The 144,179-nt window shown below is 37.9% G+C and overlaps 2 protein-coding genes across 2 annotated transcripts; both read left to right on the forward strand.

Annotated features, from left to right (window-relative positions):
• The first annotated feature begins 580 nt into the window (after positions 1-580).
• On the forward strand, positions 581-37,504 carry LOC139726940 (telomerase protein component 1-like). Its single transcript, XM_071637926.1, has 24 exons — positions 581-765; positions 3,059-3,366; positions 3,978-4,046; positions 5,107-5,213; positions 6,110-6,166; positions 11,912-12,045; positions 12,931-13,064; positions 13,605-13,697; positions 14,384-14,670; positions 15,419-15,530; positions 16,682-16,789; positions 17,454-17,627; positions 21,525-21,712; positions 23,319-23,497; positions 25,761-25,920; positions 26,536-26,644; positions 29,461-29,589; positions 30,101-30,219; positions 31,566-31,698; positions 32,589-32,711; positions 33,505-33,648; positions 35,519-35,602; positions 36,724-36,882; positions 37,243-37,504. The coding sequence occupies exons 2-24, from the start codon at positions 3,154-3,156 to the stop codon at positions 37,357-37,359; spliced, it is 3,132 nt and encodes a 1,043-aa protein (XP_071494027.1). The 5' UTR covers positions 581-765; positions 3,059-3,153; the 3' UTR covers positions 37,360-37,504.
• Positions 37,505-44,093: 6,589 nt separating this feature from the next.
• Positions 44,094-60,982, forward strand: LOC139726941 (plasmanylethanolamine desaturase 1-like). Its single transcript, XM_071637927.1, has 5 exons — positions 44,094-44,284; positions 48,652-48,771; positions 55,727-55,818; positions 58,299-58,792; positions 60,789-60,982. The coding sequence occupies exons 1-4, from the start codon at positions 44,128-44,130 to the stop codon at positions 58,773-58,775; spliced, it is 846 nt and encodes a 281-aa protein (XP_071494028.1). The 5' UTR covers positions 44,094-44,127; the 3' UTR covers positions 58,776-58,792; positions 60,789-60,982.
• Positions 60,983-144,179: the final 83,197 nt, after the last annotated feature.

Below are 144,179 nucleotides of genomic sequence, written 5' to 3' on the forward strand. Positions count from 1 at the left end.
GCTCCGTGAAATCCCACCCTAATTAAAGTTGTTTTGTACAATTTCTCGATATCATACCGTCCACTACTATAGCTCCGGAGTATACTCAAAATTGCTTTCCAAATGCTACAATACACGATATAATGAAAAACTAATCACTGCTGACCACCGAGCTTTGTTGGTGGAACGAGGGAGGTGGGAAGAGACCAAAGATGTAATGCAGGATGTTTGCTGGAACTCTTTCGCTTTTATTCAGTACGACGAAAAAGCGTTACTGTTGCCATAGCAAGACCCAGCATTCTATTGTTTTCGATCGAGCTAGCGATCGCCAGCCTCCGTAAGCTTCCCCCGGGCCTTTCTCGATATTCGCAGGGTTTCCCGCACCTCGCGCGCTGAGAGTGTGTGCTCTTATGTACTGACTGTGGTATGGCGCTCACGACAGCTTTGCATGCGCAGTCAGTGTCGTGAAACCATAGGTTGTGTGCACTGTGCAGTGCAAGTGTACAGTATTGTACGTTTTTTTACAGAGTGCTAGTTAGTTAAACGCGTGTGTGTGTATGTGACATGCAAAAAGCAAGCTTGTCGTCATCGATCAGGAACAGTTGCTGAAAGGGTCGGGTACGGTTTCGCCATCGGCCGGCTGAAAACTCGCCGAAATATTTTCTCATAGACTTGAACCTGCAAACTACGTGATCGACGACTATGCTGAACCTCACAACCGGGCCGCGATCAAGAGTGCTATAACCTGAGTTTTTCGTGGGTGGTAGCGCTCTGCTCTGCTGAAATGTAAGAGACCGGTGCAGTGGATTTCAAGCATTTCCGAGCCTTTGGCTTTGCGCCGCAATAACCATGATAACAATGATTTAATGTTTTCCACCGCCGTAACACGTTTATGATATGTCAGTCTATCTTTGCGCCGCAATAACCATGATAACAATGATTTAATGTTTTCCACCGCCGTAACACGTTTATGATATGTCAGTCTATCATAGAATCTACATTAGATTCTTTCTAACCATGTTTAACGTTAGTTAGATCTGACATATTACTTCACAATCTATGCACTTGTACACTCGTCTAGTTAGAGGCCGAGGGTTCTACATGTAAATTACTAGACTAACGTTAGACTCTATTTCTCTATATTGAACAGGATGCTATGCCAGGCCTAGACAGAAAGATCCCTCTGTCCAGAGGACTCTTTTGTATTTTGCCATTAACGCCGTCCTCCGTGTATACGGAGGGGATCCGTGAAGCCAGACGCAGTCTCCGCGGAACATTCCCCGACGGACAGATACAGACCGATCTTTCGGTCAATGCCAGGCCGTACTAATCAATGAATGCTAGTAATGGTCATTGTTTACTCTCTGTCTTGACCGAAAGATCGGTCTATATCTGGTCGTCGGGGAAATGTTCCGCGGAGACTGCGTCTGGCATCATGGATCCCCCTCCGTCTACAGAGGAGAGCGATAACGTCAAAAAAATAAAAGACTCCCCGGCCCTGGACAGACGGATCTTTCTGTCTACTGTGTGTCGTGATCATCAGTGATCATGGATTTAGATTGTTGTTGATGCGTACCGCGCGTATGGTGACAAGGCTTGATGCCTTGAACTGTTCAGTTCGAATTGGTTGGGTCACACAGCTCAGCCAGGCCCAGGACAGGGCAAGGCTAGTGACATAGCATAGTGTCAGGCTAGGGTGCACATGTTGATTTCATTATGTTTTATCATGGACGTACTACACACATGGACTATGAACGGAGGAGGTCTTTCTTTGAAGTTTGATCCGATCTGCATCACACGCCACCTAATTATAATTATGTGCATCTCGTTGAGTATGGTAGTGTATCCTATTAGTGTTACCGAACAATTTTTATTCAATTGCTCCCAGCAGGCTTCATTCTGAATTAAATCAGCTAAAAATCTGCCAGTATATAATCGAAATGTTGATCATTCTAGCTGTAATAATACTCCTTGATGTACTCTTAAAGCAAAATCCAAATTTGAGATGATCCTTCCTTCCTAAAAAGCTGCTTCTTTTTACAGACGCAAATCGTATTGTATTACCGAACGTGCGCCCTCTAATGGGGAAATTCATACATTGTATTTTCGGTTAGTGTGATTTAACGCTGGGTAACGAACATATTATTTTCGTTATTTTGAAAGTGTAATAGACCAACTAGTATGAATTTGCGGTAAATTTGTATTTACTTACGTTTTTTTGCCGCATTTCAGCGGTTTTCCAGTTTGGTTTCCCCTGTGACTGCTGTGAAATAACAGCGCATAGATTCTAGTCCCATGCGTGTAAAAAGCATTCTACATTCTAATAGGATACCTGCCCATACATTCAGATGTTTGGACAATGACGATTGTGTAATCTTGCATCGTCACTGACAATAGAACCCTTTCCCTCATTTCCATTTTTATTTCCCTGAGGTGCCTTTTCAGACTTAACTGCCTTTGGAAAATCGGCAATGATAGGGAGCAGCAAACCTCAAATTATGACAAATCTTGTGTCACAAAATTAGTAATTACTGAAGTGGATGCTTGTGGATTTGCATGTAATGTTGCTTTAATAATGGTAAGAAATTCATGTCGTCTACCATTAGGCCTACTGTCCATGTTTACTCTGAAACAATGTGTGTAAAATGGGAAAAAGATAACTTTTTGTGGAGGGGTTAGCTTGAAGTATGTTTTTCAAAAATTAGAATAATTCACATGCACCTGTAATTTTGCAAAATTTATAATTTTCAGGACTTTATGAATAACTGGCACGATCTAGTGCTACTCACTGGTTGTATTTTGCTTGAATTTCAGCCTCTGAGGACGGAATTCAGAGCAATGAATTTAAATAAGTGTCCGGTAACACAATTGACCCTCCTATTTGAATGATATTGATGAAATATGATGACCAGTGAGGTATCACACTTTCAGTAGAGGAGAATTTTTTTCCTTGCTTCAGTTTTGTAAACGTTTTCCCAAATGATACTGTAGTCCCCTGAGTTTTATTTGTTGAGTGCTTTGAACCAAAAATGCAATACAAGCTATCACATTATTCTGACACTTTGATGTTTCCCTGCAGCCCCTATCCAGCAAAAACAAAAGACAGGCAACAACGACAACATCATCTCCTGGTGTATCAACAACTAGCGACCATATTACAAGTACAGTCCAACCATGGGTTGTGGATCCTCACAGGGTGTTTCACAGGCTCAGTACCAGACCTATGAGGTCTCGTCAGTCTGGGAACAGGTCTCACGAACTGTGGAAGCCAAACGCAGTGGGCAGGACAAGCTCATCGTCAGGCGTTCAGGATGGAAGACTATTCGCATTTTTGTATCGTCAACCTTCAGAGACTTTCATGCAGAAAGAGAACTTTTCATCAAAGAGGTATGATATGATAGAGAATATCATATTAATTTACGGAGACATACCAGAAGTACATTGTAGGTTATACTGTTATTTGAAGTACAGTACTTTTACACTGGTTATTGTATGGTAGATGTCTGTGTGACTGGAATCTTGAGATCAAAAGATCTATAAATGTGCATGGTATGTCGATAATGGGTCAATGTGCTGTAACAGTGTACTAGTACATATTGCATTCAAATGCCATATAGTGTCTTGAAAGAAATTGTACAGCTGCTATACCACACATAACACGCACACACACACATGTGAGCACTGTATGCACTCACTAAAGGAGGGTTTACTGGTACTCCTGAGTGAGAGAAAGTTCTATATTAAGGAGAATTTACTCCTAGAGAACATGTATTTTAGTTTTTTAAGTTTTGATGAAAATGCATAGTGCTGTCATTGCTGGATAAGACGGCTACAACAATTTATAATATCACAGTATTGGAAAGATTTAAAAAGAAATAGATATACAGATGTATGTACTGTGTATGTGTGTTTATCAGAGAATGCTGCAAAGCTTGCAACCTGAGAGTTATTTGAAAGTAAATTTTGTATCTTGTTATCTTGTGATTCTCTTGTAACAGGTCTTTCCTGAACTTCGGATGTGGTGTGAGAAGCGCCGGCTTCATCTTGTTGACTGTGACCTCAGATGGGTAAGAGACACAAAATGTAACACGAGATCTTTGCAATACCATACTTCTTAATTATGTATTTTACTGTTATGAAAATGGTACAGAAACTTTTTTTTCAAGTTCAACTGATTAGGCTTTAATCATTGACATCATTGAGACTGTAAACTTGACATGCTGAAACAAAAAATGAACATGTTTGTTAGTATCAGACCACAAGGGCATTAAATCTAAAGTCTGCCAATTGTTCACATCATATCTGTAATCATGTATTAGAACATGTTATGTGGTCTCACTGACCTTTGTCTTCAACATGCATCCTAATCTTTATGGCTGTGGTATATAGTATTTCTTGAAACAATTTTGTTAAAAGTTAATTGTGTTACTTTTCTCCTTATGGATGATTAATCTATTTATTACCATGATACTTTTTGTACTACTTGCATTGTTGAAATGAAATTTGTCATACATCATGAATCTAATGAAAATTAGGAGAGAATAGTGTGGTCGGACGCAGAGATCATGTATAAGTGGTTCAGAATTAAAGATGATATGTCACATTCCAAGCAATAAATCCAGAGGCATGGTGAGAAATTCTTGATGCAATAATCAGCTCTGTTAGGACCCATTGCATATGATATTTGATATTTGGTCAGCTTTGGAGAAAGATTTTAGTATTCCAAAAGTATGTACAATATGTTTGGTCAGAAGAAAAACTAGACAAACCTTGATGAAGGGTTGCTAAACTGAAACCAGACATGTGGAAAGTACAAACAAAACAATGTACTGATGTGATGTAGGGATACATCTTGCATGGGTCAAAGGTCAAGGACAACTTCATGAGATATACTGATGTAGGTATTGCACTTATTCTAGAGCTGTTGCACTACTGGTGTAATTGATGTAGATGCCACTGGAAGTGTGTATTGATGACAGTTTTGATAGACATGCTTAACTTGTGTTGTACAATGTACATTACTACGTATTAAGTATGATTATCAAGGATTAATTTGTCTTATCCAGCCTCTTGCTTCCATAATTGTAATAGTGACTTGGAATCATCTTATCCCTTTCATTGCTACAGGGTGTTCCAAAAGATACCACAACAGAAGAAACCTTGCGTACATGTCTCAGTGAAATCGATCGCTGCTACCAAGACAATATCATGCCTTTCTTTCTAAATTTGACCAGGTAACCCATAATATCAATAGTTTTCCTTCACCTGAATGTATAGAAACTTTTAAATGGAGTCTGTTTCAAATGTGTCATAAACTGTGGTGCACTTGTGCTTTATTCTCTTTCTATTACAAAACGTAATTGGTTCAATTCCTTCAGTAGTTTGTTCCATCAGAATTGTAGGCATTGAAATAGACCAGAGATAGACCAAAATTGAAAGAAGACAAATATTGATTGTGATAGTAACTCATGGAAGGGACTATACAAAATACATGTTCTCTCTAATTGAATTTGTACTTTTCTTGGATGATCTCGTATGGAGGGGAAGTGCTTGAAACTGTCAACACATTTATTTATTGATTTGCTGGATTCGTATTTCTGAGTGACATCTTTATTTTAGGTTGAACGCAAAGCTTTCTAAAGACAGTACAATGGAACACATGGGACTATTATGAATCTTGCTGCTTGAATCCGGCTGCTGGAAGCAAAGATTTGATTTGAAGTCAGTACTAAATTTTAAGCTAGAAGACTCAGTTTCCTCAGTCAGGAGGATGTCTGATTTATATGACAAAACAGGACTTTACGATTAGTGAAATGTATTTTGTTAATGTTGTTTTAAAGCTATGAAGGCTCAATAGCATTCACTGTAGCTCTCCCTTTTCAAAAAACCATGTAATGGTGATCTGGAACTTTCCCCATTCAAAGCAAATTCTGGTTTGCTGTATTGACTTCCTGGCAAATTAGCCTACTATCAATGCTGTGGCTCACCATATCCCAGTGCTATGCCAGTAAAGAAATTGGGAGTATTTGTCTGTGCACAGGTGCACCTATAACTGATTTCACTTTCTTGTGACTTTTATTCTCCTGTATCGTATGTCTTTGATGTTCTGTCGTTTCTTTCTTCTTTTCAGTCCTGATCTCATGATGAAGATGTTACCAATATTTTCTCAGTCGCCAGAAGCTTCTGGGTATGAATATGCTCTACCCCGCATTGTTTGGCAGACAAACAAATATTTCACAGCCCGTTCTGTTTTTTTTTGTTTTTCTTGTTTGTATGGTGCTGGAATCCCTCCATGCCCTTCCTCTGTCTGTTCTCTTTTTGTCTTGTCCTTTCTCTCCTCTACATGCAGTTCATTCTAATTGTGACTTGTGTCATGTTGATTTCTTAAAATAACATACTATATGCATGCCAAACATTTCACTGCAAAGAAATTGTAGGTGACCCCTGCATGGACAGACACATTGCATGTAGTCACATTACTGCTCAAAATAGTCATGATGCAAGTAATCATAAACTTGGCTTTTCCAATAAGTCGTGAAATGAAATAGTCGTTAAAAGGCAGTGGAATGCTCTGAGCATGTACAAGCATTAATCAGCATGTTCTGGAACAGTGCAGTATGTCATCATATTATTTTGTTGTGTTCCTTGTGCAGCTGTGTTGTTGAGCTGGAATACTTAATCATGTTTTGTTTGATCTTTTGTTTGCATGCAGCAAGATCACCAAATATTGTTCTGTCTGTACTTGTTACAGGGGACTGTCCAATTAGGAAGACTTTAGTTATTCTTTTATTGCTTACAAAAGATAGGCCTACCAATAAAGTATAGCTTTGCTTTTATTTCTTATTGAGAAGAAACCAAGAAAGTATTAATGGCATTTATAAGATTTATCAGATATATAAATGCCAATCACAACTTTTGTCTGTTTGAGCATTTTAATGATAGGCATGTGTTTAGTGCTTATTGCTTCTAAATTATTGGGCCCACTGCATCAACAATGATAGAGCATTGACCATGTACACACATGCATAGTAGACGGTGCATGCACATGCCTTGGTTGTGACTGGGTGCATGTTGGGGCCAGCAATATATCACTTTACATTGTATTGAGATCTTCTTATGTATTACAAGAAAATCCCAGAGGTGGATTTTAATGATATTTGGACTACATACAAACTGTACATGATGTGGAGGAGGTCATCTGAATTTGGGCAAAATCTCTTGAGATGAATGGTCAGTAGTCACTAAACCTGGGCCCTGTTTTATGAAGAGTTAAAATTGATTATAAAGTCGATTTCTATTTTAAGTCTATGGTAGCCTGTGTGCTAGAAGGAAATTCAAAATCGATTATATCTTTTGACAAATCAGGACCATGCTCTCCAAACTGCTATTTTTCAGCCATTTGTTAAGCAGGGAATGTTTAGTGATAAGAAAGTAAATTTTAGCTGTAAATTCCACCAAGAATGTCCAGTGATAATTCATTTGGTGTAGTGGATAGAAATACATTTTAGCAAATAAGCCTCTGTGCAGTGAGGATAAAACAACAGTCCTCAAGGTGAGTAGTCAAGATCAGTAAATTTCATAGCTTGATCTTTGCTGCAGTCAAGTTGCTTCAGTTGTTTGTTTGCTTTTTGTTGCATATTCATGATTTGCATGAAAAAGACATCAAGCATCATATCGTGTGCACACAAATAATCTATATTCCTTAAAACGGTTCAAAGATAAATGTTGTCTACTCGGCATGTTTATCATAAAGAAAGTCTAGAAGTTTGCTCATTCTCAGCAAACATTTGCAGGAACACACTGCCCTCACTATGTAAAGAGAGGGAGAGGGAGAGAGAGTATTGAGAGAGCATTTTGTACTGGCAAAGTGAACCACTTACCAATTTTCCTACAGTTTATAGTCACTCTGCTACCATGTGCAATGTGCAACCATCCATTCCATCTCCATTTGGGATAATGAGTGACTTTTTTTTTTTTGGTGTATTATCACTTTATATATATATATATGTATTTTTTATCATTTTTGGTACATTGCAACAGCATGTCTCTCTGGTAATAGTGGCTTATGATTCATTGTACAAATATTTATGACTGTAACAGTTGAGATGATCTTGTTATATATGTTGAAAGGTGGCAAGTCTTGTTTCTATGCTCATTGACACTCTTTCTCAAGTAGGTTGGGCTGTGACAATCACATTCATTTTTACTCTGACTAACAAAGAACACTACTTGTATTTCTATTCTTACACAATTATTAGTTCTGGTATGGCATTAATTGTTGCAATAGATAGGGCAGAGGAATATTAATGAAATCTGTGAAAAGGGGAGCATATGCACACTTCACATTTCACATTAAGGATGTGTATACAACACCAGCTTTATGCCTTGTCTGTATATTTGAAAGAGACTGTACAGTTCCGGTTGAGGTTAGAATTTAGCTTTTAACGTATTGCGAGATATTCAGAAACCACTCTATGAGATGTCAAAGAGCATGCAGTTCTAAGGGAAATCTAAAGTTTATTTGATGAAAATGGGTTTTGAAATGGCTGAGATATCAAAACACAAAATGAAACAAAGAGACCCTAATAAAAGGTGTGGCCTGTCACCTTTTATCATTATCACTTTTTTTGATATCTTAGCCATATGAAAACCAATTTTCATCAAATAAACATTGAATCCTTTTTAAAATTACATGCCCTTTCATATTTCATAAGAGGTTTCTCGTTATCTCACTCAGGAATGTTATAAACCTGAATCCTCACCTCAACCAGTACTATACAGTCCCTTTAACATTTTCTTTTCTTCAAAAGTGACAGTCTGACTTCAACCAGCTTTAAGCCAAAGCTTGTTGTTGTTTTTATGAAGTGCCAGAATCCATAGACTCATCCTAAATGCGCCTGAATCCATAGACTAACAGCACAACTGTAATCCATGGTCCAGCACCTGACATGACTCAGTCAGTGGATCACAGTTGTAAATCGTCGCTGGGGTGACAAAACCTTGTATCTACAATTTTGGTGAAAATGATTTTTTTGGATTAATGGTCAAATAATGGGTTAAGTAATGTCCTGTCCAAATCTGAACTGTCTTACTCCAAAAATGAAGCCACCACGGCATGTCAAAGGAAAGGCTATTCCATTCGCCACAGTGCTTTAGCCGCTATGTTTTTTGGCTCTCCTGAACATTTGACATTTTGTAGATATGAGGTCTTGTCGCCTTAGCAACGAAATACTTTAGTGCAGTAGTCTATTTCAAGGCTTTAGTAGCTCAAGGGCTTTTCAAAAGCTAGATTTAAACCAATCTTGGCAGGAATCATTGTCAAGAATATTTGTTACACAGTGTTTCAGTTGGTTAAGATCGGCCTGATGGTAGCCCAAGGATGGGGTCCCAAAGGCCAAGAACTGTGAAAATTTTAAAGATCTTATCCGGATGATCAAGAATTGGTACAACGAAGTTCTTCTGAATTTGGATACTCGTACAAGTAAGTAAGTTCTTGACAGACAATGGAAGTAGTGGCCTATTTGGGTGTGAAAATTTTTCGTAGGGCCTGATGGTCAGTATATAAACATCATTGTCTTCTTTTCATAGCACATGATCAGATTTTTGTAGCAAACTTGACAGGAAACATTCTTACAGGCAGATAAGTATGTAGCCTTTTAAATTATGTATTAAAAAAAGAGGCCCTAATGTGATATGAATTTGTAACACTACCCTTTACATTGACAGCCAAGAGTTCGTTTTGTTTATTTTTTTGTTTTGTTTTTGTTTTTGTTTGTTGTTGTTCATGCAGCATGCACAGCCATTGTAACCATGCCAGAAATGTAGTTGTTCCCTGGACCAATTAATCCATGGGCCAAGGCTCGAAAAATGGGTTGTTGGTACCACCTGAGGTGGCAAAACCTTTTTGGTGTCATTTTGTTTGTCGGGCATAGATATGCTTATCAAGCTATGATAGCATTTGCAAATGAGTAGCTTAGTCATAATAAATGATTTTTTAACCAATTTGGTCTCGTTTTTATATCCCTATACTTCTGAATCGAAACTAACCGCTATACAAAGAAGAGCACTGTATTCTGTATGTTCACAGGTGTTCTGTTGTAAACGTTCTGTTGCTTAGTCTTTATTGAAGGCAGCGAAGGGAATATCCAAAGGGTTATGATGTCCACAGCTGTCACGCGGTGCGCTTAGTCTTTATCTAGACCAATGTACCGTTATCATATCTAAAGTTCCTCATAAAGGGATTATCTGTAAGTACTGTTTTTATACTGCCCTCTCAACAAATACATCAGTTTTAAACAAAAATCACCCTATTCATAGCATTTACAGTATTATTCATTATAATGTATTGTAGTGTACCGGTACATTGTTTTTGCATTATCTTTTATTGTTGGGTGGAAATAAAGCGACATTGGCATGGTGTTAGCGTTTCCACCGTAGCGTTTTCACCGGAAAATGATAAATAATTGAAAAGTACGGTAAAATTCACGAGGAATTGCTTTTGTTGTTGTTGTTGTTTTTAGATAAAAGGATATACACTGTATCATAAGCTTTGGCTATTCCTTTTGCCGTCTTGAATAAAGACTAAGCGCTGTGGATATCATAACCTTTGGATATTCCCTTCGCTGCCTTGAATAAAGACTAAGCGCACCGCATTTACAACAGAACACCTGTGAACATACCGAAGACAGTGCTCTTCTTTGTATAGCGGTTAGTTTCGATTCAGAAGTATAGGGATATAACAACGAGACCAAATTGGTTGAAAATTCATTTATTATGACTAAGCTACTCATTTGCAAATGCTATCATAGCTTGATAAGCATATCTATGCCCGACAAACAAAATGACACCAAAAAGGTTTTGCCACCTCAGGTGGTACCTATATCTGGCCTGGCCCATGGACTAAATGACAAATTTCTGTTTAAGAAATTGAGCTGCAAAGCAAAGCAAAGAAAAAAAGCAACAAAGTGCTAGATGCTAAACTAAGTACACCACAAAGCATACTTCTACCTGCTCTGGTGACCACATGCTTTCATTAGATGCAGTTGTAGTGACAATAGTAGAAACCAACTAAAGAAGCAAATGATATGAAGTGATGATGTCATAGCCTGGTAAGTCTTGCCCTGACCTGCACACAAATCCTTGCTGACATTAAGAGCAAGAACTTAAATCCTTCTGCAGCAAATTACACATTGTACCATTGCAATAACTGAACATATCTAGGGGTTTAAGGGTTGTTTGTGCTAAATAATTAGGGCCTACTCCAAATGTACATGTTTGTGCTTTGATCATTTGGAGAGTTAGAAGTTGATGGCATCTCATCTTCATGTGAGTAGGACTTGTATCACTACTGTTTGACATCATGTTGGAGCTTAGCAATTTCATAATTTTCTTTTCTGATGGTGATGAACCTTGTACAAAATTTTGTTGGTATGACTTTAGCAGAGTCAGCTTGAACATGAAATGGAATAGAGCTTTAACTACAAGATTTACATTGTATACTCAGAGAAGTGGGAGTATTTCATGATTCACAGGCTTGAAATGACAAAATGAATTCTAACTATACACATAGATGAGATAACTCATTTTTCAGTACTCAAAATGCGAATGTAATTACACATACATTGGTATATTCATTACGAGTCCACACAGAGGCCCATTTAAATACAGGCAGTACAGGGCATGCCACTTATTTTGATCTACAAGTAGATTTCTGCAACGCCATCCTGACCACCCCACCCCACCCCCAATATTCATCCTGAACAAACCCTTTACAATATACCAAGAGAATGATGAGACAGAATGTCATACCTGCACGTATGTAAACATTTTTCCCCCTTTCTTTTATAAGTATTATTAATGAAACCAGGAAAAGTTTCATGGAGAGGTGTAGTCTAATTGGCGGCCGTTTTTTTTTTCTCTACTTGCTCTGTAGTGAACGCTGTGGCTGGATTCCAAACCAGATGGAAGTGCCCGAATCTATCATGCAGGAGTACCGTTGGATCATGGGATTGTCTGTGACGGAGATGGAGATCATGCACGCAGCTTACAGGAAGAACAATCCTAATTGTGAGTCATTTAAAAACTGACAGGGTCTGTGTTCTGGGAAAATGTCCATATGTAACATACTGTACTGTGCAGAAATGGCTTGAAAGATGATGTGCCCTCAATCTTTTTTGATACAATTTTGTTTATAATCTAATAGCTGAAAGAAAGTATGTATGTAGCATTACAATGTATATTTTTTTCCCCTCTCATTGACAGTACTTATGATCTTTATGTGATAAATAGGATGGTGAGATTGATATTGAGATTATTTTTCATTTGTATTTAAAAGGCACTTAAATTGTTTACAAGGAAATGGGGAGTGATTATTTATGTGTTGTCTATCAGGAGATGTAAGATGCGTGAAGATAGCAAGGCAAATTTGAACGCTCCAATGATTTTCTCTAATAGCATGTAGATTTACTGTAAAGTGTATGCCTTCAAGCTTCAAGCTTATCGTGATAGGAGCTCATCTGATAGCAGGACTACAGCGCTATTCAAACTTGCAAGTATCTATTCAAGATCACCTTTTGCAAATGTGTGCAACACTGAGGGAGATTTTTATGATGAATATGTTGTGTTACATTATTCAGCAGATTGGCACACTGTATTGTGTATCTATACAGTGAACTGTCATTGTGAAAACATCTAAGAGCTTGTGAAATCCCTTTGTTACTTTAAAATTTTGTTATGTCTGGGTTTTGCAACACAGCAATATATTCAGAGATACATTGAAATTCGAGGCAAGAAAAATTACTTTACTTTTTTTCATAGGGAGAGTCCATAGTATATATCAAAAACATATTTTCGCCACCCCCTTTTTTTTATGGCTGGTGTAAATTGTGAATGTCAGATTAATGATGGTAATTTTCTTGTTTTGTTTCAACTCATTTTTTTTCTTTTGTGCAGCAATCTTCATGATCAGAGACTCAAGCTTTGTGGGTGATATTCCAGAAGCTCAAAAGAAGGATTTTGTTGATGTCAACCCCGTTGCACCTCAGAAACTGAGCATGCTCAAACAGATGCTGAAAGAGAGATTTGGGGTAAGCCTATTATACTTTTCCTCTTGTCCGTTTTGCTTTCACTGCATTTTCCATTATGTTTGGATGACAGTGTAAGTCATGAAAAATGATGACTTTAAGTGATAAAACCACATGCATCACAATTCCGTCCCCATAAAAGGAAGAGAAGAGACACTTGTCTTATTTTGTGCATAGTTTTTCATAACAGACTCTTGTATAATTTTGTTTAAAAGTCAAAATGTCATTTTTTTTCCCTGAAAGTAGAATCAGTGCTTCTAATTGCTTTATATTTCTTTGTAGTTTTTAGTTTTGATAAAGTGTAGTTCTGTAATCCATAGAACACCTTGGCAAAAAATTTTGTGAGCTCATACTTTTCAGGCTCTGTAAGTATTCAGGCTGTGTTTTATCTGGTGGGTTACAGCAACAGTCCCAGTATTAAAAGAGTCTTTGTGTTTTGTCCTTTGTAGAGAATCTGAAAGACCACGACAAATAGGCAATGCACTCTATACGATTGGACCAAGATTCATATTATGTTCGTACCATTTTCTGACATCTTTGCAGGAGCACCAGGTACACTTCTACGAGTGCAGTTACAATGGGCTGGACGAAAATGGTGTTGTGCAGTTTCAGGGATTAGAAAGACTCAGAGATATGGTAAGATGTGTTGTGAGGAGTTGATAATCTGACTGAGAGATGGCAGAGACGAATAAGGAGAGAGATATACCAAGTAGATAGAGTGACATTCTGACATTTTTTAACATTGGGATGCCATACTTTGTGCATGGACATGAATGGCAGAATATGTGATGTCCAGTGCATGTGACACATTATTATTCATATTCTAGTTATAACTGTTCATTATATTGATGCTCTTACTTGTAATGTCACGATGTGATGGTGCTGTACCTAGTTTATTACCAAGATTAATTTTCTCTTGTATTGAAGTCATGAAATATGAATTATGTAATATGCCAAAGAAAAATTGCAGCCTCTACTGGACAGTTTGTATAGCATGTTTATCTTTTGCTTGACATTGCCTTTATTGTGAATAACTCTTTCAGTTGCATTTAAATGGGTTCCTGCTGTCAAATTTATCTAACCAAAACATTCTGTATGAAAGATACACTTCAAATGAATATAAATATGTGAATATGTTCGTATTCATCTCTAACCATTGTAATCTTTGAAGTGGAGGTAAAAGTACAAATAATTGTCATCTTAACTATTTCAAGCAATGAATGTATGTTGAAACAGCACTTTGGAATAGTACGTCTTGATAGGAACCTCTTTGCTTCCTCACTCAATCTGATTCTGTGTCAACCAACCTTGCCCCTACCCAGGTGTTTGACTTCTTCCAGAAGCGTATCGCTGAGCAGTACCCTCTGGATGACCGCCCCATGGACCCCTACCAGCAGGCTAAGGAGGCACACGAATCCTTCATGAAGAACCGCAGTGCCTGTGTCCTGGGCCGAACCTCGATCCTGGAGCAGGTGAAGGACCACGTCCTGTGCACCTCCAGCACGGCACCTCTGGCCCTCCTTGGTGGACCAGGCACTGGCAAGTCCTCTATCATGGCACGTGTAGCAGAAGTGGCCGTCTCTAAGGCCTTGACCAGGGAGATACCTGGGTGAGTAGCTTTATTTATCTCAAGTTTTCATCTATCGCTCCTCACCTATGGAACTCCCTCCCATCTTTCCTCCATGAAATTGACAAACTGGATCACTTCAAAGTCTCGCTCAAGACTCACATTTTTCACCAGGCATCCAGTTGCTAACTCTCTTGGAGGAGTCTGTGCCTTTGAATGTTTCTACAACATGTATATGGCGCTATACAAATGCTGTGGATCATCATCATTGTCATCATATTCATGTTGATAGTTGCCCTGGGTATTTACTGTTTTGGTTGTTTCACTTTTCCAATATAAATGGCCTCACATACCTCCATATTTTCTTGAAAGTGGCATGGACCACCAGTGATGTTTTGTAATTCATTGGCAATATTAGACATCTATGAACTCAAATTTGTATGGCATCAAGCAAATGTTATTCCTGTTTTGTGCTTGTTCCTGTCCCTAGATTACGTAATCTGTGCAATTCTATTTAATCCTGTTGTCCTCTTTTTCAAATTGTACATGAATGTGCTTGATGTATGATTTTCTCTCTTATTGTCATTCTTAAAGCACCTCAGTTGTAAGACAGAAGGGCAAATAATGCAACTCTCTAAGAACAAGATATACGAAAGAGAGAAAGAGGGAAAGGATTGCAGAAAAAAAACAGGGAGAAAGACATGAATAACATAGACAAAGAAAGATAATGAGAAAGGTGGAAAGAAAGGCCAAAATGTTGACCATTATCTATGATTTTGTCCTACCACAGTGCTCCTGATGTTGGATGGCATGTGTTCTATCACTTTGTTGGGGCTGTTCCAGGCTCACCAAATCTTGAAGTAACACTGAAGAGACTTCTGAGAGAGATCGGTGTTGTCAAGGTATTCACACAATTTGATAAGCCTTAGCTCTCACATGCAAACATTTTTGTGTATGGGGCTTTATGTCTTTGGTATATGAATTGACTCATTTCACATATTTTCAATCATTTCCCTAATTCCAATTCATTTCATTACCTGGTAAGCCTTGAAGCATATAGCAATGAAGCAGTGTATACTGTATTCATATTATATTTTGTGACTGTAATGATTTGCGAATTGGTACATGCAAGACAATTTCATTAGTGGTGGAATTTATGAACGAGAATTGCAATTACAGAATGAAAAATTAATGCTATCTATTTTCAGGGGAAAGTTTTCTGTTAGTTTAATTTCCTGGCTTGGTATGATATACAGGGCATTTGAAGTTATGATGGCAGTATGTAATGCATTTTAATATCGGAAGTTTCACAAGTCAGCAGAGATTCACAAATATAACAACACCATGAAACATACATCTTATGCAACATGGTTAGTTATTCTGTAATAAAGTAGTTCTAAAAAAAAAGGAAGGTTTTCACGTGATTTGAAATGATCAACAAAATTGGCCTCTTTCAAGTAGGGAGAAATTAAACATCTCACAGATGGATGATCAATGGAAAAAGCTAGTTCCCCATAGAACTTTTTGTGCCAGCACAGAGCAGTGCAGTAGATGTGTTTGTTATGATCATAGTTTCCTATCAGCGGTATACCTGACTAATCAATAGGCAAATTTAATGTATAGCTCATGCTGACAAGTTGTCATTATTTGGCTACCTTGTGTAAACATTGTATTCAAAGTGGCGAGTACAGATGTCATGAATTGTTAAAGTTTATTAATTCTTTTGATGCCAAATGCTAATTTTAGACAAAATTTGATTGAAACTGAAAGAGCCTACAAAAGAGAGCAACTATCTCTTCTCCCCATTTGTAGAGGTACGGCTCCGATGAAACATTAGGCCATATAAATCATTTCACTGCCTGCTAACTTGTAAGTAACCCGTTGAGGACGGACAGATTTTGCTATAACACGCATTTCCCATAGACACCTGCCCAAGTATTCTCGGGACTCGTCAATGGGTTTAATAATAAAAATGAACTTGTTCGTACTGTTGTGATTTGTTTTTCCTGATGTAATATTCACTCATTTGTCATCCTCTGTCATGTGACTTTAGGACACCCAAATGCCAAAGGACCTGGAGGAAACATGTCAGGTGACTTATGCTGCTCTCTCCAATCCCAACACCCGACCAGTCATCATCATCATTGATGCCCTCAATCAGGTCGGTATGACTCCAGTAAAATCATAGGCACAGTAATCCACCAACTATATCATTGACTTGCAGCATGATTAATTCTCTGGCCTATGTTGTTAAATCTTCATACCTGGTTCAGCTATATTATAGCACTGTTCATGTAAGTTGCTCTTATGCACCTTCTTACTGTAAGACTAGATGAAATATACTGCTCTGTCATCTTTGTAGATTTTTCGTTTTTTCACACTCAGATGTTATGACTGTAGTAAGATACTACAAGATGTACTTTATGGGCATATTCATATGTAGTATGACACTCTTCACTTTTTAACTTTGATCAAGTTATTCCATTATTAGAATATAAAAGATTTAAACTTCAATGTATATTTCTTCTGAGCATAGACTGATGTAAATTCTTCTCGTTCATTCAGTGGAAGTATAAGATCAACAGTTAGTTGAATCAAGAAACTGGAGTTAAACTCACTTGTTGCGACGTTTCGCCAATTATCAATTGGCTTCTTTGGGCAAATGATGCTCCCATTGATGGAACGGCCCTTATATAGTGTGACGTCGCAACAAATGAGTTTAATTCCACTTTCTTGATTCATTTAATGATAGATCTTTTCTCCTGAGCATGTTTCACAAACTGTTTTTTTTTTTTCATCTCTTCTCTATTCTCTCTTTTCTTTAGTTTGATGAGAGCAAGGAATCCACTGTCCTCACCTGGCTGCCCAACAAACTTGCTCCTCAAGTTCGCTGCATCTTTTCCATGATAGACGACACCCCCCAGCACCAGTCACTCACTAGTCGCTCAAATGCTCCTACTGAGGTGTTTGTCACACCCCTTGACATGGAATCTCGAGAGGTAAGCACAAAGCCAAAATGAAAACACTTTGTGAGATGTGAGATTAGAAACAGGGCTTGAATTCTTCTTTTCTCTCACGGTAGTCTTATACTGGATATTATTGAAAGAGTTGTCATGATTTCCCATCTCCCCCCCCCCCCCCCCCCCAAAAAAAAAAGAGTATAAAGATGTGCAGAGGAATTTGAAATGGTGATGCCTGTGGACTGCTTTTACATGAAGTTATAACAATGAGATGCTACTAATGAATATTGTGATATTTTAATGTTCAATTATTCAGGCTGTTCTGAAAAACAACAACAACAACAAATGCCCAGAGCAATACTGTAAAAGTGGAAATTTTCGCAGTGTTGAAATTTTCGTGCATTTCGCGCAACCAGAAACAAGCGCGAAAATAAAAGCACACAAATATTTTTACTTGCCATATGTTCCTGTGCGTGATGTCTTGATTCCGCGGAATTAAAAACACGCGAAACTCTTCTTACCCGGCCAAGTACGAAAAATTAGTCGCGCGAAAATATCCACTTTTACAGTATATTGATTGATTGATTTAGACCAACTAAGGCCATTCATTTAGCAAAATAAAACACAAAGTTATATCACATTGGCATTTACATTAACAGCCAGGTAGCCTTGGAAGCATCTTGTGCTTGTATTACAGTTTATAGGTTGCCCATGCAAGAAAGTGCTGTACTTTACAATTCCAACGTATCGGTTGAGTAAGATAAGGGCATTAAGGTTCCCACAATCTATGGCATTAGTGGCACCTTAACGCCCTTGTCTTTCTCAACCAATGATATAAAAATTAGAAAAGTATTCAGAGACTGCAGACCTCTGCCAAACAGCTCATTTCCACCCATACACTCATGATGAAAATCGCCAAATTTTCCAATATAGAAGCCTTTTGTTTACCTCATCAGCTTCCAGCTGTGCGGCACCTCGCCCGGGCAGAGCACGCAGTGTAGAGTGCGTATGCAAACCTCAGATATGTGCAACTTGAATTCCCAAGTTCATTAACCCTATCAGCCGAAAGATAAAAATACAAAGAAATTTCCTGATCAGCCCCAAAATTCAGTTATTTGTCCTTGTGTCATTTTCAACTTTTCCTGCAAGTTTCGTTCAAATCCATTCACATCTTTTTGAGTTATTTTGCAAATGGACAAACAAACAAACAAATCAATGCCGATGAAAACATCCTCCTTCCTTGGCGGAGGTAATAATTTTGTGTGAGGTCAAGCAAATGAACTAGACATCTTTGCAGAAAAACGTTACATGTATATTAGATACACACACACAATTCACACACACATGCAGTACATATTAAAGGATAGAGAAAGGGATAGAAAAAGAGAACATATCTTCTTAGCTATAGCTATTGTTTTAAAAAAAAAAAAACTTCAATAAGCATTTAAATCTATAAAGAGTTGTGGTGCATTTAGCACAGTACTTATTGAATTCCATCATTTACACCAGCAAACCTTATAGAGTTGGATCATACACACAGTCAAATGGGTGAAAGGGCACCGTAAATTAGTCTGAGAACAAGAGGTTATTCAGAACATTAGTGACCCGCTACAACAAAAGGATCAGAAAGTCGAGGGAGGTCAGTTTTCTGAAAATGACATGACATTGTTCCCTTACTCTTCCGCTTTAATTTCATATATAACACGACTCAAAAAAGTACTCGATTGTGGAGATATTGATGATTTTATGAGACCATGTTGAGTGGTTTAGGAAATCAGCATTTCGAGAAAACCGCATTCAAAGTTTTCATCTGACGCAGTCGTGATCAAGGGGAGGTCACCTCTTGGCAATAGAAGGTCCGCTCATAGCAACTTCCAAGATGTTCGTTCAAGCTTAGCGCCAGGGTCTACGCATGACCAATCAGTAAGCACAATGCCAAGCACTGACCAATTGTCGCTCGGGGTGGAGTCTATCTGCGCACTAAATCCAAATCTTCAGACACGTTTCTGTTCCGTTGAAAGTCGGAAAATCATGGCCCAGAAAAACATTAATTTCTTGCCTCTCTTTTGATCATTTAGCTTCGATATTTCGGCAGAGGACAGACAAAACATTAGCCTACACGTGTACAATGTTATGCCAACAACTGAAATTCAATGGTTTTTATGCCTCCACCACGAAGTGGTGCCGGAGGCATTATGTTTTCGGGTTGTCCGTCCGTCCGTCCGTCCGTCCGTACGTACGTCTGTACGTTCGTCCGTACGTCTGTACGTACGTCCGCTTTCGTTTACGCGATAACTTGAGTTATATTGACTGGAATTTTACCAAACTTTGTCAAAGTATAAAGTATGATAGGGCAATTATTTGATTAGATTTTGGGTGAAATCGGCCAAAGGTCAAGGTCAAATCATGAAATTGTATCCGTTTACGCGATAACTCAAGACCGGATCAAGCAAATTTCACCAAACTTTGTCGGAGGATGATGTGTGATGGGGCAATTACTTGATTAGTTTTTGAGTGAAATCGGACAGAGGTCAAAGGTCAAATATCAAGGTCAAATCATAAGATTTATCTGTTTACGTGATAACTCAAAACTGGATGAAGCATCTTTCACCAAACTTGGTCCAAGGATGATGTATGATGGGACAATTAGTTGAGTAGATTTTAGTGACATTGGCAAGAGGTCAAAGGTCAAAAGGTCAAGATCAAATGCTAAAAATGTTGCTATTTCCCCCATATCTATGCAATGCCCAAAGGTATTTTCTTGAAACTTAGTGTAGACATGTACTACTGCGTTAAGATACTCCAGAGAGAGTTTCATGTCATGAGGTCAAAAGGTCAGAGGTTAGGTGAAAATGTTGCAATATCACTTTTCTCGCAAATGGTTCAATGTATCTTCATGGAACTTGGTGCATATGCATGTACTGACTGGCAGGGATTATCTAGGGAATTTAGGGGTCATGGGTCTATAGTGAGGGGGTCAAAGGTCAAGGTCAAATCCTCAAAATTTTACTATTTCCCTCATATACTAGTATATGCAATGCTTGCATTATTAGTTTAAAAACTGAACAAACACATACATTACCTAATGGAGATTCTCCGGAAAATTTCCAGCCAGAAGGTAAAAGGTCAAAGGTTAAGGGTCAAAGACCAGGTTTCAATGCCCCCCCCCCCCAAAAAAAAAAAAAAAAAAAAAAAAAAAGATTATTTCGTACTGTAATTACACTCTTTCTTCTTACCTTGGAAATTACTCAATGCATTAAACTTATAAAAGGGTCCGTCAGAAATCAAGTAAAAATTCTCAATTCCCTAAATATGTGTACCTGCACTCTAAGACAATTACAGCAAACCCAGTTCAAGGAAAGTGAACATATTCAAGATATTTCTGACAAACCTGTCATTTCAGTATTTTGCCAGTTATGTGAAACTGTCATCACACATTGTGAAGATATTGTACTATACACCTATTGGGAGAATCATGCATTATGGCGGAGGCATCAGTCGCCATAGCGACATTTCTAGTTTACAAATTTTGATGATTTGACTTTAAACTCGATATTCTTGGCTCTGCCATCAGCGACTTTCAGATCCTTTCGTTGTAGCGGGTCACATTTTATTCAAATACAGAAGGAAGCATACCTTTATGATATTTAAACATAAAGATAAGAATATTGAGTCTGGCAAGTTCATGGCAAAATCTTCAATTTGATAGACACGTCCAAAACTGAAATATGTACATTAAAAAAAATGAATATGTAGTAGAATATTGTAGAAGTAAAACTTTTTTACAATTCTTAAGTAATGCCACTCAAAACAGTAGTACTTAGTTTATTAATTTGGTTTTCATTTAGATGCAGTATGTACTCTGTTTTGAAAGAAATTGCCTGAGATGAGGTAAAAAGAAACCCAAATGCTATTCACTTTTCTGTTCCCATACAGGCCATTGTGAGGGAGACACTTGGGAAGTACAACAAGAAGTTGGATGATGAACAAATGGCCAACCTCCTGAGTAAGGAGTCCTCTCAGAACCCCCTGTGGCTCTCAGTGGCGTGTGAGGAGCTCCGTGTCTTTGGCCTCTTCTCCAAGGTCACGGACAAGATCAACAAGCTCGCTGATGGACTCTTGAAGTAAGCAGTGATGATCAGTTAAAGCTCATGTAGTCCTTGGAATTGTTAAACCTATGTATGAGAGTGACTTTGGGATTGTTAGAAAGAGAAGTAAAGATTTTAGGTGTATCGTCTTAGTCAAAATAGATATTATGTCTTGGTTATTAGTTATAAGTATAACGCTAAACTAACTCCTACTCCATACTTGCCAACTGATAAGATTTTATCAGATTCAGTAAGATTTTTTTACATTAAAAATAGCAAAATAAGATTTTCTGTCAGAGAAATAAGATTTTAAAAAAATATTTAGATATACCTTTCATGTGTATTTTCTGAAGATATGACTGAAAGTAAGATTTTTAACTTCAGTTTGCATATAAAATAAGATTTTTGCAATCCACAAGTGAGATCAGGTATGCTACTCCAGTCAGCAGAAAAGCAAATATCAATATATTTCTCAAGCTTCAATCATCTAGCCAGATGAACATTTTCAGAACTGATCTGATATGCAATATGCAATGTATCTCTTAATAACCTGGGAATGTTGAAAGTGAAAACAAAGTTTTGGTAAGGGTTTGAGAACCCATCTGGCACCATTTCATATTTGCTTGCAATATATCGAAAGAGTCTACAAATAAACTTACCTGGCTGACGCGATTTGCTGGGATGATGAGTTGTTTTGGAGTATTTTAAGAAAAATAATAAAAGTCGGAAAACTGACTTTTATTCCAGAACGATCCAGACTAACTCGGTCTCAGGGAAAATTCGACCCTATTTCAGACAATTTACACGCAGTTCGTGATCGCCATGTTCTACTGTATAATGCCCAATACCAAACTTGGCCTAACTGAACAGACAGGAAAGTGCGTGCTAATCCTGTACAAAACAAATGGACAGCGCGCGGTCCTCAAGCGTATACTAGTACCCACATCACCTCAGTTGCTGAGACGCGCTGTCATTGAAGTTTTTGTTGTTGTTTATCAAGCGTCTTTGATTGTTTTTAGAGGTGCATGATAGGCGCACACTAATTTTGCATGCGCGCCAAAGAGGTTTTTTGATGCGCGCATTGTAACAACTCGGACCATTACTGCGAGTAGCCAGAACGCGAAGCGCTATACAGGCCGCTCCCATAGTACAACACTGTACAATCCAGAGGGACAACCAAGACAACTCAGCCCGCCATCAAAGCGAGGCCGCGTTATCCCTGAGTCCGAGTTTACCCTGACCTCGTTCGGGTAAGTTCTGAGACTGAACCTTTTTGGTTAATATTTTGCATTTTCGTCGTTACCCATCGAATATCTTGTTATTATAACGTTATCCTGCACATTTCCTAGGCATACGTTCACATTTGGGAGCGAAATTTGACAACTTTTGCAGGCGTACCAGAACTTTGTTTGGGCTTTAATTAGTATGTTCATATTACCATACCCTTGTGCCCCCTTTCATTTATTGATTCTCAATATGATTTTTCATTTATCTCAAAGTAACTTGATTGTGGAAAAACGAAGACTGAATACAGTTTACTATTCCCTAGTGATTTTATGTCTTTTTTGTTGTTGTGGGGGGGGGGGGGGTGGATGTTGCCTTTGTGAATCTAACTTATACTTTGGACTGGGTATTTCTCTAGTCTCCTGGCCCAGGTGTTTGACCGCTTTGAGGAGGAAAATGGAGGCAATCTTCTGGTGGCTACTTTGTGTCTGCTGGAGTGTTCCAACACTGGACTCCTGGAGACAGAACTACTTACCATCCTTGGTGATGAGGATCATCTCATGCCCAAGAAGTTTTTCCATGGGTCAGAGAAGAAAGGTTAGTTTCCTGTCAGAAAGCAGTCTCCTATAAAGAGCCTGTCCAGTCTTGTAACTTTCCTCAAGCTGTTAGGCTTGCCTGTTTTTCTACACTCGTATGAAGAAGTGAATATATGTGCAATGAAAGTAAAAGCACGTACTCATTGTAAAACAAAGCAAAATAAGATGTCTAGTACAGTCACACTATGCAAGTTATTGAGAGATTTACACACAAGAAGCAGGCTTTTATTGGGTGAATATAAATGCTAAATCAAAAAGTAGGATTCCTGCTTCAGAGTAAAGTTGTGTCATATTTGAGCATGAATGAGTAATATTCATTTAAAGCTGTATAAAGGTGAGAACCCTACTCTGTCACTGAGGCAGGCTAGGTTTTAGTATTCATAAGCTATTCTTTTGTTTTTGGTTAACAATGGATAGTAGTACCAAGGAGGTTCGAGAGATGGAGTTACAACTGACTATAATTATTCAATCAGCTGTCAGTTTTCTATGGATGGACAAAAGAATTCCACAGGTGCATTTGTGCCTTTGATGTTCGATGCTTGAAGCCACTATCTTTCTGAGCATTCTGAAGATTCATTTGTAACGCTAACATAATATCGGGTATATGCTGCTCGTTTATATATCAAATGTAATGAAATTTCACCTAATGATAAAGCATATAAAACAAAAGTCAATTCCGTTCGAAAATATGTGCAAAAGTGTAAATCTGAGCTGTATTTTGTGAAGGTGTTTGAAATTTTACCCTCATGGAAAGCCGGTTTTATCACTTTTCTCCTTATTTCCGCAAAATGAAACTAATATGCTATCATCTTCAAGTATAGTTCTTTATAAATTTATATGTCAGATTAGCGTACAATCACTTACATTCAACTAATTTTGATATCTATTTCAGCAATATTTGAGCAATTTCTATTCGCGCACCCCCCCGAGCCTTCACCATTGTCTACCGCCCATCGTTTGTAAATAGGGATAGCGAAAAGTAATTACCATCACAAAGACATATCTTCCTTGGAAAGTGGCTGGTGATTATGCAATGAGACACGAGTCAATTGTCTTCGCATCTGAGCGGGGGGGGGGGCCTTCAATTCTCAGTCGTGGATCATGCGATCCTCGCGAAAATTTGCACTAAGGTAGAGGCCAATGTAATCTACAAGACTGTATAGTGAGATTTTTCACAGGGACTGTATAGTACTGGTTGAGGTGGGGATTCAGATATGAACATTCCTAAGTGAGATAATGAGAAACCTCATATGAAATATGAAATATGAAAGTATGTAATTGTGTAAATGTAAGTGTAATTTTAAGAAGGATTCAACGTTTATTTGATGAAAATTGGTTTTCAAATGGCTGAGATATCCAAAAAAGTGATAATAATAAAAGACGACAGGCCACGCCTTTTATTCGGATCTCTTTGTTTCACCTTGTTTTTGGATATCTCAGCCATTTCAAAACCGATTTTCATCAAATAAACTTTTGATACCCCTTAGAATTGCATGCTCTTTGACTTATAGAGTGGTTTCTGAATATCTCGCAAAAGCTAAATCCTCACCTCAACCAGAACTGTACACACCCTTTTATTTATGTATTTTATATTAATTAATTCATGCAAAAGTAATTTTTTTTTTGGCCTATAAATCAAAAAATAAAGCTCCAAGACTTCTAATTTTTGTTGAACATTGTATTCTTTTCAAATCCTCAACAACAATGTTGAAGCAAAAATTCAGCTTCATAATTATTTCTTATGTATTCTATTGTTTATTCAATTTCTTATGTATTTCTTTTTTTCTCTTTGTTTTTGTTGTTTTTTTCATCAAAATTTGTTGCTGAAACTTCTTAAAGCATAATCAGGCTAAAATAAATCATTATCAGCCACTGAAAGTAAAAATATTGATTTTTTATGAATTAATTGCAAAAACACAATTTTCATTGGATTTGTTCACAAAATCATGTTTTTGAGTAATTTTTGGGTCGACAAATATTTGTCAAAGGTGCATGGTTTAAAAACGGTATGGCCGGAAGTGACAAATTTGATCTCAAAAGTTGCGAGATACTTGAAAGAAAAAAAAATCATAAAATGTCGCAGCAAGAGCATCACACGTTGCAGAGTAATCACGTGAAACATAGGGGGGGGGGGGGGGCAAATGCCCCCCCCCCACACACACACACACCATTGGGAATATGGTTAAGCATTTTTTTTTTTCTGAAACTGTGGAGGAATCTTAAGTCTTTCTGTCTTTGCTTTATTTTGCTTTTCTATCCAACAGACAAGAGAGAGAAGAAGGAAAGTGATATTGGGCCTCTGTCAGCCCACAAGTGGTCACGTGTGTTCCGGGGCCTCAAGCCATTCCTCAGGCCATTTGGAGAGAGTGGAGAGGGCCGTCTGGACTTCTACCATCGTTCCCTCAGCAAGGCGGTTCGAAGAAAGTGAGACCTGCGAATAGAAACTGTAACATATGTAGTTCTAATTGTTTGTCTCTGTGCCTCTGCCACAAGATGTTGCTGGAGGCATTATGTTTTTGTTTTCATCTTTGCATGATCCAATAACCAATCTGTTACATATCACCAAGTTTTGTTTGTAAATGTGCCTTTGTGTCTCCAACAAGACAAAACTAGGAGGTAAATTGATGTGAAAGCCAATCTAATTTTTTGAATTCATGAGTTTTACAGAGTTGTTTGGGGAAAACGCAAACTCCAAACTGTTTTGCTACTGCTATAGCACCAGTATCTGAATCGTTGACTTTGATATTTTGCTAATTGCTAGTCTTGTCATTATGCTTGCAACTATATCATCTGGGCCCCGTTTTATCAAAAGATAATATCAATTTTAAATTTCCTCACCACACAGGCTGTCATTAATTGTAACTCTTTATAAAACAGGGCCCTGATATATTATATCACAATCTTATTGTTATCATACTATCTCTCTATTCTAGCAGGTGTACTGATAATACAAACAAATAGATAAAACCAAAGCAGTCAAGTACTGAAACTGTGTTGCAATGTTTCGATGCTCCTAATGTACTGACTTGTCTCCTCTAGGTATTTCAAGACCACACTTGGAGCTGATGATGACAAGCAGTATAACTGGTGGCATACAAAACTGGCCGATTACTTCCAACGAACCACAGCAATAGAGCGCAAATGTGAGGTAAGGGATGCAGGACTTTAACCCATTGAGGATGGCATGATTTTGCTATAACATGCATTTCCTATAGACACTTGCCTACTCTGGACTAGTCTTCACTGGGTAAATACATATTGCAAGAGACTGCTTGCCCTCCCCAGTTTTACAGTGTAGCTTATCAGCCATTGTTTCATCATTATACCCCTGCCACACATAGTGTGAAGGGGGTATATAGGAATCACCGTGATGTTGGTCAGGCGGGCAGTCAGTCGGTCTGTTGCAAAATCTTGCGTCGCGAACTCCTCCTACAGTTTTGAAGCAATTTAAATGAAACTTAGGTAAATGATGATATTGAGGTATAGATGTGCAAGACATGTTTTTTGTGTTTGTCGGACAGTGCGTTGCCATGGTAATCATGATTTTACCAAAACCTTGTGGATTGAATAACTTCCATAGTATTAAAGCAATCAATTTCAAAATTGGTATCTATGTTTGTACTTGACAAAGTGTTGCCATGGTAACCGCATATTTTCTTCGAAATCTTGTGGAGTGCACAACTTCCACAGTTTTGAAGCAATTGAAATCAAATTTGGTAGGCATTATGGCCTTGAGTCATAGATATGGAACAGATAATTTTTGTGTTTGTCGGACAAAGCGTTGCCATGGTAACCATAATTTTACCAAAACCTTGTGGATTGAATAACTTCCACATCATTCAAGCAATTAAGGTCAAATTTAGTATGTATGATGATCGGAAGGTGTAGTTATGCAAGACACCAATGCGTTGATATAAGAAAATGTGTTTCCATGGTAACCACTCATTTTTGTATCAAATTGTTGTATCAAATTGAACCATTTAATCTATGAAGGTGAAATTTGGTGTGTATGATGCTCTTTCCGTGTAGTTTTGCAGAATGTCCTTTGTATTTGTATCGGACAATGCGTTGCCATGATAACCACTTTTTTTAAAAATCCTGTGGCGTGAACTTCTTTCACAGTTTTCAGGCAATTGAGACCAAATTTGGTAGGCATTCTGGCCCTGAGGTATAGATATGGAACGCATAATTTTTGTGTTTGTCACACAAACCGTTGCCATGGTAATCACAATTTTACCAAAACCTTGCAGATCAAATAACTTTTCCATCGTCCAAGCAATTAAAGCTATGAAGGTCAAATTTGGTGTGTATGATGGTCTTTAAGTGTAGTGATGCTGGGGGAAAGCATGTTCCCATTTGCTGTAAGTTTTTATACTCAGTGTCACCTCTGTAATTGTACAGTAAACTAGAATTATTCTGTTTCCAATTCGACAAGTGCACAAATTTGGTATTAATGTCATTGCCCTCATGACATCACATACTATAAAGCAACACTAGGGGCGAGGGTATTAATCACCTTCAGTGATGATTCTAGTTTTTTATGTTTTGCGCCTGTGCCAATGTGAGACACCTGTGTCACCACAATTAGGGCTATTTTTGTGCTTGTCTCAAGCGACTACAGCATCATTCACCGATGTCTGAAGATAACTGTAATGCTCATTTGGTTTGACATTTGAACAAGTGTGTGTTCAACATTTTGTTTTTGTCCTTTCTGCCTCAAGAATACTAGTGCTCTGCCTCATACCTGGCATACAGGGCTCTGCACTAACGGTGGCCCGGTGGCCCGGGGCCACCAAAAATGAAAAGTCGGGCCACCAAATTTCCAAAAAGTTCAAATTTGGTGGCCCGCCTCGGGCCCTCAACATTTTTTGAAAAGTAGGGGCCTATGTCAATAAATTCGTAACTTTTTGTGCCGGAAGTGCATAAATGCATGCAGTGAGTGTGTGACTCTTTAAAAAAAAAAACAGGACTTTTTTAGTGTTGTTTTCTTTTTCGGGCCACCAAATTTTTCTCTCGGGCCACCAAAAATTTGAAATTGATAATTTTGGTGGCCCCATTGGGCCACCAAAACAAAAAGTTAGTGTGGAGCCCTGCCTATGCGATTCCCTCGTATCAAAGTTTTGACAATATTCTGCGTGAAAACATGTTATGACTTCTTAGTTATTCCGTTAGGTTGACTTAGAAGTTGGTAATTCAGAAGTGAACTTCACATACAGATGCAATTTATTGACACATGTTGAATTCACCATATGTGAAAACACTACTTGTGTGTGTTGTGTAATAACCCAAAGCCAAGCAGCATTCTTGAACTCATGCAAGTGTTTGTTTCTATTTCCTAGTAATATCAAGGTATTCTATTAATTTATAGTAACAGACCATTATCTTTCATTACTTCTTGCCTCATGAACATTGGCCGAAAACATTAATTTAGTCATGCTAGTTCACTAGTCACTGTGTTAGAATGGTAACTATCACATAAAGTGTCTTTCTCTTTTGGACCCAAACAAAATATATAGCAATGTAGTGACAGTAACAAGATTAGCCATGAGGATTTAGTGACACAGACTGATCAGTGACCGATTTTTTGGAGAGATAGATTCTACATCACGCATAAAGCCAGTAGACTAAAAAAGTGAGCTTTCAATAGTAATCTTCATGTGCTGATACTGTAAAACATGATATATTCACGGCATGAAAATTTCGCGAAGTGGAACCGATGACCTTTCTCGCGGCATGAAATTTTCGCGAATTGCCACTGACATCCAGTAAATATAGTGTAGGCAAGCATGCATTTTAATTTCGCGAATGTTTACACTCGCGAAATTTGCAAAATCAAAGTACACATGAACATTCCTCATTTTACAGTCGTCTCAAACTGAGACTAAGAGGGAAGACCACTGTAGCACATGCTAGTGACTTGACCATATCTCTGTCTTGTGTTCTTTTTTCACTCATCACCTCCAGGAGTATCCCTTCCACCTGAGTGTCATCAATGATGAGAAGCGACTTGCTGACTTCCTGACGGAATGGCCCGTCTTTGATAACTTCTACCAGCAGGAATTCAGTGCTGACCTGCTGGCGTACTGGAGGAAGGTAGGACCGAAGAAAAGTGTCTTTCTTTGAATGTAACACCTGTGGGCATCTTGTTACAGGGCTGTTTGTTCTAAAGAAATTAGATGGACTGACATTATTTGAGTGCATTAATGTGCATGACTGGATGTGATGGCTGGCATGATTAATTGATGAGAGAACTCATTTTCATTTTCCTTGTGCTGTTTAGGAAGGTCTGCAAAGAGCAATAAGGGGTTTGGAATACATTCTGGAAAATCAATATATCATATCAATCTGTTTAATAGTGCGCATGTGTGTGTGTTTTTAAAGTGCTTTGGAAACTTTGAGTCCATCATTTTAATATGGCATTTCATTGTCAAGCCAACAAGCATTCCATTGACATATTCATGGTGTATTTGTGTTTCTGTTTCTGTTTATTTTATTGTATTTTTTTGGACATACATGAGCAACTTTGCATTGCATGTCTTTGCACTGACTCCCAGTTTATCTACATGGATATTAAATACTAATGTATGTCCTGTGCTAACTTCAGGCTGGTGGTCCTAAGAACATGGAGGATCGCTACAGGAAAGCCCTGGAGAGCTTGGAGAGTGACCCAGAATTTCCGAGGGAAGAGCTGGCCATTCGCTATGAGAAGGTTGCCCGTGTTGTGTAAGTGGGAAATGGTCATTCCATCAGCACTGTTTTGGGAGGGTGACATGTTTCTGTACTTTGTTTACAAGACAGTTACTGTCAAAGCATTGCAGTTGTATGCAGAACGTTTCATTTAAGAAATATGTAGAACGTTTAATAATTGAAAGATTCTAGTAAGCTGTCTTGTGATTTAGGATGAGTGCCAAAGTGTTGATGCACTATTTGTAAGGTGAATACACAAAGGCAATGCCTTTAAACATGTTGACATATGTGGCAGTTTGGAAGCTTTTACCATGTTTGCCAAATCTTGAGATGTTTTTGTCAACTTTATGCAAAATTTAAAATGTATTGATGCTCCACCTTTTTTAACATAGAAATATAGAAACATGTCTCCAGATGATGATAAGTATACAGATGTTATTTATGTTTGTAAAAACACTTGAAAACTTACATTTTAAATTCATGTACCTCATATCATATCACATGTACATATTTGTGGCCATTTGACATTGATGTATTAAAGTCACTTTTTTTCATTATTTCATGAAGAAATACATTCAAGTCAGTTGTAATCAGAACAAAGGTGTTGTAGACATAGATCTTCACTTGTGTTTACAAGAAGAGACATAGATGATTATAAAAGTCAAATTGAAACTGTAGGAAAGCATTGTCTTATGTGCTGTCCATGCTGGTTATGTAAGAGCGCCATGAGCATCATTCTTGATGGACTTCAGCACATTATAAAAGCCCACTATTATTATTACCGCCACCAAGGAAGGAGGTTATGTTTTCGTTACCATTGGTTTATTTGTTAGTTAGTTTGTTTGTTTGTTTGTCCGTGTGCAAAATAACTCAAAAAGTAGTTAACGGATTTGGATGAAAGTTGCAGGAAAGGTTGAGAATGACACAAGGAACAGATGATTAAATTTTGGTAGTGATCCGGAAATTATTATGGATTATATGAAGGATTTTCGTTATTTTGCCACGTAGAGTCAATGAACTTGGGAGTTTAAGCTGCGCATTTTTGAAATTTTCATGCACGCACTAAAGTGTGTGCTCTAGTTTCTGCTGGGCCGAGGCGCGCCACGCATCTGAGGGTTTATGACGTAACAAAGGCTTCTATATTGGGAAATCGGGCGATTTTTCAGTGGGTGGAAATAAATGATCTTTATGGAAGAGCAAGATCATCGGTGGAAAGTAACTGCTTGGCGGAGGTCTGCGCTCTCAGAGTGCTTTTCTAGGTATTATTATTATTGTTATTATTATTATTATTATTATTATCATCATCATCTTCATCATCATCATTATTATCATTATTATTATTATTGACAGTTTTTGTTTGTTGGTGGTATTGTATACTGTAGGATGCAAGCTGCCCAGCTGGAGACAGGCTACTCCATCCTTGAGAGGGCAGTGAGTCTGGAGACGGATGAGCTTGGGGCTCGGGAGGAGCGCTTGATGGTTCTTTATGACCTCATCGCCAGCTGGAACAATGAGGTACAGTATGAGGCTGCCGTTTTTATCATGTATGTTCTCCCCAGAGGACAGAAGAAAGAAGAAACAAACAGCACTTTGCTTGCTCCAAGGAGAAAGTATAAATCTGGGGGCATATATTGTGTGAGAGTTCTCGTATGGAGATTGCCCAGTACCAAAAAGAGTGGCTCAAAGTATAAATCATGTGGCAAATATTTTGATGTTAGTTCTTATATAGAGATTGCCTAGTCACCAAAATTAGTAGCTCAAAGTATGAATCTAGCAGTGAATATTCATGCGATAGTTCTTGTATGGAGATTCCCAACCAGTGGCGGATCCAGGGCCCCCCCCCCCCTTTATTTATTTTCATTTTTCATTTTTTTTAACAAAAGAAATAAAAAGAAAAAATTGGGGGAGAGGTGCGTGTGCCCCCCTTTTATTTTGTTAAGGCGCCCCCTCTACAGAATTCCTGGATCCACCCCTGCCAACCACCAACATGAGTGGCTCAAGGTACAAATCTAGGGGCAAATATTCATATGAGAGTTCTCATATGGAGATTGCCCAGTCACCAAAATGAGTATGATTATAGATTTAAAACCAGTGGTGGTAATATAGCCTTACTACGATTGCCTCACACTACCTCTGATTGAATCAATTGTGAATGAAAAGATATTGGTAGCAGTGACAAGAACCCTTAGTATGTCTCATTATGAATTGATTACTGCTTAGCAAATGGAATTACATATTAAAGTGCATTGACAGACTGGAATGATGGTTGTCATTTGTTTGTAGTGTATGTTCATTTCACTTTTCACTGACTTTATATTCATTGCAAACATAACAAAACTAAAGGAAAAAATGAGGAGTAAATAAAGGACACTTCATGGCATGTGGTTTTTTTTTGTTTCCACCAGCTGCTCACCCTTCATGACTGGATCACCAGCAAGATGTTTCCCCAGCTGCGCCCTTCCATCTCCTTTCGTCGTAAGGCCCTCGCCATCAGCGCCAAGTTCCTGGACAGGGGAGAGAGCTTTAAGGTGAGTATTTGCCCTGTAGGAGACCCTTTTTTTTTCGGGGGGGGGGGGGGGGGGGTTCATAGGCATGATGGGCTGGGGGCAGGAGACTGAAGTTGCATTTAGAGTTCGTATCAAGGTGTATTTTAGTTGTTTAGCCTGTCAGCTTGTGTTTTCATATTGGCATCCAGGTTATGTTGTAGTAAATATGACTGATTGTATGTACAGTCAAACCTGCAGTAAGCACTTGTGTTTGCTTTAACTGCCTGCCCATAGTGACCACATGGACACCCCCCACAAAGGGAATGTGTAGTTGAGAACCTGTTCGCTATGTCCACCTGCCCAGTGCAACCAAAGATCACAGATTCAGCTTCTTTTGGATGCATGAACAGTGTGCACATTGACCGCTCAATCAATGAGAGTTGGTCAGCTCAGTAGTCAGCTCAGTGACCACCTGCCTATAACAGCCCCATTTTGTATTTCCCCTGTGCTGTTGTTAACAACAAGTTTTGATTGTACTTTGATATGATATGTTTAGATATTTTATTTTTCTTTTCTGTATGACAAAAGTCAGCATGGTATCAAAATAAGCACAGCAAGACTCGACGTAAGAAATGCATGACATACATAACAATAGTGGCTCTTATCCTTTTCTTGCATCGGTGGTACTTCACTGCAGGATGCTTGTTTTTTAAAGAATTAGATGTGCAGTGAATCATGACTCTGTGACTGCCTATTTAGTAGTGAAGGTTGTGAACTATGCCTTGAGTATTCACATTGATCGCATGATTGCTATTCATATTTTATGTGTCTGCAGTTCAAGCACGCATTCTCACTCATGAAGCTGGCGTTCAATCTCAAAACATGGTATGTCCTGCGTGGAGACAATGAGCTGACGGCACGAGAGGCCATGGATCTGGGATTTGCAAGTCTCAAGGAGGCAAAGGGGATCTTTCAAGAGGTGATTGCCCCTCCCAACTTGTAATTCGGTGGTTATGTGTCAGAGATACCCTTGATGTTACATATATTTGAAGCTTGTAGGCGACTCATCTGTAATGCATTTTGAAGTCTTTGGAATTTTTGTTGAAATTTGTGGATTTTTCATTACTGGTCGCAATGCCAGCTACAATCCAAGACAGGTCAGATAATGTAATGTGTTGCAGGATACAGCTTTCTAAGGGAAAATTATTTGGATTAAAAGACAAACCTGGTATTAGATGTCCCTCTTCCTTACATTGTGTGCATATCATTGAATTTATGTCCATGCATCTAGAGTATCTAGCAAATCATAAAATCACTTCACTTGCACATATGCATCTGTGATAACTTTTCACCACGTTATCTAAGCTGAACCCTTTCTGTGCCAGGAACTGTTAACAGTGTGTACAAAACTAGGGAGTTTTCAGTGCTAGTGGGCACTCAAAGCACACACAGGGTTAAAGCACAGCAAATAGACACATACAGAGGCAAGTACATTGGCATTCAAAGGTCACTAATTTGATTCCTAAGCTTGGAATAAACCTAAAGATCAGAATAGTGACTCACAAGTACAGATGGACATTTTCCACTTGCAGTGTTTAAGATTTTATATCCTTTGGATCATTTTCACTATTACACAAATTTATTTTCATTGTCCCAGGGAAAAACAAGCAGTGCCTTTCGGTTCAGGAGCAGCAGTTGTAGAAATGTTCTCTACGTACAAGACCATGTTAACCCTAACTAGGCCGGGCTATTTAGGTAGTTGATAGAGCCAGGGGGGGGCCTCCCAGGCCCCCCTTCCAGATCTCGGCCGTCGACCGCGCGATCGCGACGAAAATTGGCACACACATTGCCTATGATGTAATCTAAAATACCATGAAGTTAATTTTTAAAAAAAAATCATCATTTATGCTAAATTATGCTAATTTATGCATAATGTGCATGAAATCAGACTATTTTGTATAAATCACTAAATAAAGCTCAAAACAGGCACATTTTTTGTGTAGATATTCTTTTTAGTGTCCTTAGCAAAGTAATTAAAAAAAATTGTGATATCAGAAAAAATTCTTAAGTATTTTGTTGTTTTTTTGAATTTCTTATGTGTTTCATTGTTTTTTAGACTTTATGTTTTTCATTGTTTTTTTGATGAAATTTGTCCGCGACATCGCTCCGAACAAGAAAATATGTTATTCATTGATTTTAATCAATAAAACACCGAAATAATCATGCTTTTATGAAATTTGCCTGTAAGCACAGTTTGCATTGAAATTGTCCACGAATTTTATACATTTTTGAGCAATTTTTGGTCTGACATGCATGTACATATTTATGCGTAAATTCGGAACCGCGCGCCCGGGCGTTGCAGATTTGATGTCAAAAGATGCGGGAGACTCGAAAGAAAAAAGTCACGAAACGTCGCGGCGATAGCTTTTTGCGATTGCGATACATCGCGCGGAACGTCGAGGGGGGGGGGCCTCGGAGGCCCCCCCCCCGGCCTAGTTAGGGTTAAAAGCATTGATACCTACACTCTAATGGAAGATTAAAGATTGAACCAATTACCATTGCACCACCACATACTTTCTCATCACCTCTACACTTGTGATGATAATGATGTCCTCATTTATGTTGTGCTCCTAGGACAATTTTATTTCACAGGGCTTTACTATAAGAAATGGCAGGAGAATCATTTAGATCATTTACATAGTTAAGGTATCACATGTAAGCTGCATATTAGGGTTCTGACAACTTAATTGATAGTCAATTCATTTTACTTGCTTCATCTGACATGATCCTTCCAAGCATAGCTACACCCATTATCCTTCTCTCTTTTCTCTATATACCTTTCTCTTCAGCTGAATGACAAAGGACATATTGCAGAGTGTTTGATGAATGAAGCCTTACTTGTTGGTGAAACAAAACAAGTGGATGCTCTGGAGGTAGGTTGTGGAAATTTCTTGATTTTAAAATGTGAAAATTAGCTGGAGTTAGATGGAAAGTAGGCTTTGACAACATTTTATATTTGTCCTGTTTTGAACTTTGTTTCTTTGTGTAGAAATGTGATGATAATGTTTTAATTTTCCATGATTGTTTTGGAATTGACATTGATATAGGTGAAGTGTGTGGTTAGAATGTGCCTGATAAGAGGTTAAATGGTACTTCGTTAATTTGATGTGATGCCAGCAGCATGCTGCAACAATGCAAGTTTTGCATTTCGCCTTGGAAAAAAAAAATAGCAATGAAACACGATAACTGGTGTATAATTAAATATTTGTCGCAGTTCTGGATCACTTAGGAAATATGCCTGTACATTAAGAGCAGTGCAATTGTCCCTGCTCACTTGTCAGATTACTAATACATGGAATGAATGGCCTTTTACCAAGAACTTTACCCAACACTCCCATTTCCTGATCGTAAGTCTATACAAGGCAAGACGACACATTTCATTTATACATAACTTCACATAACATTCTTGAGAATTCAATGTGTGATTCTCCTAATGAAACAGTATCCCTCAGCAATGTCGTCATTAAATTATTTTCTCTCATACTGTGACAGTTGAGCAGCAGTAGGTTATAAACTGTGTGGTGTGATCAAGGCAGCTGAAGTGCAAAATACATAACATCGTGATTACATAATCTCTATATTGATATAGTACAGGCAAATTGTATGTTATGCTGATACCTACTGTAGTGTAAACGCAAAAATTTTCAAAGGACATTAACTTTCGCGCTTCTTTCTCAAACTGTAATTCTGGTTAGCGCGAATTCTAAAATCCGCAAAAAGATCTCCACAATTTTTTCGGCACATTTTTTAATGGGATTACAACTGCGCAGCGCGAATTCATGAACCCGCAAATATGTTTTTGAGTCGCTCAATGTAAAAAACTAATCGCGTGAAAATATCAATGTTTAGGGTATATTGCCACAAATGCTCAGAGAATAATTGTCTCACCACCACTCACCACTCACCACTCACCACAAGTGAGAGCTTGCTAAACCTCACTCAATTTTCCCCTGAACATGTTTTTTTTTTTTTTTTTTTTTCCCCACCCTGGCAGCTTCACAAGCAGGCAGAGGAGCTGTGCCTAGAGGCTTATGGTGAGATGAGCGTCCTTGCCAGCCGCCTCTTCACCAACACTGGGATCCTGCTGGAGGAGATGAACATGCGGGAGGAGGCCTATGATTATTTCCTCCGAGCCAGGGATGTGAAAGTTGCGGTGAGTTTTTGTTTGTTTTTGTTTCTTTTGTCTTGTTTTGTTTTGTGCAGGATTTACATAGATCTCTCAGAGAGATGGTTCAGCTTTCTTTATCTTTAAAGTAATGATTTTTATAGAAGAATGTATATGCTGATACTCTTTCTGAGTGTGTACTGTGTCTGACACTCTGTATTAAACTGTCCGCCACCTTTCGTGATGAATTTAGATTATGTGCAGCATTCTGTTTTTGAGTAATCGAAAGTGGAAACTTTTTAAAAAGTATTCTTTGTTTTTTAATGAACATTTCTGTGACAATGGCGTTACTAACAGAGACTGTCTGCTAGATAAGTGACGACAGATTTATGTGTTGCTTTCTTGCAGGTGTTTGGCAAGGAGCATCCCCAGACACAGAGGTTGGACAGGGTCCTAAAAGAGGATGAGTATGCTGCCATCGCAAGGCGAAGGAATACCATCATTGATGACAATCAGCACTACTAGCGTCACCCCCTGCATATGACTTCATGAGCTGTCTTCTGCAGGAAACCTTGAGCCTACATATCTTGGTGTCTTACCGAGTAGGAAGATGGCATTCTTGTCTTTCCCTGTTTCCCTGTGTTCGATATTTATGAAGGCTGATGAACCTCCTGTGTAGTTTAAACCTTAAGTATAGATTGGTCAATCTTTAGACAAACTTTCAGAATATGAAGCTGTACCTAATTGTTTCATCTCATTTTGAAAATATTCCCCTTTCCCTTTTTATCATAATGTTTCTATATTATTTTAATGGTATCTGGCCATTCAGTAACTTGCAAGCTTGAAGGCATTATTGTTTTGCAGAACATGTTTGTTTAGCGACACATTGACATTATCATTAAGCAAGAACATGTTGGCGGTATTTTTCAGTGACACATGTTGATATTATTGTTGAATGACACATTTTCATTTCCCCCCCTAAGGAGGAATGAGCAAGCAAATGAGAAAAATGAATGAAACCAAATATACCAGTATGCAAAAGAATTTCATGTGATTTTTTACATAAGTGCATATTGTTAGGGTAAGATGTTAAAAAAGTTACTTACTCACCTGCATCTGTTCTTCGATTTACACAACTCTGTGTTAAGGTAACCAAGTGTCTTTCCCGTTATGGTTCAAATGATTTTCACTGGTTAAACCAAGAAGAAAGTCCCATGACCCCCCCCCCATCTTGGCCAATTTCCTGCATTTGTATGAAGACTGAACAAATCGACAGTTTCATCCAAGTTGAGTAAAAGCCAATTAATCATGAAATTGGGATGTCTTCCTTCACCTGTGGTAATAACTATTTACTTTCAAAAAAAATCTTTGAGAAAGTGCAAAAATCATAATTCATCATATCTCTATGACCTTATTTTATCAATGTAATTATCATTCTCATACTTCTGCCACATTTTGTTGAAGGAAGTGGTTTGCTTTTGACTGTTCACTGAACCATGTGTCCTTTTGTCTATCAATTTGCTGGTACATCTTTTGCAATATTCATCAATAATTATACTTGGAATTTGTATGGTATCAGTAGACATTGAGCATGTGATTAAAACTTCTAATCTGTAATGTCAAGAGGCTGTATTTTCACATTTAAAGATGTGATTTTGAACATGATGTGGAGGTATGCGCTGAAAAACAAATCATGGTTTCATTTTACATGGTTCGCATGTCGGATGTAAAGATCCAATTCTGGAAGTCTACCATTTTCGCCCTGTCTTGTAAGAAATGTTGTGTGAAAGGAATCAGCATGCTGCCGTTTGTTATGTACATAATTTATACAGGTACTGGACCATACATGAAACCAGCCAAACATTGTGATGAGTAACTTGTAGGCACACACCTTAATATAAGGATTACATGCAACATGGTACACTCAGTTGTGTCAGTTGACACCTAGGTGTTGAATTTCTCGTAAGTTCTATTCACACCACACATTCTCTTTTGAGTTGGTTTGCAGTGGGCATGACAAAAATATGTCGAATAAAATCAGACAAGCACATTGCACCTTATTTTGAACACATACAAAAAACTGTATCATTTTTCACCAGTACTATTTGTAGTGTTTATGTCCCCTTAAATTGCATTTTTTTTCACTTTTTGTACCAGCTTGTAATTTCTCTTATCTTTTTTTTGAAAAGAGATATGTTGTTTTGTATACACAAAGTATGTCATATGTTAATAGATTTTCAGAACCTTGTTGGGCTTTCTTATTTATCTGTACCAACTTAGGATGGAGGCAGCAGCACAAATTCACAGGAGATGTCAAAGTTAGTTAATGTATTACACAAATTTTGTGTGCATAAGTACCCATAACAGATCGTGTATGCCAACAGACATCTAATGAATGCTCGCCGACACATGCATGTGAAAAGTATGCCTCTTTTGCACTTGTTCTAGTCTGTGGGCTAATTTTAAACTGTGGATTTGATGTAAACTACCTTTGTCAATTTTGACCGTAGTGTTTGCTGGACCTTTTTTTGTGCTCCTTTGTTCATTCACTCTATATCTCATAAACATGATTAGAGGCAATCTCTTCAAGGGATTTTCTTGATGCTTGGCCCAGATATGCTATGCAAGTTGATTTTTTGACTAAATCGCAGACAAAATTCTTCACTTTTGAATGTCACCAAACTTTAGCTAGAAATGTCAGTTCTATCGCAAACCATAACTAGGAGTGTACTGTTGTATAACAATTTTATGGAATGATTGGATATGACTAGAAATTTGTTTGCATTAAATTGTACAAGTAAAAGCTCAAGATTAATGGTCTTAAACCTAAGCTGATTCTTTCTTCTTCTTTTTTTTAAATCCCCACTTTAAATTCAGGGAGAAAAATCTGGTGGGAATGTAGTTAAGTTTTATGGGTGGCAAATGTAGTTGCATTGTGTCTTGAGAGTTAATGTTCAATCCTCAAGGTGAATGGTCAAGACTCTATTTCAGTGCAAGTGAATGACCACACTTGTCACATGTGTAGTACGTGTATGAGAAAGTGTAGGCATCGCAGGATTGGTCAAGTTTCTTGTGTGGCAAGATTCTTAAATATTGTATGGCGATACTCATGAAAACTGCAGAGCTCTTTGTATTGCTTACCAAACTGTGTCTAAATTTTTTGTACATGACATCCAACTTTTCCAGACATATTGATTGTGTCCTGAGCAGGATATAAGAGCTCATTAATTTATAATGTCCTTACCATGTTCTTTCAAGCAAAGTGGAATGCTAAAACAGGGTCACATTGACATTAACTTGATCAATTTGGATTGAAATGCTGGGTACGTGTTTGATTACGCCATGAAATATTGTATTGAGTCCTTTTGCTGCGTGAAGCTATGATCATATGCAAGTGCAACAAGTAACTTAATCTTTTTATTCGAAAAATAAGTTACTGGGATAGAGATAAAAATCACCTGTTCAAATGTTGGTAGGTTGTAATCAGAAGATATATTTTTATAGTTTGAATTTATTCAGAAACCTGATAGTTTGTTATTTGTAAAGTGTATATAGTACAGTTTATTATTTCTGCATGTATATTCTGATCTGGTGTGTGAAAGAAGTTGTAAATATGTATTTTTTAGTGTGAAATTACTGATAGATTAGCATTGTAGATATGTCATTTGAATATGCTTTCACAGAATCAACCACATCTGATTTTAGTATAACATTTTTCTTGATTTTCATTTTTAAATGGATTGTGTTATGTGTATGTGTGTGTGCTCTTGAGAAAAGTTAATTGCCTTCTTCACTTCAAAAAAGATGAAAAATGCTTCATTACGTAGCTTGTTTTCACGGTAAGTTGGAGATATCAATTTGATTTTGATTAATATTATTTATTTGTTTGTTTTCTGATAGATTAAGAGAATATTTTGTTTTATTTAAACTGTAAGAGAAGACAAAGTGAAGCAAGTGTCTAGAAACTTATTGAGAAATTGTTTTGACCGTCTTGTTTTTTGTACATTATAGTGAGTGAGGTATTGGACCACCTTATGTATCACGTTATATTAGCCATGGTTGCAGACAATATCTCTAGCAAGACACTGACTTCACACAGCTGTACTTTACACCAAATTGCAATGGGACATGCATGAGGGTATGCCTTGTGATTTGGCAACAGTTTGTCAAGGGGGCTTGAGTTGCAAGATTGTTGTCTCTACCATTCACAAAGACCTAGAAAACCTTTCACTCCATTTACCTTTATATATCTGCCTTTCATGACCTATGATAAAAACTTGATTAGAATGAAAAGAATTTCAGAATATAATATGGATGTGTGCCTGTAAACAGCATGTCTGAGTATTTGTTTCTTCTTGGTTTTGTGTATTCACATGTCTCACAGTCACACACACACACATGCACACACACACACACTTTAGAATTCACTTGATTGATACTTGTGTATTTTCTTTACCTATGTGTGATTCTAAAACTGTTATAAGACAGAAACATGTAGTTAATATAAAGTGGGTGTTGCATTGAAGCAAAATGTGCACTATAAAAAGACTACTTGTATTATGGAACACATTGTGTTTGTATTTCCTGTGCACTGAATTCCTAGACTTGACTTGCTGTGTATTCATACATATGCCACATGTTTCATAAATCAGAAAACGAGTTGTCAAATTGGCACACAAGAACAAGAGCAACAGGCATATATAACATCTTGTGATGGCAAAAATCTGCTTGCCTTGTAATCTTTTATTGATATACTTGTCTTGTTAATAATCATGATTGTGAATGATGTGTGGGAATTCAGGAAACTCCCAAATATGACACATACCAATGACACTTCCAAATATGATACATACACAACACATGATCACCCTCATGCAAGCAAGTAGACACAATTATATCTTATTAAGTGACACCTTTCAAGTGTGTTTCATACTGATATTAAAGATGTTGACTGTATAACCATTCACTGTAATATCTTGTTGCAATATCTCCAAAGGGTCCTATTCATTGAAACTTTTTGCATGTGGTATGAGAGTGGCATGTAATAAACATTTGGCTTAATGGTTTCTGTGTTACAGTTTTGAGAAGTGAACTTGGAAATACATCAATACATTTTCTCTCATTTCCTTCAAAATTAGAGGAATCATGTTGTGTCATTTCTTCCAAGTGTATTATCATTATAAAGTACTGTGAGTTATGGGTCACACACAAGCACACATACAGTATTGTATTCAGTCAAACCTGCCTCTAGCGACCACCTGTATTTAATGACCATCTACCCTTGGTGCCCACATGGAAATTCCCCTCAATATCAGATAAAAAAATGGGTATAGTTAAGAACCTGTGCATAGCAACCACCTGTCCAATGCAACCAGATCACAGATTTTATTTCCTCTAAGTGACTGCATAATGTGTGCAGCATATAACGATCAATCATTCCATTAGCATGGGTCAGCTTGTCAGGCTACACTTTCAGTTTTGTTTTTGCTTTTGTTTTTTATATGGAAGGACAGCTAAAACAATAAACCTCGATTTTTTTATTTTTATTTTTTTGGTTCCCCCTGAGTTTCAATAACAGTTACTTTTATGCAGGGCAAATTTGTACAAATCATCCTACCATTATCATGGGGGAAAAAAGATAGGCCCTACTAGTAAACAAACATATCAAGCAAACGAAAAGTAAACGATTACTAGTATACGCAAAGTGCTTTGATCGATTAATTCTCGTTGATCGATTTACATTATAAAACACAAATTTGGAGGTACGTGTTAGTCTCGTTTCCAGACCTTTCGCCAACTGTATCCCTTGCACAAAAATGCGCCTTCTACAAAAATGCGCCTTCCATGTAGATTGCTGTCCGCGTGATCTCGAAGTATTTCGCATCAAGTTCTGTAAACAAATTTTGAAAAAAAAGTCAATGGCAACTTGCATGACGTTAGATTAACTTGGTAAATATAGTTTCGAGAATCTGGTGTAATTTAGAACACTGGAGAAAACAAACTATCGGGGATGATGCAGCCATCGGGGTTTTGTATAATGCATATTCATGAGTCAGCCTTTGTATTTTACGGCTGAAAAAACAAACAAACACCAAAACAGAAACCTACCATATTATGCTATACGAATGTTTGATTTATGGTTTCCATGCGAAACCAAAAATAGTACCTGAAAAAAAAATGTTTTATTGACCAAGGTTTGAAAGATTGTTTATTGGTAGGCCTATTCGGCAATTATGGTTTGTAATTTTAAAAAACAAAACAAAACAAAACAAAAAACCCTTTTAATTACAGGGTCTTTAAAAAGTCACATTAATTACAAAAAAAAAGAGAATTGTAATCTCAGTAAAGATGCTGTTCTAAATTTCACTATGGAAATAGGCTTGATATGAGCAATACAGGGGGATGAGTGTTGACAGAAACATTGAGCTTGAACCTGTGTCAGTCATTCAGGTGATAATTTCATATTCTATTTGTTTGTCCGGCTTTTTCTAACTGAGAGGAAATAGAATTGCTTCACTAAAAGACCTATTAGGCCTACATCAGCACTTTCAAAATGAAAAAAATGGCCGGGGCTTTATATTGTCATACCATTATGCTTAACTTTTAATTTTCTTTTCTATTTTGCTTAATTTTACTAACCAGCATTGACCAGTGTCATTTTCATTACATCTTTATTGCATATTATTAAGTGTGTAGGCCTGTGACTGTTTAGTGCTAAATTTCTGTGTTTTTTTTTTCACTTCTGGTGCCTTGTTTTATTGTAGTTCTCTTTTATATCTCATTATATTAGTTTGGAGAATAATGTCATATCATTTATTATGTGATCTTTTCAAGATGATGATAATCTGTTGATAAACTTATGAGCAATTTATAGCATATTAAGCTTTATGCTTGCGCTTCTAAGTTCTATCCTCTTTGCTTATGAGTAGGCAGCATATCGCTGAAATGTAAATTCGTTCATGTTATTAATGTCATTGTGTTTCCCAATACATGTACCCTGTGACTTGAGAAGAAAAATCGAATATAACACTACACGTAGTATTGTCATGACTGTCTGTCTTTGCTCAACCAGTAGTTAATAAAGGCCTACCTTTTATTCCGGGAAGCAAAATGGGACAGACAGATGGTCTGGAAGCCAGACTACGTACTCGTACTCGTACGCCTGGCCTGGCTGGCTCCCCCCTCTTCTCTCTGGCTCAATCGGACGATCCCATCGCTACTACACTGCACTGTACGTTGGCGTATGTGAGTGTCATAGGCGAGGCGTGTACGGTAACCGGCTGTGCGGTAATCATGGCGATAGGTCTCAAACAAGAAGAAGAGCCACTGTCAAGAAATATTGCGGCTTATGCTGCTAATGAGATAAAGGATGGACTGGAGAACGAACAAAAACCAAGATGGGGTCCAGGGCATGCTGGAGCTAAAGAATTAGCAAGTCTGTACAGTTCTGGTAAGCCTTTTGTACAATGTAACGTTAGGGGCCTATAGTATACGTGTGTTAAACCTAAACGGGTTGTGATTTTGGGTTGTGACTTTGTGAATATCATTCAGATTCACACTGACCAAGGTCAAGGAGGTTCGAGAGATGGAGTTACAACTGACTTGCCCTATAATTATTCAATCAGCTGTCAGTTTTCTATGGATATGGACAAAAGAATTCCACAGGTGCATTCGTGCCTTGAAAACTGCCTTTTTGATGTTCGATGCTTGAGTGAAGCCGCCATCTTTCTGAGCAATCTGTGAAGATTCATTTTTAACGCTAACATAATTATCGGGTATAACTTTACTTTAGAACCTCTAGACTAGTCTAGATCTAGTTTGTAGTATGATTGAGGGTACCACCTATCGTCACCCTTAAGATCTGTAGCTTGTTTATTCTAAAGATATAACACAAATTCGCCTAATTCTTACCTCAAATATGCCATAAGCATAAATACTGCAGTTTTGAATTTCTTGACCGTCTCGTTGACTATGAATCTCCGTTTTAAAATAGCGCAATTTTAGTGCATGCAATACGTTTTCTTTGCGCAGCTTAAAATGGTACCTAGCAATCGGCACCCCCTCCCCTCCATAGGTAATACACGTGAATTTCACAGCCATGCGTCGTTACTGAGCGGATTTGTAATTGAAACGTGTTTAGTTTGGTTTGTTAGTTTGTTTTTTAGTTTGATTTTCGTTTCTTCGTTTTTATTGTTTTTATAGCTAATGACACTTAATCCCGAGCGTACCTTTTCGTTCTATACGCAAACAGCCATGATACGCAGGGTGCCGATGGGAAGGTACCCTGCCGATAGGTGGTACCCCTACCATAGGCATAGGGTTACATTACATGCTGCTCCTTTACTTTGATATCAAATGCAATGAAATTTCACCTTGCTAGGCCCTAATGATAAAGCATATCTATAAAACAAAAGTCAATTCCGTTCGAAAATATGTGCAATAGTGTAAATCTTGGCTGTATTTTGTGAAAGTGTTTACTTACAGAACTTTGTATACTCCATGAGTCATGGTTATGGTTTCAAGCCGGTTTTATCACCTTTCTCCTTTCAATATTTCCGCCAAATGAACATGATGTCCTATGAAGCTAGATCTATATGGTCTCATCTTCAAGTAGGCCTAGTTCTTTATAAATTAGCCCTGCCTATTAATTGATATGTCAGATTAGCATACAGACACGTACAGTCAAGTGATTTTGATATCTATTTTAGCAATATTTGAGTAATTTAATTCTATTTGCGCACCCCCGTGCCTTTTCCATTGTCTACCGCCCATCGTTTGTAAAGTAGGGATATTGAAAAGTAATTACCATCACAAAGACATATCTCCCCAAGTGGAAAGTGCCTGGTGATTATGCAATGAGACACGAGTCGATTGTCCTCGCATCTGAGCGGCAGATCCAGTTTGACACATATTATTTCAAATATTTTCGAGTGGCAGCTTCGAGCATGGTATCAAAGCGAATAAGACTGTTGTGACTCCATCTCTCGAACATTCTTGCACTGACACTGACTTGTGACAGTTCGTTTCATAGCAGCCGGCCGCACGGAGATCATGGGTGGTATTCTACCTAATTAACTCAGGAATTTTTCTTCTTAAATGTCTTCCTAACTTTTTCCTAAACATTTGAAAAAACTAGGAAGATATGCAAGTGAGGGTGAGATATACAAGTTTCTGACTTATAGTCTTTTCAGAGCAATTTGCGCTCTCCGTGATTGGTTGCCAGTATTCTGTAATTTAATATTCTGTCATCGGGGATATGTTCTATGGGATGATGGAGACTATGTCTGGCTTCACTGAATCCTGTCTACAGAGGAGAGCGATATTGTCAAAAAAAATGGAGCTTTACTTGCTAGTGCAGAAACCCACTAAAAACTAGGAACTAGGTGTTGACTCATGTCTATAAACAGAGGGCACATGTCGGGCCGCACACACATGTATTACTAGTACACTATTCACAGTGTTTGAAGGAGAATAGTGACAAAAGTACACTGTGTAGGTGACAGTGAGAACATTGATTTGTCAATATATGTGTGAGAGGGAGAGGGAGAGAGAGAAGGGGAGGGGGAGGTGGATGTGCAAGTGAAATCCAGGCTACCAGGGCTGGGATTAGAGTAGGCCTACAATGTAGCCCGACCAGATGCCGTACAAAGCACGGTGTCCCCGTCCGCCATCCCGCCACACTTGTGTACAGCGACAGGACTGTGCATAGTTGGAGTAGGCCTAGTCTGGAACATACAGTTTTGACAGGAGGGTGCAGGTGCAGCCCTCAGAATCAGATGACAGGTCATGAAGTCGGTCAATTTTCTGGAAAAGCAGCAATTGATGTAGCCTTTTGTCAAGGCTGTGACTGCAGAGAAAGATACATACATGTACAGTTAAACTCGCCTAAGTCAACGTCGCATATGTCGAATAATCGCGCAAGTCGAAGATTTTAAAAAGTCCCGATTTTTCCCCATTGACTTTAATACGTGTATTAATTCACTCACAAGTCGAATTTTTAAAGTCGATGAAATTCCAAGAACACTTTCACGGAAAAACCATTGAATTCACTGTGCCTAAGTCGAATAAGATTTTGTTGTGTAATAAATCACTGTCAAAATGACGAGATGGCCAGTTTTTGTTTGAATATAGTATATATACCAAAAGAAACTTTGCGTTAATAAACATTAACATTTCATTAACGCAAGCGGTTTCACCTGAATCGTTAGTAACACAAACTAACAATCGGGAAAATTAACGTTTGTAGTAACGATGACTAAAGATCCCAAGCGCAAATTAACGATGTTTCGTTGACAATAATGATAGATAAGGCAAGAACTCACGCGAGATTTTGGTTTCCGTTACCCAGACCTGGTGAAAGGACGATGTAGCCCCTGCCGAGTATAGTGATCTATGCCTTTTTCGCGAATCGAATCACGATTTCGCAAATGGTTATTATGCGAGCGGGGTCACCAAAAACGCATGCCGGGTCACCAAAAAAAAAAAAAAAAAAAAGCCAGATGTTTGCCTTCAGTTTTGGAAATGAACAGCGGTAACAATCGGCTCCATAAGATGCTAGAATAAATGTCAGATATTTGCTCTTAATTTTGGAAATGAATAACGGTAATATTCGACTCCGTATAATACTAAAATAAATGTCGGATGTTTGCTTATACTTTTGGAGATGAATAATGGTAAGATTCAGTTCCGTATACGGTGCTGAAATTAATGTCAGATATTTGATTTTGCGTTTGGAAATGAATAAGGATAAAATACGGCTTCGGAAGATGCTGAAATAAATGTCGAATATTTGTTTTGACGTTCGGATATGAATAATAATGATATTCAACTCCATACGATGATAAAATAAATGCCGGATGTTTACTTCTACGTTCGAAAGTAAATAACAATAACATTCATCTCCGGAAGATGCTAAAGTAAATGTCGAATTATCTCTTTGACGTTCGGAAATGAATAACACTAATAATCAACTTCGTACGATGATAAAATAAATGGCGGATGTTTACTTTTACGTTCGAAAGTAAATAACAATAGCATTCAGCTCCGGAAGATGCCAAAATAGGACCGATTTAGTTTTGCTTGTTTTGTTTTTTTTCGGGCCACCAAAAAATAAAAATCAATCATTTTGATGGCCCAAATAAAAGTTAGTGTGGAGCCCTGGCCTGTGCATCAATGTGGATAAAGTGTCTTGCTGAAGGGTAAATATCGGGCACACCGCTCCAGCTCTCGGCTCTAGAGTAGACAACATACATGTACATTATACATGTGTACGCTTGGTGTAACTGTAAGTCGATTTTTTTTCGACTTACGCGTAAGTCGAAACTCGCCTAAGTCGATGTGTTTTGCTCAGTCCCGAGAAGATCGACTTATGCGAGTTTAACTGTAGTTCCATCAGGCCAGGTCCTGATTGTATGAGGGTAGATTATAGAAATAGTATTCGTATGCATCAGTGGTGGCAGCAGGAATTTAATACTCTCGTAGGTGATCATGTCTGCTGAAATAATGAGCCAGGTTGATTAATCCTGGAAGTCCAACTGTGGAACACAAACTCACAAGGCACAAAAGGTTTTTAGAAGCCAAATTGCAATGACGAAAAGGGAGGATGTTATGTTTTCATTACCATTAGTTTGTTGGTTTGTTTGTTTTTCCATGTGCAAAATAACTCAAAAAGGTCAAAGTCAAAGTCAAAGTCAAAAGCAGTCATTGTTTGCTGTACACAATATACAAGTAAATGGCCTTTATACTGTAATGTATGAAATTGACTGTTCATTTCTTCCTCTTTTTGTCTCTCTCTCTCTCTCTTTACAACTTCCATAGGAAAGAGGACACAAGAGATAATATGTGTGACTCTCTGTGTGTCACTCACGTTATTGGTCGCTATTCAGCTGGTCCGGCACTTTGAATCTGATAATTGGATGGTTCCTTTTGTTGCTGCAGGTTTGTAGTTCACATTATTTCTGCTCTCAATATGAAAAAAAAAAAATGGTCTGAAGACATTTGCCTGGGCTTGTCACCAACTTCTTCTCTGGTTGCCTATTCGGCCCTTGAAAAATCTTGGTGGCCCATAATGAAAAGAAACATAGCAATCCACTTTAAATATTAGTTACCCAATCACGCCACCCAAAAAAAAAAAAAGCCATTTTAAAAATTTGGTGGTCAAGCATCAATTTTTCGTGACCCAGGCTTATGGACCACCGCTAATATCGTGCCTAGCACTAGTTGTCATAAGCTACTTGTATGGATGATTCAACTCTAGCAAACCAAGTAGTTCAATTTTTGCATGATTACCATGTAACTTAAACAAGGTGAAGTACCAGTAGACTATTGTGGTGAACGTAACAGAAATCCTGGAATACCTACATGCTTGCATCTATGAAAGTAGTTGGTCATGGACCACCTAACATATTTTATTGACATGTCAATCATCAAATGCTAGGATAGTCATTGTCCATGCCTTTTCTTATTGTTTGAGCAATTTGACTTAACCCTAATCAGGCTGGGCTTTTTTGGATATGCTATATCTGGGGGGGATTCCGCCCCCCCCTTCAGATCTCGCCTATGGAACGTGTGATCACGCCGAAAATCAGCACATGCGACACCCGCGACGTATACTATCAAAATGTATAGTTGCTTTCTCCGAAAATTTTTTCTTATATTTTATATTAATTAATTATTGTAATTTATGCATAAAATCAGTTTTGGGCTCTAAATCACTTATTAATGCTCTAATTAAGCTAATTTCTTTTTTAAAATGTTTCTTGTATCATTCTCCTGAGACGTAGGATAAAAAAAAAAATCTGTATCGAAATTAATTTCTTATGTATTTGATTGTTTTTTAATTTCTTATGTATTTCATTGTTTTTCGACCTTTTGTTTTTGTTTGTTTTTTGGCCAAAATTTGTCACAGACATTTTTTGAAGCTTTATTATGCTAAAATAAATTAATTTAGTCCATTCTAAGTCAAGATATGAATTTTTATGTGAATTAATTTAAAAAACACAATTTGCATTGGATTTGTACACAAAATCACGTTTTGGAGCAATTTTGGGGTTGACAAATTTTTTTCGAATGGGCGTCGCGTCAAAACGGTACGCGTGGGTGCAACAATTTTGGTCTCAAAAGTTGCGTGATACTTGAAAGAAAAAAGTCATGAAACATCGCGGCGGGAGCTTATCGCGCTGCGAAGATATTGCGCGAAACGTCGAGGGGGGGCGGATTCCGCCCCCCCCCCCCCCCCCCCCCAGCCTGATTAGGGTTAAGAATAGAAATAAGAGACCATTGTTGTCAATTTCAGTCATAATTCTGTCTTGAAATCTCCAGTGATAGAATGCAAGATATAATTTGGTAGAATAAGTACATGAGCTGTTCTTCAACTATAATGTGATAGTTGAAAATCAATGTCAGAGGTAACTGCGCTGTGACTCTTATCTTATTTCAAGATATACAACCTGTACAGTTTATTTTGTCCAGAGATAACAAACATTATTGGTAAAGGTGGAGAGGTACAGATTTGAATAAGTGCTCTGCATGTAATGATAGTGATCTATGAAGGTCAAGGTCATGGCTAAAGTCTAGACAAAACCGTAATCCTACCATGATGCATGCTAGTTTGTAGGAAAGTGTAGTGATGATTAGTGTAGTGATGATTTTTTTTCTTTTTTAATAGGTCAAATGGTTTGAAATGAATAAGGAAAATATGTCCTTCGTAAATGCAAATAATTTGTAAGGTCAGTCCTCAAGGCCAGCAATCGAAGTCTCTGAATGCACATTGAATGGCCTTCTCAGTATAGTCCAAGAGCATTAGGTCAAAAAAGGCTTAAACCTGGACATTTTTGGTAACAAGCTGATTTTTTCAGGATAGGTCCAGAAAAATGTCTAGAATAACATACTAAAAGTCCTCATTAATCCTCTTTGAGCGTTTTCCGCAATCCAAGATGGCGTCCAAAATGGCCGCCATATCCAGAAATTCTTATAACTTTTCAACCAGAGAACCAAAGTACAAAATTTAAATGTCTAAATATATGTTTTTAAGCATGAAGAACTCAATAAAACACATATAAAGAGATTTTGATGCGCGCAAGTACGGTAATCCAAGATGGCGTCCAAAATGGCCGCCATATTTTGAAATTCTTATATCTTTCCAGCCAGGTACCGCACATACCAAATTTAGATGTCTAAATACATGTTTTGAAGGATGAAGAACTCAGTAAAATACATATTAAGAGTTGTTGACGGACACAAGTACCGTAATCCAAGATGGCGTCCAAAATGGCCGCCATTTCCTTAAATACATATAACTTTTCAACTAGGCAACCCAATACAAAATTTAAGCGTCTATGTTTCGAAACATAAAGAACTCAATGAAATACATATTCTAAGAGGATGTTGACGCACGCATGTCCCGATTAAACCGCTCGACCTCTTCCTAAAATGCAAAATGGCTTGCAAAATGGCCGGCAGTCACAATTTTATCTCACAATTATGTAAATGTTAGTATTGTTTATAAGAAACATTTTTATTTAAAAATAGGTCTTATGAGTAAAGTATACAAATAAAATATTTGGATGTTAAACTCAAAGAGTGTGTCCTTGCTACGAGAGAAACATTTCACCATCGTATTTGTTGCTAAACAGAGAGCCTACTAGATCTTTTTACCACATGGTCTATTTTCGTCACCTCAAGCACATGGAATGAAAATTAAGTGCTAGCCCTTTTTTACTACCAACGCATTTGGTGTCTACCATGAGGTGAGTTCCATTTGAAACTGTCAGTTATCACTCAAGAAGTAAAAACAATTCTTGCTGATGTCTGTGCTACATAAATGTTGAAAATGAGTGTCTGCATGTGCGACAAAATAATGTGCAATTCATCACACGACAGTGAATTTCTTCGCTGCACGTATATTGCTCCACCTATTAAAACAAAGTGTCTAAATTATCTTATTAATTTCGTGTAGATTAGGTAAAACTATATTATAGATAGAAATCAGAGAATGTGGCACTGGAATACTCCTCTCCTACACGAGGGATCTTCTTTTTTTTTACTCGAAAGTGAAACATATAGCGCAAACGTTTGGTTAGATATTGAATTGCTTCCATCAAAGAGTAGGAAATATATAAAGCATAGTATTCAGGGAAATGGGCAATATATGGGAGGGTGTGAAAGGGGGATTCCCTCCCCCTCCCCCCAACATCAGGAAGATTTTGCATTTTCAGACTTGATATTCAGACATCTGATGCACCCTATTGGTGAAATGTTAAATTTTTGTTTCCATTAAAAAAGGAACAAAAAGTTATGTAATCATGGAAGTGCGCGGTCATAGGGTTGCCCGCTCCCACACGAGGGCAAAATTTCGTATTTTCAGACCTTAAATTTACAGATCGGTTGCACCTTTTTGGTGAAATATCTGATATTTGTTTTATATTTAACGCTAGAAGAAATATATATTCAGGAAAGTGTCGGGGAGGGGGAAGTATGTGGGGAGAAAACTCCTTCCCATACGATTGAGAATTTGGCATTTTCCAATTTGAAATTCAGAGATTGAGCGCACTCTTTTGGTGAAATATCTGAGATTTGTTTTTGTCCTAAAATTAAGAAAATATATTAAGTGTATTAGTGGAAATATGCCGGGGAGGTGCAGGAGAGGTGTATGGGGGTGATGCACCCTCCCACAAAATGGATTTTCATTTTTTTTGGTCAGGTTACGGGTTTAAGTATGGTGCCCAATGTTGGTGACATACTAGATTTTTGTTTCTATTAAAGAGTGTAAGTAGAATAAAGAATAAAGACTAGCATATCCAAGGCAATGAGCTAGTAGAGGATGGGGGGGGGGGGGGAATCCCTTTCGACTGGAGGGAGTTTTGCATTTCTTTGATCATTAACCGGCCTATTGCACCTTTGGTGTTATATTGATTGTCCATCCTCAAAGAGTAGATAATTCATAGTCTCAGTATCCCCATCCCCTCCAACTCCAGGGAGCTTTTATACTTGAATTGAAATGAAAATAATTATAATCATTTACACACATTTCATGGAATATTTGGGAATTGTTAATCAAAGGGGTATTTAATTTATATTGGGGATGTGAGCGGTGGAAGGGTTTTGTAGGAAGGACAAATTACCCTTACTTTTGCATTTTGTAAGTGAAAGATCTAGTGCACACATTTTGATGACATATTCGGAAATTTGTTAATCTCAAAAGTGTACAAAGTCTATGGAAAGGGGCCGAGCGAGGGACGTTTTGCATTTTTATGATTGCAATTCAATGCCAAAGTGCATATACTTTATGATGAATATTTGGGAAATAATGATTGTATATAGGCCATCCCTTTCCACAAGGGGAGGGGGAATGCATCCAAGCGAACCTATACCCGTGTTGTGCACATTTGAGGGAAAGATTCCACTGGACCTTCTGAGTTTTTGAATCTCGAACATTATGTTGAATATCTTTGTCTCTTGGTAAACAAACGGCGGCCATTATGGGCAACATTTGGTTTTCGCGAAGAACTCACGAGGTTTTATTTGTACTTACGTGCTTCATGATCACTGTATAAGTATTTTGTTAGGTTCCTTATGTCTCAAAATATATATTCATACATTTAAGTGCGCATCGATCGCGGTTACCTAGTTACAGGCTTATGAGAAAAACAGGAAATGGCAGCCATTTTGGACGCCATTTTGGATTTCTGAAAGTGCTTAAGTGCTTTATTTGTGTTTCAAAATCAAATAAGTATTATATTTGGTTCCCTGTGACTAAAAACGTATATTTCGACATTCAAAGTGTGTACAGTTGAAATCTACTTGCAAAATTATGATTTAAAAAAAATCTGAAAATGGCGGCCATTTTGGACGCCATCTTGGATTACGGTACTTGCGTGCTTCAACAACTCTTAATATGTATTTCATTGAGTTCTTCATCCTTTAAAACATATATCTAGACATTCAAATTTTGTATTTGGGTTACCTGGCTGAAAAGTTATAAGAATTTCAGAAAATGGCGGCCATTTTGGACGCCATCTTGGATTACGGTACTTGCGTGCATCAATATCTCTTAATATGTGCTTTATTGAGTTCTTCATGCTTCAAAACATATATTTAGACATTTAAATTTTGTATTTTGGTTCTCTGGTTGAAAAGTTATAAGAATTTCTGGATATGGCGGCCATTTTGGACGCCATCTTGGATTGCGGAAAACGCTCAAAGAGGATTTATGAGGACTTTTAGTATGTTATTCTAGACATTTTTCTGGACCTATCCTGAAAAAAACAGCTTGTTACCAAAAATGTCCAGGTTAAAACTAATGCTCTTGGACTAGTAAGTGAATGCTTGAAGAGCAAAAGACATTTCTCATGACTGCATGCTGCAGTTAAATTGTTCTAATTTGTCTCTTTTGGTGAAGACATGGTTTTTATTTGAAGCCCTTTTTCCAAGTTTTCCATGTTTTTATGCCTCCGCCACGAAGTGGTGCCGGAGGCATTATGTTTTCGGGTTGTCCGTCCGTCCGTCCGTCCGTCCGTCCGTCCGTCCGTCCGCCCGTCCGTCCGTCCGTCTGTCCTTCCGTCCGTCCGTCCGTCTTTCCGTCCGTCCGTAATGAATTTTGTGGACAAGGTAACTATCAAAACCTGTTGAGGTATCCTAATGAAACTTGGCATGTATGTGTATTAGGGGGTGAAGTTGTGCCTATCAACTTTTGGTTGCACATGCTCAAGGTCAAAAGGTCAAGGTCAAATACATAAAATTTCACTATTCCCACCATATCTATGCAATGCCAGAAGATATTTTCTTGAAACTTAGTGTATACATGTATTACCCAGTTTAGATTCTCAGGTGAAAGTTTGGGTCATGAGGTCAAAGGTCAAAGGTCAAAAGGTCAAGTAAAAGTATTAAAACTTCTTTTTTTTTCTCTGTAAATTGGAAAATTGTTCAAGGTATCTTCATGGAACATAGTATATACATGTACTGACTGGCAGTGATTATCTAGAGAATGTAGGGTTCATGGGGTCAAAGGTCAGGGGTCAAAGGTTAAGTGCAACACTTCAAAATTTTACTATTTCCCTCGTGTTCATGCAATGCCAGCAGGATTATTATTATTTTTTTTTTTACACTTAGTGTATGCATGTGTAACCTAATAGAAATTCTCTGGAGAGTTTTTTTTTTTCTTTTTCTTTTTTTTTTTGCCTCAAAGGTCAAAAGGTCAAAGATCAAGTGAAAGTGCTGAACTAACTTTTCCTCCATACATTGTATCTCAGAAGTGGCTCAATTTATCGTGAAACTTACTGCATATTTATGCATGTTCTACCTGAAAGTGATCACTAGTATCTTATGAATTTTAGGGTCAAAGGCCAGATGAACATGGTAACAATTTACTATTCAGTACAGAAATTGCACTTTTTCTCCATACCGGTACCATGAAAATTACTCAATGCATAAATGTATGAATGGGTCAAAGTCAAGTTAAAGTCCTTAAATCCCCAAATACATGCTCTCCTATTCATCCAATTAAACCAAGGTCAAGGAAGGTGAACATTCAACACATTTGTGACAAACTTGTCATTTCAATATTTTGCCAGTTTTGTGAAAATGTAATCACACATTGTCCACATGTACTATCTAGACCTATTAGGAAAATCATGCATTATGGCGGAGGCATACCAGTCGCCATAGTGACATTTCTAGTTTAAAAATGAAATTGTAGGTTTCACTCTGATTTTGAAAGCAACTTTTGACAAAACTGGTTTCATTACCAAAGTGTTTGTTTCACATTGAAATGTGAGCAGAATATTGTATTTCAAATTGTTGTTCATTTCAAGTGACCATAGGCCTAACCATAGAATCCAAAAAGCAATAAAAATTTTGCCCATCACTTGTGTTTTATGCTGGTTATGTCCAACAGTTGGAGGTATTTTGGTAGCAGACTTCTTTTCTGGATTGGTCCACTGGGCAGCAGATTCTTGGGGATCCATAGAAATACCAATTTTTGGCAAGGTAAGTGTACATGTATAGTAAGTATCTATTTTGGAATAAAAATGCTCTGTCCTTGGTCTTTCCACTCCATGTGAAGAGTTGGACAAAAATCTTCGAATATCGTGAGTACATATTTGTCAGCATTCCAGTACAGTGGGTACCTTAAAAAAAAAAAAAGGTAAACATGGTGATGCACTGGGCTTTTACTGACACTAAGTGATATCCTCAATTTTTTTTCTCTCTCTCTCTCTTCTGAAGTGCAACTAATGGCCTTGCTGTTTGTGGAAAAGGCTTGATTACTTTTGCCCAATACAGTACTCTCTGCTCAGGGTACCGTTTAATCAGGTACTCCACTTAACCAGTTGAAGACAAGTCCCGAGTATACTCGGGCAGGTGTCTGTGGGAAATGCGTGTTGTAGCAAAATCAGTCCGTCCTCAACGGGTTAATTGACGTACTGTGCAAGCTGAAAAACAGTTTGCAATGTGTGTAATATAAATTTACCAGATAATCAGGTAGGCATTCTGGTTAAACGGGCAGGAATTTTCCAGATTAACCTTATCTATTTCCATAGTTTCCCACAGCCAGCCTTTAAGGCTTGTGTTCACATAAATTGTTAAGAAATTATGGGGTGCTGAAAGTCGATCGAGGGCTTATGTAGATTGACATAGTATAACATGTTAAATGTGGAGTGTACGACTGATATCACTGATACGAGTACACACATTTATGCAAGTCGTGTACGAACCCTTGTATCAGCACCACACACACACTACCAATAAACTTGCCATGAAACACATGGGGACACTTTTTTTTTTTGCAGTATTTGGCTGCATTATGCATGTGCAAATGCAGTTTCAGATGACATGTTTCAGAAGTGTGCATGTATATTGATGAGGACTTGGAACTACATGCAGATTGTTTGCAAAATTAAACTGCAGACACTACCTATTATACAGGCTGCTGTGCAAATAGATGAGCTGTGGCTCTATTATAAAGTGACATACCATGCTATGTGTCCAATGCAGGGAGGTGCATGATAAGTATGTGTTAACTATTACCAGTATACCTGCATTGTAAATGAATTGATATGCTTTCCCGTTAATCGGATACTCCACTTAATTGGGTAAGGAATGCTCTGCCAGACACTACCTGATTCAGTGGAGACTACTGTACAAGTTTGCACGTGGGTACATAAAATTGCCATTGCCACAGTAAAGTGCTCATTTGGAATGCACTGAGGTCTGCAGGCATTCTACAGACAGCCTGCAATCTTACTGTCAAGGTAATGAGAAGAAAATGAAAGTAAGTGTTTTCTTAATGGGAGTTGACCCCTTTAAGAAGTGCCAGTTGATAATTCATTGCACATTTTTGTAAGTTCAGTATTTCTGAGAGAGAAATTAGAGTGCGTGAGTTGAAACATAAAATTAGGGCAGATTAAAGGACCACTGCAGGCTACAGAACCCTTTTATAGATCTGATTTGCCTCTAAACATACATTGATAAGGTAGATGTGTCTGTTGCATGGCTGTAAATTTTGTGAAGAGAATACAAGAAATAATTGATGGCATCTGCAGAATTTACTGGCTGTATGAATTCCATGCGTGACTTGGATCTGTTTGGGCATTTTAATGTGATACGTATATAGTTAATGCCTATTGCTTAAAAACGTAAATCCAGTTCACTGGAAAGATACTGTCGAGGGAGTTTTCATTTCTAGTGACCATGCTTGGACGACTTACTGTCTCATCTCTTTACTTAAGCTTTTGCACTGATGACAGAGGTGGAACGTGGTACAAAATGAAATGGTTGGGCCTATTCCCCTCATTTGTCATGGCTCAGACTTTTGTCAGTGCATTTTTGTGAAAATTATGTAAAACAGGTGTACCATTCATGGATATCATAGATTTTGTAGATGACCGAGCAGTTGAGGCAGTTCTGACGAATAGACACCAAATACAATATATGACGCTGTTAATAGTACGTAACCTTGAGATTTTATATGACAGTGAACAGTGTCCAACGTCAGCATTCTGAATTATGATATATGATATCTATAAATCTCGAAATGACATGTACAGTAGTAGACCTAGTCACTTTGGTCACTGAATTTACTTTTTGTATGAAATAAAAATCCTAACAAAAGGAACAAGTTTTATTACTTATGAGTCACATTCTTAGAGTGACACAGGATATGTAAGCAACACGAGGCTACACTCTGACAGAGGCCAACAATATATTGATTGACGTATAATTGCATCAAATGATATGCTGTATGTCAGTACAGCATGTCTGTCTGGCAAAAGGTTGCTCAAATGTTGTGCTTTTATGGAGTTGATGATAATTTTTGAGACCAAAAGTGCTGTGATATATGTTTTTATTAAGTGGTGTTTCATTTATGTAGCAAACACAAAGTCCATTCCTCATGGACTCTTATTTTATTACATAAGCAAATATGCAGACCTAATTGTGTGAATCTCTTTTTTGCCATTCCCATCCTACAGGCTTTCATAAGACCATTCCGGGAGCATCACATTGACCCAACAGCAATTACACGCCATGACTTCGTTGAAACGAATGGGGACAATTGCATGATGTCATTGATTGGACTACTACCTCAGTCCTACCTCCTGTTGACTGGTTCTGCCGAGGACATCCAGCAGGCCTACTCACGGCACTGCTTCTTCCTACTCCTGGCCATCTTTGTCACACTGACCAACCAGATCCATAAGTGGTCACACACCTACTTTGGCCTACCCGCCTGGGTGCGTTTCCTACAGCGTTACCATATCATCCTTCCATGCAAACACCACCGTATCCACCATGTGGCACCGCATGAGACCTACTTCTGCATCACCACAGGCTGGCTCAACTACCCCATGGAGTATGTAGGCTTCTGGTCTCATCTTGAGGCAGGCATTGAGTACCTGACTGGTGTGGCGCCAAGGACGGACGATTTGAAGTGGGCCAAGAAGTCGTAATGGCAACTGTGTGTGTGGTAGGGTTCTCTTCGTTACTGTCACTGTTGTTGAAAAAGACATGTTACACTAAAATCAATGTGCCGGACAAGCAGAGTAGTGGGTCTAGCAGGTTTTGATAACTTTTCTTTACAATCTGAATCAAATACTCATTATCTACAAACCATACAGGTAGACGATTTGAACTATTTAAAAATTAATGATGAATCATCAAGGAATGACAATTTACTGTCTTGGCAGAGTAAGTATTGCAGCTGCTGTGATGACATGTAGCTCAAATTTCATGATATTAATTTAGTACAATGTATATAGCTTGTGTAAGATAGGCAAAACTTTCTTGTGCCTGTGTCAGGTCATATTTGTTACTGGGTGTGTATTGGCGTATATCTGTCATGGGCGTTTACTCACTTGAAATTTACATAATTCATAGACAAAATAGCATTATAAAGTTTATATCAATTCATTTATTCATACATGTATTTGGAAGCTATGAATTAAGAAGTATTTGGCCATATTTCAACAATCTTTTTTGTACTAGTTTATTTTGCCAGGTCAGTTACAAGGTTAGTTGTTATGTAAAATCTTGATAATCTGCAAACAGTCAGGTGACAAAAGGTCATGGGCCTGTTACAAATTTCACTGTTAGTGCAATAGATTCAATGAGATAATAATGGCAATGTTGATATAATGAATGTTTCATTGCAGTGCAAATAAGAGATGAAACATTTAGGCAGAGTTTGGTCAGGTGAAAGTATCACTCTATTTCATAGGGAGAAGGGGAAATCTGGGTTTACTATAGTTACTGTAAAAGTGGACATTTTCGCAGTGTTGAAATGTTCGTGCATTTCGCGCAACCAGAAACAAACTGGAAAATAAAACCATGCAAATATTTTTGCTTGCCATATGTTCCAACAGTTGATGTCTTGATTCTGCAAAATTGAAAACAAGCAACACTCATCTTACCCAGCCGAGCATGAAAACTTACAGTCACGTGAAAATATCCACTTTTACAGGAGCACTTAATGTGGAAGCATGTCAGTTTTTAGTATGATATTGGATGCCTACCCCAGCTGTACCTGGCTTATGGCATGAAGTAATCATGCTCTTATACTGTAAAACCACAAACATTCATGGCGCAAATTGGAGCCTACAACCCTTTTCTGGGCATGAAACTTTTTTGAAATTTGCAACTGGCATTCAGTGCATTGTGTAGACAAAAACTTTTGTGTGCATGTAAATCTGTACTTTTGCAAATTTTGGCTTGTCATTAAATTTGCATAAGTTTCATAAATGCTAAAATTTCTGGTTTTATGTGCTCTCTCTGAGATTGAGAAAGTCATTCATGTGTAGCAGTTTTGGGCAATACAAATTTAGAATACTGTATAAGCTGGGTTTTTTTCCATACAGATACATGTATTTTTGCGATTGAGGAGTTCATGGACATTTTCGCGAATTAACACTAAGCTGTCGTAAGTGCACTATTGCACCAGTGCATGAATGACATTTTTTCGTGTTAAATTCGCGGTCCAACAGAAATTACTCAACATTGGCATATTAAACGTAGTGAAAATAACAGCTTACACAGTACTACTCTGTAAGCAGGGTTCTACAATGGTAGTGGCCCAGTGGCCTAGAGCCACGAAAAGTTGGCGTTGGGCCACCGATTTCATATTTTGGTGGCCCAATCAGCCAACTAAAATTCAAAAAGGACTGTTACTTTTGCTTTTATTTTGAGCCATGACATACATGTATCTTTTTCAGGCCACCAAAATTTCAGATTTGAAGATTTTAGTAGCCCGAATGGGCCACCAGACAAAAATGTTAGTGTGGAGCCCTGCAAGATAGTCCTGTGATGTAGGGAGCTGTGGTGAGGTTCTCATATGATGTAACAATGCACTTCATTCTGCTTTGCCATTGGTATACTGTCAGATTTGATATTTACTTTTCTAGCTATACCATGCAAAGTCTGTGTTTTGTACTACAAATGTAATTGTCAATTCTTCTTTTTTGTTGCAGTTATGTATTTGGTTCCCACATGGAGTTTTCCAGTTACTAAAAGACCAGTGGATAAGCTTCCTACTGTGCCATTCAGTGTGGTTTCCATGGAATGATCAACCTGAAGACTGGCTCTTTTTCTTCTTGTTTTTTTTTTCATTCTTTGCTTACATGAACTAGTGAAGCCTTGCACATGCTAATTCCATTGCTTGATATTTTTTGTGTAACGAGACGAGATGTTATTTAACACTAATTTGAAAAGTAGTTGATCTAAACAAATCAGTTTATTGAAAGTTTCAAGTCAGGATTTCTGTGATAAGACATATCATATAAATCCTGTCCACTTAAATAGTGTTGTTGAAAGTCTCTGTGATGTATTTATTTTCTATATTGAATTTAGAAAATCACCTTGTGTTGAAACCTACTTTGATTTTGTTATCAGTTTGCAGATTTGGGGTTTGTTTGACAGCCCTCTTGAGCTTACCTGAGATAATGTTCTTGCTTGTCTCGGACGAATGGTTCACAGTCCACGCATGTTACTCAAAAGAAGAATGGTTCCCTGTATTCGATAAACAGCAGCATAGATTGACTTCACATACTAAGATATCGCCTGTTCTCTGCCATCTCAGTTTATTAATAATGATAATGCGTATCTCCCTTCTTTGATTTGATGTTTACATAGTACAATCTACAGACCTCAAAGTTATATCAAACATGTTGTCACACTTCAGCAGATGATGAGTTTGATGTTGATACAGTAAAATCTGAATTATTTAAAGTTGTATGACCCGAAAAATACCTTAGTCAGAGACTTGTCCCCTCCCCCCCCCCCCCACCACAAAAAAAGAATAGATAAATAAATAAAATAAAAAATAACTCAGTTGAAGTTGATAAGTTAAGAAAGAATCACATCTTTTTGACTTCTTAAAGATATGAGAAATCAATCAAATGAGTTGAAGTGGCTAAGTGTTTAGTGAATCTCACGACACAAACTTACATCACACTACATAGAACAGTATACGACTCCAATGCGCTCTTCTTGTTTCCCACAAATGTATAATTACATGTATGTCTGTTTTGGCCCATGTTGACCAATCAGTCCAGATTGGAAGTCAAAGGGGTTCTTGTAGCCTAGGTGTGTGTTTGTGTGCCATGATGCAGTTGAAAGATGTTCATAGATGAAGCCATAGTGTATCACCTGGAGTGTACATGTACTTAGAATTGAGTTGAGTCTGGCCTGTGTAATGGGAGCAAGACATAAGCATCACGTTTCCACCACTGGCAGCGATGGTGTCATCAACAATTTTGCATACTCTTAATAAACTTTCCAAAGCTTTGAGCTGTGACCGTCAAACTCACACCATTGGTACATAACCTAAAAAATGCTGGTCAAGTTCGAATATGGGTGAAGTCTGACAATTTCAAAGGTCAATGTAAATGTGCATATATCCATGTAATGGACAAAGTGCAGAATCTAAAATGGTAATAGTGTGAAAAACTGACTCTCAACGCGAGACAACGTTGTATTGCTTGAGTCAAAGCACTTTCTCCATTCTCGAGGACTGTGACTCTTAAAAAGTTATGTTTACTTCAGTTTTAATGTCTGAATTTTGTCAATCACCTACATGTTTATTATCTTGAGATGCTCATGCCTTGCAAGGAATTCAGATTTAGAAACAAAAGGTGCAAATGTTATGAATTGTGCAATGCGATCATTTCAAATTGTATGGATAAATTGCTTTTTTTTTCCCCATGAGAGTATTGAAACTCTGAAGGTGTGTATGTCCATTCATATCAAATATCATTAATGTAAAATATAAGTGTTCCTCACCTTGAGCAACTTCAATTGTTCCCTTATCGACATCTTTTATAATTACCGAGAACTGATCAATGCAAAGAAGACTGCAAAACCTGATGTATTTGGATTGTCCAGTTGTATTGACTGTAGGTAAGAGATATCCTTTAGACCATAATCAAGCTACTAGGAGCACAGGACATGTAACGGTATCTCTTAACTGAGTGAAATTGCAGTTTAGTTTGCTTCAAAAGGTCATTATGCAAGGGCATTCTTGTTTAAAATTTCTCTGTATGCTGTGTGTACAGTTGAAGTCACCTTTATAGGTTGACTACATTATGTGCAAGCCTGTGAACTGTCTTTGTCAAAACTCTTGAAACGGTTTTGACCTGTATGTGAAATCCAAACATGATTTAAATGATAGTTTGGCTTTCTCAATTTTGAGCAGAACTGACAAACATAAAGATGGTTGTGTTTTTATATTTGCAAGAAATGGTCAGTCAAAAAGAATTCTCCACATTCATTCACATTTGTTTGTTTGCTTGTTTTTCACCAAAGCCTGCATTGCACTGGAGTACACAGTTTTAAGTCTAATACACTTTCTTATCTCAATGTAAGAGCTTCTTGTATGTATGATTTGTAATGAATAATGCATTTCCACAAGAAAGTGCAGTGAAGGTCTGATTGCCACATTTTGATCAGAGCAAGAGGATACAGGCTAATGTTACACTAAATATTCTCCTTGGAATGAAATTACGCTCTGCATAAGAACTTCCTCATACATGTATGGTTTGAATGTTGATGCATCTTTGTAATTTGTGTAGTTCCAAAGAACAACGCTGATATATTTTGTTAAACATTTGTGCCCAGGTCTGTTTTCAATTGTTAGCTGTAAGCTGTGCCTTTGTAATTTCAAAAACATTTTTTTTTTTTTTTTTTTGTGGGGGGGGGGGGGGGGGTGGAGACTAGCATTTACTATGTAGCAATCGTGCACTAGAACTGTCTTCAGAGAAATGCTTTACACTAAATTATGTGCATTATGGTCAGAGACTGGCAAAGTAAGACATGTACCGTAGTTATGGGTAAACTCGGCCACTTGTAATGCGCGCGCTGGGGGCTGAGTTTACCCGCTAGGCCGAGTTAACCTATAACTATGGTATGTTATGTTAATGTAAAGTGAATTTATAATGGTGGAATAAGGTATATACATACCATTGTGTGTTGAATGATTATGTTTTATTTAGCAACAGCAAATATGCATATATGGTGGCAGTTTAAATTATTGTGTGACCAATAGTCACTGCAGGTTTAAGGATGTAAATAAGTGTGACAAAGGCATTTGAGAGTTAGGAGAAAAAAGGATCATGTTTTCATGTCCTAATCTATTATGATATCATCTTGAAGTGATTAAATCTTGGTGTATGTTTGTGGCATTTATGCCATTTCATGTAATACATGTGCATATATTTGTCCGGTCTGGCCTAAGATAGCTGTATGAAATTTTCAGCATTGTACCACACTGGACAAGCATCATTTGTTGTGAGTAAGATTTCTGAGAAATGCGTTTAGTGTGCTGAAGGATATCCATTGTGAGTGAAATGTGTTTAAAGCAATGCTGCACACTATTAGTTACCCATTTTTTAGCTCACCTGAGCCAAAGGCTCAAGTGAGCTATCGCGATCGCCCTTCGTCCGTCGTGCGTCGTCCGTCATGCGTAAACTTTTTACATTTTCATCTTCTTCTCAAAAACCCCAAGACCGATTTTCACCAAACTTGGCAGGTAGCATCCCTAGGGGTTAGGAACTCAATTTATGCAAATGGGCACCATGCCCCACCCATGGGGCCCCCAGGGGGCCCAAACCCCCCAAAATGAAGGAATCTTTAAAAATCTTCTTCTCTAGAACCAGAAGTGATTAAGCCAAGTTAATACTTTGAGCTAGTACATTGATGACTGTAATTTCAAGTTTGTTCATGGTGGAATCAGGGGTGCCCCCCTTGGGACCCAGGGGAAGGGGGGGGGGGTTGGGGAGGGGTCCTAATGGGGCCTAAATTGTACATTTTCATCTTCTTCTTGAGAATCCCTTGACCGATTTTCACCAAACTTGGCAGGTAGCATCCCTAGGGGGTTAGGAACTCAATTTGACAAAATGGGCACCATGCCCAACCCAGGGGGTCCTCACGGGGTCCTCAGGGGGCCCAAACCTCCCAAAATGAAAGAATCTTTAAAAATCTTCTTCTTTAGAACCAGAAGTGATAGAGCTAGATTAATACTATGAGTTAGTACATTGATGACTGTAGTTTCAAGTTTGTTCATGGCGGAATCAGAGGTGCCCCCTTTGGGACCCAGGGGGTGGGGAGGGGTCCTAATGGGACCTAAATTGTATATTTTCATCTTTTTGAGAACCCTATGACCGATTTTCACCAAACTTGGCAGGTAGTATCCTTACGGGTATAGGATATCAATATGTTCAAATGGGCACCGTATTCCACCTGGAGGGCCCCAAGGGGCCCAAACCTCCCAAAATGAAGGAATCTTTAAAAATCTTCTCTAGAATCAGGAGTGATAGAGCTAAGTTAATACTATTTATGACTGTAGTACTGTAAAACGAGGAATTTTCGCGTGCACTTTAATTTCGCGAATTTCGCGAGCGCCAAGATTCGCGAAATTAAAATGCACACGAAAGTTCTTGTTTACACTATATGTGCATTGAACGCTAGTGGCACTTCGCGAAAATTTCATGCCACGAATATATCATGTTTTACAGTATCAAGTTTGTTCATAGCAGATCCAGGGGTGCCCCTCTTGGGGGCAGGGGGGAGTGATGGGGAGGTCCAAATGGGGGCCTAAATTATACATTTTCATCTTCTTCCTGAAAACCTCATGATGGATTTTTATCAAACTTGGCAGGTAGTATCCCTAGGGGGTAAGGATCTCAATTTATCAACATGGGCACCATGCCCCACCCAGAGGGTCCCAGGGGGCCCCCAATCCCCTCAAAATTAAGGAATCTTTAAAAATTTGGGCCCTTATTGTCATTTTCATCTTCTATACGAATGCCTGGTCAAATTTTGGTAGAGCTGTGAATGATTGAGATTAGTGACTGCATGAAAGATGAACTTGCGATACTCAGATGAGCGCTAGACCCGTGGGTCTCTTGTTTTTTTTTTCTATTGGTCCCACCTGTCTGTCAGACCAGTAGGTAGCCCGTTTTTCCATTTTTGACTGGTCCATTCCAGAAAAAGTTACTGGATCTGACAGTGATTTTTTACCGGTCCTGGACCTTTGAACGCGTGCCAGTGTGCAGCATTGTTTAGAGGATTGGTAAAACATGATTAGCCTTTTTAGCTTATCTTTGTTTTGCTTTAGAGGGTGCCTACTGATTTGCCTGCTACTTCAGTATTTGAAAGTGAACATATTCAAAATGTGACATGATCAAGGAGGGGTGTTTTGACTGTAAAGAGTGGTGTTAACCAGGGGGGCATTTCATGAAGCATTTTGGTCGGATGTTTTTCTGACAAACTGTTACAAGCTATTGAAATCCTTGCATCTGATTGGCTGAGAGCCCAATTTGTCCGACAACTTGTCAGACAAAATGCTTCATGAAATGCCCCCCAGGCAGTACTGCATGTATGTTTGGACTTTAAAACTGGTTTCTTTCCTGTTGGTGTCATTGAAGACACACAAAAATAGATTGACTGGGCTCACGCTTGTATATGATTAATTAAGTACAGTGGACTCCCGTTGTAACGAAGTTCTTGGGACGGACAGTTTTCTTTTGTTATATAGAATTTCATTATAACTGAACAAATACACTATAAAAAACAAAGCTGGTAATGTGGCGGCCTGAATTTGTATTTCTTTGTATCGGAATGTTGTTATAACTGTGTTCATTATTACGGGAGTGCACTTTACATGCCTCAGGAGTATGCATATTGTGATTGCAAGGGGGTGTGCTGCCACAAAATCACAAGTTCTATTATGAGCCTATCATGGAAGTAAATGTACATGGTTTGATGTCAGCATGAGATACACGTATCTGCAATTACGTAACAAAATTTGCTTGCTGAAAAGCAAAAGTTTGCAGTGGTCCTGTTTAGCGAATGTAAAAGCAAGAATCTGCTAGTGTGTTGTATAATACCCATCTGAGAGAATGATACATTCCTTTGGAATACTTCCATCACGCCATGATCAGCAATGCCAATTGTGAACATGTACATATCATGCACACCAGAGCAAATAAGCAATGTTGCCATAAGGAACCATTATTCTGATATGTAACTTCTTTCGTTTTTTTTTTTAATTTACCAAAATGTGGCAAGTGCCTGTGTAAAGTTTATAATGATACCTGATGGTAGCTATTGTATTCTGCTTTATGAAAGTAAGCATTGGAATGTGATAAATGAAAAAAGTGTACTACAATAACATATATTCTGAGTTTAAGTACAAGTTGCATTATTAGGGTACTCCTATTGTATTGTCAGAGGGACCATAGGGACTTCAGCAGTATAAATCATGCATACATTTGAGAGCACATTTTGTTTTGCATGTCCCATTCACGCAGTGATTCACAGTGTTTACTGTTATGTTCACAATGCACATGTTCTGTGCACATTTATGCATGAGCTAGTGTGGTACTTCTTTTTTTTTATTATTACTTTTACAATTTGATTTTTTTTACACATTACATGCTACTCTTGTTCAGTAGTTGTCATGGTTGCACATTTTGATATACACTTTATGAATGTGATGAGATGAAACAAAAGCTGGTATTCGGAGTTGGTGCAAAAGCATGCATGTGACAACTGTACACTTGTTAAACTGTACATTACTACTTCTGGCATATTCAAATCATCCAATATTACCTTGTGAAGACACTGCACTCTTAATGTATCAAAACATGTGCATCGTTTGAATGTTGTGCAGTTAACTGATTTTTACCAAGTGAAATACAGCTTAGTACATGTGATTCGTGTGGCTTTCTGTGGTCATTTTTTCCTTGAGTTTGTGTATTTTCTCTTTTCCCCTGTTTTTGAAGCCCTTTCACAGGTAGCATTACATTTAGATATCATAATTGATACATGCTCGTCGGTTGGTCTAGTTGACTGTTGGGCTTGTTAGTATGTGGATTTAATACATGTATTTCAGAACCATCAACTAGATGTTCCTCTCTCTACAGAATGTGATTTACGAGTTGATTTACTCACCTAAATCATTAAATTGTAATTAGCCACTGGTGTGTTACTAGTATTGGATTTCACTCAAACAGCAGTCATAACTCTCTAGATAGTTTTAAGCAAAACTGATATATTGCTTGTACCAGAGCATTAAACAGAAGATTGTCAATGATCCAGAAATTTACATTATAACCATGTAAAGGGACAGATTGGTCGAAGAAATGCATCAGTAAATTATTGTATTTTAAGTACATTTCCACACCATATTTGGGTTGGCTATAGTCAGAAGTATACAGTCAGAAAAAAAGGACTGTAGTGTTTTCATCAAAATCGGACATACTGTAATAAACCCAGTTATGGTGGTTTAAAGTTACTTGACAAAACCGATATATGAGTTGGAATTATTATACTTGTATATCTGGAAATATCATCGACTCTCATCCCATTGAATTTTGCTCAAAACCTCACTAAATTTTTCCCTTTTTTTACGTGAAATTAGCAAGCATAAAATGTGTGGTTTGTTTGCATTATTACTTTCAGAGCAAAAGGGTCGCAGTTGCTATATCAACAACAGGAAGGACAAACAAAACATGACTTTATGATACAATGTACTGAATAAGATATCGTATGTCTACAAACCTTCGGGAGAGTAATATCCTTGCGTGGCATTGACATTTGGTGCAGACATATAAAACTTTGAAATTTCTTGACTTTCGTATGTCGGGTCAGAATTTGTTGAAACGTCTATTATACTGTTCACGTACGACTCTACTCTCATACAGCCCTTTCAACACAATACAGACGGTTCATTTGATTATATCATCAAATGAATCAGAAGAATTCCATGAACGAGTGCTAGAATGATCGCACTGCTTTTATGGGAGAGAGACATAAATACAAATAATAATAAGCATGAAGACACTTATTAACAAGGCTATCACGTACAGTCAAATGAATATGACGTCTAACCAAACACAGCCAGAATGCTCATACATATACAGAATGCAGCTTTAATACAATTTGTAATTACAACCAAAGTAAAAAGAAAGGTATATTGAATGAAAACGAATATAAAGCATCCACGCCATTATTGATACATTGTATTGACAAATAAGAGTAAACCAGACGAAAGTAGTGGTTGAAAGTTCATAAAGATCAATCTCCTCGGTGGCGGATCCAGAGGGGGGCGCACCGGGGGTGCGCCCCCTCTTTATTCTTTATTTTATTTGTATTTTTTTGGTGAAACAAAAGAAATACAAAGAAAAGGGGGCATGTTCGCCCCCTTTAATTTTGTAAAGGCGCTTCCTCTTTAAGGAATTCCTAGATCCGCCCCTGAGCCCCATGCCTTGATTTCTTGTCAGGATGAAGTTAACTGTTACAAAACAACAACAACAACAAACAAACAAACAAAAACCAGCAAAAACATTTTGGTCAGTGGGAGGGAGGTTGATAGCCCCATGACCTCATTTCATCTGCTTTGAAAATGTTCACTACTGGAGTATACATACAGATATACTTATATCACTGTTTCATCCCATTCTATAGCTATGGGCGCGCATTAAAATGCGAATAAACCCTGTCCTGTGGGAGACCATTCCCATGGCAGCTGTATTTGTTTCTTGGACACGAGTTAAGTCTGACGAGAGCACCTATACCTTGTAGGCCTACACACTTGTAGAACGTTTGGGGTATGTTTCCCTCCGGAGTCACTCGAGCATAAACCATCCAATTTATAATGTTCAAGTATTATCTATAATCTCATTCATTTCGGTAATACATACTGATCACACTGTTATTTTTGTTTACTTGTATAACATAATAGAAATAATGTAAGTTTATCATGTCTTATCTGTATTTATTTAGGGCCTACACCGTATAAAGTGCTTTGTACACATGTGGAATGGTGTCATCTGGACATGTCGTAATACTGGTATTATGTAGATTAAGTGGTTAACGTACAATTTGACTAACATCATGTGACTCATGATAGATTAGCAACCAACAGTTTAAAATTTTAAGCAACCTCCGTAAGCTTTACCAACATATGAAAAGTGAAAATGAAAAGAGAATTATCCAACAAAATTAAAGGTTAGAAATAAATTAATAAATTGTTTTAACTTTAACAAACACTCGGTGCCAGCCAACCACGCGACTCGTTTGACTTATGTAGAAATGTTTGCCAATTGTCAAGACATTTACGCAGTACCGACAGTTTGATTGAATGTTTGATTTCCTTAGATCTATTTGTTTATGATTTTATGTCAGTATTGTCTGCATGGGGCAAATTATTTTTTATATTAGGGTCTCATTTTCTCTCTCTTCTCTTCTGTAAAACAACAACAACAACAAATACCGACAGTATAATGATAACTGAAACGTGGGAGAGCTAATAACGCATTGTTGGTTGTCAGACACCACGTGTTATCGATGGGACGGAAACACGCAACAAAATGTGTTCATCTTCATTGCCAGCCTCACACCCACCGTGTCCTTGCTTATAAGCAGCACTGACAACAATCAACATAATTATTTATCTTAAAAATCTATAAAACGTGTCGGACGACGAAAAAGTAACAATGATAATCAACACTGTCGATGGACTACATATCGATCTCCACTCTTTTGCCGATTTTTACCGTGGGAAACTGAGGACTTCACCTCCTTCCTAAAACCTGAACGATTCTGATTTTGCCATGAAGATTCCATTTTTTTTTTTTTTTTTTTTTTACTGTAAACACGTAAATGCCTGCATGAATATGAAGAATATTTGCTCTCACGGCACAATCTGGACACCAACAGTGTGCGAATTATGAGACAAAGACGAGTAACGACGCTGAAAGAAATACATGTTTATGCTGTTCTATAGCATGTTCCACAAACGCTTTGTCACTTGAGTTTCACTCTTAACAGTTTAGGGACGAGTTATAGGTAGAATAGGTTTTTAGTGGTGATAGGAGGCTCATGATGATTTTTAAAAGTGACAGGAACTTTCGTAACAAATTTGGGTAGAGTAACTTCTTTAAAAGTGATGATATAATTTATCTGCTCCTCCTTGAGACATCGTGAGATATGTATGACAGAAATTACCCACTTTTGCGAAAAATGTGAAATGCAAACGAAATGAGAAAGATGGTGGTAATCATGTTAACGTAATATCCAAATGACAAAATCAAATTGTACTGATCAAAATTGTCAATGGCAATGCGTAAGTTGTGTATGTAATAAAATACTGTGGCAAGAACACACTTCAGGGGTAAGTTGAAACAAAGCCGTTGAAATGACACTGAGGCCATACGGGGAGGGGGGGGGGGTCTGATAAATATAATAAGAAAAACGTTTAGCCAGTCAAATCGCTCAACAAGCTCTTCAAATACGTAAGTTTACAGGGCCGGCGGAGCGTTTTCAAAAGTGTGTGTGTGTGTGTGTGTGGGGGGGGGGGGGGGAGGGGGCACTTTAGGGTTTGATGAGCTAACAAGCAAAAAAAAAAAAAAAGGGTCCTCATCTCTCACCTTCCACTTCCGGGTTTCTTCGGCTGGCAAGCGGAAAAAAAAAAAAAAAAAAAAAAAAAAAAAAACGTCCTCAGCTCATCTCTCCCCCTTTCACTTTCGGGGTTCTTCAGCTGCCAACCGAAAAAAAGGGGGGTCTTCAGCGGAAAAACATAAACTTACCGCGATCACACTTCAAGATCTCTATCTATTTCTTTTTAGTGCCACTTACGGACTTCAGAGTTTAAAAAAATGGGGGGCCAAAGTGATGACACCTTATGTATTCCTTTGTATGGTGCACAAAAAATGTGGACCCCCCCCCCCCCCCCCCCTCCGTTCCGCCGGCCATGGGTTTATAATGACGTCACGGTCACGGAGCATCCAGGTAGGAGAGCTTTCAAGGCCCGTGAGAGGGTCGCTCTCTTCCATCGTTACGTTCAAATCACGGTAATAATACTCGTTGTACTTCTCGTTTGGCAGTCTCTTTAAGTCTTGCCAGATTGCTTGTTTTTTTATGAATCAAATTTTAGATTTATTATCGCATGCACAAAGAAATTGGACTGTATTTCATTACATTTGATAACAAAGTGCATTAGAATGCGACATCCAGTACACATTTTGAATGACGCCCTAACCATGGTAACCAGATAAGGAGGAAGACAAAGCATGAGCGATCCAAATCCATTAATGTGATTCGCTTTGAGATTATTCCGTTGTCAGTGTCGGAAAAACTGACCATAAATAGTATAGTTGTATAGTGGCATGATACACACTAAGACATCAGACAGTATCTTCCATTCATCATTTGCTTAAATGCTCACATCAACGGTCACTGCACATAATATAACTAGGTGCTCGTTCTCACAGCATCTCGTAAGTTAATAATCCTAAATACGCCGAGCTTTTTTCAGCTTTGCTAAATCGGGGGGGGGGGGGGGGGGGGGCTGACCCCTCCCCCCTCCCCCCCCCCCCCCCCCCCCCTATCTCGGTCATCAGTGGCGCGATCGCGACACCCACGTTGTAATCTACAAGATTGTGGCATACAATTCTTTGAAATTATCAATTTCTAATTTTGATGAATTAGTTCTGCATATTAAGACCAATATCTTATTTTTTAGCTTGTTAAACACCAATTAAAAGTATCTAGAGTCTTTTTTTGGTTTGTGTATCTGTTTTAACATGTTCAACAATATGTTGTACATCATCAAAATCCTCCAAAAGTCATTTGAATTCTTTTTTTTTTTATCATACTATATACCTTGGGATAAGTATTTTTTAGTTTCTTTGTGTATTTCACTTTTTGTTTTTTAATGGAAATTGTCATGGACCACTTTTCTACCATCATTAGCGTAAAATCAATCAATCAAAATGATGAATAGTTAAAAATAGGCCTAGTCATTTTTTATGAGTTTCATAAAACAGCACTGTTTTCCGAAGGAAATGTACACAAAATCACAAACTTGTGTCCGTTTTTATTGTTAGTAGAACCATATTCAGACTTGGGATTTTGAATCATGTAAGAATTAAATTACACTGTACTCCTTTTCACCAACTAAGGAGGTATTATAGGAAAGATTTCATTTTGCTCAATTTCATGATGGGCCATGCTTTAAAATATCTAAAAATGGCAAGCATGTTTGATGGACTTTGCATATCATTCCGCCTACCTTCTGAAAGAGGTTTTGACAAGTGCTCCTTGTATATATCATATATATAACTTTTAAAGCGATTGTCCGATTTTCCTCAAAGTTCAGTCATATGTTCTACTGATATTACTGATTCATGAGATTGTATACCTTAATTATAATTACGGGGTTTTTTCAGTTTGGGTGTGGTTTCTCTGGATGAGGGTAAGTGACGGTATATATATATCATTATATCTCAACACTCACAAGTCACTGTCCACAACACTCCTTGATGTGAATTTGACCCCGCGTATTGGATCTGTTCCTTTGTGAATACAACAACAACAACAACAACAACAACAACAATGAAATGTGGAACAGAAACTGGTTGTCCATATCAAAGATATTAAGAAATCCATTTCGGGGTAATCAGTTAAGCAGTATCATCTTCCTCATCGAAAAGTATTTACAACAAGGTCATTAAAACCATACATCGTATGGGAATGACATCACTTCGTTCCTGAAGTTATATATATATATATATATATATATATATATATATACATATGAAAACCCTTCGGCGCATAACGTCATCACCTCATCATATTTAGGATGTGATTTGGCACCTGTCTGTGAAAGGAAACCTGTTCCAATAATGTTTTTCATACCATGTCTGTTTGTCTTGAATGAAGAGCTGCAATGATTCTCTGCATGTTTTGCTTCCTAAACTCTGTCTATTCATACAAATGTTAATTTCAAAATGATTAAGTAGAAAAACCGGACCATGACTGGAACTTGGTGGGATTACTGCGTTGTGCATTAAATTGGTAACTTCCAAGGCTGTATTGTTTAAACTGATAAATCAACCCGAAAATTAAAACTACTCTAATAAGATAAACATTATTCGAAGATGGACAACCAGTCAAGTTTAAGCAACTTTCTTATGCTCAAGCAATACAGACTGCTTGCCAAGGGGGGGGGGGGGGGGGGGGGGGGGGCGAAGGTCATACAAATTTTAGCATTATAACATAACATACTTCTCAAACATTGCCCCAAAGCGGGCAGCATACACTCGTGCTTTCCATTGCAAACTTTGCAAAGTTTTGCAAGTGACACCACAGTAACTGCACTATGGCGCACCATACCAGAAAAAGAAATAATAACAACATGCTGTCACGTAGATGTCTTTATTAATATTTCGACCCTATAATCGTAGAATCTGTCATGGGAAAGTTTTATTCAATATTGATATGTCCATCAAAAGTGTGAGCCAATCCAGATGTTTACTCTCTTTTTTTTTCGTTCAATCTTCATTATCGACCGTGGTTTAAGATCGTCCTCCAACGTGTTTCTGAAACACCTTTTGAGGAACGGATGCAACACGTAGCATAAAAACAATATATTGATGTTTTGTCACTTGAATGAAGACGAGTGAAGACTCAGAACAATACCTACCGACACGTTGCAAACAGATGCACGAGACAAAGATGCCTTTTTTATGATGATGATACAAACACAGCACGGGACTGCCAACATGATTGATTTGCAGTTGTTGATCAATCTCACAACTGCTACCGAAAACAATGAACTAATCACTGTATCCCTGTCAACCTATTTCACACCCGAATCCCTATGTTACCTAACACGCAAAGGGCAATACTGCTTTCTGATTGGATGATGCTGCCTAACAGGTGAAAAGTTACGGAAGGGATATCCAATCAGAACCACATCAGTATTTGGGCCACCTGCTGTATCTAATGACAAATAAATAGTTATATCATCTTGCGATTCCATCATTTCACTTTTCATCCTCCGACGTGTCGCATCTCTATCGTTTGAAGCAGAAAGTGTAGAAAGGGAAGCGACAATGATCTGGTGGTTGAGTGTTGCGCTAGCCGTGCTGGCTGGAGGCGCAAGTGCCTCAGTCATATCTATTGGTAAGTATATAGGATGCCTATATTGAATGCGGGGGGGGGGGGGGGTGAGAGAAGATCTATCAACCCCTGGTCATGTCTTGTTCATGAATGCATGAAATCTTGAAGAATGCTAGATTGCATTTTAGCGTACGAATACGGTATGCACTTATTTTCTGTAATAAGAAAATGATATTTATGTGTTTCTGTTGGAGATGCTGAATTCATTGAATGAGAGAGTGATGAGTGAATTCAATATTACATCTATTGCACGTATATTAGCATTGCTAAGAACTATTATATCAAAGGAATTAGATAGTTTGATTTGCATAATCAACACATTAAAAGAGCGGTTTCTTACTGACATCTACAACTACACTGTATTTCGATCTCATGATTACCTGATTACTATCTCAACTAACTTGATGTACTGAGCGAATATAGTTTTATTACTTTATACTATTGAACATAATATGCGGTGCGTTATATTCTTCCGAAGTAATCTTCTTTGTATGAGTGTAACTAAAATACGCACTAAATGCTTGTGTTCAGTCATTGCACGCTGCAACATTGTCCACAGAGACAGTTGGAAACAAACTGAAGGTCTTGGCGATCCTTGTCACTTTAAATCTACTCCCTGAATGACCCACTAACATTTCAGACAGTGAGCCACCAATCGTCACACACCCTAACGTCACAAAGATCCTCAGAGACGGGGTGGAGTTCGTCTGGGTTGGGCCCTACAAGTTTAACGTGAAAGATGACAGTCCTACTACCCTAGTGAAGTGTACCTATGACATCTCAAAGACTATGCCACTGAGTGTCGGTAATTGCGTCATCGAGTGTACATACAGAGACGAGTTTGGCAACAAAGGCACTGGTACCTTCACGATCTTCGTCAGAAGTAAGACCTTATACTTATCGGTATTTGTAGATAGTTCAGACAATAATGTGAAAGCTTGACTTGTTTGGTGTTGTACTCTGTCGAAGGCGCCTTCCTGCTGTCAAAATGAAAGAAAGAAAAAAAACACAAGATAAATAGAGAGAAAAACGGCTTTCACACTTGGGAAGATTGCCACAAGACGGGGTTAGCGTCTTTGCTGATCATTACCTGTTTTTTTATTCCTCCGCCACAAAGTTTATATTTATACATACTTTAATTCTTATTAGCATTATCGAAAAGACAATGGACTTACCTCTATCAGAAAACAGGGAATCACATGACCCTCAATTTGTCAGTATAAAGAGGATGAAATGTGTATACTTTTCAATTAAAAAAAGTGACATTTTTTATAGAATTTTCGTTGTTATATTTTCTTTTGACCACTGTCCATGCGTGACGTAATGAACTATTATAGACTTCTCATCCAGCGCTGGCGGCACCGAAACTTTACAAAATTCATAACTTTTGAACGGACTGTCTGGTTTTTCTCAAACTTCACTGATGTCTTCTACTATTAAAATATTGCCTCATTTATTCATTCTATGTAATTATACATTTGGGTTTCATTTCCCCTTCGAGGTATCCGAATGAACTTTGGCACATTGTATATATGAGTAGACGACACTGCGTCTATCAATTTGTGGGCGCACGGGATGAAAGGCAAGGTCAAAGGTCAGGGATCGAGATGGTATTCTATCCTTTTATGGATTCCACCATATCTCTGCTACGCCTATAGGTATTTTCATGAATATACTCGTATTATACCAGATAAAGATTCTCTATCAAGTTTTGGGCAATGGATCAAAGGTCAAAGGTTTAGTAAAAATGCTAACGTTTCACTTTTTCTCAATATCTCGGAAATGGCTGAAGGTATCTGCGTGAACCATAGTCCAGGCAGAAAATGGCTTTTTTGGGAAGGTTTTTGGTCATGAGGCAAAATGCTTAGAGTGAAAGGTCAGGTGAGTGATGAGCGTAATAGATCCTATTTGTCTTTCTTATACAATCTTCCTGTGTCGCTGGCTCCTAAACTCTCCTCTTTCTAGGCTCTTCTCCTGCCAAGCAACGATCCCTACAAGGACAACATGTATTGTATTATACATGATGTTACCGCAAACCTTTCTCCCTCATATAATATTGTAGATCCATGCCATATTAGTGTCATGACGTCAGTACGTGCAATCTGACTGTTGCTCTGCGACCGAGGTCCAGGGTTCTAGCACTTCATTGCCAATCTATGTTTTGTTTTTCGTTTATAGCGAAGCTAAAAGAACCACAACACCGTGATTTCACTATTCCCGGATCGAGAATAAAAGATTTGTGAACTTTTTAAGTTATCCTTTGTTTTCACAAGAAGTTGATTTAATACAGGGAGTAGTTATACTTAAGCAGATTCGCTAAGGCAAAGATGTCAGCACCTTATACATCCATCTGCAGGTGTGTAGGCCTTCCTGCCGTGACACATTATTAAAAGTCGTTTCTTTTTATAACAACTACAAGCATTCAAAGTCACCAGTCCCGGGATATTACTGCATCAAAATACGCTGCAAATTATACGGAATATCTGAATTTTTTTCACGCAAGGAAATCACTATCATACAACATTAAATTAGCATATTAATTGGTTATACAATCAATTACACTATTATAGCAGGAAGTTCATACGTCTTCTACCAACCTTTAGTATCTATTTTTGTTGTTGTTGTTGTTGTTGCGGGTGAGCTTTCATCTTCTCCTTTCTCAAGCTTTATTCTCAGTTCTTTAAGGTTGATATAAGCCGTAATCTCCTGCTATATTCATCACCCCAACCCACGAACGTTTTCTATATCAATTCTGATTTTAAAGAACTGTACACCCTTCTGTTTTATAAAGAAATTTATACCCTTCTGATTGCCTATATTATTCTACCTAATAGTGCATGTGGCATAACACATTAATGGCCCTTGAAACTCTATAGATGAGGGACAATACATTATATATATATATATATATATATATATATATACATACATATTTATATATATATTATGGGAACAAAAATTGCGATCATTATAGCAAAAATTAAACATTGTTTTGGGAGAAGGGGTCTAATTGTTGTTCTTCATATAGATCACTTCTCATTTAAACCTTTGGAGTGGGGCGGGACAATAAAAATTTCATTGAGTGCGTAGGTTTAATTTCTTTGAATTTTTGACCACACATTCGTATCTTCTCCTTACAGTTCAGCCATCAAAAATTCAAGTCATAAAGTTGTTATATCGCAAGCGAATGTCAGACCCATTTACTTTTCCTCATGGTCTCCCTGAAACTATTGTATATCTTCTCTTTGGTTTTTGTTTTTTTTTTTACATCGCGCTCGTGTTAAAGAATGACAGATTCTGCAAAAAGGATTTTTATTTTTATTGTCTTGATCGCTACAAGCAAGACCACTTTCGACAATTTTTTTGGTGTGCGTTTTTCTTGTTTTGCTTTATTGTCATGTGTTACATGTTACGTCCTGTATTATATAGGCCTACTTATATGTCTCTGTTTGTGCATTTTTAAGAGATGTGAAATAAATTGGATTGAATTGAATTGTAAATAGCATAATCAGTCATGTGAGTAGAGAAAACGGGACACTGTTAAGTCGGGACACTTCATCTTCTCTGTAATGGATACCGTTACTCATTAAAACCCCAGTAAAGAAAAAAGAAGATTTAGATAAGAAATGGAACCACAATACGTAACAAATTAAAGGGGATAAAGCAAAACCAAACACGAATGTGTTGAACCTCCTCTAAACATGCTAAAAAGACCATGCTAGCCGAGACGCATCTCGAGGATAAACCCAAATTCAATTCAAACCTTATTTTCACTTTTTCGGTCTTCCTGCCAAGTAAAGTTGGCATTCATCAGTAAGGAATAGATTATACAATTAACTCTGCTCAATTTGTGTCTCCCTAATTTCTAGAAAATCATGCATTGCTCTCATTTTTAGAGAGTTCAAACCTCTGAGTGAAATATTATGTAAAAATAAACTTTCTATTCCCAGGATTACCCGTGATTGCTGATCAATTATTATTGTTTATGTCACTGCTTCCAAAGAACATCGAGTCCTCACCATTCTTAACCATCATTCCATTTGAGCTAAACAATGGACCTTACTACACAAATAGACAATGAACGATGTCTTTCTTTGATCCTGGGGCTGGCTTAAACTATTATTTGCAATGTCATGAAATATTATTAATGTTTAATATCTTTGAATGTACTCTCTAAAAAAAATCGAGTGAAAATATTCACTCGATTTTTTTTAGAGAGTACATTTTAATGGTAAGACATACGTCGTTTATCGTTACCTTTCATGTTTACTCTGAAACAATGTGCGAAAATGGGGAAATTAGATCACAAATCACAATAAACCTGTCAAGATGTTTGCTTTCTCTTGTAAAGAACGTGCATTTCGCAAATGATAGTGCTACAGCGATGATTTCCCGATAAACATTACAACTGTGTGCATTTTTCTTGGTTTAAGAGAGTTATTATCTTCTGCGCATGTATAGTTTTTAGATTTGTGAAAGCGCCGTCTTGTTTTTATTCAGGCTGGCTGTCGGCGGTGATGATGAGAGCAAAGCAGAAAGTATAATGTGAAATGCTATCTTCACACTTTTGACAGAAACAGGTGCATGAATAGATTAATTAGCGATGAACGTCCATCCACTGTGTAGTAGATCCATGGCTAAATCAGTGTCCTGCATGTTATTTCTTTCTTACGTGGATTCAGAGGAAGCATTCTGCACGAGATCAGAGATAGACCCATCTGAGATAGCTTCGGGTACCTCCTGGAGTAATGTTGCTCTTACTGCATCCGAACTCGACTCGAAAGAATTTGCAGAGGGAACGACGATCGTTGTAAAATGTCCCAGAGGGTATGAGCCCACCACGCCCGGTCCTGCTACTTGCATTAGACTCATCGCGAAAGACAGTGGTGCCAACGACACAGTGAAATGGTCTAAATCCAAGTTTTGTAGACGTAAGTAAAAACTGAATGTTGAATTCAGCTTGCTTTCCTTCCTCTTCGTTGTTGTTCAGCTCTCATTTACCAAAGAAATATCACATTCACCTATAATCTATATGTATACGAACTGCTTTTCGAGGCTTTGGACCGTACATGCATAAAAAGTACCAAAGTACCTATCCTATTGCTTTCAAGTTGTTGCTTCGAGCACAAGCATGTCAAGCAAACAATCAAGCTCAAGCAGTCGGCGACCATCCGAACCGTCGTATATGTCAGCGGTGTGCGAGAACACGTTTTCGAGAAAAACGCGTTTGAAGTTTGGGGATCCTTTGAAGTCTAGTGTGAAGACATTTCTTGCTTTTATCCCCGATCTTTTTATATGAAAAGAAAGGCAAACTCCAGACGATTCGTATAATGTATGTATTTAAAATCATTTATGAATAAAACCAATGCTACGTTCACAAAAAGAAAGGCCTCCGCACAGGAAGAGTTGAAAGACAGGTATACCCACAGAACTGTTACACATGTGTAAGAGTTCTATTGTACCACGGTTCTGAGATCGCACTCTCAGTACGCGCGGTCATCCGAACTGACGTATCGGGGTGATAGTCAGTTTGCTGAACGCGCGTACCGAGAGTGCGATCTCCGAACCGTCGTATCCTGTTCTTATGACACGCGTATCTATGCGGTATGCATGGTTACTTGGTATTTATCTATAAAACGAGTGATTTCGTGCATATTTGTGTGTGAATGCAACTACGCAGTGTCATAATTTCATAAGATGTAGCACAAATACGTGCAAGGTCTAGTTTTGACATGGCTATTGCATGATGAAACACTGGTGGGGGAGGGGGGAGGTTCCTCTGCAGATTTTTTGTTTGTTTTTTTTTTGTTTTGTTCACATGAATTACGCTTCAGGCCTCAGACGAGTGTTCCTTAGATGTAAAAAAAAAACAAAAAAACAAACAAGCAAACAAACAAACAATCAAAAAACCCACTCCATGTGTAGGACACATTATCTTCGATCAGTTTGTATCTAATTTGTATCACACAGTGGTTATACATGTATTGTGAAAGAGGTGGGGCCTATGAAATTATTGCTTTTTCATTGCAGCCTGCCTCTTCTTTTTCCTCTCATTTCATCTTCTCACTGTTCTCCTCCACCTCTTCTTTCCCTTGCAACGCTTTAACCCTCTCTCCAATACTATGTATAAACAAAAAACAAAAATCACACATCCAAGCCTTGCTATTCTTTGTGATAATTCATGTCGCAATCATGATTGTAATGACCTAACTTTCATTCTTTCTAAGCTGCCATGATGGATACTGTACATTGAAAACCATGAATAAAGATTTTCTCTTACAGCTTTAAACCAGACCACATGCTTGGCAGACATAATTCATGATTATTCAGTTGGGTAAAACTCAATTATCAGCTTGCTCATTAGAAAAAACAAGCAAAAAATTTACATAGCCACACGTCTGTCTCACATTATTGGGTTTTTTTATATACATGTATATACGTTCAGGACTCTGAAACAGATGCAAATTAATTATCTACACAGAAACATCCACACACACACACACACAAACATGGATTGTACTTGTTCACACAAATGATAAAAGGTGTATATGTATTGTCCTACAGACCCCTACAGACTGAATTTATATTCAAGTACCATAGTACTATGAATATCATTTCACGTCCAATTATATATGCTGACATTTCAGTATACAAATGATGCACAGGATAGAGTGCGTTAGTGTAGGCGTATCATGTTTCACAATTGTAAATATGTTGCCCTCGAGTGAGCTACGCCTCCACTAACGCCACGAAATAATCCTGTGCATCATTTGTTTTATAAAATGGGTCGAAAATTCGAAAACTAACAGCATTTGCGGTTTTTTTTTTTTCACGTACCTTTGTGGGTCAAGACGTCCGAAGATGTTCGTCCCAAACATTTACGCACGTTGCACTCGGAAATCCCGCACATACAGTATAAGTATAATGGGGGGTTGGGTTTCCGGACACTTAAGTTCCCGCATGAAAACTTATTTATTTTACATAGAATATGCACCCTTTATCTCAAGACTTGATATAGACTCCTCATATAGGCCTACTAGACAACATACTCTGAAAACGGCGTGAGAATTAACCTGCTAAATCGTTGGATTTGCCCTTCAAAGTGACTCCATGTACGCGTCCGGTCCCACGACGCTTGGTCTACTGTACTGTACAAAGTGTACGTATACACGCTGTAGTAGAGTATACAATGTACGTACGCCACACATGTTATGCACAAGGGAAGAAAGGCCGGCCCAGGGCCGGCAGCCCGAACTAGAAGTTGTTTACAGGATTGACAGCGCGTATGCATGCAATTCAAAGGAGCCGCCGCGCGCACAGACGATCGGCAATAGGATTTAACACGCAGTGCAATGGGACTAGAATATTAAAAGGAAGCACACGCGACTCATTTCAGCGCTTCCTATTGGCTACATTCTTGAACCCATTTTATAATGCATAATATTATGATTTCCTCATGATATGAGATCACAGTACATAGAAGAGAAAAAAAAAACAAAGAAAGTGAGTCTTGAGACAAGGCTGCATTAAAATGCAGCAATATTTATTTCAAAATCAATCCATATCTCACATCCAAAAAGAAAAGAAAAGGAATGAACATGTCCTTAAATACAATGGTCAAATTTCATATAGAATTTTCAATTTACAGAATGATGAAGATGTCTGTGGTACTAGTAAAATAAATATTGATTTAAATTCATTGATAATGAACATGTCCTTTAATACAATGGTTACATTTCCTGGAAATTTTTAAATGTGCAAATCAAGATGTCTTTCGTAAAATAAATATTGATCTAAATTAATTGTTAAACCGATTTTATCATGAGAAAATTGTACACAATACAGTTTATATTGAAATACATTCTGAAATATTCATTAGATGGAAATGGCTTAAAGCAGAAGGCCAACTTCCTCCTAATATTAGTGAATCTCTGATAACTCAGGTCTTAGGGCTAAAAAAAAAATAAGTATGATATGAATTGTTATTATGTGCATGTTTGTGATTGTACTTTCATTTTGATATAACAGTAATACGCAATGGTCCTCCAGAAATCAAATCATATTTGGAAGGAGGAATAAAGCTGTTACATGTACATCTTTCACATGAAAAAATATGACAATTATTGTTAGAGAAATATCAAAGCTTATTATGATATCATAAGATATTTGATAGCTATAGAATAGACAAATCATAACATGGCGAATTGTGGTGGGGAGATAGTGCTGAGTGATAAATTATCAAAAATTTGAATACATAGACTAAATTGCTTTTGCATGCACAAACAACTGTAGGCATCATAGGCAAGCAATAATTAGTGAGAAGTTGGTCAGAGCTGACATTTTGCTGGGATGGATCTGATGGTGCTTCATTGTTCACTTCTGGTACAAAGTGTGTATTGGTATCTCTTGAATGCAGTCCATGTCCTTGGTGATGCCAACTGGAAATGAAGAAAACAAAAAGAAAAACAAATACACATCGTGCACAAACATTCTTGTTTCCATCATATTTATTGAAAGATTGACTTTACAATTTCTTTGACTAAGATTAACTAAGCTTTTAATAGCACAATTTTCAGATAGCCTTTTGTAACTGTCCACAAACAAGAGTTTTTGTGCCCATCAGCAGAGATCGGACAGACTGGTGATCTGCATTAATGCGAAAGCAGTCAAACGGTACATGCATCCTCATTTGAGAATTGCTCATAGATTATCACTCTGCTTGGAAGGTCCAGGTACAATTGGTAGACAAGCTACATTCTCCACTTGAGTTGTGTGTTAGCCATATTATTAATCTTGTTTGCTACAATATGACAAGAAGGATAACATGTCATCCAGAATGCAACCAGTGGTTAATTCATGTGGGGCACATCGGGTGTTTATTTTTGTCTTTTAAAAAAAAGAGAGAAATAAACAGAAAACCTGGAGGACATGTGTGTGGTGCCCCCCCCCCCTAATTTGCAGAATTCCTGGACCCACCCCTGACAACTGCAAAAAAACACTGGTACATGGCAGCCAGGATGCTACATTCTTTGTTTGTGTGTAGTTTATGTCATCCTTTTTAATCGCTATTAAAGTGTATAAGACAGCAATAGCATCATTTAATCTTAATTACTAATGGATATTCCAACAAGATTAATGCAGCAATATCTGGTTGGGTTTCCCAACAAGATTAAGGCTTTACAAACACTCACCAGTGAGAAGTTGGTAGGGGCTGACATTTTGCTGGGATGGATCCGCTGGTGCTTCGTTGTTCAATTCTGGTATTGGTCTGTCGTGAATGCAGTCCATGTCCTTGGTGATTCCAACTGGAAATGAAGAAAAAAAAAAGAAAATACACATGGTGTATAGATATTACATTTTCTAAAATCATATCTATTGACAGATTGACTTTATCATTTCTTTGTCATCCCAGATTACAATCCATGGTGATTCCATGCGGGGACACATGGGGTTTAAGATGCCCCTTTTTTTTAAACAAAAAATTAACAGAGAAAAACTGGAGGACGTGCGTGTGGTCCCCCCCCCCCCCCATTTGCAGAATTCCTGGACCCACCCCTGACAACTGCAAAAAAATAGTGGTACATGGTAGCCAGGATGCTACATTCTATGCTTGTGTAAAGTTGATGTTATTCTTTTTATTTGCTATTATATGGCAACAATAGCATCACTTAATCCGGATTACTAATTGATATTCCAACAAGATTGATTCAGCAATATCTGGTTTGGTTTCCCAACAAGGTTAAGGCTGTACTAACACTCACCAGTGAGAAGTTGTTCAGAGCTGACATTCTGCTGGGGTGAATCTGACGGTGCTCCTTCATTGTTCAATACTAGCGTTGGTATCTCAGGAAGCCAGCTGATGTCTTTTTTGATGCCAACTGTAAATGAGGAAAACGAAATATACATAGCCTATGTTTATTTCATTGTTTCTATGAGATTTTTTTTTTAAAGATTGAATTTATCTTTTTTTTTAAAGTACAGTGTATCAAGATTAACCTTTTAATACCACAATTTTCATGTCCACAAACAAGAGGGTTTTTTTTTTTGCCCATCAGCAGAGATCGGCCAGACAGGTGATCTGTATTAATGAAAGCAGTCAAACGGTACATGCATCCTCATTTGAGAATTGCTCATAGATTAATTACCACTCTGCTTAGAAGGTCCAGGTACAATAATTGGCAGACAAGCTACATTCTCCATGTTGTGGTTCACTCAGCAAACTTCCAGGCTTACACGTTGTTGTAATAAAGAGATGTAGGACGAGCGTTTACCATAAAAGACCTTTGTAGCTTCCTTTATTCTCTCTTGCATATGACGAACAATACTCGATGCAATGCAACGCAATGCAGTACAGTGAGGTATGATATCGTAAAACAGTAACGTGCGGTGGTATGCGGTGCATGGTACGATGTGCAGTAGCAGTGGTAGCTGTAGATACTGTAGCTAGTTTATATGCAGTAGTAAATTCAACAACTGTGTCTGTTACACCTGAAATAATGACCAAACACACATAAAACACAGTTAACTCAACTTTCTGTTATGTGTACAAGTTATATGCCAATCAATACAACTGTATGTGCATTTATACCTTTCCCTGAATGCTATAACAAATACACTTGAAGTGTATGTTTCAACTTCTGTTAAATATTGGCAGCAATTCCTTCACATGTGCGTGTGCCACCAAAGGAAAAAAAAATCACAAATTCATGTACATGCACATGTCTAAACTGTCTTACAAATCATGATATACAAATGTATTCTACATCAGCTGTTGCTGTTATATCTTTGTGTTATGTTGTCCAAAGGTATCAATGAAATATCTTTTTTGCTCACACGGGTTTTTTTTTTTTTTTTTTTTTTTTTTTTTTTTTTTTTTTTTTTTTTTACATAAACAGTCCTTGCTCATCATTAATACATCACTGGCTAGAAATCTGTTGCATACAACATACATGTATCATCCAACCTTTACCAAAAGGTAAACCAGTTGCAAGTTTAACATGTGAATGATTCTTTGATTGCATCTCACAGGACTGTCTAACTACCATGAATCAGCCACTCGAGGAGTTTGTTCACATGAACAGGCTGAAATAATAAACTGTGCCACTTCTCTGTTTAATTATTCCCAATATAAACGTCTGCAATAACATTATACAGTATATGCGATTATTACCAAAGGACGCCTAATTTGAGACTATGCGAAAGGCGTATCACCTTATATTTACCCCAAAATGTCACTCCGCCTTTTTTTATTGGCGCGAACCGGTTACCAAGGAACACCAAGCCAGCTAATTACTAGTAATATAGTTCCTGAACAGACCGAATTCACATTATTTCACAGGAAAGTACCACAGGACCGGTATACCACAGAACAGTACCACAGGACAGTACCACAGGAATTCCTGTGGTGTTTTGGGACGTACCACAGGGCAGTACCACAGGGCAGTACCACAGGACTAGTACCACAGAGCAGTACCACAGGAACTGTCCTGTGGTATTTTGGGACAGTACCACAGGACAGTACCACAGGTCGATCATTACCACACAGCATTACCACAGGGCAGTACCACACAGCATTACCATGGTACCATAGGAGAGTACCACACAGGATAGATCGAAAAAAAAAATCTGGGAGAATTTTAGTCACATTTCAAGGCATATTCGTGATAGGTGAGTGATGGAATTCAGGACAAACATGGCCCTACTTAATAACCTGTCCTACTCTAACTAAACCTCAAACGAGAGTCTAATGGCCAAGTGCCATTCTAGTCCTATAATAGATCTATATAGTCATATCCTATTCTTAGGTAGCCATCGACCGTATCAGTACATATATATATGGCCGTCTATCCGTAAAGCATTAAGGCATGGTTACTAACTAAATTATACTTTATTATTAAGATATGAAATTACACTTTCATAACAATGTCTATGATATTGGGAATAACATAACATAATTAGACAATCTTTCATAAAGTTCAAAGTAAGTCCCATGGGGGTACTTTGACTTTTTAAGTCATTTATGTATTTTCTAAAATCTAGAGTGCTTTTCATGAATATTCATGAGCTATGTAAAAATTTGTACCACAGGAGTACCACAGGAGTACCACAGGAGTACCACAGAAGTCCTTATTAAATTTCTCATGCTTTACATCAGCACTTCCACTAAATAGGTAATACTGTAGGAGTATAGGACAGGTTAAGTAATGGCAAATCAGTTGCTATAATTCACAGCATAAGTCATCTATCAATTAATTGAGGAATATTAGTATGTGCTTTTTGTTCATATCTTTGTTATTTCAGTTGGTTCTGGCTTACATTATTTTCCTGTGTGGTACTCCTGTGTGGCACTGCTGTTTGATATTCTCCTGATATGATAGTCCTCTGGTATAAAATGTTAAGAAAAAAAAAAAGAATATCCTTTGGTATTTTTCTGTGCTACTTCCTATTGTATATGTGTGGTATTGTTGTGTGGTATTGCTATAAGGCACGACTGTGTGATATTGCGCATCTAATTTGGTGTGTGGTACTTCTGTGTGGAACAGTACCATATGATCTTCCTGTGGGATTTTGGGACACATACCACGGGAATATCACAGAATTAGTTCCTGTGGTACTGTCCTGTAGTAATGTCCCAAAATACCACAGGACAATTCCTGTGGTAATGTCCTGTGGTACGTCCCAAAATACCACAGGACAAGTCGTGTGGTACTGTCCTGTGGTACTATCCTGTGGGACTTTCCTGTGGTACTGCCCTGTGGTACTGTCCTGTGGTATGTCCCAAAATACCACAGGACAAGTCGTGTGGTACTGTCCTGTGGTACTATCCTGTGGTACTTTCCTGTGGTACTGTCCTGTGGTACTGCCCTGTGGTACTGTCCTGTGGTACGTCCCAAAATACCACAGAACAAGTCGTGTGGTACTGTCCTGTGGTACTATCCTGTGGTACTTTATTGTTGTACTCTCCTGTGGTACGTCCCAAAATACCACAGGACAATTCATGTGGTATATACTCTCCTGTGGTATACGTCCCAAAATACCACAGGACAGCTCCTGTGTTACTGTCCTGTGGTACGTTCCAAAATACCACAAGACAATTCGTGTGGTATTGTCTTGTGGTACTGTCCTGTGGTACTTTCCTGTGGTAATGTCCTGTGGTACTGCCCTGTGGTACATCCCAGACTACCACACGAGCCTGTGACACAATACCACACAGTTCCTGTGTTAACATATATTTGTGTGGTACATTGTGTGGTACCGACCAGTACCACAGGGAGTACCACATGAGCCTGTAAAACAGTACCACACAGTTCCTGTGGTAGCATTTATTTATGTGGTACATTGTGTGGTACTGACAAGTACTACAGGGAGTACCCTACAAGCCTGTGGTACAGTACCACACAGTTCCTGTGGTAACATTACAAGTGTGTGGTACATTGTGTGGTACCGACAAGTACCACAGGGAGTACCACAGGACTTTTTTGTTAGGGTGGTACTAGCCCTGTGGTACGTCCCAAAATACCACAGGAATTCCTGTGGTACTGTCCTGTGGTACGTCCCAAAATACCACAGGACAATTCCTGTGGTACTGTCCTGTAGTACTTTCCTGTGGTACCGTCCTGTGGTACCGTCCTGTGGTAATTCCCACAGGAGTACCACAGGACTTTTTCGTAAGGGGATTGTTGAATTTCAGTTCAAAAAGCTTCAGCAAAACTGAAAAAAGGCTCCCTTGAATATGGGAGAGGTATCTTGCCACCCTTCCATTGCTTGTTACCCACTTTAGACTTAATACATTTTTGGGAATGACAATTTCCGAATTTTCCACAAAAAGTATGCTCCAGATCGCTTTATTTCAATTCTTAAAACGCAAAAGTTCCGCCGAGCGGGAGGGGGAATCCCCCTTCCCTAAGCTCTTCCTCACTAGACTTTGTACATACACACAGATGATGCACATTCGGAATAAGACTTCGATGAAAAAGTATTGCACAAAAGATTTGCACCAGATCGCTGAATTTAAGGTCTGAAAATGCAAAATCACCTTCGTGTGGGAGGGGAAATGCCCCTATCTACACCCTCGTGTGCATGCTTTTTCTGTTTGATTGCTGAGCAGAAAGCGTTCATGATATTCATTGTAAGAATTAATACAAGACGTTTATTTAACTAATACCATTTTATAGCCACAATGTTCAATAATAATCGACATGAAAATATTGTATTGCTACCTCAAACAAGTGGGACTGTTTCAAGTCGATAAAACACGCAAAAACAAGCAAAAACATGCACCAAAATGCACCATTTGCAACATCAAAATGCAAAAAGTTCTCACCGTGGGAGGGGGGGGGGGACACCCCCTACCACACCCTCCCCGTCCCCCTCGCTCGTCCCGCTCGCTCGGGCTTAGTCCCGTTCATGATATTCAGAGTAAGAATTAATACAAAAAGTTTATCTAAATGATACCATAGGCAAATTGTGCAATAATAATCTACGCTAGAACATACTGCAACCTTAAATAAGTGGGACTGTTTTAACTCGTTAAAGGGATAGTACAGTATTGGTGGAGATGAGAATTGGGCTTTAAACTTTTTGCGAGACACCAAGAAAACACTTGTGATATACATGTAGTATAGAGCATACCATTTTAAGAGGAATTCAAAGTTTATTTGATGAAAATTGGGTTTGGAATGACTGAAACATCCAAAAACAAAGTAATACAAAGCGATTATAATAAAGTGTGGGTCCCACACTTTATAAGAATAGCTCGTTTTTGGATATCTCAGCCATTTCAAAACCAATTTTCATCAAATAAATGTTGAATTCCTTACAGAATTACATGCTCTGTCATATTTCATAAGAGGTTTCTCATTATCTCACAAAAAAAAATGTTAGAAACCTGAAGTTAGGTCTCAATCAAAACTATACGATCCCTTTAAAACACGCAAAAACATGCATCAAATTGCACCATTTGCAACATCGAAATGCAAAAAGTTCTCACCGTGGGAGGGGGGACACCCCACTCCCACACCGTCCCCTCCCCGCTCGCTCGGGCTCAGTCGCGTTCATGATATTCAGTGAAAAGAATTAATACAAGAAGTGATAGGAAAATTGTTCAATAATAATCTATACATCAAAATATACTGCTACCTTAAGCAAGTGGAACTGTTTCACGTCGATAAAGCGCGCAAAAACATGCGTCAAATTGCACCATTTACAACATAAAAATGCAAAAAAAAAGTTCTCACCGTGGGAGGGGGACACCCCCTCCCACACTCTTCCCCCCCCCCCCCCCCTCCCCCGCTCGCTCCGCTTGCTCGGGTTCAGTCGCGTTCATGATATTCAGTGTAAAAATTAATACAAGACATTGATTTAAATGATACCATATACTTTTATAGCCAAATTGTTCAATGATAATCGACATGAAAATATATTGCTACCTTAAACAAGTGGGACTGTTTCAATTCGATAAAACGCGCAAAAACATACATCAAATTGCACCATTTACAACATCAAAATGCAAAAAGTTCTAAAGGCCGTGTCACACCATTCCGGGCAAGCTACGCGGGCTTGTGGCGAGGAAGTAGTTTCCAGCACGTAAAAGATTTTCAGCGTGCGAACAAGAATATTTGCAATTTTCATGCATGCCTTGTCATACCGTACGGGGGAACTTCTGCGGCTTGACTTGCGGGGAAACAAATTTACTCCCCGATGCTCTCCGCAGTTGGTCCGCACCTGACAGTATCTATAGCGCGTAGTTGCCCGGACGTGCTCACGCAAGTCCGATTTAACCGCAGCCAAGTTTTGAGCATGACCAAAACTTTTTCCGGGTGAGTCGCGGGAATGCCCGTAGAGGTCCACGCAGAACGCTAGTAGGAGACCCTTAGCGGCAGTACTTCCCAGGCAATTGCCACGCAGGTACTTCGCAGTCCCGTATGCAGCCAAGATAATGAAATTCTGTGAGATTTCAGCCATTCCATCAGAGGAATTCCTTCACTGAGTTGTCAGCCCCCACGCGACTGGTACAAAGGTCACACAGTATACTCGCAAGTATAACGCGTCCAGCAAGTAAGACACATGCGCTGACTCGCACAAATCCTTTTCCGCCCTCAGGAATGTCCGGTATGCTAGAAAATCCCTACACGTAACAAGCCCGAGTAGCTTGCCCGGAAAGGTGTGACAGGGCCTAAACACGGTTGCGGGTATTAAAAAACAAAAAAAAAAAACAAAAAAACAAAAACAAAAAAACCATGCGTGTGCACCTCCGGGCGACTACTTTTGAGATACATGGTAGGTGCTGTCATGTGCGGATCATCTACGGGGACCTCCGGGTAGTCAAAATTGTTCTTTGCAAGTCGCACGCAAGGCTGGTGTGACACGGCCTCTACCGTGGGAGGGGGTACACCCCCTCCAACACCCTCCCCCCCCCACCCCACCCCCCTTCACCCCCGCTCGCTCCGCTAACTCGGGCTCGGTCGCTTCGCTCCCTCGCAGACTAACCGCCCCCCCCCCCCCCCCCCAAGATCAAATCCTGGCTACGCCGTTGATCACAGGAGGGGCTTACTCAAGTATACACCCCCCTCCAACACCCTCCCCCCCCCCCCCTCGCTCACTCCGCTCGCTCGGGCTATTTAGAGGGAAAATCTACATTTTTTTTATTTCAAATTTTGTTGACCAAGTGAATCACTTAATATTAATGATCACTCCTCAGTGGCGGATCAAGGAATTTGAAATGGGGGGGGGGGGAGTCATTCACAACTCCCCTCTTAAAGGGAATCGGTTTAAATCGGAAAAATCCTAGCAATATCTCTGTGACGACGAAGCCAAATAGGATATTCCTGGTTTTTGTTTTGTTTTTGTTTTTGTTACATGTTCAAGTTTCTCGCCGTTCCTCCCGATCAGAACTTCCCCGCTTTTGATCATCATAACACAAGCATGGAGAACGCAATAGCAACGTTAACACATCGGGATGAAGTCTTTTAAGGGAAGTAATATCAGCGGCAACAAAAAGCGGGACGTAAATTAGACAACGATGAAGTTCCGCTTCTGTGCCACTGTATATACCCTGATCAAACTTCCCCGCTGTACACTGCTGTAACACCGGTCTTACTGTAGCATTGCCACCCTAAATTACACTTTGGTCGATTCTTTCAACGCTCTCAGCACGTTGCGTTCTTACTCTTTATAGGAGACATTCTTTGGGCCGCATAAGTGATTATCAAAGTATTATGAAATCAAAACAAGCCAGCATTCAGTTCCATTCCTATAGTTCTTCAGGGCTGTCATAAGGATGTACTTATTTCAGCACACAGCATGAAGATAATTATGTAAGGAGATACGTGCATGATTATGAATCTCCATACATTTTTGTGTGTACGTGTACATACGTTTTGCCAGAAACTGGGCTGACACAAAGTGCAGACCTTGCCTTTTAATTATTTGGCATTTTGTACTTTTTCTATGCCTCCGCCACGAAGTGAAGCCAGAAGCATTATGTTTTCGGGTTGTCCGTCCGTTCGTCCTTCCTTCCGTAATCAATTTGTGGACAGCGTATAACTAAAAAACCGTTTAAGGTATCCTAATGAAACTTGGCATATCCAATGTATTTAAGTAAGCGAAGTTGTGCCGATCAACTTTAAGGTGCACATGCTCAAGTTGAAATGTCGAAGTTTGAGGTCAAATGCTCAATATTTTACTATTTCCTCATATTCATGCAATGCCTGAAGTTATTTTCTTGAAACTTAGTGTATACATGTATTACCAAAAAGATTCTCTAGAAGAAGTTTCAGGCCATGACGTCAAAGGTCAAGTGAAATGTTAAAATTTCTCTTTTTGTACATTATCTTGGAAATGGTTCAAGGTGCATTCATGGAACTTATGCATGTACTGACTAGCAGTGATTTTCCTGGGAATTTAGGGTTCATGGGGTCAAAGGTCAATGGTCAAAGGTCAGGTTTAAATGTTTAATGATAGTATTCAATACTGAAATTACACTTTTTCTCCCTGCCTCGGAAACTATTCAATGCATTAAATTATGAAAGGGTCGAAGGTACAGGAAATATCCTCAAATCCCCAATACCTGCTCTCTTAGACAATATAGCCATCAATCCAATTAACCCTAGTTCAAGCAAGGTGAACGCTTGACACATTTGTGACAAACATATTGTAGGGGTGGCCGAATGGGGGCGCGGATGAGAGATGGAGATATGGAGATGGCGAGATGATGTGAAGACGGTGTGTGTGGGTATGTGTGTCTATGAAGGAGACATGGTTATACGGCACGTGGGTTCGGGTGGGAGGTCGTGCAGTCAATAAAGACAAGCACTCGACAGGAGTCCTGTGAACAGCAAGCAGAGAGGTCCTTTTTTATTGACTCATAATATAGTCATAACACAATTACAGCTCCTAAAATGCACTTTAGGAGAACCCATGAAACACTATGTGCACATCATCAAATCCGCACATGTTTAACACCAAAACAACTCATTCATAATAACACACAGATACCAAGTGAGTTTTCTTGTCTCTGTAGCTATAAAAATCCACATTGGGGTATCAACAATAATCTTATAACTAATGGAAGCATCTGCCATCAACAGCTGAATGTAACCTAAAAACTCATTGTGTTATTTCACTAGACACAACTGTTCAAAAACATATGCATACAGTACCATAAAGGAGGCACAGTATTAAAATACGTTCCAACATTACTACCGAGTCTTTCATAACCTACCACGTTAAGGATCGAACTGCATGCAATGTATTGTGAGAATTATCACATGACATAAGAAGTATATGATACGTCAGACATATGATTATGGTACCATATCCAAATGTACCCTGGCTTAATCCAATAATTATTATATTTATGCAAATCTAAAACAATTGGAATCCTTAAAAGAAAGAATGTCTCATCTGGGACACCTCTATCAAACTCCTTCTTTACCATAGCCTCTACATAACTCAAATGTTACCATCGACACTAAGTACACACACCTCTAACCCACTCATTGTAGCCTATAATTAACCAAAATAATTAACTCACACCACTTCTTACACCGAGACCCTCCTACTACAAAAGTTATGCTGTAGCACTATAACTGCAACCTACACAACCATCACGAGTCATTAAGGAATGCAATACAAAGGTTCCCTCTATTAATTAAAACCTCGGCTGAATTACTGTACAACCCTTATTGAACAACATTGTGCCTTTACTACGCTGCACATCTCTTCTGATCAACTTTGATTCTTATCACTTTCACCTTAAATGCATTACAAATGTTGCAACATTGTACGTATAATGTGCCTACGCTACACATCTCCCTGGTTAAACTTCAATCCTCCTCAACTCTATCACCATAAATGCATTACCAAAATAGGTAAATAGCTTCCATCAAAAACCATCAACTAGGTATCTTCTCACACTATTATAGGCGCCCCGTACTACACAGCACCATGTAATACGAGAGTACACAGATCACGCTAAACGCCCTATACTGTTACACAGCGCTACATAATACACTGTTCAATACCGTAATTGGTCACGTACACAAACCTACGCAGGCCTGCAGCCCTTGCATTGTACTACTGCACTACGAATACATTGTGCGTACCAGACTACGGCAGCCGCAATTAACTACATACGCCCGTACACACAACACACGTCCGTAGACCGACTTAACACAGGTACGTACATACATAGGTTACCGTGCATTCAGTGCCACTGAACAAAACCACCATCAACCAGAGACAAATGGAATGGCTTCATGTAAATTATGACAAACACTTTCACTCCACATAATATGCCTGTTTGGTCCCTGAAACTCTTCATAACAATTACCAATAATGATAATACAGCACCATAACATCTAAGCACTGAAATTCTTGTGTAATTTGCGACATTCTCATTTCCATCAACTCACCTGTGAACAGCAAGCAGAGAGGTGCCTGCCACATGGGGGCGCCCCTCCGTTGCTGATGTCTCATTCATAATTAGCATATCCCCACAATATCATTTTAAGTTTGCCAATTATGTGAAACTGTCCTCACACATTGTCAAGATGTACTGTAGACCTATTAGGAGAAGCATGTTTTATGGCGGAGGCATACCAGTCGCCAAAAGGATATTTCTAGTTATGACTGAATTGAGAAGGGAGGGAGAAGAGGTGGATACTTTTATCTTTTTCGTTCTTTTTCGTTCTTTCCTGTCATTTTTTCTCTTAACGTTTTTTGTATGTTTTGATTTGTTATCTTTCTTCATCTAAATAATAGCCAAATCATGTAACGAACTAGGGGAGGTAGAGAACGGAGATGTAGCTACAACAGACGGGGTAGCACTGAACAGCAGAGCAACCTACAGCTGCGACAACGGATACCAACTGAAAGGAAGCAAAACCCGTACTTGCAGCTTACCCAACAGCAATGCCGACACACCCTCCTGGTCTGGTTCTGCTCCTTCCTGCGAGCGTACGTTGGTTCTCAAACATTTTATACATACTCATGAACATTATGACAGAAGATATCACCGTCTCGTTATATTTCTTTGTGTATCGTATTTCTCATCACTTCGGAATTATGAATTGTGAGCTTTTAATTGTGAAATTTTAAGCCAAAATTTGTTATCTTTAACTCATGCAAAAATATGAGATCGGGCTGAAAACGACATTTAGAGGGATAATCTATACTGTTTTATTCCAAGTTTTGTTGACCAAGTGAATCACTTAATATTAATGATCACTCCTCAGTGGCGGATCAAGGAATTTGAAATGGGGGGGGGGGAGGGGAGTCATTCACAACACCCCTCTTGAAGGGAATCGGTTTAAATCGGAAGAATCCTAGCAATATCTCTGTGAAGGCGAAACCAAATAGGATATTCTTTTTTTTTTTTACATGTTCAAGTTTCTCGCCGTTCCTCCCGATCAGAACTTCCCCACTTTTGATCATCATAACACAAGCAGGGAGAACGCAATAGCAACGTTAACACATCGGGGGCCCGTTTCATAAAACTTGTCATCAGTGACAACTGCCACATTTCTATGACAAATTTACTCTCAGCCAATCAGATGCGAGGATTTCAGTAGCTTGTCACATCTATGACAACTTGTCACTGATGACAAGTTTTATGAAACGGGCCCCGGGATGAAGTCTTTTAAGGAAAGTAACATCAGCGGCAACAAAAAGCGGGACGTAAATTAGACAACGATGAAGTTCCGCTTCTGTGCCACTGTATATATACCCTGATCAAACTTCCCCGCTGTACACTGCTGTAACACCGGTCTTACTGTAGCATTGCCACCCTAAATTACACTTTGATCGATTCTTTCAACGCTCTCAGCACGTTGCGTTCTTACTCTTTATAGGAGACATTCTTTGGGCCGCATAAGTGATTATCAAAGTATTATGAAATCAAAACAAGTCAGCATTCAGTTCCATTCCTATAGTTCTTCAGGGCTGCTATAAGGATGTACTTATTTCAGCACACAGCATGAAGATAATTATGTAAGGAGATACGTGCATGATTATGAATCTCCATACATTTTTGTGTGTACGTGTACATACGTTTTGCCAGAAACTGGGCTGACACAAAGTGCAAATCTTGCCTTTTAATTATTTGGCATTTTGTACTTTTTCTATGCCTCCGCCACGAAGTGAAGCCAGAAGCATTATGTTTTCGGGTTGTCCGTCCGTTCGTCCTTCCTTCCGTAATCAATTTGTGGACAGCTTAACCAAAAAAGCGTTTGAGGTATCCTAATGAAACTTGGCACATCCAATGTATTTAAGTAAGCGAAGTTGTGCCGATCAACTTTAAGGTGCACATGCTCAAGTTGAAATGTCGAAGTTTGAGGTCAAATGCTCAATATTTTACTATTTCCTCATATTCATGCAATGCCTGAAGTTATTTTCTTGAAACTTAGTGTATGCATGTATTACCAAAAAAGATTCTCTAGAAGAAGTTTCAGGCCATGAGGTCAAAGGTCAAGTGAAATGTTAAAATTTTCTTTTTGTACATTATCTTGGAAATGGTTCAAGGTGCATTCATGGAACTTATGCATGTACTGACTGGCAGTGATTTTCCTGGGAATTTAGGGTTCATGGGGTCAAAGGTCAATGGTCAGAGGTCAGGTTAAAATGTTTAATGATAGTATTCAATACTGAAATTACACTTTTTCTCCCTGCCTCGGAAATTATTCAATGCATTAAATTATGAAAGGGTCGAAGGTACAGGAAATATCCTCAAATCCCCAATATTATAGCCATCAATCCAATTAACCCTAGTTCAAGGAAGGTGAACGCTTGACACATTTGTGACAAACATGTCATTTTAAGTTTGCCAATTATGTGAAACTGTCCTCACACATTGTCAAGATGTACTGTAGACCTATTAGGAGAAGCATGTTTTATGGCGGAGGCATACCAGTCGCCATAGGGAGATTTCTAGTTATGACTGAATTGAGAAGGGAGGGAGAAGAGGTGAATACTTTTATCTTTTTCGTTCTTTTTCGTTCTCTCCTGTCACTTTTTTCTCTTAACGTTTTTTTGTATGTTTTGATTTGTTATCTTTCTTCATCTAAATAATAGCCAAGTCATGTAACGAACTAAAGGAGCTAGAGAACGGAGATGTAGCTACATCAGACGGGGTAGCACTGAACAGCAGAGCAACCTACAGCTGCGACAACGGATACCAACTGAAAGGAAGCAAAACCCGTACTTGCCGCTTACCCAACAGCAATGCCGACACACCCTCCTGGTCTGGTTCTGCTCCTTCCTGCGAGCGTACGTTGGTTCTCAAACATTTTATACATACTCATGAACATTATGACAGAAGATATCACCGTCTCATTATATTTCTTTGTGTATCGTATTTCTCATCACTTCGGAATTATGAATTGTGAGCTTTTAATTGTGAATTTTTAAGCCAAAATTTGTTATTTTTAACTCATGCAAAAATATGAGACCGGGCTGAATTTAGAGGGAAAATCTATACTGTTTTATTTCAAGTTTTGTTGACCAAGTGAATCACTTAATATTAATGATCACTACTCAGTGGCCGATCAAGGAATTTGAAATGGGGGGGGGGGGGGGAGTCATTCACAACTCCCTTCTTAAAGGGAATCGGTTTAAATCGGAAGAATACTAGCAATATCTCTTTGACGGCGAAATCAAATAGTACATTGTATATTCTTTTTTTGTTGACATGTTCAAGTTTCTCGCCGTTCTTCCCGACCAGAACATCCCCACTTTTGATCATCATAACACAAGCAGGGAGAACGCAATAGCAACGTTAACACATCGGGATGAAGTCTTTTAAGGGAAGTAACATCAGCGGCAACAAAAAGCGGAAAGTGAATTAGACAACGATGAAGTTCCGCTTCTGTGCCACTGTATATACCCTGATCAAACTTCCCCGCTGTAACACCGGTTTTACTGTAGCATTGCCACCCTAAATTACACTTTGGTCGATTCTTTCAACGCTCTCAGCACGTTGCGTTCTTACTCTTTATAGGAGACATTCTTTGGGCCGCATAAGTGATTATCAAAGTATTATGAAATCAAAACAAGTCAGCATTCAGTTCCATTCCTATAGTTCTTCAGGGCTGCTATAAGGATGTACTTATTTCAGCACACAGCATGAAGATAATTATGTAAGGAGATACGTGCATGATTATGAATCTCCATACATTTTTGTGTGTACGTGTCTATACGTTTTGCCAGAAACTGGGCTGACACAAAGTGCAAACCTTGTCTTTTAATTATTTGGCATTTTGTACTTTTTCTATGCCTCCGCCACGAAGTGAAGCCAGAAGCATTATGTTTTCGGGTTGTCCGTCCGTTCGTCCTTCCTTCCGTAATCAATTTGTGGACAGCGTATAACTAAAAAACCGTTTGAGGTATCCTAATGAAACTTGGCATATCCAATGTATTTAAGTAAGCGAAGTTGTGCCGATCAACTTTAAGGTGCACATGCTCAAGGTGAAATGTCGATATTTAAGGTCAAATGCTCAATATTTTACCATTTCCTCATATCCATGGAATGCCTGAAGTTATTTTCTTAAAACTTAGTGTATACATGTATTACCAAAAAAGATTCTCTAGAAGAAGTTTCATGCCATGAGGTCAATGGTCAAGTGAAATGTTAAAATTTCTCTTTTTGTACATTATCTTGGAAATGGTTCAAGGTGCATTCATGGAACTTATGCATGTACTGACCAGCAGTGATTTTTCTGGGAATTTAGGGTTCATGGGGTCAAAGGTCAATGGTCAAAGGTCAGGTTAAAATGTTTAATGATAGTATTCAATACTGAAATTACACTTTTTCTCTCTGCCTCGGAAATTATTCAATGCATAGAATTATGAAAGGGTCGAAGGTACAGGAAATATCCTCAAATCCCCAATATTATAGCCATCAATCCAATTAACCCTAGTTCAAGGAAGGTGAACGCTTGACACATTTGTGACAAACATGTCATTTTAAGTTTGCCAATTATGTGAAACTGTCCTCACACATTGTCAAGATATACTGTAGACCTATTAGGAGAAGCATGTTTTATGGCGGAGGCATACCAGTCGCCATAGGGAGATTTCTAGTTATGACTGAATTGAGAAGGGAGGGAGAAGAGGTGGATACTTATATCTTTTTCGTTCTTTTTCGTTCTTTCCTGTCACTTTATTCTCTTAACGTTTTTTGTTTTTTGTATGTTTTGATTTGTTATATTTCTTCATCTAAATAATAGCCAAGTCATGTAACGAACTAGGGGAGCTAGAGAACGGAGATGTAGCTACATCAGACGGGGTAGCACTGAACAGCAGAGCAACCTACAGCTGCGACAACGGATACCAACTGAAAGGAAGCAAAACCCGTACTTGCCGCTTACCCAACAGCAATGCCGACACACCCTCCTGGTCTGGTTCTGCTCCTTCCTGCGAGCGTACGTTGGTTCTCAAACATTTTATACATACTCATGAACATTATGACAGAAGATATCACCGTCTCGTTATATTTCTTTGTGTATCGTATATCTCATCACTTCGGAATTATGAATTGTGAGCTTTTAATTGTGAATTTTTAAGCCAAAATTTGTTATTTTTAACTCATGCAAAAATATGAGATCGGGCTGAATTTAAAGGGAAAATCTATACTGTTTTATTTCAAGTTTTGTTGACCAAGTGAATCACTTGATATTAATGATCACTCCTCAGTGGCGGATCAAGGAATTTGAAGTGGGGGGGGGGGGGGAGGGGAGTCATTCACAACTCCCCTCTTAAAGGGAATCGGTTTAAATCGGAAGAATCCTAGCAATATCTCTCTGACGGCGAAACCAAATAGTATACTCTTTTTTTGTTGACATGTTCAAGTTTCTCGCCGTTCCTCCCGACCAGAACTTCCCCACTTTTGATCATCATAACACAAGCATGGAGAACGCATTAGCAACGTTAACACATCGGGATGATGTCTTTTAAGGGAAGTATAACATCAGCGGCAACAAAAAGCGGGACGTAAATTAGACAACAATGAAGTTCCGCTTCTGTGCCACTGTATATATACCCTGATCAAACTTCCCCGCTGTAACACCGGTCTTACTGTAGCATTGCCACCCTAAATTACACTTTGGTCGATTCTTTCAACGCTCTCAGCACGTTGCGTTCTTACTCTTTATAGGAGACATTCTTTGGGCCGCATAAGTGATTATCAAAGTATTATGAAATCAAAACAAGTCAGCATTCAGTTCCATTCCTATAGTTCTTCAGGGCTGCCATAAGGATGCACTTGTTTCAGCACACAGCATGAAGATGATTATGTAAGGAGATACGTGCATGATTATGAATCTCCATACATTTTTGTGTCTACGTGTATATACGTTTTGCCAGAAACTGGACTGACACAAAGTGCAAATCTTACCTTTTAATTATTTGGCATTTTGCACTGTTTCTATGCCTCCGCCACGAAGTGGAGCCAGAAGCATTATGTTTTCGAGTTGTCCGTCCGTTCGTCCTTCCTTCCGTAATCAATTTGTGGACAGCGTAACTAAAAAGCGTTTGAGGTATCCTAAGTAAACTTGGCATATCCAATGTATTTAAGTAAGCGAAGTTGTGCCAATCAACTTTTAGGTGCACATGCTCAAGGTGAAATGTCGAAGTTTAAGGTCAAATGCTCAATATTTTACTATTTCCTCATATCCATGCAATGCCTGAAGTTATTTTCTTGAAACTTAGTGTTTACATGTATTACCAATAAAGATTCTCTAGAAGAAGTTTCATGCCATGAGGTCAAAGGTCAAGTGAAATGTTAAAATTTCTCTTTTTGTACATATCTTGGAAATGGCTCTAGGTGCATTCATGGAACTTAGTACATATGCATGTACTGACTAGCAGTGCTTTTCCTGGGAATTTAGGATTCATGGGGTCAAAGGTCAATGGTCAAAGGTCAGGTTAAAATGTTTAATGATAGTATTCAATACTGAAATTACACTTTTTCTCCCTGCCTCGGAAACTATTCAATGCATAAAATAATGAAAGGGCCGAAGGTACAGGAAATATCCTCAAATCCCCAATACCTGCTCTCTTAGACAATATAGCCATCAATTTTTAATTAACCCTAGTTCAAGGAAGGTGAACGCTTGACACATTTGTGACAAACATGTCATTTTAAGTTTGCCAATTATGTGAAATTGTCCTCACACATTGTCAAGATGTACTGTAGACCTATTAGCAGAAGCATATTTTATGGCGGAGGCATAAACCAGTCGCCATAGAGACATTTCTAATTATGACTGAATTGAGAAGGGAGGGAGAAGAGGTGGATACTTTTATCTTTTTCGTTCTTTTTCGTTCTTTCCTGTCATTTTTTTGTCTTAACGTTTTTTGTATGTTTTGATTTGTTATCTTTCTTCATCTAAATAATAGCCAAGTCATGTAACGAACTAGGGGATCTAGAGAACGGAGATGTAGCTACAACAGACGGGGTAGCACTGAACAGCAGAGCAACCTACAGCTGCGACAACGGATACCAACTGAAAGGAAGCAAAACCCGTACTTGCCGCTTACCCAACAGCAATGCCGACACACCCTCCTGGTCTGGTTCTGCTCCTTCCTGCGAGCGTACGTTGGTTCTCAAACATTTTATACATACTTATGAACATTATGACAGAATATATCACCGTCTCATTATATTTCTTTGTGTATCGTATTTCTCATCACTTCGGAATTATGAGTTGTGAGCTTTTAATTGTGAATTTTTAAGCCAAAATTTATTATTTTTAACTCATGCAAAAATATGAGATCGGGCTGAAAACGACATTTAGAGGGAAAATCTATACTGTTTTATTTGAAGTTTTGTTGACCAAGTGAATCACTTAATATTAATGATCACTCCTCAGTGGCGGATCAAGGAATTTGAAAAGGGGGGGGGGGAGGGGGGTCATTCACAACTCCCCTCTTAAAGGGAATCGGTTTAAATCGGAAGAATCCTAGCAATATCTCTCTGACGGCGAAACCAAATAGTATATTCTTTTTTTGTTGACATGTTCAAGTTTCTCGCCGTTCCTCCCGACCAGAACTTCCCCACTTTTGATCATCATAACACACGCATGGAGAACGCAATAGCAACGTTAACACATCGGGATGAAGTCTTTTAAGGGAAGTAAAATCAGCGGCAACAAAAAGCGGGACGTAAATTAGACAACGATGAAGTTCCGCTTCTGTGCCACTGTATATACCCTGATCAAACTTCCCCGCTGTACACTGCTGTAACACCGGTCTTACTGTAGCATTGCCACCCTAAATTACACTTTGGTCGATTCTTTCAACGCTCTCAGCACGTTGCGTTCTTACTCTTTATAGGAGACATTCTTTGGGCCGCATAAGTGATTATCAAAGTATTATGAAATCAAAACAAGTCAGCATTCAGTTCCATTCCTATAGTTCTTCAGGGCTGCCATAAGGATGCACTTATTTCAGCACACAGCATGAAGATAATTATCTGAGGAGATACGTGCATGATTATGAATCTCCATACATTTTTGTGTGTACGTGTATATACGTTTTGCCAGAAACTGGGCTGACACAAAGTGCAAACCTTGCCTTTTAATTATTTGGCATTTTGTACTTTTTCTATGCCTCCGCCACGAAGTGAAGCCAGAAGCATTATGTTTTCGGGTTGTCCGTCCGTTCGTCCTTCCTTCCGTAATCAATTTGTGGACAGCGTAACTAAAAACCGTTTGAGGTATCCTAATGAAACTTGGCATATCCAATGTATTTAAGTAAGCGAAGTTGTGCCGATCAACTTTTAGGTGCACATGCTCAAGGTGAAATGTCGAAGTTTAAGGTGAAATGCTCAATATTTTACTATTTCCTCATATCCATGCAATGCCTGAAGTTATTTTCTTGAAACTTAGTGTATACATGTATTACCAATAAAGATTCTCTAGAAGAAGTTTCATGCCATGAGGTCAAAGGTCAAGTGAAATGTTAAAATTTCTCTTTTTGTACATATCTTGGAAATGGCTCTAGGTGCATTCATGGAACTTAGTACATATGCATGTACTGACTAGCAGTGCTTTTCCTGGGAATTTAGGATTCATGGGGTCAAAGGTCAATGGTCAAAGGTCAGGTTAAAATGTTTAATGATAGTATTCAATACTGAAATTACACTTTTTCTCCCTGCCTCGGAAATTATTCAATGCATAAAATAATGAAAGGGTCGAAGGTACAGGAAATATCCTCAAATCCCCAATACCTGCTCTCTTAGACAATATAGCCATCAATTTTTAATTAACCCTAGTTCAAGGAAGGTGAACGCTTGACACATTTGTGACAAACATGTCATTTTAAGTTTGCCAATTATGTGAAACTGTCCTCACACATTGTCAAGATGTACTGTAGACCTATTAGCAGAAGCATATTTTATGGCGGAGGCATAAACCAGTCGCCATAGAGACATTTCTAATTATGACTGAATTGAGAAGGGAGGGAGAAGAGGTGGATACTTTTATCTTTTTCGTTCTTTTTCGTTCTTTCCTGTCATTTTTTTGTCTTTACGTTTTTTGTATGTTTTGATTTGTTATCTTTCTTCATCTAAATAATAGCCAAGTCATGTAACGAACTAGGGGAGCTAGAGAACGGAGATGTAGCTACAACAGACGGGGTAGCACTGAACAGCAGAGCAACCTACAGCTGCGACAACGGATACCAACTGAAAGGAAGCAAAACCCGTACTTGCCGCTTACCCAACAGCAATGCCGACACACCCTCCTGGTCTGGTTCTGCTCCTTCCTGCGAGCGTACGTTGGTTCTCAAACATTTTATACATACTTATGAACATTATGACAGAATATATCACCGTCTCATTATATTTCTTGGTGTATCGTATTTCTCATCACTTCGGAATTATGAATTGTGAGCTTTTAATTGTGAATTTTTAAGCCAAAATTTATTATTTTTAACTCATGCAAAAATATGAGATCGGGCTGAAAACGACATTTAGAGGGAAAATCTATACTGTTTTATTTCAAGTTTTGTTGACCAAGTGAATCACTTGATATTAATGATCACTCCTCAGTGGCGGATCAAGGAATTTGAAATGGGGGGGAGGGGGGTCATTCACAACTCCCCTCTTAAAGGGAATCGGTTTAAATCGGAAGAATCCTAGCAATATCTCTCTGACGGCGAAACCAAATAGTATATTCTTTTTTGTTGACATGTTCAAGTTTCTCGCCGTTCCTCCCGACCAGAACTTCCCCACTTTTGATCATCATAACACAAGCATGGAGAACGCAATAGCAACGTTAACACATCGGGATGAAGTCTTTTAAGGGAAGTAAAATCAGCGGCAACAAAAAGCGGGACGTAAATTAGACAACGATGAAGTTCCTCTTCTGTGCCACTGTATATACCCTGATCAAACTTCCGCGCTGTACACTGCTGTAACACCGGTTTTACTGTAGCATTGCCACCCTAAATTACACTTTGGTCGATTCTTTCAACGCTCTCAGCACGTTGCGTTCTTACTCTTTATAGGAGACATTCTTTGGGCCGCATAAGTGATTATCAAAGTATTATGAAATCAAAACAAGTCAGCATTCAGTTCCATTCCTATAGTTCTTCAGGGCTGCCATAAGGATGCACTTATTTCAGCACACAGCATGAAGATAATTATCTGAGGAGATACGTGCATGATTATGAATCTCCATACATTTTTGTGTGTACGTGTATATACGTTTTGCCAGAAACTGGGCTGACACAAAGTGCAAACCTTGCCTTTTAATTATTTGGCATTTTGTACTTTTTCTATGCCTCCGCCACGAAGTGAAGCCAGAAGCATTATGTTTTCGGGTTGTCCGTCCGTTCGTCCTTCCTTCCGTAATCAATTTGTGGACAGCGTAACTAAAAACCGTTTGAGGTATCCTAATGAAACTTGGCATATCCAATGTATTTAAGTAAGCGAAGTTGTGCCGATCAACTTTTAGGTGCACATGCTCAAGGTGAAATGTCCAAGTTTAAGGTGAAATGCTCAATATTTTACTATTTCCTCATATCCATGCAATGCCTGAAGTTATTTTCTTGAAACTTAGTGTATACATGTATTACCAATAAAGATTCTCTAGAAGAAGTTTCATGCCATGAGGTCAAAGGTCAAGTGAAATGTTAAAATTTCTCTTTTTGTACATATCTTGGAAATGGCTCTAGGTGCATTCATGGAACTTAGTACATATGCATGTACTGACTAGCAGTGCTTTTCCTGGGAATTTAGGATTCATGGGGTCAAAGGTCAATGGTCAAAGGTCAGGTTAAAATGCTTAATGATATTATTCAATACTGAAATTACACTTTTTCTCCCTGCCTCGGAAATTATTCAATGCATAAGATTATGAAAGGGTCGAAGGGCCAGGAAATATCCTCAAATCCCCAATATACCTGCTCTCTTTGATAGACAATTAGCCATCAATCCAATTAACCCTAGTTCAAGGAAGGTGAACGCTTGACACATTTGTGACAAACATGTCATTTTAAGTTTGCCAATTATGTGAAACTGTCCTCACACATTGTCAGGATGTACTGTAGACCTATTAGGAGAAGCATGTTTTATGGCGGAGACATACCAGTTGCCATAGAGACATTTCTAATTATGACTGGATTGAGAAGGGAGGGAGAAGAGGTGGATACTTTTATCTTTTTCGTCCTTTTTCGTTCTTTCCTGTCACTTTCTTGTCTTAACATTTTTTTGTATGTTTTGATTTGTTATCTTTCTTCATCTTGATAATAGCCAAGTCATGTAGCGAACTAGGGGAGCTAGAGAACGGAGATGTAACTACAACAGACGGGGTAGCACTGAACAGCGAAGCAACCTACAGCTGCGACAACGGATACCAACTGAAAGGAAGCAAAACCCGTACTTGCCGCTTACCCAACAGCAATGCCGACACACCCTCCTGGTCTGGTTCTGCTCCTTCCTGCGAGCGTACGTTGGTTCTCAAACATACATACTCGTGAAAATTATGAAAGAAGATATCAAATTCTTATTATCTCTCTTTTGGTATTATATTTCTGATCACTTGGGAATTATGCATTGTGAGCTCTAAATTGTGAATTTTAAGCCAAAATCTATTCTTTTAAGCTCCTGCAAAATTATGAGGTCGGGCCAATTATACCAAATTCAGAGGGAAAATCTATAGTTTCTATTTTAAGTTTTGTTGACCAAGTGGATCACTTAATATTGCTGAACACACCTAAATGACGGATCCAGGATTTTGAAATGGGGGGGGGGGGGGGGGGAATTGATGTGTCACCCGCTACCCCCCCCCCCCCCCCCCCCCCCCCCCCCCCCCCCCCCCTCTTAAAGTGAATCGGTTTCAATCGGAAGAATCCTGGCAACATCTTAATGACGACGAAGCCAAAGAAGAATTTTTTTTTCCGGACATGTTCAAGTTTCTCGCCGATCCTCCCGATCAGAATTTCCCCACTTTTGATCATCATAACACAAGCAGGGAGAACGCAATAGCAACGTTAACATATCGGGATGAGGTATTTTAAGGGAAGTAGGCCTAACATCAGCGGCAACAAAAAGCGGGACGTAAATTAGACAACGATGAAGTTCCGCTTCTGTGCCACTGCATATACCCTGATCAAACTTCCCCGCTATAACATCGGTCTTACTGTTGCAGCGCCACCCTAAATTACACTTTGGTCGATTGGAAGCTTATACGGAAACTTATAGTTGCAGCGCCAAAGTGAGTTGTTTAACTCTCCAAGGCGCCTTGTTTCGGTCGTAATTATACACTCTGCCAAAAAAAAAAAGTGAAGGTACCGACTCAATATGCTTGTATTATGTGGACACCTCTGAGGGAAGGGGGATAGGGGGATGAAGAGCTTACAATAACTACAAAGATTGCGGGAAACTGGGGAAATAGGGATTTTTATTTTTTTCAGCGAAAGGGTGAAAAAATGGAACGGAAAATAAGGAGAAGAGAGAGAGAGAGAGGAAAAAAAAAAACACAACCTAGCTCAATATAAAATGCATACATCAAGGGCCAAAGCCCACAGAGACACTCAGCCACAGCAGGACAGTGTTACGTATAAAGCGACTACGAAAGTGTGTTACAGGGAACTGCTTGCCAGCGGAACCGACTGTCTACGCCGTGAGGGCAGGTTTAGTATACGCAGTAAAATCAAGGAGGTACTGCTTTGCCTAGTACCTCCTTAGTAAAATTAACATGGCTGGGATAATAAGATGCCTAAAGAGAAGACAGCCGACAGGATAAGAAGATAGCGTCGTGCTTACAAAATATATTGCAAAATTGATGTTATTTGGTTGCATCATAAGAAAAAAAAAGAAATAAAACACCCCAGAACACAGAGTCATTATGCAGCGACGTGTGCTATCCTCCCGAAATGATTGTATAATAAGATATATGACTGGTCTCTAGTATGCAGGAGACAGGTAGTGCACCAAATTACCCATCAAGTCACATGACATGTTTGTACGACCTATGATATGATCGATAGGAAATAAACACCAGTCTCTAACGTTTCTAAACGTCACCCGTAGCTCTCGGTTTCAGCGACACTGGACCAAGCTGTAGAAGTGGATACCAACTGGTAGGGAGAAGCTGCTACAAGTTTGTCGACCGAAAAGCCACATGGGAGGAGCAGGAGAAGGTATGACATATGTCACAGGTATTCTCCACTAATATTGTTGCATTTTGTTCACCATTATTTACGCAGGAAGCAACTCTTCAGCGGCATTTCAGAGACAGGCTCAGTTTCAAACCAGTTTTAAAACATAGAAAAAGCTATCAGATGTGTAGAAGCATATGTGTAGGAAAAGTGAAAGGTACAAGCTTAGGGCAAATCATGATATACAACAACAAAACAGATGAAAATAAGCTGAACATTTAAACAAAGTATTTCATTGCAAGTTCTGGAATCTCTTTTATCTTCTATATATTTACCGTGGATAAAACACATTTGTTTTGAGGAAGAATTATGGGTCCTGTATTTAATTCCACAAACTAAATACACCGTAAGAATAGCTGTCAGAAATATAGGCCGATAAAGGTTTGCTGTTTTTTTCAAACATTTTTTTCAATATTTGAAAAAAAAAGTTAGGAAAATTCAACTATTATCTACCATTGTGGTGCCGTTCAACCTTTCCTTTTTTGTTGAAATGCAACATCACCGAGAAAAAGCATGTTTTTAAATCTTTATCACAAGAGCATCCATCTCTCATAATCATCTCAAATGCCTTTCTCCTCTTCCTGCAGCTGTCGTACCAGGCTAAATACACCAGCTATTCCCAAAATCAGTTTCAATGCTCGACGTTAGCTTCCAATTTACAGTTATAAGTAAGTAAGTTATTATAGATATTCGCAATAATTCCCACCCGTTTCGCCCACACATAAGATATGTCGCAAGGACAGAGGTTCTCTAGCCATGCCAAATTCAAGATTTCAAGACCTAGCCCTTCAAGTGTTCATCGGGAGGAGCGCTAACGGGCAGGAGTCTATCTGGATTGGTGCCCAAGCTATTGTCACTGGCAGCTTCCAAACTGCTCACCAGAAAGAGTAAGAGCATGCTCATCCTGACATAGGAGGCCCCATGCCTTTCCAGCTTTACGGCTCATGATGACGGTCTCCTGCATTCAATTATCTCTCCGATTTACTTCGAAAATAATTAACATCATTTATTCATTGTATCCACATGTTTTGTATTATCTATTATGTTCATTGCACAATAGTTTTGTTTATGCTTATCTACTTATTGTGTAATGTTTTTCCATTATTTTAGTCATTGCATTCGTTATTCCTTGCGTCTTAGTAATATGTGTTGAATTAATATTTGATTGAATACAGAAATAAATCAAACTGAAAAAACCAGACCAAACCAGACCAAACCAAACCAAATCAAATATATTCAAACCACTCCCACGGATTCAAGTGGACGACCTCTACACTTTTTTTTTATCTTTTTTTTTTTAATAGAGAATGAGAAATATTGTTCAAATTAGTTTTATCAACGAATTAAACGGGTAATACAAACAATTGTACGCCTTTTTTAAGGGAATGATTTGACACTTCGGCCCTATAAATGTTGTACATGTTGGTTTTTTTTTAATATAGATAAGATATGCAGAGAAAAGGAGATAAGAAAGGAAAAAGATGCTGCGCATAATAATCAATTAATAGCACGATATGACCATTACCCTGGACTGGAACAACTTTTCTTTATGGAGAGATCGAGCAATGACGCAACAATGATATAATGACTGCTTTGTCGGTTGAGTAATTGAGTGTATCCCATAAAGGGATGAGTGTGGTGTCTAACATAATTACAATGTTTCGTATTTAAATGCAGATGTATACATATATGTTTGCATTTTCATGATTAGACCATCTTTTTGTTCAAACTTAATATGATATCAATGGAAGGAGAAATTAGAAGTACTATATGTACGCTTACTTTCAATTGTTGTAGGTATATTACCGGCAACGTCCTCTAAATCCTCAAAATACATTTAAACTGAAAGAGCATCGTTAGCAGATGCATCACTGGTAGATATTCATCATTATTACTCAAGCCGATGTAATTTTTCATTTTTCATATGAGTTTTTCCTATAAATTCCCACCAATGGCACAATGAAAATGACAACAGCGATGTGTGATGACAATAAATTTCGTCAATGTCGGTTCTCGTTGTTTTCTCTTTATTTCCGTTTGGTGCAACATTGTGGTGAACATCATTGTCATAATCATATCATGTCCACAGACTACCTTTCAAGGGCTGGGCACGTAGCAGACCAAAAGAAGTAGGCGGTAATAAGGACGTATATGATGACGCGTGCGCCTATGCGAAGGTGGACGGATCTGGCTGGGACAATGCCTGCTGCTTTACGGAATTGGCTGCCGTCTGTGAAACTACCCCCGAAAATCTACCAGGTAACTGACAGAAAAAACCTCCTGCAGTTCCGTCTGCGGGATAAACGGAAGGACGTATTCCTTCTCTCTTATCACTTACCCTGCAGTAAAATCGATTACGCATTATACCGAAAATGAAATAAGATTCGTTGTTCGAGAAATTTGTTAATCTGAAAATGAAGTAATGTTCATTATTCTGAAGGTTCGATCAGCTGAAAATGAAGATAAGGTTAGTTTGTCCGAAAACAAAACAAAGTTCATTTATCCAAAAATGAAACAAGGTTCATTTTTCTCAAGATTCGTTATTCCGAGATTTTTTATCCGAGAATAAAATGTGATTCGTTAAACCGAAAATACATAAACAGTTCGTTATTCCGATTCGTCAGTCCTATAAAATGTAAAAAGGTTCGTTAATCCGAATATCAAAATAAGGTTCATATTCCGAAAGTTTGTTAATTCAAATATGATATGAAATCTGAATTGATTTGATTACACTACATTCATTGGTTTCTCCATTATCGTTCTACTTGCATATAGATGTGTACGCACATTGTTAGTACCGTACAAATAACAATGAATAAACATAAGTTGTTCATAAAGTAGTTTTGTCTCCAGTGGCTTCGCAATGTGTAACAAATCGTTCGTTATTTCAAAAATGAAATAAAGTTCATTTCTATTAGTGGCAAAATACAGAGTTGAGGTTGAAAACCAAAATGGCAGGATGCTACGCGATGAGAATTAAAGGGGATGGCTAGTAACTGATCAGTGGGAATCAGTGGGAGTGCTGGGAGATGATTGTTGCAATTCTTGAGGGATTCATTTAAGAGTACATTATAATATATCAATCTTTGTGTGAAAATTTTTTGCTTCAGAATGGTCTCATATTCAAGTAATATGTAGTTTAATGCCCCGTCACTGTACATGCATGCTCACCTGGAAACATTAAACTGCACATTACTTGAGTATGAGACCATTCTGAAGCAAATGATTTTCACACAACAATAGATACATACTGTAATGTACTCTCAAGTTAATCCCATTATTACAAGGATTGGAACAATCATCCCCCAGCATTTCCATTGATTCCCACTGATCAGTTACTAGCCATCCCCTTTAAATGAAAACGCACACACACACTCATCCACACGCAGAGCCATGCATAATACTCACACGAACACAGTACACACGATATACATACTCATTGACGAACTGGAAAATAAGTTGTAATTTGTCATTGAGTATGCATATTGATAAAAATATACTTTATCCTCCTCCTTCCGTTTTTGACACTCTTCCCCCTCTTCCACATCCAATGGCGTATCGGGGGGGGGGGGGGGCAAGGGGGGCACGTGCCCCGGGCGCCACCCCTTGGGGGCGCCGAAAACGAAAAAAAAAACGAGAAAAAAAAACGAAAACAGAAAAAAGAAAAGAAGAAGAAGAAAAAGGAGAAGAAGAAGAAACTCGCCCGGACCGGGAGTGGGGAGGACCAAATCAAACAAGATTTTAAAAAAAAAATGACAATGTTTATTGTGTTCACACAAGAATTCCATGTTTTGTGAGCTGAAATTTCGGCACGCACGCTGCGCTCGCTCGCCAAAATTTATTTATATAAAAACGAAGAAAAGAACAAAACGTGATGATGACGCGGACAAAATGACAATGTATATTGTGTTCACACATGCCATCGTTAGAAGGCAAAATGTTACACGGAACAGCGGCTGCAATTTTATTTCTTTCGTTCTGAAGCGATCGCCCATTGGATCAAACGAGGGCGCCAAAGGTTTCGAACAAACGGGGGGGGGGGGGCGCAAAAAACCAAATCAAACAAGATAAGAACATACCGTAATGATGACGCGGAAATATACAAATTTCGGCTCACTCGCGCGTACTTACAGTATTTTTTTCAAGTCCTCATTTTGTTGGTATAAATTGTTATCTATAAGGCCGTCACTATATCTTGATTAGAATTGTAAGATTTGATAAGCAAAAAATGACAAGAATTCTATGTTTTGTAAGCTGAAATATGCTGAAATACAGAAATTTTCGGCTCGCTCGCTGCGCTCGCTCGCCAAAGATAAGAACAAAACGTTGTTTGATATTTTGATAGATACTTTATTTTCTGCAAATCAATATACATAAGTTACATAATCATGAAGATGCAGGAAATATACAAAGTAAATTCAACGCAGAGTCGTTTCAGGGCTTGCATAAACCACGATATATATAAGTACATAATCATGAACATTTAGGAAATATATGAAATAAATTTAACACAGTCTTTTGACTTGCATAAACAACGATATGAAAGAGATATAATATACAGTATGCATGTCTATGCAGCAGTGATAAGAATAACATTTATAGTTAAGAAACGATTATGCAGAGGGCCGCCATTATAAGCATTGCTTGAAAAGATGGCCGGCCCGAGGAAAAGATAGGGACGTATACTAGATTCGTAACAATATAAATTCTGCTGCAAAGATAGCAGGGGAAAATAAACTCTGGTGTGTGATGGTGGTGGTGGTGAATGTGCGTGCAGGTGCTTTAAGGTGCACAAGGGCAGAAAGGCTGGAATTTAGAATAATAAAATTGGTTTGTTGGAAGAGGGGAAGATATGCGCTGCTGCTATCGGGAGACCAACATTAGTTATATGATTTATTTGTTTTTAGTTCGTATTTGAAGTATACTGTAATAAAATGTGCTTCTTTAAGTTTGCTTTAAATGAAAACAAGGAGGCACACTGTTTCAACTCCTCAGGAAGAGTGTTCCATGTATCCGGACCTTGATGTCTAATCGACTTTTGAGCAAGTAAAAGCTTCGGATTACTTAAATGAAAATCATGGGAACGACGGGTAGGGTATAAGTGAATATGGTTATTGGTTACTAGGGTATAATGAAAAAATGGTAATAAATTTCGAGTGTGTTTGTACATAAATATGGCAGTTAGGTATAGATGTATATCATGGGCCTTCAAAGTTCTTAGGCGATAAAATATGGGATCAGTGTGAGCCAAAAAATTTGAATATGTGCATATACGAAGAGCCTTTTTCTGGAGAAGAAAAATTGTGTTCAATTTTGTTTTGCTACTGTTGCCCCATACAATATTATAGTACATTACATATGGTAAAAATATAGTGTTATATAACATAATCAAAGTTTGATCATTAATCAAATATTTTATTCTTCTTAAAACACCAGTTGCTTTAGATATTGCTGTTGTAATATTCTGAACATGAGTATTCCAAGTTAAATTGCTATCTAGGTTCACTCCTAGGAACTTAGTTGAATGTTTCTCTGCAATGTTTATATCATCAATAAAAATACTTTGAGGAAGGGTGGGTTGGGATTGCAACGTATGAAAGTATATAAAACATGTCTTATCAACATTCAATGAAAGCTTATTACTTCTAAACCATTTCGAGATGTTGCTTAATTCCGTGTTTAATGTATCAACCAGTGTTATAACGTGATGATGGCGCGGAAATATACAAATTTCGGCTCACTAATTTGAAGTAGTTTTTCAAGTCCTCAGTTTGTTGGTATAAATCGTTATCTATAAGGCCGTCACTGTATCTTGATTAAAGGAGTAAGATTTAATAAGCAAAAAAATGACAAAAATGCCATGTTTTGAAATACTGAAAAGCTGAAATACAAATATTTTTGGCTCGCTCGCTGCGCTCGCTCGCCAAAATTTATCTAAATTTATTACATTTAAATCACTCTCAAAAGACCCCTTTTAAGTGCTTGAAAAAGCATATCATGTGGACTGTTTAAAATCCCTATCGGGATGGGGATGGGGTTGGCGTTGAACACTTTTTCAGAAATTAGGGGCGCAATTTTCGCGCTTGCCCCGGGCGCCGTTTTCCCTAGATACGCCACTGTCTGCATCATCAGCAAGATGAGTCATTCTTTGTCACACATTTTTCTATTTTTTGGAATAACAAACCTTATTTCATATTCGGATTAACGAACCTTATTTCATATTCGAATATATTATGATATTCATAATCCGTATAATAAAATATCAAATTATAAAGCGCAAAACCTATATACATAATATTCTGCGCTGCAAAAGCTTCGATGTGCTTGATGATAATGAACAGTTTATGAAAAGATGTGTTTTGAGTCGTGATTTAAAGACTGCTACAGTTGGGAATTACTGAACTTTATTATATTTTTGGTTAAGATAACGGAGAAACGAAGCTATGGAATAATGGCCTTTTTTGTCATTTTCGCAATAACGAACCTTACGAAATAAGCCTTCTTACATGTTCGGATGAACGGATCTTTAGGTTTTGTTGTTGTTGTTTTGTTTCCAATATCGAACCTCCGGAAAAGCGCATCTTGGTTCATTTTTTGATGAGAGAACCTTCGGAATAGAGAACATCACCCGTAACAAATCTATTTGAGAAATCGTTTTGTATGTATATTTCAATGACGTCTCTTGGCCAATGAGTTTTTGTCATTTTCACTGCCAAAGCTTTAAGTTTTATCAGTTCACAAAATATCACCTAAATGAGACATTCTTCTCACTGCCGTCAATAATAAACTCGCTCTTTTGGAAGAGTGGCTCGAATCATCCCAAAGTGTTTCTGTACATTTGCACAACAACAACAACAACAACAAAATAGGAATAAAGTACTTCCTATAAAGTAAAACATCAACGCCGAAAGCACATAACTCTAAACCTTTTCCAGGTGAACTTTGACTTTTTGGTCTTTTTGTATGTAGACGGATATTGTGACTTGAACGCTGTATATAGACTGAAACGTAAAACTTGTAACATAGAATGAGGCACTTTCTTCTAGACTAAATTCACACAAGATATTATTTTGATAGTATGATTGAAAGAAAAAAATTATTGTGAGTAATTATAAAAGTCTGTGTGACTTGCGATAAACATTGGTTACGCTGATAGTTGAATTACATGTATTTATCATATGCGACACGAAGCCCATGTTTTAGATTCAATTCAATTCAATTCAAATTTCATTTCATCTTTGGAAAAGAACATAAACACTTCACTTTCTTTGATAACATAGAATAATGTTGCATAATCAAAACAAAGCAAATTGAGAAAAAATATGATTGTGGAACCTTGGAGTAACGAAACGTTGTCATGAAAATTTACTGACCGAAGTGATAAAGACGATATAGCAATTATTCCTCGCTTTTTATAGAGTGAGTACACAGTATGTCTTACGCTTATCATGATGGGATAAATGAAAATACAAGACACATCTCTGTTTTACATTGACCTGATTTATAACTATACAGTGGAGAATTGCCACTGAATAATCAGTTTTACTTTACGTACTCAAGAAGTTACATTCATTAATTGATATCAGAATGGTGAACTAACTCACTGGTTGAAGATAAAGCATGCTTTAAAGACAAACAAACAAAATTCACACACACACACACACACACACACACACAAAAATATGTCTCTATATTTCTTGAGGAGAGCGTTCTGTTATGATTGAGATACAATCCCGCTTTTGCTTTATACCGGCCAAATTTGAAACGTGTATTCTAAAGGATTGAGTATCGAAATGTAATGACCCATTCCCTCCTGGTTCGTCTATCTTCCTTCAAGCCCCAAGAAAATGTCCTCCAGGATACACCGCGGTACTCAACAACTGCTTCAAGTTCCTCGACACAGACAACACCTTTGAGGGCCAGTGTAAGGTAATGGTCTTTATAATCTTCTCCTTTGTTCTTCTGATTTACTCCTACATGTACTTGCCAAACTAAGTCAATGCTGAAGTGAACTGTTGGCATCGATCATTGTCAGTCGTACGGCAGCCATTTTTATTTCGTTGTTCGTCTTCTGTTTCATAACTCGATGTCAGGAATCATTCCTTAGAGCAGGGGACACAAAAATTGCAGCACATCATGCGACCCACATGATCGTCCAAAACCGCAGCCCTAAAATGTGTGAGGTTATCAGATCTTCTTCTCCCGGTCGAGCATGGAGAAGCATCTCTTACCCGTTTTGTATATTTGGTTTAAATGGAGCGAATTCAAATTGTTGAAAGGCATTGATTATAATTTGCAGATGAAACAGAAACCCAGCTTAAGTGCCTCAAAATAGTTCTAAAATGTGAGTGAGGGATAGAAAAAACCGATTGAAAAAATGTTAATCAGTGTAATCAATGTTAAGTACTGTTAAAAACAATGTGAACAATAGTTATAAAATAGTTATAAAATTGTTCTTAGAATAAACCGTCTACTTGTTATTGTTCATTGAGAGAAATAGTGGTATCTCTTTATATCTTAGGCTTTATTGGAAAATTTCTATATGGAGGATGTTTTGAGATACAACTGACCTATCAAGTTCAAGTTCAAGTTCAAGTTTGTATAACCTATATGCCTCGAATGCACATATTATATGCATCAAATGTGATCACTTGAACATTTTTTAAATCACTGCGCCCAATGGTAAACAATACCCTTAATTACCGATTGGACACCACTTGTAGCGGGGAGCAAGTTCTGGTGTGCCCCCTTAATAAAAATGAACATTTCCATAAAGATGTCTTTCCTATTATACACGAGCGTGACAATTGTATTAACTCCTCGGTATCAAGTATGCAGAGGATATGCAATAATGATTGTTCAAACATCACGGGCGGCCCCCATGGGGGAGCAGAAGTGAGGCCCTGAGAGATTCTCACCAGATCAGAAGTATCAAGATGAATGGTTATTGCTTGTTTGGTTTTGTTTTCTTTTTGCAACACATGGACAAATTGCACTGTCGACGTTGATAGGTATGAATCAATTGATTGATAGATAGATAGATAGATAGATAGATAGATAGATAGATAGATAGATTGATTGATTGATTGATGGGTAGAATGCACCGGCGTAGCCAGGATTTGATCCTAGGGGGCGGCTAGAATGTGAGAGTGCGAAGCCACAGAGCTCGAGCGAGCGGAGCAAGCGAAAGGGGTGGGGGAGGGTGTGGGGGTCCCCCTTCCCGCAAAGAAAACGTTAAGCATTATTTTGGATGGTGTAAATGGTGCAATTTGATGAATGTTTTGTGTATTTTATCGACTCTAAACAGTCCCACTGGTTAATCTAAGGTAGCAGCATTTTGGTGTACCAGTAGATTATTATTGAATAATTTGTGTATAAAAATTATTAGCATGTAAATAAATTTCTGGCATTGATTCTCACAATGAATATCATGAGCGCTGTCTATTAAGCAATCAAACAGGAAAAGCATGAAACGAGGGTGTAGGAGAGGGGTATTTCTCCTCCCACACGAGGGGGATTTCACATTTTCAGACCTGAAATCTGGTGCACATTTTTGGTAAAATGCTTAGAATGCTTTTTCCAGCAACATTAATAAATAATGGATATAAATATGGGGTTTTTTTTTTTCAGAGAAGTGTTAAAAGCTAAATCATGGAATTAAGCTCTTATTCTGCGCGTGCATCATCACTGTGTATGTACAAGGTCTAATGAGGTAGAAGAGGAGGATGTGGGAGGGGATATCCCCTCTCGTTCGACGGAGCTTTTGCTTTTTGAAGTGAAATAAAGCGATCTGAAGCAAACTTTTTTTGTGAAAATTCGGAAATTGTCATTCCCCACAGTGTGTTGATATCAGTCTAAGTATAGAGGTTACCAATCAATGGGAGATTGGCAAGATACCTCTCCCATATTTTCGAGGGAGCTTTTTTCATTTTTATAGCTGAAATTCAACGATCTGGCGCAAACTTTTGTTGGAATATCTTGAAATTTGTCAATCAAAGAAGTGTAGCAGATCTTTAAAAGCAGACAAAGCTGGAGGAAATTTGTCAATCAGTGAAGTGTAGAAAATGTGTAGAAGGGGACAAAGCAGGAGGATATGGGAGGGGATAAGCCTTATCCCCCTCCTACACCGTACAGGGAGATAATGTATCATGTGATTGCAGTTAAACGTTATGTTCAAAATATAATCTACTTGTATACGGGGGGGGGGGGGGGGGGGTGGGCGAGCAGGGAGAAGGCGTTGAAGAGTGCTTCCCCATCCTTCCCATACGAGGGAGCTTTTGCCTTTGAAAGTTGAGGTTGAGATATTTCTTATTCAACTATACATTTGATGGAATATTTTGGAAGTTTAAAAAATCTATTAAATCAGATATGGGGAACTGAGCAAGGAAATGATTGATTATTATTATCATTTTATATGGCAGAATGTTTTGTGATAACCATATATACCTACACATACGCATCAAACGTGATGTTTTGAATATTTCTTTTTTAAATTGAAATTACAGTGTGGCTTTTAACTATATGTAGGCATGCAAAGACAGTCATGGCGGTCGATTAGTGGAGATACCTTCAAGCACGAAAAACGACCTCGTCAATCTGTTCATCAAGCTTTCAACCAGTAAGGACGTGGAGGTGTGGATAAACGTCCAAGACGAGATACAGGAAGGATATTGGCAGACTATCGACAGGAAATGGTAAATGTCTTTGATTGCTCCTCTTCCGCTGCAACGTGACAAATTACAAAGCATTATGTTCAGACGCCTTCCAAGCTGGGCCCAACCATGCATTAACATTACTGTATGACAGACGGTGGAGTAACAATAAGTCAGGAATAATCACTAAACTTGTCATATAGAGCAATTATCAATACTATAAGTAATGTGAAGGAAATAATTCAGGGGATGATATCAAAGGAATGAACACAATCATACGTTTTTAGGCTCTCGCTTTGTTGCGCACTCTGTCTTATATACAACAGAAATCAAATGAAGTATAACAGGGAATACATGTTAACAAATTTACACACACACACACAGACACATACCATATGGAAATGCTACCATAGGAAATAACTATTTTAATTGTGCTGATTTACGTCAATAATTAATGATTATCCAAACAACCTTTTTTATGGTTCCCTCCCAGCCTAGGGTTTCACAACTGGGGCTCCAACGAGCCGAACGAAGGGGGACATGCTAATTGTGGCCGGATAAAGAGCAGAGATGGCTTTTGGTATGACAGGTGCTGCTATTACAAATTCAAGGCAGTCTGCGAGATACCGGGACCAGATCGACCAACAAGAGAGGGTAATGTTAACAATAATTCATCTAAATCCTAGAAAATTATTCTTTTTTATTCCTCGTTTCTCTTCCATGCAGAGTGAAAAAAAAAAATCGTCATTTGAAGTTTCAAAGTTATTACGATTATAATTTGTTTGCCAGTATGGAATAATCAGTGTTAAATAAAGCTGCGTATAGAGAATCATTTAAAGGCATTATTTACCATTTGCAGATGAAATAAAAACCCAGTTTCAGTGCTTAAAGATAGTTCTACACTGTGAGTTAGGAATAGAAACAACCAATGTAAGAAATTGAATCATTATGATCAATGTTAAGTATTGTTAGATATAAAAAATGTGACCAGTAGTTATAACAAAAATGTTTCTGGACTAAACCTCCTACAGTTATTGTTTAGTGAGGGAAAATAGTGATATCTCCTCTTATCTTATGCTTTATCGCAATTTTTTATGTGGTAGGATGTTTTGTGATACAGCTGACCTACACATAATTATCAAATGCGATATTTCGATCATTGTTTGAATCACTGCTCCCATTGGTATAAACAGTACTTTTAATTTCTCATGTAAGTGACAAATGTGTGTTAGGGCGAGTTCGGGTTTGTTTGTTTGTTTGTTTGTTTGGGGGTTCTTTTTTGTGGGGGGTACAAATAAAATCACATGTTTCTCTCAGCACCATATTGCCTTTTACATGTACCATATAAAATCGTTGAAAAAAATTGAGCAATAGTAAATCTCCCAGGGAGAGCAGTGTATAACAGAATTATTTCATTTTCAGTGCAAAAAGAAAAAGGTGGAAAAAGAAATTTACCATTGAAAAAAAAAAACAACCGCCCAAAACAACTTACACTATCTATTTTCACATTCCTTCTTTTGAAAATAGAGAAGTCTTGGTTACTTTTAATGTCTGCACTGCGATGAGATATTTTGCGAGCAAGAACCAATTTTACATTCAGGTTGACAAGATATTGAAATCTTTGGATAATTGTGAAATTTAATTTGACTTTTCATCCCTTTAGTGAAGTGTCCTAAAGGCTACACTGCAGAAGGTAACCACTGCTTCCGATATGCTTCGAAAGCCGACTCTTTTGAGGCCCAGTGTAAGGTAAGCATCAATAGTCACTGGTAATGGCAAAACTCCTCTGAGTTCATTAAGTTCTCGAAGTTAACGTTCTCAAAAGTTTGGATTATCAGAACGTAAACTTCCCGAAAACTTCTCGTCAGGAGTATAAGTTTTGCCATGCAGTGTGGGAGACCGCGACTTATGACATAGATAACAACAGACCAAAAAATCATCGCCAACTCGAGTGAAACAAGAATGTATACTAGTAACGGTTGGCCTTATCTTTGGCTTATCAGAAAGAGTAATATAGGGCCTATCTGATATGATTTGATGCTCCGTCTTTTTTCCCCAACAACTGATTACGAAAAAAAAAATGCGTATATAAATATATTTCATCATGACTCCTTTGTGGAGCGTTTCAATCAGAAATGTTAGGGGTCAATTGTCTCTCTATGAAAAACACTGTATTCAATTCAATTCAGTTCAATTCAATTCAATAGCTTATGTAATTCCATCAACGAAAAAACAACAACATAATTTAAAGCGGCACAAGTTGTCGATTTGACTTCCACTCATCTGGTGAAGACTGTTCATCTAGCGCAGTATAAAGTGCATGTACATGCACGAATGATATATGTTAAAAAAAAAGAAACAATGAACGCATACAGTGTCCATTTTATCTGATGGAAATTGGGGGATCTTCATTCCGTACCATCAAGTAAAGGGGGGGGGGGGGGGGTGGTCGCTGCTTTTGTATAATAGTGATCACAAGATGATGATAATGATAGCGTGCAGTACACAATTATTGTAGATAAGGTTTGCAGAGGTGTTTCCATGCGCTTTCACGGTGTGTGTGCGTGCGTGTGTGCGCGTGTGTGTGAGTGTGTATGTGCGTGTTTGTGTAGGGGAAGTTCTCACCTGCCTAAAATTATTTGGGAATCTTCCGCCTTCCCCCTTAAACGTGCACCCTCGAGCATCATTGTAGTTTGTATAAGTCTTAACATTTCCAAGGAACTCAAACATTAGGCCTACTTTTGACTGGAGGGGGGGGGTATTTACTTTATAAACCATTTACCCATACAAACAAGTGCACACAGGAACAAAGAAACAAAACAAAAACCATTAAAAAAAACAAATAAGGGCTTCTAGAGTGGCACCAGAAAATTGCGCTGAAGCCTATTTTCTTTTGCTTGTCAGCCGATGAAACCCAAAAGTGGCACGAGAAACGGGAAAAATGCAAAGGGGGCCTTTTTGCTTCTCTCTTTTTGTGTGTGTTTTATTTTGTTTTGTTTTGTTTTGTTTTGTTTTTTTGGTTTTTTTGCTTGTCAGCTGATTAAACCCGGAAGTGGTCCATATTGTCTTTTTCTTATTCTCAACCTTCCCATAAAAATCCTAGTTACTGGCCTGAATCCAGGCCCATAACCCCTGTCTACACCTCATATTAATTCCGGATTAACAGACCCTACTGAATTTCCATTAATTCGGAAAATACTTTGACCGATTTTTATCATTATTATTATTTCAGACTTGCAGACAGGCAGGTGGTGAACTGGCAAAGTTGAATTCAGAGGAGAGTAACAATGCCGCTTACTGCTTTATCGGTCGTACGACGGGATTCATTGGACATGATCATGATGAAGTGTGGGTAGATCTCACCGACGAAATCCAGGAAGGTACCTGGATGACGACTGGTAGAGAGAGGTATGTGTCAAGCTGGAAGGCAGTTTTCTATACAGTATTTACCTTAGTTTGAATCACTCAACAATAGTATGTAAAAGTTTATCTTAAGCACAATTTGAAATCTGAATGTCTGCTATAAGCAGCAAACGACGCGCGTATTTCTCTTTTCACTGTTCGTTATCGATTTCTGGAATACATGCATTTGAATGTTTCCGAGTCCTGTTTCAGCGTGGAGGTTCCGTATATATTTCAGGTAGTTACTATCTGACCACACAATCACGTCACTTTTGTGACAGGGAACAGGAGCTTGGAACTGGCAACAGCAGCAATGTCAACCAATCTACGCTTTTCATTAACATCTGGATAAAGTTAAATTTGAATAATGGCGAGGTCCAGAAAAAGAAATGACCTTGATATCGAACATGTATTATCAACTAGTACATATTTTCCTCAATAACGTTTACCAAAGTTTCCATCGAGAAGATATTCGAAGACCATTTACATAGCAAAAGTAGAAGTTTTTAATTCTGACTTAACCTTATTTCATTGCCAAGTATCAGCCTTTCAAGACCTTGTTGACTAATAGTATAACCAAAGATTTATACACCGCTATATGATTATGTACATTGTATATATATATATATATATATATATATACTATCTAATTAGCTATTTATTCATTTATTTATTTATTTGATTATTCAATTAATTATCTATTTATTTATTTATTTATTTATTTATTTATTTATATTCCTAAAGGTACGACTACTCTCATTGGGGACGTGGCGATCCGAACGGGAAGGATCATTCGAACTGTGGACGCATGAAGAAAGATGGCTGGCGTGATAATTGCTGTTACAACGAGAATCCCGCCCTGTGCGAAGCAGACCCGTTGTAAACCACACAAGCAAACAGACAGTCAAGCAATCAAAATAAACCAACACACATGAAAGACCGGCAAATGAATGTAATTTGACTTCCAAATAATCACTTGACTCACAAGAGTTTTGCAAATCTTCGAAGTCCCAAAATGAAAACAACAACAATAACGTGGCAACGCTTACGGAGCGTTTCGTCCGATGTTTGTTTCAGTATCATGAAGTACGCTATGTAGATTAAAATTGCTTGATGTTTGCTTGTGTCGTAAAAAAAAAAGAGTTACAAAATGTACGATGATGCGACAATAAATTGTAACAGATATTAAGAAAACAACTAAAACTATAACATTCAGAATGAAATGAAACTTGATCCGTTTTGGTAGTTTATTTTGATTCCTTTTGGAATTACATGAATTAGTAATTAACATTACTCACACACACGTACACACATACTTATAAGCATACACACAAAATATTAAAACACATTTTAGAAAACATCGTATCTCATCGTATTGTAAATTAAATGGCATTTGGCATCTACCGAAGGGGGAAGTAGTAAACATCACTCTTGACGTGGCTGGACCAGTCGAGAGAAGAAGACAAGTGTTTGCTCGAAATGCTTTCCTTTAATACCACATATTATAAGTCCTACCCATTCCATAACGTCTTGCAAATCCACCAAACTGCAAAGCAAGAAACAAACATTTTCTCTGTATCGTCTAAAGTATGCACCATTTTACATTTCTAAAAATTAGAAATCAGGACAGATATAAATAGTGATCACACTGTCTCTAACCATCAAAAAATGATATTGACATTCCGATAGCAAATGATAATGATAATGATAATAATAATGATAATTTTAAACAAATAAGAACAAAGAAAATCAACGAGTTTATTCCGACAATATTTATTCAACCGGGAATGAATTCGAAGGCAAACACGAACGATACAAAGTGTATTTATACACATTTTATCATTGTAAAATCACGCTTTCGTGTCTTATTTATGAAAATTATACTCGGTAAATCTCAGCATAACGTGCATGCAAATGCTCATTCATTGTCTCATGTGCATAAACTATGTAAGCACTTTGTTATGACCATGTTGGATAAATAGAACGAATGATAGTGACTTTGTCAATTTGTGGCCATGTTTCTGTCGGTAAGTCACTTTCACGCAGGTTAAAAGATAGAACAATAAAGTGGTACGTAATTGCTGGAAGTGATCGTAATATATCACTGATAGATTCAAATGTCACCTTGTAAACTGTCTCCTATATACTTCTATATGTAGAACAGTTACAATAGCAGAATAAAATTTGATGCCAAATGTCTACTCACGACTTGCCCTTTGTCTGTTGTTGTTGTTGTCAGAGAAATATCTCCAATGAACGTTTAAACCAGAACACCAATACAGGACATGGCTGCTATTGAAAGTAATGGAATGTATGTAGTTTCAGCGTCAATGGGATTATAAGACAGGCTCTAAAAATGTTGATAGGAGATACATGACTGTAGTAAAGGAGTGCTGAAATGCATGCGACTGTTGTTGGGACAGCAAAAGAAAGATACAGCGAAAGAAAGGTACATGTATCAGAGTAAGTAGATACTTCATTCAACTGTCAGTGTATATCCGTCAGCCATGTCAGCGCGCGTAAATTGGTTTTCTCGGTCGATTTCATACTTAAGTCATTCTAATTCATAAATGTGCATTCAAATTTTATACAATTAATATTAGGGCATTCAAGCTAAGAATCCGACAATCAATTTCATTTATGGGAGCTCTATTTCGTTTCCGTCAAATCAAATTCATGTCCGATCAATTTCCAAATGTGAGCACTGCATTTCCTAAACTCGTGCATTCAAATTCATGCGATAGTCCCGATGAGCTTGTTTGGGGTGTTAAATTTTATTTTCAGATGATCAATTTCCTACTTCATGCAATCAATTAAGGAAGAATGATGGGTAATGGACTGAGGATAGGGGCAGACAGGGGGCGGAAGTTTAATTGCAAAAAGCCAAGAGGTACACACAACCCCGACTTATATTATGCATTTATTTATGTTTAATGTTTCTGCGTTGTTCTATTTTCATGTGCCTATCACTGGTTTTCATTTCAAGAAATTTAAATTAGAAGGTCCAATCAACAGTGCATCCATACAACACAACGACAATTTTGAACATACTCCTTGATGACACAACATGCACTAAAAAAGACAACGCCCGAAAACTAACACTACATCAATTTGCATCAAAATTCATCAGTTTAAAAGACAAACTGCCACATTATGATCTCACATAGTCCCGCAAAAGTAAACTAATAAAATATCAATAAACAACAACAAAACAGACGTTTACAATGTTCAAGATATCAGTTTCAACGTAGTCAAAATTGTTTGTTTGTTTGTTTCTTTGTTTTCGAAGGTGTCAAGCTTCCCTATTTTACTCGTTTGTATGCAGTGCTAATGTGCCTCACTGCCTGTGGTGTATGCCTGCCATTTTTCCCTCGTCGTGCTCTTGAGTTCTGTTTATTTAAGAATATTAGCGGCAGGATCCATAGGCCCTACTAGTTGTACGGCAAAATAAATGAACTTCATCATAAAGCTTTAATATAGGTTTTCCCGCCCAATTTCATCAGATTTGCATTCGATTTAATGATGCGAGCATTCCTTTTCGAGCGAATTTGAATGATCACCGAGATCAACATTCAAAAAGCTAAGTAGTTTATTCAATTTAATTTCATCAGCATTCGAATTCCTGATTTTGTCACATAAACGTGTAAACAGCGCGTTCAAATTAAAAATGCACGTGAAGAGCATTCAAATTCGCACCACCACAGCTGCGATGAACATTAAGGAATTCAAATTAACGAATAAGTAAACATTTTCAGCATCTGGGCAGTGTTTTTCGTTGCTGCTCATGTTCTTTGTAAATTCTCCATCTGTTTGAATAACACAAGTACCGTACAACCACTCTCAGGGTGCGTTTATCAACTCCTTTTTTCGGCAGAAACAGGTTATCCAAACAGCTTTCAAGAAATTTTTCGTACGAGTTGATGAACGCAAAGCTGTTTTGAAAGCCCTTTAGGAAAGCCTTTACGAAAGGGTGCGTTTATCAACTCTCCTTTCTCGGCAGAAACAGGTTATCCAAACGGCTTTTAAGGAATTATTACGAGTTGATAACGCAAAGCTGTTTTGAAAGCCCTTTAGGAAAGCCTTTTCGAAAGCCCCAAATTTGTGGCTATCCAAGCAGGTTTCCTAAACAGGTTTTCAGAAACCTGTTTGTAAAAGCCTTTTGGAAGTTGATAAACGCAAAGCTGTTTTGAAACGGCTTTGTAGTCTTGTACTTCAGTTATGAACAATGCACGCCTTATGGCCTCTTCTCCTCGGGTCGAATTGCGCAATGCAGCTGTGAAGTGACAGGCCAGTTAAAAAATCGTTTTCGCGAAGAGAGTTGATAAACGCAACAATTTTGAAAGCCGTTCCTAAAGGGCTTTGGAAAGGGCTATCGAAAGCCGTTTAAACAGGGGAAAGTTGATAAACGCAGCCAAAGTCTCGTGCCGCCACTCAGAAATATTTGAAGTAAAAGCTGTATGTGCTAAACTGGTGCTGCCTCACAGATAGGAAGACACTTGATTCATGTGGCATTGCATCATGACTCGTCACTCTCAAAGGAAGATATGTCTTTATGATGGTAATTGCTTTTCACCGTCCCTTCTTAGAAAACAAGCGGCACATTAATAGTACAGGCAGTCAGGGCTTTGGAAAGGGCTCTCGAAAGGGCTGTCGAAAGGGCTATCGAAAGCCGTTTAAACAGGGGAAAGTTGATAAACGCAGCCTGAGAGACTGAACATCGAAATTATGAATAATTATGTGAAATAAAAAGTATATCCCAATGCAGTGTATCTCTCACACATTTCAAACCTCAAACGTGACTGAAAACAAAATCTGTAATGCAACTGTAATCACACTTGACATATGGATGATTTCATGTGATCTCTCATTATGTAAGCAAAGTCGGAGTTTAACCGTTCTGCAAAATAAGTGATATCCATTTTGATGGGGATACAAAGTGAAAATAGCCGAATAAAAAGATATGAAAAGGAGATGTTGAAATTGAAATGATAACACTGAACGTTGATGAATTTGCCATTCATCAACGTAAGAATATCCGTAAGAATTGCATAGAATGACAGGACTTGGTTATGCTAAATGAATTTGAAAGTTCAAAGGTCGAAGTTGTGTGCCCATAAATGAAATTGAAACTGGTATTTGGTGCGAATTTGAACGTCTATCCAGCTGGCGCGAAATTGAATGCCAACTTTGTGCCGTTAAATTGAATGAATTTCTCTCTAAATTGAATGAAAATAAAATCTAAAAGGAATGACATGAAACGAAATTGAATACTCAAAGAATTAAAATGAACCGTGAGAGTAGAGCAATGACAAAAATTCCCTGAATTTGAACGCTTTGTCATTAATTCGAATGCAAATCTGATGAAATTGGGCGGGAAAACCTATAATTCGAAGCTAAAGTGAAAAAGACACAATATACACGGCTCTATTCACCCCCATGCTCCGAAGGTGAATCTGAATGACCGCATTTTGAATTTGATTGCTTAGTCAGCGCTGCGAGTGTCGAATGTGAAAAATTGAATAATTGTAATAGGAACTTGAATGAAAAATTATGAAATTGTCCGGAAAAACCTACTATACTGTACAGGGCCCCAGACAGTAGCCCCAACATACCCCCACCCCACATAAATTATTAATTGTTTAGGTGAAAAGAGTCATGATGGTTAATTTCTTGCAATGGAAGTACAGTAAAATCTGTCTTACCGACCACCTGTCTGTAGCGGTCACATGCCGTATACGACCGCTAAAAACAATTCCCTCCTAGAGAAAAGGCTTGGCAAAGAACCTGTCTATAGCGGTCACCTGTCTATAACGGCCACTTTCTTCGTCTCCCCTTGGTGGCCGCTATAGACACGTTTGGCTGTACTTCCACTGGAAGAAAAAAATAGCCATGACCCTTTTCAGTTGAACAACACCATAATCATGGGTGGGGCACTTTTTGGCTACTGTCTGGGGCCCCATACAAGATAGAATAACTGGCTATTGTGTTTTGGGTATCTCTGTTGTATATACTTTTATTGCACAAGACATTAGCACTGGCTCTATTTAAAAGTCATATGGGGCAATCTTGGCTACTGTCTGGGGCCCCGTACATAGGACAAGATAAATGGCTTTGGTGTTTGGGGGTATTTCTGTTGTGTACTTCTTCCGGCCATTGCAAAAGAAATTAGCCATCATGACTCTTCTTGAAATCATTCATGTGAGGGGGGGGGGGGGGGGGGACACAGGATTAAAAAATGGCCTTGGTATTTTATGTATATCTGGTCTGTAGAATAGGCCTGCTTCCTTCAGGTTGTCCTTTGCCAAAGAAATTCACACCTCTTTTCAACTGAATAAAATCATGTGGGGGCATTTGGGGGCTACTGTCTGGGGCCCCGTATACAGCACAAAATAACTGGCTTTGGTGTTTTGGGTATCTCTGTTGTGGACTACGTCACTTGGAAAAGATATTAGTCATGACTCTTTTCAGCTTAATGGAATCATGGGGGGGGGGGGGGAGAGAAGAGGGAGCCGGGAAATGTGCAAACCATTCACTTTACCGATATCATGCAAATCAAAACTACGCATGAGACATGACAATTTTTATTTACAGTAAAACTTTTCGTAGCGGTCACCTGTCAATAACGGTTACTTTTTGCGTCTCCCTTGGGAGGTCGCTATAGGCAGTTTTGACTCTACATGTATTTAGTTTAGTTTATTTTTGCACCAAGTATTAAAAATATACAGAGCATACAATAAAACATGAATGTAAAAAATGAGATACAAAAAGAGAAAAATTCATAGCACATACGACATAAAAGTAAAAATAATGTGGCGGTATGACTACATACAGAGACAATGCCATTGGTGGGGGAAGCAGCAAGAAAGGAAAAGCCCTTGTGAGTAGCTGACCCATTTGACTGTAACATACATACCTTTGACAGTTTTAAGAAAAAAAATGTCAGTTAAGTTGACAAAACACAACAAGTCAAACCAAAGCATCATTACAAAAGAAAACTACAGAGGTATGGACAATAACAACACAGAAAAACAGCAACAACAAAAATACGGCTTGAATTAACTATGTTTATTATCTTCCAATACAAAGTGTTTATATTTAATTTTGAAATTATTTATAGATTTTGATGCTTTAATTTCTCTAGGGATAGAATACCATATATGAGGGCCCTGATATATAACTGAATTTTTGAAAAATGAGGTGCGCATGTGATATACATGATAATTTGCAGAATTTCTTGTTCCGTAATTATAGATAGTGCTGTTCAGCGAAAAATAATCTAAAAGGGATTCTGGAAGGAACTTTTTGTAACGTAAATACATAATATACCCAACTGTAAAAGATAAATATCATAAAATTGCAGCATCTTATACAAATGAAAGATTGGTTTTGAATGGGCAAGATATGAAGCATGGTGTACAATACGTATTGCACGTTTTTGTAAGACACAAACTCTGTTCAACTGGGTTTTTGATGCATTGCCCCAAATTATGATCCCGTATGACAAATGTGGTAAAACAATTGAATTATAAATCATTTTTAAAAACACTTTAGGCATTGACTTTAATTTATTTTTATACATAACACCAATATTCTTTGCCAACACATTACAAAGGTTATTTACATGAGCATTCCAGGTAACATTTTCATCAAGTATTAATCCTAAAAACTTCAAAGCCGACACACGTTTTACCTGAGAGGCACAGATATTGACAGAAAAATTATCAATATTACATTTTCTCTTGGTAAATAACATATAATTCGTTTTTTGAACATTAATTGTAAGTTTATTTGAATAAAACCACTTTGTCATCAGAGTAAGTTCTTGGTTCAAAATAATTTGTAACTTGTAACTTTTTTTGTAAAAAAAAAAATACGCTCGTATCATCGGCAAAAAGAATAAGCTTCAAAGTTTCAGAAACATTAAAAATATCATTGATATATAACAAAAATAGTAAAGGTCCCAAAATAGAGCCCTGGGGCACTCCACATCTTATGCTTAAATTAATCGATTTATCATTACAGATGCTTACATGTTGTTTACGTTCACACAAATAACTCTTAAGTAATTGTAATGGTAATCCTCTAATTCCGTATGCATATAATTTATGTACCAATATACTATGATCAAGCGTGTCGGACGCCTTACTTAAATAAAAAAAAAAACACACCAATCATATATTCTTTATTCTCAATCGCAGTTACAACTTCATGCACAAAATTCACCATTGCAGATGATGTGGAGTGTCCCGGCCTAAAACCATACTGATTTTCATGTATTATATTGCACTGTGTAAGAAAATTAAAAAGACGATTACATATACACTTTTCTAATATTTTTGAAAATACTGGCAAGACTGAAATTGGCCGATAATTAGAAACAAGTTCCGGACTTCCACTTTTAAAAACAGGAATCACTCTAGCAATTTTCATATTTTCTGGAAAAATACCAAATTCAAAACACTTATTAAATATCAGACACAAACGATTTGCTATCACATGTATAACTCTCTTTACAACTTTTATGTGAATATCATCATATCCGGCACTGGTAGTTGATTTTAAGTTATAGACTATGTCTATGATTTCTTTCTCAGTAACAGGGTTAAAATAAATAGTGCGTTCATTTACTTTCACAGTTGCATAAAATTATCAGTAAGATCTTGTGTAAACTTTGAATTCAAATCATATCCTATATATCATATCCTATATATCTCTTTACAACTTTTATGTGAATATCATCATATCCGGCACTGGTAGTTGATTTTAAGTTATAGACTACGTCTATGATTTCTTTCTCAGTAACAGGGTTAAAATAAATAGTGCGTTCATTTACTTTCACAGTTGCATAAAATTATCAGTAAGATCTTGTGTAAACTTTGAATTCAAATCATATCCTATATCAACAAAGTACATCGCATATTTCTTTCTTATCAAATACTTTCTCACAATTCTTTGATATTCCATTGCACTTGAATGTGTTATTTTCTTTGCCCATTGCTTTATTTATAATATTCCAAGTTTTTTTCGTACTTCCATTACATTTGTTTAACTGTCCGACATAATATTGTTTTTTGGCAAGTTTAATCATATTTTTAACTTTGTTTCGACATTTCTTATACACAGTCTCATGATATTCACTCGGATTCTTTACAAATAATCTATACAAACAACACTTTCTTTTACACAACTTACGAATTTCATATGTTATCCATGGTTTACCTTTATTAAATTCTTTTTTGTAACACACTCTTTTAGGAAAACAAAAATTGTAAACATTTGAAAACTTAATCAAAAAATCACTATACATACTATTAACATCATTTGCGTCAGGTGACCATTCCACATTCTCCATCATACGTACACAAAGAGTGATAGTGGTCTCGTTGATATCCCGCTTTTCATAACTTGTCTTGCTTTGGGACTTAATGCTATTATCAGAAATACAAAATACCGGTAAATGATCAGATATATCTGTAAAAAGGGCTCCTGAATGAATAACACATGTGTCATTTGTAAGTACATTATCTAAAAGAGTGGCAGTTTGTTTTGTGATTCGCGTAGGGCATTGCACTGAAGGGAACATGGAGTACAACATCAACATATCTAAAAATTCATTAACATCTTGCAGTTTCCCGGCATTCAATAAATTTATGTTAAAATCACCCATCAAATATATTATTTTCTTTTCGTTATGTACAACTAAAATATGAGATAGATAAGAACGAAACTCAGTACTTTGATTTGGAGGTCGGTAAACAACGCCAACTATTGACGAATTCTTATAATTTTCAATTTCCACAAAAATACTTTCAATGAAATCATTGTTTACATCTAGATCAACGCGTCTCTTACAGTCAATATCATTTAATACATACATACCAACTCCTCCTCCACGCTTAGTTTTTCTATGATTTTCCTCAAATCTATAATTATCAATATTATACAAAGACAATGCAATATCATCATGAAACCATGTTTCAGTTATGCCTACGATAAAGGGCTGTACAGACAGAGAGGCTAAAAACAATGCAACCTCATCATAGTTATGACACAAACTGCGGGTATTCACATGTACACAAAATATCTTATTATGAAATTGTTTGAGTTCAAAATTACTATCTAAAAACTTATTAAATTCATTAATTGTCAAGTACCCCTGCTAGAAGACATTCTCCTCAGAGTCAGAAGGAGTTAGATAATCCTTAAGAATACTTAAATCAACATTGTCAAGGCGCTGAAAATGACGGTAATTATTCTTACTGGACATTACAATGAAACAACGAAAATAGACACAGACATAACTAGAGTGGTTGAAATAACTATCACACTATTGGCAAGTTGAGGAAAAAACAAAGGAAAAACAATGCAAAAAATAAAATGGTATAAACCTAGATCGTATTTTAATTGTAATCAAGAGCAAAGAAACACCAGGAGAAAACACCTTTCAATTATTTCATTAGACACTAAAGTTGTGAGATATGAGTGGTAGTATTGAAATTCAGATCCTTTATATTGTCACACGTATAGGAAATCAATCAGCAGAACCCGGTTTACATAGAATCAATAATCTATTAATCACTTCATATATTGGGTGGATCTTCAGAGCTTTTGCAAGTCAATCTTGCTGTAGATTCTTTTTGTAATTGTTTTCCCATTTGATGCCCTCATGGAAATGATGATCCTGCCATCTATGGTCCAAGCTGACAGGACCTTGGTATTTGGTCTTTTCATTTCAGCGAAGGCATCCCAGAGAAGTGCACGATTTGTGTCAGTAAGATCCTCATATATGCTGATTCCGCTTTTTTGTTCCTTTAGCTTTTTTCTGTTTCTAGTTAGTTAGTTTAGTTAGTTAGTTAGTTTATTTTATTTCACCACGGGTCACTCACTTCAGCCAATGGCTGTTCTTCTGTGAGTCCGTGAAATAAAAAATCATACAATTACAAAATACAACATTTTATACATAGTATAGGAAACTTTAAAAAAAAGTAACAAAAAAAAGAAAAAATTAAATACAAAAATCAAACAAACAGACACTCAAAAACAAATCATAGGAAATCATGCATACTACATAAAGAAAATGAGACTTAAGATACTGAAAAAAAAGGAAAACGATTAATGCACAGTGTTACAGTTCAATGCAAACAATTACTACGTATATAATTTATCCACCTTATGTTTAAATGTAAGAAAGGATACACTTTGCTTTACATCATCTGATAAATTATTCCATAATTTAGCGTCTCGATATGTTACACTACGTTTCTTAAAATTAGTTCTTGGGTGTGGTACATCTAGTTTCAATATTCCTTTTCTCAGTATGTAAGTAGTCTGCTTAAATGGAAATAAATTACATACAATTTGTGGCATAATCCTATTTACAATTTTATACATCACATACAATAACTGTTTATCACTTCTTTCAATAAATGTATCTATCTTTAACTTTGCATTTGTTTGTATCAAATCAAATAATGCTTCACTCGAAAATTTCCATTTTACATTCATAGAAACTCTCAATGCTCTATTTAATAATTTCTGAATTTTATCAATACGTATTTTCCCCGCGTTTCCCCAGATTATACTACAGTAATCAATCCTACTTTGAATAATAGTTTTATAGAAAATCAATGCCATTTGCTCTGTTATATAAGGTCGAATTCTTTTTAACAAATATAAAAGGGTTTGTAATTTTTTATACAATGAATCGATGTGATTTGTCCACTCTAAATATTGATCAATTTGCACACCCAGATATTTACAATTTGAAACACGAGTAATAACAGTGTCCTTTATCTTAATACATGGTGGCTCCACTGAGTTGAGTTTCTTTCTTGACCCAATTAAATGAAATTCACACTTTGTAACATTAAGAGCGAGCTTATTTCTGGTTAACCATGTATTCTCACCATTTTCATTTAAAACGCCCGTCAATCTCTTCACATCACTACACGAGTAGTGCAGGCAGGTGTCATCTGCGTATAATGAAACCTTGCATTTCTTTACAGATAAAGGCAAATCGTTTATGTATAGAACAAAAAGTAAAGGGCCCAGATTTGACCCCTGTGGTATTCCACATGTGATTGTCCGTGGACTAGATTGTACACCGTTGATGATAGTGCATTACGATGTGTGCGACTGGTAAGATAACTTCGGAACCATTCAACAACAACATCACTGATACCATACATACGTAATTTCTTAAAGAGGATACCATGGTCTACTGTATCAAAAGCCTTCTTTAAATCCAAGGTTACTATCCCAACAAAGTTGCCTTTGTCCATATTATCAAGCCAGTCTTCAGTGGTGGTAAGCAAGGCAGTCATGGTGGAATTGTTTGGCCTAAAGCCTGACTGGTGCTCACTAAGCAAATCATTCGTTTGCAGATATCAGTAGAGTTGATCATATACTAACTTTTCTATAATTTTTGTGATAATCGATAATATTGATATAGGTCGGTAGTTACTCATATTAGTTTTCTCACCACCCTTGTGGACTGGCGTAATACGCGATCGTTTCCACGACAACGGCACCTTACTTTGTTGTATTGACTGATTAAATATATATGTCAACGGCTTAAAAACATAATCAGCTATTGATTTCAAAACGATAGCGGGAATATTGTCCAAACCAGTTGCTTTATCAACAGATAGACTATTCAAACTGCTCAAAACATCTTTCTCATCTATCTTTTTCAACTTAAAATCATTTCCGTTATCAACGATTCCAGGGTCATTGCTCCCATCTTCATCATTGACTTCAATGCTCTCTTGAATAACCTTTCCAATGTTTGTGAAGTGCTTATTGAAGCTATCTGCTATCTCAACTTTATCATAAATGTCCCTGTTTTCATTTGCAATACACGTTATTCTTTCAGCCCGCGGTTTACGAGGTAAAACATAACTCAATGATTTCCATACGTCATCAGAGGTACCACAACTATTTTCAACACAGCTAGCAATATACTCTTTCTTTGCTTTCCGAATTTCATACGTTACTTTATTTCGCAGTAGCTTATACTTATCATCAGACAGACCTGATTTCTTTGCTACACACTTTTGTACATTTCTTAGTCTGATTAATTCGAGGACCTGCTCAGTGATCCAAGGTGATTATTTTTTCTTTATTCGTTTTTTCCTCAATGGGGCATGTTTGTCTATAATACCAGTTATCACCTCTTCAAACTTATTGTACAATATCTCCACATCAGTTTCTGTCATCATATCATCCCATGCTACAGACGATATATCTTTTTTCAACAATTCAAAATCAACCTTCTTTAAATTACGAGAAACCTTATACAAATGTCGAGCATCTTTCTGAGTGCTTCTTTTCCCAAAGGAACAATATACAAGATAATGATCACTTAAAGTTAGTGGCAATACATCCACCATACCTATTTTTTCTGCTGCATTAGTCATGATGAGATCAATTGTGGAAGATGAAGTAGCTGTATCCCTCGTTGCAGAATTCACTAACTGTTCATAACCATAACATTCAGTTACTTCAAACAACCTTTTAGTTTGCCACGATCTTTTCTCAGACATTGTATTACCATTCATGTCACCAAGAAGTATACATTCATAATCTAAATCTTCTATCGTCTGAAGTACTGACTCCAGCAAATCAAATGCGCTCCGATTTGAGTGAGGAGGTCTATACCACGTAACAATCAATACTGGCTTTACATATACACGTTTTATTTCAATAATTAACATTTCCAGCTCTCAGCAGGGCCTGACGATGACAATACGATGCCAGTTTTACAATGATCGCACGCGGTTTGGGTGTAGTACCAGCAGGTGGTGGGTGACGACGACTGATGCGATGACATCGATCAATGTCTCCTTGTTGAAGGCCAATTCCCAGGTTGTTATTGGCGATGCGAAGAACAACGTCGTCTGTCCTCTCCTGTGCATTTTCTGGGACACCATGTATACGGAGACAATTCCGGCGAGAATACTGCTCCAGGTTATTCAACTGTGAGTGTAGATTTGAGATGGCATCTTTGTTTTGAACTTCCTTTGACTTTAATGTTGCAATTTCTTGCTCAGATTCCACCACTTTTGTGTGCAGATGAGGCAGATGATTCGAGATAAGGTTCAAAAACTACCACAATTCATTCTCCATGTGTAACAGATATAATGCTCCAGAGAGATATCACATTTTGGTGGTAGACGCTGATACAAGTCAAATTATCAGAGCTGTCGTTAGAGCTGTACCTCTCCCTTGAGCACCTTTTTTTTTGGATATTTGAAATCACCTTGACAGATTGTCGCTTTAATTGCTTTAAGTAGAAGTTATCATTTTCAAGGGTATAGCGTCTCAATTCGAAAACTGAAACTACAATCATCAATGTCTTTTCAGCACCATCTTTTTTGGTTATAGAGAAGATTTTTTTTTAATTATAGTTCTGGGACGTTGAGGGGTTTAATATAAGCAGATTGAGATCCTATCAACATAATGGTGCATGCTACCTGCCAAGAAAATCTGTCAAGGATTTTTTTTTTTTAAATCAAGAAAATATTAGTGATGAAGATTCATGCGCAGTTTTGATATGTAAAGTGCATATATACACATTTTTTTCTAGGTGAAATTTGCACATTTCCCGGCGTTGGCATATTTCCCGGCTCTAGGGGAAGGGAACTTCTGGGCTCCTGTCTAGGGCCCCGTAGGATAAACAGACTTTACTTCCATCGCAAAAGAAAATAGTCATGACTCTTTGCTTATGTCTTATAATCATAATGAGGGGGGGGGGGCATCTGGGGTATTTGCTGGGACCCCGTACAAGATGAAATACAGTAAAATATGTCATAGCGACCACCTGTCTGAAGCGGACACTTGCCGTATACGACAACTAAAAACAATTCCCTCTAAGAGAAAAATGCATGTCAAAGGACCTGTCTATAGCGACCACCTGTCTATAACGGCCACTTACTTCGCCTCCCTTGGATGGCCGCTATAGGCAGGTTTGACTGTAACTGGCTTTGTTGTTATGGGTATCTATGTTGTGTACTTTCATTGCAAACGCAATTAGCCATGACTCTTTTCAGCTTGATAAACTCGTATTGTTTGTGTGGGGTGGGGGCATTTTGAGGCAACTGTGTGGGGCCCCTTACAGGAGAATAAGTGGCTTTGGTGTTTGGGGTATCTCGGATCTGTACGGTGTATAAAGGCCAACTTACATTGCAGAAGACTCTTTCCAGCAGAATAAACTCATATTGCTATGTGGGGTAGGGTATTTCTGGGCTACTAGTATTGTGTAACACCCCATTCAGGATAGTAATAATTGTTTGGGTATCTCTGTTGTGTAAAGGCCAACTTACATTGCAAAAGAAATTAGCCACGAATCTTTTCAGGTAAATAAAGTCATATAGGTCACTTCTGGTTTACTGTCTATAGGGCCCCGTACAGGATAAAATAACTCGCTTCGTTGTTTTGGGTATCTTCGTTGAATACTACTTCTATTGCAAAAGGAATTAGCCATGACCTTTTTCAGCTGAATAACCCCGTGGGTTGAGCCCTTTTGGGCTACTGTCCGAGGCCCCCTACAGGATAGAATTACATGTACTGGCTTTGTTGTTTTCAAAATAGGTAAGCCAAAGGTACAATATCCACCAAATTTGGTCCATGACTCTCTTCGGCTGAATAAATGCTATTTAGGGGCCCCTTTTTGTGGCCCCTATATAGGCTTATGGTACAGGATGTGACTTGCCAGTCGTGGTAATTCATTTTATTGACCCTTCGCCACATTCTAGTATGACGAGGCCATCAAACCTTGTGACCCTTTTTAACCTAAATTAACATTCTGGGCCCCAGCATAAATACGAACTTGAATAACAAAATTATGAAATTGATCGGGAAACTTATAATTGCATTCTGCCATGTTCTGTGTACAGTATACGGTAATCCAGATGATACTGAAAGGAATCCGGAAAATTTCTAAACAGACAATGTCAGCCACATTGTTGGTTTATTTATTTTATTTCTGCTTTCTATTTCAAATCACCCATAAGAGAATATATACTTTTTTTTAATAACACTGCACGACGCATAAGGCTTAGAATACTGTCCTTCAATAGTTCAGAAAAACATACATGCATAGAGATACATGACGAGCACAACAGTATTCGATGTATAAGACGCATGACAAAGCATTAACAAGAAATTCAGAGGGAAATCGTGAAAATAACAATTTCTAATTAACTAGGTGATGATTCAAATATTCTATGTCGTTATACAATAACAAAAAAAGAGAAAATAGAGAAAAAGTGGATTTAAATGAATTGATTTAGGAATTATGTATTACTAGAAATTGTAAGAAAAGAATAGCAGCATCATAAGTAGCTGCTTGATATGGATCGCTGCCTCTGGATAAAATTCGAAATTGAGCTTGACTTACATACCTGTGAGAGACGTGTCTACGAAATGGATTTAGAATAAACAATCTAATCCGAATTTAAATATCGTAGAATAAATAGAAGTTTAAAAAAAGGAAAATGGAAAATAATTTTCGTATCGTTTGTTTTCAAGAAGCATTTTTCCCGAATATAACGTAAACAAATTATTACTATTTTACAGTGCTGAGGTGAGTGCTGTGCTGTACAATTATTTAGTTAAAGTTGACGTTCGGGCATATAAATCGGGTTTGCTATTAGTGTATTTGTGTGTCGTGTGTGTGCCAGTAACATATTTCTGTTTGCAATATTAGTTTTGGTGTAATCATGAGTATGATTTCAAATAGACACATCAGGCCAGTAACAACTAGGATATTTATGGGGGGTTCAGAATCACAAAAAGTGGACCTTTTCATTTCAAGTTTATGTTCAGTTCCGTTATTTTACACACGAGCAATAAGTTGCTGCTGGCAAACAGGCGGGGGAGGGGGGGGGGGATTCCGCGGAACCTCCTGAAGCCCCTTCACCTTATAGTTACGAGCCTGTTTATGCAGCAAATTACTAGACACCTTATATAGGCCTACCTGTAGAGACTGTTTATCAATGAGCTAACGTTGACCAAAAAAAAAATGTAAGTCGTAAGCATTTATTTATTGTGGTGAGGATGAACCCATCCCTATGCATTATGCCTCAACCAAAAGCGTGCACTCCATAGGAGTGTTCAAAACTGGTCTGTTTGTCAATTAAAAGGAAACGAAATACTAAAAGAGCAATGTGGATTGAGTGAAAGCAGCAACATTATTAGCACACATCAATGAAAGTTTAAAGAAAATTGGAAAATCGATGCAAAAGTTATGCATTTTTAACATTTTGGTGTTGTAATGACTGGATAAGGAGACTACTTCAGTTTATGACATCATTTTTGTGTGGAAAATATAAAGAAATTCAACATACCTTCACTTTAAAGAGCACTTGGCTATCCTCTTTCAGAAAGCAGTTGTGATGATATTGCCCTCAACATTTTGTCAGTAACAAGTTGATGAAATTTGTAATTTTCATGAAAAAGAAATTTTGTGGAACTCTCCTTTTATTTTCCATGATCTGTTGTCCACACATAACGTCATAAACTCTAGTAGTCTCCTTATCCAGTCATTACAACACCAGAGAATTCATAACTTTTGCATCGATTGTCCGATTTTTTTTTCAAACTCTCACTGATGTGTTCTAATAATGTTGCTGCCTTCACTCAATCCACATTGCTCATTGGGATTTTGTTTCCTTTATGCTACAGTCACACACGGCCCGATTTCGAACCGGGTTCATACGGAATTAAAACCGCATCGATCCGGTTCGAGCAGTAGAGACCCGCATTGAACCGCATCGTAACCTGTGTCAATTCCTGATGGATTCTGGGGGCTACGATACGGCGGTGAAAATTTTTTGGTCATGTTCAAAATTTTCTCACGGATTTCAATTCCGCATTGATATCCGAATTGACTCGGTTCGGCGAACCGCACTGACTCGCATCGTCCCGCTGCAAACCGTGGCGTATAGGGCTCACGCCCGTAAATAAAATGAAATGTCCCAGACCCCTTCACAAATTCGTACCAAAGATACCAAAATATATGAAGAAAAAAAAATTAATTAAAAATCAATGATGTAGTTAGGCAAAAAAAAAAACTGAATAGCTGTAGATATTGAGTATGAATTTCTCTACAAACTGCATTTTGGTTGGAAGATGAAAGCTTTTCTGATGGACTTTGAGGGAACTATATTTCATTGGGTACGTGTACAGAAAATAGGTGATTTTTTTGAGTGACAAGAACTCGTAGTCTGGCTTTGCGGACCCCTGGACAGAATTTGGGCTGAAGAATCCTCCCTGAAAATTTGATGAATGAAAGGGCATATCTCACTTATCCCGGTTAGAGAAGCTGAAACACCCCATTTCTCCCAGCTATTTTACAGAACTTTTTGAAATTTGATTTTTAACACACATCCCTATCATATGGGGAAATATTTATGGGTGTGAGCCCTATAGAGGATGCATGCAATGCACACAAGTCTATGGGAAATATTCAGCTCTGCTGGTTTATGTTGATCTATTATGTCAGATCTCTTCCTCCCTCCCCCCTTCTCCTTCCTACCCCCACCCCTCTACCCCTCTCCTCTACCCCCCCCCCCCCACTCTGCTTGGATACAATTTGTTTTCTTATTATGTTGTTGTGGTACTAGATCTTCGTACATAGCAGTCATCAGTATCACACAACTTTGAATGACTGTGTTATTTTAATGTATTTCTTTGTTTTGGCTACCACTGAAACAGGTCAAAATTCATAAAGTTAGTCTGTTTGACAAAACAAAGTCTTTTAAAGTACTGTACTCTGTAGGCAATGAGGTGATGATGACACCCCCATAATCAAGGATTACTGCCTGCATCTATGTATTCATCTTATGAAGAACTGATCGATACTGCCAGATTTATTCATTTTTTTAAAACCCCAAAGGGCATGATTTTCAAAAGTGTCCCTTTGAGAAGCTTTATAAACCTTGAATGTGTAATTTCCCATATGACGTAGGGGCAAATATCATCAAAAGCACATTTATGATGTATTGCCGTAAACCGCATAACCTTCATGCAACCAATGATGACAAGGTTTACTGCCAGGTACGGTATACGGGTCGAAGCGGGTTGACACGTACGGGTCGACCGGAGTCGAAAAAGAATTCAGTTAAGGATTTAAAGCGGATTTTATACAGTTCGATACGGGTCAATACGGGTCTCTAGGGCTCGAACCAGGTCGACACGGTTTTAACTCCTAAGGTTGCGTTCACATAGAAGTATTCGCTATTCGCTATTCGCTATTCGGGCACCGAGTACACCATCACCCGCACCGTCAACTCACCATCCCATGCAGTGAGGATTTCTTCCTCCTACATCCCAGCAAATCTTATTAACAAATTCTAAACTGCATCAGAATGTCAGTCTACATGCTTATTTTTGCTAAAGGGCAAATCCAGACCATAATTGTCATTATTTCATAAACGAGAGACGGTATACGCTGCAAGAATATCGAACAAGCTCGATTCCCACTTTGCTATACTTTTCGCAGCTATTCGGTACTTTCGAATAGTGCCCTCTTATGTGAACCGGTGTGAGGAAATCCTATCGTTCGATTCAAGCTATTCGCGTGCCCTCGAAAACGAGCCCCGAATACCCGAATAGTATACTTCTATGTGAACGCAGCCTAATGGACCCGGTTCGAAATCCGGCCGTGTGTGACTGTAATAGCATAAATTACCCTCCATTCCGGGACTAATCCGGCTCATTTTCACCCGGATCAAATCCGTTTTGTGACCCGGCCGTGTGTGACTGTAGCATTAAGGCCTCGGAGATAAGCGAGTTTTAGCATGGGTGTTGCAACATCCACCTCCCGTCCTACCCCCCCCCCCCCCCCCCGTCCACTTTTCAGCTCCGAGTTACGAATGCCATGATTGACGGTCAATATGCACTTTATATCTTTTGTGAAGCTTTTGTGTTGTTACTATTATAGCGTTTTGTGGGGAACACGTAAAATTCACACAGCCTCCGTCTTTCCAAGGAGGTTCGAGAAATGGAGTCACAACAGTCTTATTCGCTTTGATCACATGCTCGAAGCCGCCACTCAAAAATATTTGAAGTATGTGTCAAACTGGATCTGCCGCTCAGATGCGAAGACAATTGACTCGCGTCTCATTGCATGATCACCAGCCACTTTAGTAGACTTGCTAAGGGGGTAAACGCTGCATTTTTTAGTACAAATGCCCTACTTGGCACAGATGTTCCCTATATAGGGCAATTGAACATTTTTCATCTAAAGAGGCAATCTGTATCTATGCAAATGAGCCTTAATTTGCATAATTTATGCAAAATACATACAGAAATATATGTGCATCCAGCAGAAATACCTAATTTGGTAGAAGTATTCTAAAGAGTATGTTGAAACTATTCCTGCAAAAATTGAGTTCATAACTATATAAATAAACGTAGAATTAGCGTAATTATGCAAGTTATTGTGCAAAAATCTTCATTTTTGAAAGAATTTCTAATCCATTGAGCACTGGATCTTGTAGTACAAAGTTTAAACATGGGATGGATGTTCCTTGGATCAAAAGCAAATGATTCATCTAAAGAGACAAACTCTCTCTATGCAAACAACCTGTTATTTGCATAATATGCAAAACCTGTGCATAGATAATCAGAACCAACAACAAGCAATCACATGGCAATGTCTTTGATCGCTTTGAATTTGATATCTTAAAAGCTAATAGAATAAGACCATAATCTTGTAACAACAGTCTTCAGTTGCTTAAATTGTTTCCATATTATTTGATTAATTTACACATTTTATGCATAGTAAAGAAGTATACAAGACGTAAAATTTCGAATCATATTGATCTTTGAAATAATTTTTACAATCAATTTTCCCTAATTGCATAAATGTTTTGCAGGGTGGGACAAATAGCAATCGATAGTGACACTCTTAAAATATGATTATGCAAATATAACAGTAGGGCCTACATTGCAACAGTACTGATACATGCAAAGCGGAACAATATTGCTTACAGAAGGATTTTTTCCCCTTGCAAACAGTACACAACTGAGGTCATGGTTACAAAATCATTGCAAAAAAAAATAAGGAAAAAAAAAAGAGAAAAACACTATCTTAGTGAAAGTGTGAATTCTGATTTTCATTGTATTTTGTAGGCAACCAAGCAAATAAAAGGCTTTTTACATCAAACTGATTATAAGCGTTTGCAAACAATGTGGATGCAATGGCATCTGCACACATTTTTTCTGTAAAAAAAAAAAGTTCCCTCAGCATACTACGAGCTGCTATGGCATGGAAACTGTGCTGGTAAATTTGTACACAATAACATTGTGATAAGGCAATAATTCATGCAAAAAATTGTCATGTGAACAATATAGAAGGTGTTATACTTTAAGTCAAATAATCTTAGTCTCTGACTTAAAATCAGTCAATTTCAACAACAAATCAAAGCAGAAAATTAATCATATTCATAGCCATAAAAGAGTATATTAGATATGGCATTTACAATAACTAGGATGTGATTTGTGGACAGATCGTCACATGCTACTATTTGTGAGGATCGTAAAGATAATATTCTCCCTGGTCGTGATTGTCTTCCCTTGGGATAATGTAACTCCCTGGCGATCCAAAGAATGTTATATTCCACCACATACCAGCTAATAACTGTAACGATGATCATGGCCTACATGATCTTGAAGCTTTTTCCAAAAATAATTGTGTTAACTAGCTTTGTGTAAAGATGTCAGAGGTTAAAATTTAAAAAGAAATACACAGGTAAAAATGTAAAAGGTAAGAATGTCAGAGGTTATACATGTGTGCATCAAAATTAACTTTCATGCGACCCATATATCAAATGCAATGACGGTGATGACTATACTATGTCACTGAATTCCATGTTCTTCCTACTTATCAAGAGGAAACAAAAAAACTTGAGAGGGGAAGGCTTAATATATTGTCGATGATTAACAAGGTAGAATACGCACAAATATGTATTTAGTTTCATGATACCTTGATTCACAAGAAAAAGTGAAATATAGCACTTTCATTAAAGCTTTGACTTTTTGGCAGGAAATTTCCCAAAGAATCTCCATTAGGTAATACATGTATATATTAAGTTTAAAGAAAAATCCTGCAACCATTGCATAAATATGAGGGAAATAGTGAAATTATGAGGGTCCAAATCGACCTTGATCTTTGCTCCT

This window comes from Diadema antillarum, unplaced genomic scaffold (assembly GCF_040938485.1).
Source record: "Diadema antillarum isolate AM-2024a unplaced genomic scaffold, OU_Dant_1.0 seq00000105_RagTag, whole genome shotgun sequence".
Taxonomy (NCBI): domain Eukaryota; kingdom Metazoa; phylum Echinodermata; class Echinoidea; order Diadematoida; family Diadematidae; genus Diadema; species Diadema antillarum.

Coding starts and splice junctions, on each gene's coding strand:
- LOC139726941 (XM_071637927.1), top strand. CDS start 44,128: ATGGCGATAGGTCTCAAACAAGAAGAAGAGCCACTGTCAAGAAATATT. Junction 44,285..48,651: donor AGCAAGTCTGTACAGTTCTG/GTAAGCCTTTTG, acceptor CAACTTCCATAG/GAAAGAGGACACAAGAGATA. Junction 55,819..58,298: donor AAATACCAATTTTTGGCAAG/GTAAGTGTACAT, acceptor CCCATCCTACAG/GCTTTCATAAGACCATTCCG.
- LOC139726940 (XM_071637926.1), top strand. CDS start 3,154: ATGGGTTGTGGATCCTCACAGGGTGTTTCACAGGCTCAGTACCAGACC. Junction 13,065..13,604: donor TGCTGAAAGAGAGATTTGGG/GTAAGCCTATTA, acceptor ACATCTTTGCAG/GAGCACCAGGTACACTTCTA. Junction 29,590..30,100: donor TGCTGGCGTACTGGAGGAAG/GTAGGACCGAAG, acceptor TGCTAACTTCAG/GCTGGTGGTCCTAAGAACAT.